Here is a 144,179-nt window from a genome sequence, read left to right as displayed (position 1 = left end):
GGGAGAAGTTGATCTTGGAGGACATTCTGGTACCATTCTTTATTCATGGCTGTGTTTTTAGGCAAGACTGTGAGAGAGCCGATTCCCTTGGCTGAGAAGCAACCCCAAACATGAATGGTTTCAGGATGCTTTACAGTTGGCATAAGACAAGACTGGTGGTAGCGCTCACCTCGTGTTCTCCAAATAAGCTGTTTTCCAGATGTCCCAAACAATCGAAAAGGGGATTCATCAGAGAAAATGACTTTACCCCAGTCCTCAGCAGTCCACTCCCTGTACCTTTTGCAGAATATCAGTCTGTCCCTGATGTTTTTTCTGGAGAGAAGTGGCTTCTTCGCTGCCCTCCTTGAGACCAGGCCTTGCTCCAAGAGTCTCCGCCTCACAGTGCGTGCAGATGCACTCACACCTGCCTGCTGCCATTCCTGAGCAAGCTCTGCACTGCTGGTAGCCCGATCCCGCAGCTGAAACACTTTTAAGAGATGGTCCTGGCGCTGGCTGGTCTTTCTTGTGCGCCCTAGAGCCTTTTTGCCAACAATGGAACCTCTCTGCTTGAAGTTCTAGATGATGCAATAGATTGTTGACTGAGGTGCAATCTTTCTAGCTGCGATACTCTTCCCTGTTAGGCCATTTTTGCGCAGTGCAATGATGACTGCACGTGTTTCTTTAGAGATAACCATGGTTAACAGAAGAGAAACAATGATGCCAAGCACCAGCCTCCTTTTAAAGTGTCCAGTGGTGTCATTCTTACTTAATCATGACAGATTGATCTCCAGCCCTGTCCTCATCAACACCCACACCTGTGTTAATGGAGCAATCACTGAAACGATGTTAGCTGGTCCTTTTAAGGCAGGGCTGCAATGATGTTGAAATGTGTTTTGGGGGATAAAGTTCATTTTCTAGGCAAATATTGACTTTGCAATTAATTGCTGTTAAGCTGATCACTCTTTATAACATTCTGGAGTATATGCAAATTGCCATTAGAACAACTGAAGCAGTAGACTTTGTAAAAATTTATATTTGTATCATTCTCAAAACTTTTGGCCATGACTGTACATAGTAATGGTTTCCCTGTTTATAGTGATCTCTTAGTATTACTTATGTATAAATATCATTTCTTTTCATTATTTCAAACTTCGTACTCCTTCGTGGCTACAAATACTCCTCAAAAATTATAAGAGGAGTATTTTTACTCCTCCATAGAAATTCTAGACCACCGTCTGCTTGTGACCGTTCTAGTTCTTTTGTGACATAGTGCTGTTAAACTTCACAGCATAGCAAAATCTGTAGCAGTCTAATGTCCAATGATGATGCAATGTCTAAATGGCCAGGATTTTAGGCTTGTGACACTTCTGAAGTGGCCTCACCTTCTCTGGGTGGATTGTTTTTCGCTGGATGAACACTTCACATTCAAGTACCAGACTTACACTGTCCATCTGCTGTGACTTTCTCTCATATTGTTGTTCTGGTCTCTATTTGCCATAAGTGGTTGCTGCTGTTCTCATCTCCTACTTCAAGCTAGCTAATGGAGCAAGAACCTCCCGGGGTTCACAGTATTGGAGAGATCCTTGGTAGCAGTGATGAAAAGAAGGAGGAACGTTTTTCTCTCCTCTTGTAATGTGGCTGCCACCCCCTAATGATGAACGGCTGGTGCTGGGCAGAAGCAAACAGTTCAATACTATTGAAATAGTGAGATGTACTTAGCAGCAGCAAGCCCCATTGTCCTTAGTGAACAGGACAGTGGAATTCGCTGGTATGAGCAGATTAGTACTGAAGTATTGAAATTACAAGTATTTAATTGTTTCCAAAGTATTAAAATAATATTGTAAATTTGATGTGTTGTCAAACCCAGTCTGCACTATTTGTATGTTCAGGTGAGAACAGCTGTCTTTTATGCTTTCTCTTAGATCAACAGGGGCGTGAGGGCACATACCTTGGATAACCTCTTGGTGTCCCTTAACCTGCTATATCAACTGAAACTATAGTCCACTTTTGGGACACTTATGCCACTAGCTGGTGGAACATCAGTTTCAGTGGCATACTATGGCTACTATCACATGAGCAATGGAGTCTCCTTTGGCGGAGACTCCAATGCAGAGTCCACCAAAAATCAAAGGATTTTAAAGGGCCTCTATCATTGGGAAAAGTCATTTTTAACTAAGCACATCCCTGCATAGGCTTTAGAAAGGCTATTCCACACCTACCTTTAGTATGTAGATTGCCTCAGTGGTTTCTGAATAAGTCAGTTTTTATTCATATGCTAATTAGACTGGTGCACAACGCATTGTGCACCCTCTTTGCTATTGTTTCATATGGGTGTATACTGCACAGGCTGCTGCTGCTGACTCCCTGTTTGTGCACACACATAGGAGATAATAGCAGAGACAAGTGCTCCTGGGAACTTCCTGTGCTGTCTGGAAACTAATTAGCATATGAATAAAAATGGACTTAAGGTATTGTGTGGAATAGCATTTCTAAAGCCAATGCAAGGATGTGATTAGTTAAAAATAACTTTTCCCAGTGATAGAGCCCCTTTAATGTCCTCCAGCTGCCTCCAGTTTAAAGTCCCCCTCCAGCTAACCCAATGGTTTAATGTCGTCTTCCAGTTGCTCCCAGTTTAATGTCCACTTCCAGTTGCCCCCAGATCAATGTCACCCTTCAGGTGCCCCTGGTTTAATGTTCACCTCCAGCCTCCCCAGTTTAATATCTCTTTAAATTTTTCCACTCCCCTCATTTAATATCCCACCATCATATGCCCCCTGTTTAATATCCCTCTTCATCTGCCCCCTCAGTTTAATGCCCCTATTCATCGTCCCACAACATCCAGTTTAATGTCCCCACTCTATCTTCGCCCAGCTTAATGCTTCCCTCCATCTGCTCCCAGTGTAATGTCCCCCTTCCATTAGCCTCAAAAGCTTAACATTACAAAATCCTGATACTTACCTCTCCACGCTTCACTACTGCTTTGTAGAAGTCTCTGCTCCTGGAGGCTCCAGGGATATGCAGACATGATTTGAGTGACGTCATCATATCATGCCTACAGCACCTGAGGCCGCAGAGGCACAGCAGCAGAGTGGTGGTACAGGGAGCAGACGGCTCCTTCTACTCCATTGTATTCAACTCATCTGTGTCTTCTAGATGCAGATGAGTTGAAGCCGGGACATACCTCACACTGACTGGGACAGTGGGACAGGACTGGGAATCTGAGATGGTTGGGGGTATGCTACAGTCCAAAAGGCCCATCTGCACATTGAAAATATAGATAAATTTGAGGACACTTATTTTTTCAGCATTCTGCCTTCAGTTTAGTTACTAGCACACTGACAAAGCTCATGGTCATATGCATAGAACCCTAGACTCCAAAAAACTGTCGCAAAAGATTGACATTTATCACAAGCTGATCACTGTTTACCAAGTGTCCCTGTTAAGTTGCAACCATATACAAGCCTGTGAGTAACAGTTCCTTAAATTATTTCACTGTCTCTATCTATCTGTCATCCATGAGTGGGGAATCTCTGAGGCTGCTTGAGTCACAGAGCTGGTATTTCTCTTAAAGGGGCACACAAAACGCCATTCTCTGGTGACAAATTAAGTAGCAAAGAAATTTTGTACAGTGGCAAAGTGTAAGGCTCCGTTCCCACGGAGTAACGCGGCGCTCATTTAGACAAGTAAACACTTGTCAGAGTGAGGCGCTTCAAAACAGATCCCATTGACTTCAATTGGTGCCGGTCTTACGCGTGCTACACATTGAAATGAATGGGTTATAAAGCCTCCCATTGAGTTCAATGGGTAGCGCGTGTAAGCCGGCACCCATTGAAGTTAATGGGATCTGTTTTGAAGCGCCTCACTCTGACAAGTGTTTACGTGTCTAAATGAGCAGCGCGTTACTCCGTGGTGTGGGGGGGGGCAAGTATAGTCATGCATCTCTACATACGCCATTTTGTTCTATAAACTCCATTTTTCTTTACTTTGTTATCAATTTTGTATCCTAACACATATATATTATGAGGTGAGGTTATTCAGAGTGTGAAACATAGACTTTCTGTAGGCCATTGTTCAGTTATCTGTAAGGCCGAGTAGTCTGGCACCAAGCATGTCATCTTATCTCTTTTGCCATGATATATACATCTAAGATGTCAGTTCATATATGTGTTTTATATCTTTCTATGTTTCGTGAGAAAGTCCATTCCAGTTGGGAAAAGTTATAATGAGATGCAGATTACATAGGCTTCAGCCAATAGTCAAGTGCCAGCCTTATCTTATTTTTTTTTTGTAACTCAAATTTTTATTGAAAATTTTTTACAATAAGAAAAGAAAAAACAAGTACAAGGTACAGGGCGAACACCCGCCCTGCGAACAGGAAAAGCACACAGTGCAACACAAAATACAATCGAAAAAAATAAAAAATAAAATTAAAGACAAAGAAAACAACATAGAAGAAAGAAAAAGGGAAAAAAAAAAAAAAAAAAAAAGAAGGGAAGGGGGAGGGGGTTAGTGGGACAGATGGATGGGGGAGAGGACTAAATGTGGGGGGAGAAAGGGTAGGTAGGGGTGAGTGTGAGCAGTCAGGAAACCAGTGAGAGCACTCGCCAGGTCATCCATACCACAGCCAGTTGGGAAGGGCTCGGGAGCAACCACTGGTCAAATACATGAGACGAACAACAAGAGTATCAATCAGAGGAGGGGTCAGAGCCCAGAAGCGTCCGGTACTCTGCAGACTGTTGAAACCTGAACCAGTAGAACCAGGTTTTGATGTACGCCTCAGTCGTGCCATGCAGGAAAGACGTGAGATTTTCCATGCGCATTATCTCGTTGACCTTCGAAATCCAGAGGGAGAGAGGAGGAGGATCCACTCGTTTCCAAAAAAGGGGGATACAAGCCCGGGCAGCGAGGATCAGGAATCTAAGTAGGGAACGCTTAAAGACCTTTACAGAAGACTCACAGTGATTAAGAAGGAACAGGGCAGGGCCCAAATGGTGAGAAGTTTCAGTAAGCTGGAGGGTTATCCGTTTGACCCCCTCCCAGAAGGACGAAAGGGCAGGACAGGACCAAAAGATGTGTAGCAGCGTGCCTTCCTCGTCGCCACAGCGCCAACATAATGGGGAGACCTGAGGAAACATAGCATGGAGTCTCGTAGGAACCCTATACCATCGGGACAAGATTTTGTAACTGGCCTCCTGGTGGCGAGAGCTGATGGAAGCAGCATGAGAAAGGCGAAAAATGCGCTTACGCTGCTCCTGAGAGAGGGAAAGGGACAAATCAGATTCCCATTTCAGCAAGAACGGCGGAACAAAATCCTCCGGAGGTTCAACCAGGATCCGGTAAGCAAGCGAGAGGGAGTGGCGGAGGGGGCCAGCACCAACACAAATCCTCTCCAAGGGGGTAGGTTCGACGCGGAACTCTGCAGGAGCAGGGAGAGAATGTAAAAAGTGACGAAGTTGCATCCCCCGCCAAGCATCCAAAGGGGGCAGCTCAGGAGGGGCCTGGGAGTTCAGGAGTGTAGTCCATCCCCCTGCGTCCTGGAAGTGACAGGCACGGAAAATCCCATGACGGCGCCAATTACGAAAAACTCGGTCAAACATTCCAGGTGGAAAGGCAGGATTGCCCAGCACTGGAAAAAGAGCGGAATCCTTAGGGAGGAGAGTGGAGCGAACAAGGCCCCTGGAGCAAATCCGAAGCGTGGGACCAAGGGTAGGGTGAGAAAAGAGAGACGACAATGAGGAGGAGTCCAACCAAGGGGCAACCTGCAAAGGGATCGGAGAGAATGCCTGTTCGATGTAGACCCAAGGTTTAGAAACAGCATGCCTACACCAGTCCACGACACGAGTCAGGTGGGTAGCCAAGTAATAGGACTTCAGGTCCGGAAGCGATAAACCACCGCAACTCTTGGGACGAAAGAGAAAAGCCTTGCTCACTCGGGCGGGTCTGCCCGACCAGATGAACTTCAGTTGAACGGAAGTGAGGGATCTAAGAAAAGACAGAGGGATGTGAATGGGAAGCGCCTGCATCAAGTAGAGAAGACGAGGGAGAATGTTCATTTTAAAAATCGCGCATCTCCCGAACCAAGTAAAGGCTCCAGTGGACCATCGAGTACAATCAGCCCTGATAGACGCCAGAAGTGGGGGGAAGTTGCAACGAAAGAGATCTTTTGGGTTCGGAGTAAGATAAACCCCTAAATATTTGAGAGAAGTGGGGGCCCAATGAAAAGGGAAAGATTGACTCAAGGAGGAGGCCGCCGAGGAGGAAAGGGTCACATTAAGGGCTTCCGACTTCGAAAAGTTGATTTTAAAATTCGAAAGGGTCGAGTAAACTTGAAAGGCGAGCATCAGAGCCGGAAGAGAGACATGCGGGGAGGAGAGAAAAAACAGCAAGTCGTCTGCATAAGCCGCCACTTTGTACAAACGGGAAGAATGAGCAGCGCCTGAGATGTTCGGGTCGGCTCGAACTTGGCGGAGGAAGGGTTCAAGAGTCAGGACGAAAATGAGAGGCGAGAGGGGGCATCCTTGCCTAGTGCCATTTCGGATAGGGAAGGACTGGGACAATAAACCGTTCACCCTGACCATCGCTGTAGGGAGAGAGTATAGAGCCATGATCCAACTCATCATGCGATGTCCAAGACCAATATGTAACAGGGTCTCTTCCATGAACCGCCAGTTGACCCTGTCGAAGGCTTTCTCAGCGTCAGTTGAAAGAAGCATGAGAGGAGAGCCCGACTGTTTAGCCCCATACAGGAGGTTGATAGCTTTGGTAGTATTATCTCGAGCCTCACGGCCGGGTAAAAATCCAGCTTGATCCGGGTGAACAATATCTCCTAACAAGGGCGATAAACGGGTCGCAAGGATCTTGGCTAAAATTTTTAGGTCAACATTGATTAGCGAAATGGGGCGGTAGTTAGAGCACAGAAGAGGGTCTTTTCCGGGTTTGGGGATAACCGCTATGTGAGCACGCAGGGAGTCACGACAAAGGGCCGAGCCATCAGTGAGAGAATTGAAAACTTTTAACAGTCTGGGGCGGAGTTCAGGGCCAAGTTTCTTATAGTATACCAAGGTAAGGCCGTCTGGACCTGGGGCCTTACCCGTTGCCATACTGGAGACAGCTAAAGAAATTTCCTCTTCAACAATAGGAGATTCCAAGGCCGTCAAGTCTTCTAGGGACAGCGACGGGAGACCAGAGGAGGAGAGATAAGAACGAATGCGATCTCGGAACTCCGTTTCAGGGAGAGGAGAAGGGCCAGAGTCTACAGAATACAGAGAGGCATAGTAGTCCCGAAAGGCAGCCGCAATATCGAGGGGCATGTGTAATCGAGTACCCTGGGCGGAACCGATGCATGAAACATAGGTGGAGGACTGCTGAACCCGAAGGGCCCTAGCTAGGGAACGCCCGCTCTTATTTCCGAACTCGTAAAAATGACGTCTACATTTAGCTAGAGTACCCTTCACCCTATCAGTGACGAGCGTACGCAATTCCTCTCGGGCGCTGGCAAGCTGAGAATAAACATCAGGAGTGATTTGGCGTTTATGAAGAAGTTCCAATGAGCGGATCCGCTGCAGCAGAGATTCAATGCAAGCCCGGCGTTCCTTGTTCAAGCGGGAACCATGTTGCAACAGGATACCCCGGATAAAACATTTGTGAGCCTCCCACACCATTGGAGGAGCAATCCCCGACAGTTCCTCCCTCTCAAAATATTCCCCCAAACGGGTCTTAATGTCATCCAAGATGGTTGCGTCATCAAGAAGTGACGCGTTAAGTTTCCACTGACGCTGGAAGGGAATAGGGGAGGACAAGGAAACAGACAAAGTAACCAAAGCATGGTCGGAGAAAGTAATGTTGTCGACTTCTGCAGCCAATAAAGAATGAAGATGTTGGTGACGGATAAAGAGGTAGTCGATACGAGAATATCGGTGATGGACCGGAGAATAATAGGAGTAATCCCTATCTAATGGATGGAGTAACCTCCAGGAGTCCATAAGTTGGTGGGAATGAAGATCCCTCTTAACCCTCCTGATGAGTGAGTAAGGGTGAGAAGAGACGCCAGTAGAAGAGTCCAATGAAGGGTCTAGGACCAGATTGAGGTCACCTCCCGCCACCAGGAAGCCCTCCACAAAGCCGTCCAACAGCCCCAAGTAAGAACTAAGAGCACGACCCTGTCCCGAGTTAGGTAAATACAAAGAAACAAAAGTAAAAAGCTGAGAGGAGATACGACCCTTGACCATAACAAGTCTCCCCTCAGAATCAGTGCGAGTCTCCAAATGTTCCCAAGGCAGGGAGCGAGAAATCAAGATACTAGTCCCTCTGGATTTCGGGTCGGGAGAAGAGCTATGATATGCATGAGGAAACCAAGCATTAGTCAACTTGTATGGCTTGGTAGAGCAATGGTGAGTTTCCTGCAAAAACACAACATGAAGGCGCTTACCTTTGAGCAGATTGAAGAGTACGGAGCGCTTCTCTGGACTATGAAGGCCTCTCACATTGAGGGAACCCACGGTGATGGAGGAAAGGTGGTCAAGCGGAGGCATGAAGGGAGACGGGCTTTCCCAGCTCACACCCTAGGAGAGAAGAGGAAGAAAAAAAAAAAAAAAAAAAAAAAAAAAAAGGGGGGAGGGAGGAAGGAAGGGGAGAGGACGGAGAATTGAGGAGGGTAAAGGGGAGAGAAAAATAAGAAGGTAGAAAAAGGAGAGCAGTAAAGGTATGGGGGGGAAAAAGGAAAGGGAAAAAGAACCAAGAGTAGAACAAATCTAACTACCCCTAGACAAATGAGCCAGGGGCACAACAACAAACAGGAAGGAGTGAGGGAGTAAGAAAAGATGGGGGGAGAAGTGGGCCCGCAAGCACCACGAGTGTACCTGGTAAGGAAGACCCCATGCCTCTATCCCCAACAAAGTGTAACGGGATAGGAAGCACGGGGCTACAAAGTGACTCTAAGGTCCAACATTGTATATAAAATAAAAAAAAAACAGCAATATCAACAACAAGGGCCATCTATAAAGCCCATCAGGAACAGGATCAAGAGGAACAGAGTAGCCACAGGACCGAATAAACACAGTGAAAATGTCCACAAACCACAAAACAAGTCCGAGACCACTCAGCATAAAAGGATATTAGCACCATCCTGTGAACAGATCAAAAACCCGGCGGCATGAGGAATCATGCTTCAATGGGAAGCTGAGCTGAGAGATCTGGTTGGCGGAGCGGAGACCCAGGCGGACCCGGTATTGGAAGACGTCGTGGAGATGAGTTTCGCCGAGGTCTCTCTCTAGAGGCAGCCGAAGAAGAATGCCTGGAACCGCGGCCGCGCCTGGATACAGCAGGGCGGGAGGAATCCAGAGCAAGCCAGTTCAGGACTGAGACAGGGCGCACATCCAGGGAGGCAAACAAATCGGGCAAGTCCGCCGGGGAACGGACAACAATCGAGGACGAGCCAGCACGAACAATCAGATGGAAGGGATGACCCCACCTATAGGAACCTCCACAGTCCTTAATCAGAGTTAACACCGGCTGAAGGGCACGGCGCATAGCCAAAGTGCGGGATGAGACGTCAGGATAGAGCTTGACAGAGGCATTCTCAAAAGGCACCGATCCCATATCCCAGGCACACCTCAGGATGTGTTCCTTGTCTGTGAAGTAATGTAGTCTACACAGAACATCTCTAGGATTAGCAGGGTCAAGCGGGCCAGATCGTTGGACTCTATGCACACGGTCCATCATGAAGGTAGCATCCAGCGGGCGTTGAGTCGCCATATTGAAAATGGTATTAACACGGCTGATCAGATCATCCTGAGGGCCTTTTTCTGGCACTCCTCGTAATCGAATATTATTTCTGCGACCCCGGTTCTCCTGGTCATCCAGGAGCAAAGCAATATGCTGGAGACGGGCCTCAGAGTGGGTTTGATTGCTCTCCACTGCGGACAGGCGTTGTTCCAGAGAGGACAGTGTTTGATCAGTAGCATCAGCCCTAGTAGTAAGTTGAGACACATCAGACTGGATCGCACCGAGGGCCTGTGCCTGGGATTGTTCCATTCGGGAAACTACAGCATCCAGGTCTTGTTTAGTGGGCAGAGCTTGAATAAGGTCCCGAAGTAGCTGAAAGTCCGCAGAGGCAATATGGGCTGCCGAGCAGGGCAAGGAGGTTGAGTCCAAGGATTGCATGTCATGTCCAGGGAGGGTGGCAGACAGTGAAGGAGGTGGCTGCGATTGGCGTAGCGGAGGAGATGGAGGAGCCATGTCATCAGTGCCAGACCCTGTAGCCGAGGTTCCAGATCGGGACAGGAAGGTAGAAATTGATGGTGAGTGAGTAAGAGAGCGGCCCGGGGTGCGGGAAGAAGCAGTAGAGGTGTTAGGACGTCTTCTGGACATATCACAATGAGAAGCGACCATAGAGGGTAATGAAGGTACACTCGCAGTATCACCAGGCCTTACATGAGGCGGTCACACAGTTCCATAATCAAACCCGGTACCCATGAGGTGCCAAAAGAGCAGTGGGAGAAGTGCTAGGTCCGTGGGGATATATTGCAGAGCATATAACACATAGCAAGTGGAGGAAGGTGAGGAGCCCCCCCTGATGGTGGAGTAGGGGCTCAGCACTCCCTTCACACCACTGCAGCTCACAATAACAAAAATTCCCTGCTAAGAATGTCTCTGAAGAGGATAAGAAAGTCCAAAAAAAAAACAGCAGGGAGTACTCACAGAGGTAGCAGAATGTCCCAGCAGAAAATGTCAGGATAGGAGCCAGACAGCAGGGAGGGGGGTGAGGTGTCTCCACTTCAGGCAATGCAGGGATGCCAGGCAGCAGGTAGATCAAGGGCCCAATACAGTGAAGCCTTCCAGAAGGAGCAGGCTGTACGTCTCCACAGATGTTGCAGGAGGATCAGGAAGACCAGAGGAGGGACACCAGAGGACCTCGCCGAGCCAGGTCACTGAAGAGCAGCAGGCAGGGTCCACAGGAGGCAACCACCTACAGAGAAGCCAGCCGGGAGGTGGGCCGCAAATCCAAGATGGCGGCCTCAGCGTTATGAAGAGGAGGCAGCGCTGCAGACGGGGAGACCGGCAGACGGAGAACACCAGGAGGCACCAGAGGATCTCCACCGGGATGAAGAGGGACCGAACAGACAGACAGGTAAGCCGCTGCAGTCAGGCCACCGCGCAGATTTGGAGGAGCCGGGTAGGCCGCGAGGCCAAGATGGCGGCCGGACGCAAGCAGTGTAGTAGGCCGCAGGATCCAAAATCGCCCGGGACCACGCAGGAGCTGGCAGAAGGCGCCCAAATTTAGCAGACGGAGGCTCGGGGGAAAGCCTCAGGGCAGCCCAGAAGTTTGTGCAGCAGGATGGCGCCGGTAGATGTAAGATGTAGAGCGAGGACACGGAGAGCTCCAGGAGATGCGTCCGCTCCCATACACGGCTAGCCACGCCCCCCCCCAGCCTTATCTTATAACTCTATAACCAATCATGTTATATTAATTAGAATAGCCAAGCCAGCTCTTTGTCTGTATTGTACTTAAACTATGTTTTTCTTGCTATTAAATGAGATCACCTGAATACAGCATCTGAGTGTATGTCTGTGTCTGTGATTTCCCGAGCTCGTGATATAACCCATCTTTCCCGGATTCAGATACCGACAACATCTATTCCTTGGGGTGTTCCCCCAACAGTGGGAATGGGGCCTTACGATTCAATGGTACTTTGCTAGAAACAAATGGTACAAATGTAAGAAATTCAGATGTAAGAAGTTCAGATTTAGCATACAGTAATATTCTGGAATCTAGCATGCTGGACCTACTCTACCATAGCAGTTCATTGTGGACTCAGGATGTGCCAAGAAAACATTCCACTAAACACCATTACTCCACTTGCCTGAACTGTCCAACACCCGATGGGAAGGGTTTGTCAATTAATGCTGCTCGTGCCAAATTCTGACCATCCCAGCAGCATGGTGCAACAGAAATCTGAACCTATGCAACGTATGTCCATTATTCTGTGATACGATTTTTGCCCACTGGATTATTTGTTTTCCTTAGGCAACCAATAAGGACATCTGAAGTTATAGCTAATTTGTGTTAAGGAATAACTAATTGTACATTTAGACAAGTTAGTTGGGGCACCAATGTTGTTTTTGGCTGTAAATGACTTGACTATACACCGCCTGTTTGTCAAAACGATTCTTGAAATTCTTTTGTGACCTCTTTCACTGATGAGTTAATGTCCATAGGATTCCATCACAGCTGAATGTTTGTTCTCGATCACACCATTCTCCACATACTCTGGACACAGACTGCTTGCACATGAAAACCACACAAGGCTGGCATTTTACAAATGTTAGTCCCAAACTGTCTAGCACTGATGACCTTGCCTGATTCGAAGCTGCTCAGATTGCATAATTTTCCCTCCCTTATGTGGATTCACATTAAAAGTGATCCACAAAAAACTTGTCACTTTAGATTATGCCGCACTCTTGGGTCATGTACCTAATTTCCATGCAAGGAAGCTCCACTCTGTGAAAGGCAGGTGTCTGTAAGAAAGTGGCCATTTAGTGGAGGTCAATTTTAGGAAGCGCATTTCCTTAAAGGTATAAAACCTTCAATGGTGGAAGGGGGAGGGGCATTCCTCACGTGCTGAATTCTAGAGACCCTAGACATCCTCTAATTAATTAACCACTTCCTCTAATTAATTAACCACTTCAGGAGTGGGCTATATTCCTTCTTGAGAGCACAAAGTGCTACTACAAAAAGATTGTAATTAGTTTGTAATTAGGTGTGCTGCCTGGGGGAGAGGCTAGAGCTTGTGAAGTGTGAGTGGTGATAATATTTTTTAATATTTTTTTTGTCTTGTTTTACACAAAATTGTATCCATTGTGTCGTAAAAAAAAATTTTGGGGCATTTTAACCTTTTTTTCTGCTGCTTTCTCCTGTATCTGGGGCGGATACATTAGTTACAGGAGGAATGCAGCCTCCTGAATTACATTAGAGAGCTGATCTTTTGTACCTTTAGGATCCTTTAGGACCCAGCAGCTCATACAGTTCTCAGGGCACGGTAGTCACATGACTTTTGAGGCAGAAGAGGAGCGGCATTATGTCTGATCCCATAGCTGTGTACATAGGGTTCATTAAGCGCTGTGTACACAACCATCAGTAAGGTATGGCAGTAATATACCATCCCTGCTTTCTCTATTGGAGGTCCATCTGCAGAACTAACGGCTTCCCGGCTCTACAGCTACACTATTTTGTGCAGCTGATTAACACTGCAAGGACATACAGGGTGCTCAGTTGAAGAGGACCTTTCATCATCACTGCCAAGTCCAGTTCTTCGCATTATCTAATAGTCTTTGATCCGTGGATTTTGGCACAATTGGAATTTATTTCGGTACTATTCCGTTATCGGGCAAGCAGCAGCGCATTTCAGCACCAGCTTTCGGGACAGCAGTTCAGTTCAGCAGCGGGAATTACAATGACATCCGAGGACTGCTGGCCCGATGCTTGTGCCCAGTAGCCAGTACATCAATGACCCCCCCTCCATCTCCTCCTCCTTCCAGTGCTGCCCCCCAGCTCTCCTTACATCTACCCCGTACCCTCTCCCCGCCACATGACTAAGCCGATGCTGGCCCGATGATAGAGGCCGTGCTTGTGTGTAGTAGGCAGTACATCGATCGATGCCCTCATCCTCCTCTTCCTTCCAGTGCTGCCCCCCAGCTCTTCTTACATCTGCCCCGTACCCTCTCCCTGTAATAGGCCTCACCGTAAATCTTGAGCAATGAATGCTACTAGATAGCCGCCGGACGCTGCAGAAAGTTTGTCCCTCCGGCTCGCTGTAGCTCACCGTTCCTATAGTCGGCGTGTTTCTTGTCAGGGCCTGGATTGAGCCCCGGTGTCTTTCCTTTCGGTCTCGGTACTAGCGCTGAGGTGAGGCCTAGTCGTGTGGCGGGGAGAGGGTACGGGGAAGATGTAAGGAGAGCTGGGGGGCAGCACTGGCAGGAGGAGAAGGATGGGGGAGGGGGGTCATCGATGTACTGGTTACTGGGCACAAGCATCGGGCCAGCAGTCCTCGGATGTCATTGTAATTCCCGCTGCTGAACTGCTGTCCCGAAAGCTGCTGCTGAACTGCGCTGCTGCTGGCCCGATAACGGAATAGTACCTTTATTTCTCTAGCCTTTACCTTTCCCATGCAATAAGTGCAGTTAGTTTTGGTGCCTGATATTCCATTTAGACTCTGTATTATCAGGTGGGCAGTGTCAGGCAGAAGCAGGTAAGGAGGTGTGATTCTGAGCCTTGACAGTGCCACATCTCCTTTCCTGTTCCTGCCTGAAAGCACGGAGCCTAAACAGCATATAGCTACCAAAACTATCAGCACTTATTTCTTAGGAGCTAGAGAAAACATTCCAACTGTGCTGGAATCAGTGGAGTGGCGCCTATTAACAGATACTAAGAACTTTACATCTAATTAATTACACAGTATCAATAATTGTATCATATAATTAAAAACAATTAAAGAGGTTGTCCAACCACAGCAAGTTACCCCCTGTGGATAACAGGTAACTTGCTGATCAGTGGATGTTCCATTGCTGGGAACCCCACATATCTCTAGAACTAACAGTGTGTATCAATCCATTCACTTGAATACTTGCACGGCTATCTCCATTCAAATTAATAGAGTAGCTTACACTGCCTGACCAGCTGATTCATTCAAAACTGGGTTGCACAACACCCCAGTTCTTGATATCTGTGGGGGTTCTCAGCAGTGGGACACCAACCTATCAGCAAGTTACCCCCATTTCTGTGGATAGGCATCACCAATGTTTCAAACAGCTAAAAATCTTTCACCCCCATGTGAAATTAAAAGAATAAATCATTGAATAAAATCTTCCCCTGTGGTTTAACCACTGTGTTATGCAGGGGTGTCCATGATGGCTGTAATACAAAATCCTAAAATTACTTAAACCATTATGAGTTTGATTTGTGATTATGCATTGCAATGTCATGTATGATAAACTTCTGTACAACTTGCTATTTATGTACATGCCTTCTGATGTCTTATATTTCTAGCATTGACAGTAGAATTAACATCACCAAGTAATACATGTGCTCGTGGTGAGTTGGTGATACAGCAATATCAATAGTCCAACCTACCATTGCAATGTTAGGCAAAGACCTTTCTTTTTTGCCCATCAACTTATATTAGTTTTTGTATATTTAAAAGGATAATCCCATTTCAATGATCCTATCTATAATGCTACCTTATCTAAATTCAAGAGTTTTCTTAAATACAATGCTGCTTTGTTTGCCTGCTATGTAAAATGATTCCTTCCATTGTTTACACATCGTTTAAATGAAGCAAGTCTTATATGATAAGACAGGATGGATGACTTGAGTCACTGCTCTCTGGGAAGCAGAGTGTTCTCACTGTTATCTACAGCTCTGCATGCAGGACAATCAGTTCAGAAAATTGCAGTTTGATGATAAGGGGAGAAGTGTTTGTTATCTCTAGATGGAAAAAAACAGATAACAGAGTCCTTTCTCTGTAGAAGCATGGTAAGTTTTCTATGCAAACCTGTGTAATGTAATGTACATTTACTGTGCACATTATTTGATCTGCATTAATATTAGATTTCTAGTAATCATAATAAATAATCTCTTATGGTAAAGGCTAAGTCTATATTGTGATACTCCATAATGTCCTATTCATCAAACAGTCAAAGCTGCCCCACACAGCTTGTTGAAGAATACAGGAAGTGAGAAGAAGACACAGCAGGCCAAGCTTCTGAAATAGGAAGATGGGGGAAAACCCCTTTAATGGGTGGCCCTAAACAACTGTTCTTCTTCCATTGTGGCCCTGACACACGAAAAGGTTGGACACCCCTTTTGTGATGGAAACTTCTGTGACTATTTAATTAGTTTTTGTGTTTCTCATTAATCATTTTTCAAATTCCAACTTGAGGTCAGCGAATTAGATCATTAATTATTTACCTCAAGTGGATGAAAACCCATAATGAGGGTTTGTTTACAATCTTTACCCTGCACGTTATGTACAGAACATAAGACGCCTTTACTAACTATACACTGCTACATTTCAGACACCCATGAGAATGACCCAGTTATTGTCCATGTAAAAGGCAAATGCAGCTTTAGAGTGATTGGTATCTACTGCACAATGATTTAGTAGTGCTCAGAGACAACCTTCTGTAGGAGGAACATGGAGGGCAGAGTTATAATAATAATAAACATGAAATCTCTGCTGCCACCAAGTGGTGCTCATGAGCATTGTCAATGACCACTGGGTAAATTGCACCGTTCTGCCTGAACTTCAGCTGAAATTTGGCACAGATATAATGCTGAAGTCATGCATTTACCATGTGAGACTCTGCTGTAAAAGGGTACTGAGAAGATCAGGAACTTTTTCTTCAAATTCTAAATTTTTACAACTAAAAGATTACAAGTGACAGAAATTGCCTGATGCCTTTAGAGAGAATTCACAGTACAATGGATTTCCCCCCATATATGTCTCTGTTTTACCTAACACGACTCCCTGTCTGCAGCCAAGACAACTCAGGAAATACAGCATCACTTCCTCTGCCATTGTTTTCTTCATCCCATCCCATATTAAGAGCATTGCTGCTGACCAGGCACAATAGCACTGAGGGCCATGTTGCCGTATGAGCAGGATGCAGCCTGTTCTGTTTGGCAGTCGTCCACTATGGGCCATTACCAGCCACATTAACCCTCTCAGTGCTGGGACTCTTTCCTTCTGAACGCCATTGAAATTGTGCCCAGTGTTTTAATATATTATAGTCTGGCTAATATTCAGGGTTTTACAGACACAGCAAGGGTAGAAGGACCCAACACAAATGAAAAGGAAGTATTATTTAACCCATCACGGACACAGCCTTAAAGTGCCTTAAGGACACGGACTCATTTTTGATGTGTCACTCTATTTGGCAATAACTTTGAAATGCTTTAACTTACCCAAGTGATTCTGAGAGTGGTAAACATTGATCAATGTTTTTGTATTTATTTATTTAAAAAAAAAAGAAGGAAATTTGATGGAAATTTAGAAAAAAAAGTCGCAATTTTCAAAATGTAAAATGCTCTGCTTTTCAGAAACTCATATTACCCCAATACATTAATAAATATTACCGTATTTTTCGGACTATGAGACGCACTTTTTTTCCCCAAAAAAGAAGGGTGCGTCTTATAGTCTGAAGGTGGCGCCTGGCATCCGCTGTAATAGAGAGGCGGAAGCCGGCAAGTGATAGACGCCATTACAGGTGCCGGGGCCTGCGACATCGCTGCGCTCCTGTGCCCTGCATGAAGCCAGCAGCGGCAGGGGCTCCTCCGTCCCTCCACTGCTGGCTTCATGAAGGGCAGAGGATCGTAGCGATGTCTCAGGCCCCGGCGTCTATCCCTCCCCGGCATCCGCCTCTCTAGTACAGCGGATGCCGGGTCAGTATCAGCGGCCCCTTCTCCCCCGGGGCCGGTCCCCACCGGCCCCGTACCTGTAAAGTTGCAGGCCGGCTCCTGCGCGGCGATATCGCAGGAGCCGACCTGTCCGGGTGACAGCGGGGAGCCTAATGAGGCTCCCGGGTCTGTCACTGCTATATATTAGTATTGCGGCTGGTCTCTATGACCAGCCGCCGTAATACTAATAGACAGAATGTCCCATAGACGGCAATACAGTTGTATTGCCGTCTATGGGACTTGCGATCAAGTGACCGCAGGTTCAAGCTTTAAAAATATGAAATAAATAAAAGTTCTAAATCACCTCCTGTTTTTTTTTTTCAATACAAGGTGATCTAAGCAATAGATATCCCCCAAAATGGTATAACTAAAAAGTACAGCTGGCCCCGCAAAAAAAAAACGCTCTATGCATCCCGTACAGCTGCAGGGTCACCTGTCAATGTGGCCTTGCAGCTGTTGCAAAACTACAACTCCCATATATTAAATATTTTACCAGTTTTTGCGTCAAAATTTTTTTTTCCCTATTTTCCTCCTCTAAAACCTAGGTGCGTCTTATAGTCCGAAAAATACGGTATATATCTTGTTTCTGCTTTATATTGCTATCATCTTCTAATTGTCCAGATTTACAAGAAAACTTCCCAAACCCAGGAATCACTTGTTAGGCATCACTTCAGTTCTGAACGAGATTATAAAGGCCTATATACACAGTCCAGTCACATTAATAAGATAAGATAGTGGGGAAATTTCAGTATGTTTCAGCTGCATAGTAATACAGATACATGATAATACACAGTAATATATTACAGACGTAGACACACATATGCTGAGAAAGATATACTAGGAGTCCATAGCAGCTAAGGAACAGAAGAAGAAAGAAGGAGGACATTCATAATCATTAGTTCTCTGTGCGGAGTGATCTTCGCTTGGTCTGATGTAGATTATACAGCCTGGTCGCGGTTGGAAGGAAGGACTTGCGATAGCGCTCCTTCTCACACTTGGGGTGAAGCAGACGGTCACTTACAGTGCTGCCAAGTCCCATCAGGGTCCCATACATGGGGTGGGATTTGTTCTCCCGCATGGAGATCACCACGGACAGTATCCTTCTGTCACCCACCACCTGTACTGGGTCCAAGGGGCTCCCCAGGACAGAGCTGGCCCTCCTGATCAGCCTGTCAAGTCTATTTCTGTCCCTGGTTGACATACTGCTCCCTCAGCAGGCTACACCGAAAAAGATGGCTGAGGCAACCACAGAGTTGAAGAAGTGTGACCTCCGCCTACTTTTGACGTCAACGTTAAATAACCAATCGGAGAAGGCACGTGTCATTGTGGAAGGCACGATGGATCAAAACAAGTATGCATCTATCCTTACGGATCATGTTCACCCCTACATGTGAATTGTTTTCCCTCAGGATGATGGCATCTACCAGCAGGACAATGCGACGTGTCATAAAGCTCGCAGTGTACTTGCGTGGTTCGAGGAGCACCAGGATGTGTTTATCGTACTCCCTTGGCCAGCAAATTCCCCGGACTTGAATCCAATTGAAAATCTGTGGGACCACCTCGATTGGGTTGTTCGCGCCATGGATGCATAACCTAGCACAGCTGGACATGGCACTGGAGTTGGCATGGCTCAACATCCCAGTGAACATCATCACAACATCCCCTCTCTTCCTGCACGTCTCACAGTGGTCCGCTCTGCAAAAGGTGGTTATTCTGGATTTTGACAAATGGTCACATTAGTGTGACTGGACTGTGTATTAGAAACTCCCCATAAATCGTCCCATTTTCAATACTGCACCCCTCAAATAATTCAAAACAGTATTTGGGAAATTTGTTAACCCTTTAAAGAGGACCTTTCATCAGATCGGGCACATGCAGTTTTGTATACTGCTGGAAAGCTGACAGTGCGCTGAATTCAGCGCACTATTGGCTTTCCCGATCTGTGCCCGTTGTAAATCGCTATCGGTCTCGGTACCGTAGGGCTTTACAGTCAGACGGGCATTTCTGACATTTAGCCAGGGATGCCCTTCTGCCCAGCAGCGCCTATCGCGCTGTACTGTGGAGCGGGGAGGAACTCCTCCTCTCCTCCTGATAATGCTCGTCTATGGACGAGCTGTGTGAGCAGAGGGAGGGGGCGTTCCTCCCCGCTCCACAGTACGGCGCGATAGGCGCCGCGGGACAGAAGGACGTTCCTGGCTAAGTGTCAGAAACCCCCTTCTGACACTAAAGCGCTACGGTACCGGGACCGATAGCGCTTTACACCGGGCACAGATCGGGAAATCCGATAGTGTGCTGAATTCAGCGCACTGTCAGCTTTCCAGCAGTATATAAAACTGCATGTGCCCGATCTGATGAAAGGTCCTCTTTAAACATTTCTCGGAAATTAAAACAATATGGAGATGAAATTAAATTTTTTCTTTTCCATAATATTCTCATTTAGTCCTAAAATGAACACATTCACAAGGGGTTAAATAATAAAATGCTTTTACCAGTTTGCTATGGAATTTCTCCCGAGTACAGAAATAATCCACATGTGGATGTAAACTTATGTTTGGGCACAGGGCGGTGGGCAGAAGGGAAGAAACAACAACAGGTGTTTGGAAAGCAGATTTTGCTGGATTAGTTTTCAGATTCCATGTCTCATTTATAGAGCCCCTAGAGTACCAATACATTGGAAACCCTCCAGAAGTGACCCCATTTTGGAATCTACACCCCTCACAGAATTCATCAAGGGGTATAGTGAGAATTTTGATCTCACAGCCGTTTCACACATTTTATTATCATTGGGATGTGTAAATGAATAGTTACTAAAATGTCACTTTATCCACAAAGTTTTCATTTTCACAAAGCGTTAAAGGACAAAAAGCCCCCCACAGTGTGTTAAATATGACAATACCCCACATGTGGTCTTAAACTGCTGAATGGAAACACGGCAGAGCTCTGAATGGAAAGAGCACTATTTGGTTTTTGGAGGGCAGATTTTGCTACAATAGTTTTCAGTTGCTATGTCATATGTCTAGAGCTCCTAACATACCAGTATAATGTAAACTCCCAAAAAGTTACCCAATTTTAGAAGCTGCACAAGCAGAAGAAATACAACAGCAGAAAATAAAGAAGAATTTCTCTTCATTTTTGGCCGTGTGAATCTAGCCTTATAAATTTAGGGGGACTTTCTGGATGCCATGTTGTTTTTGCAGAGCCCTGGAGGGGCCAGTAAATTGGGATTATCTACGCAATTGAAACACAATAGCAAAGCAGAGACACACACTTCAAAAACTGATAATTGGGTATCCAGGGTATAATAGCTTTTGGAGTGTTCATCTTTGATAAAAGCTGGGCTCAAGATATTGTGCACTGAAACTATATATTCCTGGAAAAATTGCCTTTTTCTCCTTTCACCATCACCTGCACATTCCTGTCTGGAAAATAAATTTATGCAACACTTGTGTGTTAAAAATGTTCACATAATACTTTAAGAACGTTATCCTGGGAATTACATTGTCCTATACGTTTGCAATAACTGCAGTTTCGGCACACAGCAGGCTCAGATGTGCACTATGTGACTTTTTCATTGTAGATTTAGATGTATCTGGACACCATGTCATGTTTGTAGAGCCTAAGGTACCAGAAAAGTGGATTCCCCTAAGGAGTGACCTCATTTTCAAAACTGCACCCATCAAAGAATTTATCAAGGTATGTAGTGAGCGTTAGTTTCCCATACGTGAAACGCACAGCGGATGGTGAAAAGTGAATATATAAGTCGTATGGACTACATTGGGAACACCAAATTCCCTACCATTTTCCCAGGAGTTCCTATGATGGGGGGGGTGTTTCAATCTGGGGGTCACTTCTGGTGTCTTTTCCCTTGTAACCTCTAAATCTGGGATGTACACTGATACACACTTGCACAGTGTATACATTCCCTTCCTGCCACAGCCCGTTTTGTTTGAATGGTTTGCCAATTTTTGGGGCTTTTGTCTTCACATTGTACAAGCTATAAAAAAGAAAAATCATCCTGCCCTATCTTTAGACCGAATGAACAGTGAAACTCCAATTAAAATAAATGGGAAACTGAATTGTGTATATACATATCATCAGTATACATATTATGTATGTATATATGAATTGTCTTGGAATGGTCAGCAGTGGGGAATTATCTTCCTTCCAGGGGGCTCGCCTTTACAAAAACTGAATTCTGTGAGAACTTTATCACACTTTGGAAGCCAGAAACATGCTGAGTGTGCCCAGTCCATCTGAAAACCTCCAAGCTCCATGGAAGTAAAAGGACTCTAAATCACAAGGTTTTTCTTTCTTTTCTCCCTTTTATTTTACAAACTGTTTTGCTTGTGTTACCTTTATTTGTTTTACTTTTTTTATATATCGCACTGAACCCTTGCATGTAAAATCATTCAACTTAATAGTGATTCATGTATGCTCTATGAACCCATTACCTTTTTAAAGTGTGCTTACGTCTAACTGTTAGAGATGTGTGCATATGTGAGTGGGGATTCAACTGAGCCTATTAAAAGTTAGTAGTGGTGGCAGCATGTATCAGGGGTGCATGGACTGTGTTGAGGTGCAATTTAAAGCCTGAGTGAAGGGTGAGTGCAAGACTGAATTAACCCGACAGCCGCACCAACATCACGTGCAAGGACAGTCTGTATTTGACAATTCCATGCTCTGCTTTCCTGTAAATTTGGCAAATGTGACTGAAGCCATTTGCATGTGATAATCTCTACTTCATTTCCACTGATGATGGTATGGATTTTTCCCCTTGACCTCAGTGCATAAGCACCCACTGGTTTCTCCCTCATTCTCCTCTCTTGTACAATTATCAGTATTTCACAAGTGGCTGATTGCAGATAATTTTAACTGTGCATATACACAAGGTGACAAATCTGCTGTTCAGCAATCAGGAGTACATTGTCCTCTGCAGATTGTTTACACAAATCAACACTGACTTATTTGCAATGAAAATCACCAAGGGCTCCCACAGAATGGGAGTACAAAGAATGTTGCAAAGATACAAACACAGAAAGATTAGCATGGCCTTGTCATGATTGACATGCAATACATCAGACAATGGAGAAAGTAACATGGAGAGGGAACACTCAATCAATGTGCGGTATTATATACTGCTACAAAATTGACAGTGGGCTGAATTTAGCAAACTGTACATTTTCCCTGGTGCTAGATATATTGGTGCCATTAATTTTGGTACTGATATATCCCCACTGTCAGAAGGGCGGACCTTACAGCCTAGCGTCATCGCTGGGAAGTAAGGAACGCCCCTGACTGTACTGACCCTTCGTTCACATCTGTGTTCAGAATTCCATTTGGGGAGTCCGCATGGGGAACCCTCGAACAGAATACCGAATGCAACTGCAAGCGCTGTGCAGTAAAAGCACATGGACCCCATAGACTATAATACTTGCCACACGCTGCCCACACGAATCATGCAGACAGGAAAGTAGATTGCGAACTACTTTCCAGGCCGCATGATCCCTGTGGATATCTGGCGGACAGCACACAGACCACATTATAGTCTATGGGGTCTGTGTGCTTTCACTGGCACACCGCGTTGGTATTCCGTCGAGAGAGTCCGCATGAGGATCCCTCGAACGGAATAGTGAACGCAACAACTGCCGAAACGCCGGCAGATCATCAACGCCAACAACCCGCAGACGAAGTCGAGGGCAGAAGCTAGTACTGGCTATAAATGAGGGGTGGAACTACAGGGGTGCAGAGATGGCAGTCGCAACAATAGGACCCTCTGCCACAAAAGAAGGTGGGGGATGTTACACAGTTTGCATTGAGACCTAACTGCTTGAGATTGCCCCTGTGGGGTCACTCATCATCTGCGCCCTTGATCCTCATTATTTTAGCACATCCTGCAGTTCTCCTGATGTCTTCTAGGGGCGCACTGCCCGTCAGTTTAGTATACGTGCGCAAGTGTCGCCTGCTCTGATTGGCCACGATCCATCCCTATACTCGCAATGGCCGACATGAAATCTATAGGCATAATAATCGTAAAACCCTCGGTTAATATGAATACCGTCAGGGCTCAGGAACATTCTCACGTTATATTCACGGTCTTTATAAACCTACGTATTACACAAAGTCTTGTTACTTCCTACGAAGGAAGGGGGGCCAATCAGTGTTCGCTATCCAGTGGTTGCTAGGCAGATTATGCTAATGCAGGGAAAGCCACCATCTCTGCAGCTACCATTCTGAGGTAAGAACGGGTTGAGAATTTTCATTTAAATTAAGAAATGTGAAAGCTGGAGCAGGGCGGCTCGGGCGCCCGGGGCTCTTAGATACCCCGAGGTAGGTCATGGAGGGGACAAAATTGGCGGGCACTATGTTGGATACGTTTCAGGTGATATTGGTTTCCTCCTCGTCCCGCTCTGTGCTGTGGGTTGGAGCCGGGGTTGTTGTCGTTTTAGTCCCACCCAAAATGGCGACACAGCTTCCTTCCCCTGTACCTCAAGGCTATTTGCGCCTCGGTCACGGCTTGAGAATAGCTTGTAGCCGTGACGGGTGTCGCCGGTTTGGAAAGAACACCCGTGCGAGCGGTGTGGTGTAGGCCGCTAGCCTGGGGTCGCCCCGCCGAACAGTGCGTTGTGGTATAGTCCATCCCCCGCCCCCTTAGAGCTGATGGGACGCCGCATTTTACCCGCACCGGCCGGGGGGAGCTGCGGGGAATCCGGGGATTTAGCGGTTATGGCGAAAGGGATGAGATGGAGGAGTTCGGGGGCTCTCTTGCATGTTAAGGGCGGGAGAGATACACGGCGGGCATACTGCTGATGGATCTGCAATTGGGGCGGTGGGCGCCCCTAACCCTCCGGGTCCCCCCCACCCACTAAAGGATGGGGCTGACCGCTGCCTCTCCGCTCTCAGTGCCTTCCCGCCGTTTTCATCCTGTCAGTGACTACTTAGCTGCCCTAGAAATCCTAACAATGTGTATTTGGGAAGCTACGTGTTCTCTTGGCACGAGTACGAGGTGACATTAGGGCCCTTATGTATCAGCACAAGGCCCACAACGCCAGGTCCCATCTCATAATTGGTAATGTGTGCCATTATGTCCCCTGAACGATGTGTTGTAATCATTGGCCTCAGAGCCTCCTGTCCCACTCTTTGAGGGACCCTATATGTCATGTCCTGTAATCTGTATAATAAATAATGCGTCCTTGTCACCTTCTATGTGTATACTGTATATGGGGTGCCATGTGTCACTGTATAAGGGGGTGCTCACACTACCATTGGCGACCATCGGCAGTGTCCGTAGCTATTGTCTGGTATAAGGTTTTAGCAACATACACTAGCTAAGTTGTTAGAAATCAGTTAAAATTTTTATTCATTTCAATGGGATTTTATCTTAAATCCTAAATGCAGGACTTTAGTGTCCGTTTAAAAAAACTGATGGAAAGTGTCCGTTATTTTGTTTTTACATTGAAGTCTGAGTGTGGAACGGACAGTAACTGATAGGGAGGGTTCACACTATCATCGGTGCCTGACAGATAGTGTCCGCTGCTAATATCCGTTCAAAATCTTGTGCGGACATTAGCATGGACACTAGCTGTGTCTGTGACATTTTGCATTTATTTAAATGGACATCGGGTTCGTTCTTTTACTGTCCATGGGTGTCCTTAAAGGGGCTCTATCACTAGGAAAAGTCATTTTTAGCTAATCACACCTTTGCATAGCCCTTAGAAAGTCTATTTCACACCTACCTTTTGTATGTAAATTGCCTCAGTGGTTTCTGAATAAGTCCGTTTATATTCATATGCTAATTAGACTAGTGCACGATAGAAGGTGCACACCTCTCCTATTGTCTTCTATGGGAGACGGCTGCTGCTGATGACTCGCTTCCTGTTTGCTTCACACACATAGAAGATAATAGGAGAGAGGAGGCTGCTGGGAACTTCCTGTACTGGCTGGAGGCTCATTAGCATATGAATAAAAACGGACTTATTCAGAGACCACTGAAGCAATCTACATACTATAGGTAAGTGTGGAATAGCCTTTCTAAAGCCTATGCAAGCATGTGTTTAGCTAAAAATGACTTTTCCCAGTGATAGAGCCCCTTTAACTGTCCATTCCCAAAGATGTCCGACTTTTGAAGCGGACCGCAAAACACGACATGTAGGTTTTGCTGTCCGCGTGAAAAGTCGGGCATCTTTAGGAATGGACACTTAAGGACACACAGGGACAGTAAAAGAATGCACCCGATGTCCATTTAATTGAATGCAAAATGTCACGGACACAGCTAGTGTTCGCTGCTAATGTCCGCACAAGATTTTGAACGCACATTAGCAGTGGACACTAGCTGTCGGACACCGACGGTAGTGTGAATGCCCCCATAGCCATCAGTTACTGTCCGTTATTTTGTGACTGTTTTTTTCTGCGCATGCTCAGAAAGCAGAAACAAACAAAAAAAAAACAGTATAAAAAAACCCCCAGACACTAACTGATGCTAACTAACCCTAACTGATGCCAGTGTGTCCGTTTTTTTAAATTGATCTATTAAATGGATCAGTTTAAAAAAAAAAAAAAAAATGGACACATTAACATCAGTTAGTGTCCGTTAATGTCTGTTATGATAGGTGTCCGTTTTTTTTTTTTTTTTAGCGGACACCTTTATAACGGAATTCAACGGTAGTGTGAACCCTGCCTAATAACAACAGGGTCCAATGTGGCTTGTTCTGCATAATGTGCATAATATACAGCACTGTGCAAAGGTTGTAGGCAGGTGTGGAAAAATGTCAAGGAAGAATGTTTTTTCTAAACAGAAGTGTTAGTGGGTTTTTTTGTCCATGAATAAACTGAATGAACAACAGAGAAATATAAATGAGTATTTGGCTTCAAAAGAGCATCAATTCTTTTAGGTAGACTTCTACACAATTTTTGAAGGGACTCTGCATGAAGGTTGTCACTAACATCCCGGAGAACTAACAGGTCTTCTGTGGATCTAGGATTGCTCAAACCTTTCTGTCTGTTCATGTAGACAGGCACATGTGGTTTTATATACCACTAGAAAGTTAGAAGGGTGTTCCTGACAGTCTAGCAGGCCTGTGAGGAACATGCACGCCCCTCCCTGACTGTACGTAGTCTTAAGTGGATGATGTTTAGATCAGGGCTCTGTAGAGGCCATATCATGAGATCCAGGACTCCTTGTTCTTCTTTATATTGAAGCTAACCATTTTAGGTGTATGGCTGGGATCATTGTTATGCTGCAGAATAAATTTTGAGCCATTCGAGACACCTCCCAGATAGTACAAAATTCTTCAGCCAAGTTTTAAGAAACATCAAAAAGGGGCCATAGATGCAGTGATCAGCCAAGGGAACTTAGTGCAGCAGATGAAAGGCTCATCAGGGCAGAATTATGAAAACTGTCATACTAATGTTATGTTCACATCTGGGCCTGGAATCTGCCCATAGAGAATACATAAAAAAAAAAAATTGCAAATTATTTAGGTGTCAAGCTCAGGCCATGGGCTAAATCTAGCCAGCAGTGTACTCATGTTTGGCGCATGACAACATACCAAATGCCTAGTAGAGTACATCAGAGTGTAGCAAACTGTATTAAAGGGATAGCACAGGCAAAAATGGACAACCCTTCTAAAGCTCATATCTGCCGGAGGCAGAGAAAAAAAATGCCTACTCACCTGTCCCTGTTGCTCCAGTGTCTTCTTGGTTCTTCTGCTCTTCCGGCATTGTGCTGAAGTCGCTGATTGGCCTCAGTGGTCTCGTGACCACTGAGGCCAATAGACGGCCCCAGCAGGCTTCAGGAAGAGGACCTGTGATGTCACAGGTAGTGACATTCAGGCCCTTCTCTAATTGGCCTCAGCAGTCATGTGACAGCTGAGGTCAATCAGCAGCTTCAGCACAACACCAGAAGATGCGGGAGGACACCGAAGCAATGGGGACAGGTGAGATGTATTTTTTATTTTTTTACACCGCCCCCAGCTTATTTAAACTTTAAAAGGGTTGTCCATTTTTTTCTGAACCACCCCTTTAAGTTTGTTTCCATATGAAAAGGTTCTTCGTTATATCTGATCTAGAAGGAAAAACGTAGTCAATTATAGGCACTTTCTCAATAAATATCAGGGTTGTCCTGTGACTTTGTCCAAGATTTTCATTTTGGCCTAGTGTGCATTTGAGTTTGACACCCCTGAAGGTGAACTTCTAGTGGCAGCAACTTTAGAGAGGTTTTCAGGAAATAAAACAGCAATATTTTTAAATAAAGTGCATAAAGGTGTAAAGGTCTAGAATCCTTGCTCTATTGAATAATTAAGGCCCAGTTCACATCTTCATTCAGTATTCCGTTCGGGGAGTCCACTTGCAATGAAAGCACACAGACTCCATAGACTATAATGGGGTCCATGTGTTTTTCGCACGAGTCATTCGGTGAGGAAAGTAGTTCATGATGTACTTTTCTCTCCGCATGACTCGGGTGGACAGCGTGCGGAAAACACACAATCCCATTATAGTCTATGGGGCCTGTGTGCTTTCATTGCTCACCGCTTGTCAATCTGTTTGGATTCCGTTCGGGGGGTCCCCAAGTGAACTGCCCGAACAGAATACCGAACGCAGATGTGAACCAGGCCTAAGACTTAAGTTGTTGGAAGAGTTAGTGACTAGAGATGAGCGAGTACTATTTGAAACGGCAGTTTGGAATAGCACACACCCATAGCAATGAATGGAGCCGGCCGACACGCAGATGGGGCTGGCGTCCTGCCGCTTAACACCCTGCGTAACCGGCTGCGTCCATTCATTCCTATGGGTGCGTGCTATTCGAAAGCCATTTCGAATAGTACTCGTTCATCTCTATTAGTGTCCATTTAAGTATCAAACAAGGTCACATCCTTAACAGGTTAACCTAGATCTAGCTGCATCTAGGAGCAAGCCCTTGTATGCCAGTTCTTAGGAGGACCATCAATGTTACTGACTGAATATAAACAAAAAAACAAGATTTTCAGAAAAACTGAGCCCAAGTGTTCTTGCATATGGACATGAAAAACAGTTTAGACAATTTAATAAATCTGCCCCCACATGCTTGCTTCACTTTGAAATCTGAAAATATCCAACAGTGCCATCAGCTTAAAACTGCCAGATCCAGTGAGACACGGGTACACCCATCCACTGTTTGGAGAAGTCTGTCGAGAAAAAGTCATACATTTGACATGGAAACAAAGCTAAGTGACTCAACTATGCGCGAAAACATAGGAACTAAGATGCAGAAAAATAGCAGCAGGTGCTCTGGACTGATACTGGAGAGGGGAGTAATACTGAGTGTTTGCAGGAATCGTGATGGAGGGTCCTTGCAAATTTGGGATTGCATTTCAGAAAATTGAGTTGGTGATTTGATCAAGATGAATGATGTCCCCATTGCTGAGAAATACAGGCTGATGCTTATCTATCATGCAGTACCATCAAGTGTCTCTCTCCAAATTTACTCTGCAACACTCCAAATATTCAACCGTTGTCATAAACATCTCTACAGCATAAAGAAGAACGGAGACTTCAGAAAATGAAGTTATGAGCCCCACAGAGCCCTTATATTAACATCATTTAGTCTGAGATTACATGAGGAGACAGGGTTTGAGAGATCTACATCCAAGATCTGTGGGTATTTTGCCTAGGTTTTTGGAACAATCTGAGTTCCTTTAACACCTTCAATACTATTATGGCAGATGCTGGGTCTTTAAAGATGGCATGTAATGTAATGTACAGTGGAGACCTTGAGCAAATGCCTGCAATTGGAGGCATTGTACTGTGTAGTGTCCCCCCAAATTAAAAAAAAAGATCCCTGGTACTGTACCTTTTCCATTGCAGGCTGGCTCCTGCTTGGCAAGATCACAGAAGCCGACCTGTTCCAATGACAGCCAGGAGCATGGAGGCTGTTCTAGGCAGCCAATCTCCTATTCACTTCAGTACAGTTGTATTGCAGTCTATGGGATTTGCACTTGAACAGTTGCAGGTTCAAGCCCCCTAGAGGGGGCTAATAAAATAGTAAGAACAAAACAAAACTAAAAGTTCAAATCACTCCTGTTTCTCTAAAATACATCTAAATAAAATCAAGGTTTTGTATTTTTTAAGGGGTTAAAATGTAAATAAAACTATATCAATTTGGTATCCCTGGAATTGTACTGAAACACAGAATACAGGTCACATGTCATTTTGGCTGCACAGTGATCGCTGTAAAAATGAAGCCTTTAAGAAAGTTGCACTTTTTCTCCAATTTCACCCAATTCAGATTTTTTTTTTCCAGCTTCCCAGTACATTTTAAAGAATAATAAATGATATCCTCATGAAGAAAACATTGTCCTGCACACATTAAGATCTCATAAGGTTCTGTGAACAGAAAAATAAAAAAGTTACGGGGTTTGGTAGGCAAGGAATCAAAAACAAGAATCTAAAAATGCTACCGGTGTGAAGGGGTTAAACTGCTTACGGTTGTACCTAAAAGAATTGATGCTGTGTGGAAGGTAAAAGGCATTCACCTCAATTATGGCTGTGAATTAGATTTTTGTTTTGTTTATTCACTTAGCATTTTTTCAATTGATTTACATTTTTTTTAAGTCCTATTTTTGAAAGCATTCTTACTTTGCAGTATTTTGTTCTACGCCAGTAATTTATAATGGGCCCTTTGGGTCATCCTGCAGATATCAGATTTAGCCAGTAGCATTTTTAAGTTTTGTGGGCGATCCACCAAAATAAGCCACAGCAAAAGTTAGTTAAAAAAGTTGTCCAGGATATAAATATTATTAAAACTACCTTGGGAAAGTGGGGAAAACCCCCTCTTCAAAAAAACTTACTTGCCTGTCCACGGATTCTTCCGTGTCTCACAGTGTGGTACAGTCTTGCTGCTCGGCTTTCTTCTTTTGCTGGAAAGTGTTAGGGTATGTTCACATGGAGTTTTTTGCAGGTGGATTTTGACGCGGAATCAATTTTTTTTCCCCACTAGTGTTTTTTTTTCTGCTAGCGGGAAAAAAAAAGCAAGATGCTTCTTCCCGCGGATTACGTGGCTGAAACAGTCGTGGCGCAAGATTCCCTCCTGATTAGGCCCATTCATTCGGGCCTAATCAGGAGCAGAATGCTGCGACTGAATGCCAATGCACTGCATCGGCAACCTGTCACATCTAGCCAAGTGGCGTTTACCCGGCGGAGTTTGGTTTCTGCCGTGTGAACATACCCTTACCCCTGGTTCACATTAGCGTATGTATTCCGTCTGGAGGAGTCTGCATGAGGACCCCTCCCCTCTTCCCAAACGGAATACCAACACATCTGCAAGCGCTGTGCAATTAAAGCACACAGACCCCATAGACTATAATGGGGTCCGTGTGCTTGCTGTGCACTGCCCGCGCGAATCATTCGTGCGCAGCAAGCATTATAGTATAGTATATAATATTATACCATTATTGTCTATGAGGTCCGTGTGCTGTAACTACACAGCGTTTGCAATTGCAATTGTATTCCGTCTGGGGGATCTCCATGCGGTTTCTAACCGGACGGAATACATAGGCTAATGTGAACCAACCCTTAGCCAGATTTGATGTCCCATGTAGTGTGTCCTTTGCACACCGAGAAACAGTGGAGAAATAGGACTGGACTGTGCTGGGAGGCACTTTAGACAGGTGAGTATTGTTTTTTGTTGTTTTTTTTCACCTTCCCCGTCAAGCATTGAATTAGAGAATTCACATTTTCAGACCTCAAAGTGGGTTCATGTATGATTTTGTGTATTATTCTGAGTGTCCTCTCAGTATATACTGAGTCTTAACTGAGTATTTTAATATGTGTAACATTTCAGTTGTATTAAGTAATGAAATATTCTGCGATCATGTTCCTGTTCACAAGTCGGCAGAGTTTATATTCCAGGATGTTATTGGGCTATTTGCCCCTTGAAGAGTGATGACCATTTTGAAAGTGGCGTCCTAGTCATTAGCAGTCAAGGTCCTTGGGTGGGCTCTCAGGATACTACTCAGTTGTATATGGGGGAAATGTCTTCGGCAAGATTTTCTCTAATAAGGTTGTGAGAGGGTGTGGTGCCTTATTAGTTGAGTTCACCATATAGGTCATTAGTTTACAGTCCCAGCCTGTACCACTCTAGGTTTTCCCCAAAGTTTTTTTTTTTTTTTTTTAAGAAGGTATTACTACATGACACACTATATGAATTTGGTATCATAATATGCAATTTGTGCCACAGACTGAATGTGTCAAATGTTTTTGTTTTTTTTTCAATTTCTCCACACTTTTAATTTATTTCCAGATTCCTAGTAAATTGCCATCTTGCAACTCCATGGACAAAATAAAATTAAGGCGCTTTGAATATGGGAATAAAAACAGAAACACAAAAATGGAAATTCGCACTGAATTCTTTAAGGGATTACATTTCATTTGCTGTAAATTTCCCAATTGTATCTGCTGAAAGTTTGTTTCAAGCCTCAACTACTTCCAGTGTTGTAATAATTCATACCATTGTTTCTGATCGTTCCCCTGACTAATTTTAGATTCTGACCCCATGTTCTTGTATTTGATTTCTACTAAAAAGCCTTCACTTCTGAAGCTTATTTCTACGTAAACTACAATTAATACTACAAGTCCCATGGCTGCTGGAGAAGATGGTCAGATTTATTTGTATTTTAGATATTGTGTGTTTTTATATTCCGTCTGAGGAGAGTCCGCATGGAGACCCTCCCCCCAAATGGAATACAAATGCGATTGCAAGCGCTGTGCTGTAAAAGCACACAGACCCCGTAGACTGCCCGCACAAATCATTTGTGCGGGCAGTACGCGGCAAGCACATGGACCCCATTATAGTCTGTGGGGTCCGTGTGCTTTTACAGCACAGCACTTGCAATTGCATTTGGATTCCGTTTGGGGGTGGTCTCCATGCGGATTCTCCCCGGACGGAATACAAAAACAGATGTGAACCAACCCTTACTGTAGCCTGAAGTGAAGAGGAATACATGTGTGCTATTCACTGTAGTACTATGCAGGACCCAATAGCTCCATGACTGCTTCATGCACAATATTGTATGGGGAATGACACTGCCACAGAGCACTACCTGCGATCAGTGCGGGCACTGATACTGGGCATTAGCGCAGGGTCTCTGATGTGATGGACACACAGGTGCACAGCTCGTTATAGTCACAGCACAGTAATCCGACAGCTGCTTGGTAATCAGCTGTGCACCTGTGTACTCATCACATGACCATGGACCGTAAATCACATGACCATGGTCAGAATTTTATCCACTTGAAGTAACAGAATAAATGACAGCAAGCAGAGATCTAGAAAACCGTGAGGAATTGATACAGAAAGTATACTGGAAAATTTTACAACTTTTTATTATACAATAACATTGGTCTCTCAATATTGGCCTAAGTAGACAACCCCTTTAAATATATTTAATTAGAGTATTGCTGAGTGTGCAGTGGTGTTCAGCTGGCAGGTGATCCCTACAGCCCCCCCCCCCAACTCCCCAGATTCAGCTCCCCTTGTATTCATCTCAGGTATATTTTTAGCTGCTTATGTTTGTGCAGTGCTTATTCTAAATTATACTGACTTTGCACTTTTCTTCAGCTTTTTGAGACAGTTTAATACATCAGCCAGGTCATTACCGTGTAGGGTTAAGTTCGTGGGTTTCAGCTTAATGTGCTGCAGGAGGATGAAAGGAATCTGTGCAGTGATAAAGGCAAATGCTCAAAACCACAGGAGCCTTTTCTAATAGAGTAGAGTTGTGCGCAATACTGTTGTCTTGCTGTCCAGTCCTTCATGTCGTCATTGTGTTTAGAAACAATGGTGCCTGTAATGATGTATGTCATGTGCATTGTAGATCCCAGCTCATGATGCACGGTTGCAGCAAGAGCTTATTCTATATGGATAATCACATACCTGCAGCAGTCCTAATTAGAAGATATTACATCTATTATAGTGTACTTGGTACCAGCCAAACCAGGAGTAGACTTGGAAAGTAGACTTAGAAAAACTGGCACTCATAGTCAAATAATATATTTATAGGTAGGGAACTTGTGATGTTTTCTATGGCTTGGACTATGAGTTGGATCCTACCTGGAAATGCCATATTCTTTCTATGTGCTCACTCCAGAATCCAGTTTGACTGGAACGGCTGCCACAGTCTGTAGTATGGTACTTGACCCTTCACTCTGAAGCATGCTATCCCTATCTAAAGCTTGCATTCCTTATCTACATTATAGTGTGACATGACCTGTGGTATAGATTCTGCACTCTATTCTGCACCAGGTAGCTAGTACATAATGTGAAACGTGTCTAGTTCTTTTGCTGTCAAGTAATCAGAACTGTGGAGTCAATAGGCCAAACTTGACTCCATCATAAATGGCTATGTTCAAAAAGAAGCTGTTAAAGGCGAAGGCCCCATGGGATGTCCCGCAGCACTATATTGCTATATTGGCAACGCATCACGGTTCTTCCCGCAGCGCTTTAGATAGTAGGTTCGCAGAGTTTTCCTCTGCGGACTTTCTGTTACAATAATAGCTATGGGGAAAACGCCGGCGTTTCCGTAGGTATAATTGACATAGTTCCATTTCCAAAACCACGCTGGGTTTGGAAATCGTGGCGTGTCCACACTGTGGTTGTTACCCAAACTGGGTATGGGATTTGCTAGAATCCCATCCACTTTGCCCTTACTGTGAAATGCAGTGATTTTTCCTGCAGCGTTTCCACCATGGGCAAATCGCAGTATTTACATCCCATGGGGCCCTGGCCTAAAAAGGACTTTTTATGTCCTCATGAAAGTGCGGTTTTATATATTGCTAGAAAGCTGACAGTGCGCTGAGTTCAGTGCCTGTCAGCTTTTCCAGTATGTGCCATGGTGGTAGAGATATCAGTGCCTTTAGTTTCAGCACTGATATCTCCCCACTGTCAGAAGGGTGTTCCTCATAGCTCAATGTCATCACTGGGCTGTGAGGAACCCCCTCTGACAGTACTTCAGCATAACCTTGTACTATCAGAGGGGGTATTCCTTACTGCCAAGCAATGAAGCTGTGAGGAACGCCTCCCCCTGTGCAATGGCATCCTAGCAGTGTATAAAAACGCACTTTCATGATGACATGACAAGGTCCTCTAAGTGTAACGGTAGGTTCATACTAGTGCTCGGTCTCCTTTGTGGGTGTTTCCATCCCCCATTCCGCTTGAACAATGTGGAGAGAAAAGTCCTGCAAGCAGCAAAATTTTTGTATTATATCTTTTTCATATTCATTTTTTTCCCTAGAAAATGAGCTGTAAAGTTGCTACTACCATGTTTCTCCAAAAATAAGATATAACACAAAAATAAGCCCTAGCTAGCTATCGCAGGTTTTTTTTTGAGTAGGCTTGAAATACTGTATAAGCTCCAAAAATAAGGCCTAGCTACAGTGTTGGCCAAAAGTATTGGCACCCCTGCAATTCTGTCAGATAATATTAATTTTCTTCCAATAAATAATTGCAATCACAAATTATTTGGTATTATCTTCATTTAATATGTCTTCAATGGAAAACCACAAAAAGAATTGCCAAAACGCCAAATTGGATATAATTCAACACCAAATATAAAAAGGGGGCAGACAAAAGTATTGGCACTGTTTGAAAAATCATGTGATGCTTCTCTAATTTGTGTAATTAACAGCACCTGTTACTTACCTGAGGCACCTAACAGGTGGTGGCAATAACTAAATCACACTTGCAGGCAGTTGAAATGGATTAAAGTTGACTCAACCTCTGTCCTGTGTCCTTGTGTGTACCACATTGAGAATGGAGAAAAGAAAGAAGACCAAAGAACTGTCTGAGGACTTGAGAAGCAAAATTGTGAGGAAGCATGAGCAATCTCAAGGCTACAAGATCATCTCCAAAGACCTGAATGTTCCTGTGTCTACCGTGCGCAGTGTCATCAAGAAGTTTAAAGCCCATGGCACTGTGGCTAACCTCCCTAGATGTGGACGCAAAAGAAAAATTGACGAGAGATTTCAACGCAAGATTGTGCGGATGGTGGATAAAGAACCTCGACTAACATCCAAACAAGTTCAAGCTGCCCTGCAGTCCGAGGGTACAACAGTGTCAACCTGTACTATCCATCAGTGTCTGAATGAAAAGAAACTGTATGATAGGATACCCAGGAAAACCCCACTTCTTACCCAGAGACATAAAAAAGCCAGGCTGGAGTTTGCCAAAACTTACCTGAGAAAGCCGAAAACGTTTTGGAAGAATGTTCTCTGGTCCGATGAGACAAAAGTAGAGCTTTATGGGAAAAGGCATCAACATAGAGTTTACAGGAAAAAAAAAAGAGGCCTTCAAAGAAAAGAACACGGTCCCTACAGTCAAACATGGCGGAGGTTCCCTGATGTTTTGGGGTTGCTTTGCTGCCTCTGGCACTGGACTGCTTGACCGTGTGCATGACATTATGAAGTCTGAAGACTACCAACACATTGTGCAGCATAATGTAGGGCCCAGTGTGAGAAAGCTGGGTCTCCCTCAGAGGTCATGGGTCTTCCAGCAGGACAATGACCCAAAACACACTTCCAAAAGCACTAGAAAATGGTTTGAGAGAAAGCACTGGAGACTTCTAAAGTGGCCAGCAATGAGTCCAGACCTGAATCCCATAGAACACCTGTGGAGAGATCTCTTGATGGCAGTTTGGAGAAGGCCCCCTTCACATCTCGGGACCTGGAGCAGTTTGCCAAAGAAGAATAGTCTAAAATTCCAGCAGAGCATTGTAAGAAACTCATTGATGGTTACCGGAAGCGGTTGTTCGCAGTTATTTTGTCTAAAGGTTGTGCTACCAAGTATTAGGTTGAGGGTGCCAATACTTTTGTCCGGCCCATTTTTTTGAGTTTTGTGTAAAATGATCACTACACTACACTACAGCTTTACCTACCAGTAATACAAATGTGAATGGATTATCTCTGCTAGCACAACAGTTAGTCCAGCTATGGAGAATTTTAGAGCCTGTTATCTATTAAAAGAAAATTAGATAGATGAAGTGTCATCCTATGGTCATCCCACATCCTCTTCAGGCCTCTTATGATGTCATGTGCCCCTGGGGGCCGGTAATTGGGCCTCAGTAGTCACGTAGGCACGTTCACGACATGGCGCATTGACCCAGCATTATGACATTGACCCGTGTGCATGACATCCCAAGAGGCCTGAAGAAGGTGCCGGAACATTGTCCAGGATAGTTGAGTGTATTATTTTTACTCAACACCCTCGGGCCCACCACTGAAGTCTGTGCAATGATCTACTACAGATATGGCGCTTCTTCTCAGCTGTTACAGCTGCCACATCGGGATTTCAGCGCAGTTCTGCACCACCTTATTACATAAACACCCCCCTCGTTCTTGGTAGTTTTCGCTCAAGCCTCCAAGGGGTCACAACCTGCAGCTTGGAAAGCACTGATGTAAGACAATGGCCAGAACCTTTTTAATTCATGATCGGTTCAGTAAATTTCCCTCTTCATAATAGAGAAACTTCACTCTCTTTCTTCAAGAACATTTAAATAGAAAATATCCACACGTCCTTCAGTCTGTTGTTAAAAGAAAGTCTCCTCTCACAACCTCTTTTTGGTCACAAGACAAGTTAAAAGATGGAGGGCTGTGTCCTGTGACCAGAACTATTTAGGCCGTCTCCTGGCTGCCATGCACATACACCAGCACTTTGCTATAACACTGGCACACAGGTTTTATTGGTTTTGTTGGTAGATGGGGCATATTCTAGAAGACAAAACATTGATACAATTTTTCCTATACTTTTCCTTCTGGGGAGTCCTGGGTCATGGTGGAATATGTGAGAAAGCCCTACAGTTATCCTTGTTCTTGTCTATGTGCTGTTTAGATCTGCTGGGCTGATATCTCTGCCCAGCCAGCTCATTTCTTCCCCTCATCCACTTTCCTCCCATGTAGAATGTAAGCTGGCGAGGAAATGAATGGTAGTCCTTCCTGGCAGGATTTATGGGAAGGCATGTAAGTGTGGCGGATGGAGAAAAATGAGCGAGTCAGGCAGGTGAAGATAAACTGAGGACAATAATACATCGGCCAGGCCTGGCAATGAATCAGGCCAGGAGCTGCCAGGGATTCTATATAGAGTTAGGTGCAAGGCTTCATGGTTCATGAGGCTGCTCTGAGGCAGCTGCCCCTTTTTCAATTCATATGTTTTATGAACAAAGACCATAGTACATCGATTGGATTAAAGGAATTTCACTATGTTTGTACATGTTAGTGTAATTTAATCCATTCTTCTTCTTTATTAGTAATGTTTCCTAACAGGGTTATATGTTTAGTACCTGCTACATATAAGGCCTAAGATGTGTGGTTCACACAGAGGAATTTGTTGTGGATTTCGCCTCCGAATCCAGAGCAGATTCCTTCCGGAATCCACCTCCTATTGTTTTCAATGGGAGGCAGAGATCGTAGCAGGACGCGGAAAAAAGATGCGCCCTGCTCAATCTTGCCGCAGATTCCACGGCTGATTCAGCCACAGGGGCCGTGACTCAAGACTCCCTCCTGATTAGGCCCATCCATCCGGACCTAATCAGGAGCGGGATGCCGCGACGGAATGCTGATGCTCTGCATTGGCATCCCGTCACAGCAAAAATGCTGGCGGCGCAAAATAAAGAGGAATTCCTCTTCATTTTCCGCCATGTGAACATACCCCAAGGGAGATTGAAAGCAGGAGAATTGCTATCAAACTCCCTTGTAGGACGGCTTCTGACCTTACCAAGATGACTTTCATATTCTGCATTGCAGCTCCATTTTCACTAAAAAAATCTGTATTTTAATCTTATGCAAATTAGCTGAAAAGGGCTTTAGGGAAATTTCTTCTCCTGCTGGGTCATCACTCTCCTCTCAGCTCGATTGCTGTTGCCACATCTACCATCTTTTCATACTTTGTCTGCAATTGAGGATTTTTTTTCACGGACATGCAGGACTTGGTCTGTGCAAAAAAAAACAAAAAAAAAACGCGGTGGACAGTGGCGCTAGTGTGTTCACCCCCTTAGTATGAAATGATTTGCTTCTCTGACCTGTCTATTTTTCTCTGTCATGATATTTTATTAACATATCCTCTGTCTATAAATCCTAAATACTTGGCTTCATCTCAATGCCAGAGAATTCTTATAAAAGGACACCAGACGCTGCAGGATCATAGTTTGTGGCCTTTTTCTTCTTGCAGGGATGGCTGTGTAGTTTAAAGGGGCTCTATCAGCAAAATGATGCTGATAGAGCCCCACATATGCGTGAATAGCCTTTAAAAAGGCTATTCACGCATATGTGGGGCTCTATCATCATAAAAAGGCTATCTTTAAAAAGGCTATTCAGGCACCGTAAATGTTATATTAAACTACCCCCCAGTTTTAAAATAAAACCCTAAAAAAGAATATTATCTACTTACGGATCGTGCACGCTGGGCGGGCATTCAGGGTGTGTCTTCATCTTCATCCACGCCTCTTCTTCCTGCGATGTCCTCCGGTCCCGTCCTCCGGCGCTCGCGAGCGGACACTGATATAAAAAAAGGCCATTTTTTTTATATCAGTGTCCGCTCGCGAGCGTCGGAGGAGGACAGGACCCGAGGACCTCGGAGGAAGAAGAGGCGTGGATGAAGATGAAGACACACCCTGAATGCCCGCCCACAGTGCACGATGCGTAAGTAGAGCACATTCTTTTTTTAGGGTTTTATTTTAAAACGGGGGGTAGTTTAATATAACTTTTACGGTGCCTGAATAGCCTTTTTAAAGGCTATTCACGCATATATGGGGCTCTATCAGCATGATTTTGCTGATAGAGCCCCTTTAACTCCCTTCTCCTCACATAATGAACCAGTCAGGCAGGTACAGCAGGAGCGGAGGCTCCTGAGGATTTTACTTTTCTACACTTGACTTATTGCCTCTTCCTGTCTGCTCCACTTGTAATGTCCATCACCCTGGGAGCTGCATAGCAAGTTGCAGCAGATCTCCAGCAATGCCCTCTTACCTCTACCCATCTGAAACCACCTGCAGAAAAATTCAGTACTGCATTCAGCCACTAATAACAGGTTCCCTGAGCTGAACTGATGTTAATTCTCATTTACTTTTGTATTTGGCAATTGCATGAATAATCAACATTGAGTGATTAGAATTACAGCTTTGTTACAATGTGTCAATGTAGTCTGTTATCTGCAGTAGAATAAATCTCCTTCCCCTCATCGGTATTCAGATGGATTTGTAGCGTTATTTCCTATGTCTTGGAGACCTCTTTTTATATTGGGCATCTATTGCACCCATAGAACACCCATATGGGGGCTTTTGGCTTATAGGCAAGTGAGAGAAAGCCTGCTGCAAGATCACACTTTACCAGTGAGGCGTACTGATTAACATACACAAAATAGGATCTTGGTGGGCCCATTCAGCAGCTATAAAAGCCCCCACTACCTTTTCTTATTCGGAGGTCCTTATGTTATATTCCTAGGTCCTGCCGTCAGTCCAAGTTTTGTGTGAAATGGTGCCGCATGACCATTTCTGTCCTGAACCAATCAACATCAAACGGGTGATTAAATGTAGCAGATGGAGCAGTTCTGCTCTGTACAGAAGTCTCGCTTGTGAAATGAGATTGCAAAAATTTCATCAAATATCAGGCTTTTCATCCTGAACCGTGTTATAGGAGGAGGGCTAAAAATAACAAGTCTTCACTCAATATAATCAAAAGCCCTTGTCAGATTGAAGCTCCCTGGCTGCTCATTAAAATGGGGAACGGTCGGAAAGTTGTAGTTGTTTTGTGAGATTAGGGAAATGAAGTTTCGGGATTCTGTTGGGTTGGTGTGCTGCAGTGATTAGATCTAGCACATAGGTAGGGGCGGCAGGAAAGCTTATATTAAATGTATCTCTAAGGAGCAATGTCTCACAATGGCCTTCAGCCTGCTCATCTTATGCTGAATACATTCTGCACACCGCCTCAAAAACAGTAACAGGTGGTACCTCACTCTTGTAGGATATAGGTTAGAGGGTCTTCTTAAGGCATGTAATACATTACAGGAAATCTACAGTACACAAATAATGTTATGAAACAAGAATTGAACAATTCACATGCAGTACTTGTATGCACTGTTACTCCATTTATCTTCTAAAGACAAATGCTCACACATGCAAAGGTTTCCCAGGGATGTCTCCCTAAGATTACAACACTTCCTTGGCCTGCTCAGTCACCAGATTTATCACCAATTAAGCATTTATAGGACCAGCCACAATGCCAGCTTGGCAGCCTATGAGTGTACAGGCCCAGCTGTAATATCTGATATCATACAGAACCTGCATATCTCAATGCCCAACCGTATTCCCATCTTGTATCCAGGCTAGAGGCGGCCCATCAGGATAAAAGATTCAGTAAACCCAATACACTTATGTTTTCACTCTAATATTATAATTGCTTACATATATCAACATTACACATATAAAGTTTCATTCAATTCCAAAAACTCCTTTTTGATGCTTTTATTTTTTTTGTCAATTAATTGGTTTATATTACTTTATTCATCATTATGTTCTCAACAAATTACACAATTCATATCTGCAAAGTTTTTCGTCTTAAATCTTTCATTCATTAAGATCTGACTTGTGTTTTAAGTGTTTGCTTACATTTTTTATTTTTTTTGCACAGGGTGTTTTTTTTTTTTTTTTTTTTGTTTAGCTTCCACAGGAGTAAACTTTTTCAGCTTTGGAAAGCTGGGTGGAACAACCCTGAAAGAGCTGTGACTGTATTCAGTTATCCCTATGGAGCAGCCTCTTAGCTTTTCCAATCTCTTTAATGGCAAGTTTGCTTCTAGGACCACAATAATGAATACTAGTATCATTTGACTAGTAAAGCCATCTGTGAGATGATATAAACGAAGTCCTATCAAAAAACTCCCAGTGAAATCTTCATCATGAGTGGTCCTGATAATGGCAAGTGCTTCGGGTCTTGTTTCATATACCTAACATCGCTCCTTTTCCTTATCAAGGGTTAGTTCACACGTAGTTTTTTGGTCCGGATTTTGACGCGGAAAGCCGCATCAGAATCCGGGCCAAAATGTGCCCGCCATGACTGTTGCGGCTTCTGACAGTCACGGCTTTCTTTTCCGGATTAGGCCCAAATGAATGGGCCTAGTCTGGAGGAATTGTCTTGACGCAGATGCTGCAGCGGTTTCCGCCATGGAATCTGCGTCAAGATAGGGCATGATAAGGAAATGACCGACTCCCATTGAATTCAATGGGAGGCGGTTTTTTAACTCAGATTTTGATTTTGATGGATTCCGCGTCAAAATCCGGACCAAAAAACTGTGTGTGAACTAGCTCTAATAAAGCCAGGATTTCTGACTTTATGCCATCAATTCTGTAGTCCACAGAAGGGAGTGTATTTACTGCAATGAAAATGGAGCTCCATAAAGTGCAGAGTGCTGTGTTGGAAAGGTTGGTGCTGTCTGTTAGTACTGGGGGAGGTGTTGACAAACCACAACTTAGTGTAAGGTCCCACGGGCTGTAATCGCAGCGCTAAAGCGCTGCGGAAAGAACCGCTGCGTGATCGCATTGCGGTTCTTTCCGCAGCGCTTTGAAGAGAAAGTTCACAGAGTTTTCCTCTGCAGACTTTCTCTTAACATTATATCTACGAGAAAGCTGCCGGCGTTTCTGTAGATATAATTTCCATGCTGCGATTTGCAAAGCCGCAACAGCATGAATCCCATCCCCTTTGCCTGCACTGTAAAACGCCACGATTTTTCCTGGAGCATCTCTGCTGCGGGCAAATCACGGCGTTTACGTCCCATGGGGCCCCGGCCTTAAATTGACTAAAAATATAGGTTCTGACAGTGTTATACATTATCTAAGATCTCTTAGACAAACACAGCCAAAGTTATGTGAAAGTGACATGTATATCGTAACGCTTCAAAAATTACCCTTTTTTAGGTAAAGAGGCTTGTCTGTGTTTTTTTTGTTTTTTTTAGACACACATGGTGGCTATATTGCAAAAAGCTATGAATTTTTGGGAAAAGATGAGCCCCTTTTTAATGACTTGTTAGAGATAAAAGGCTTGTTATTTGGGACACAAAGTGGCTGTGTGTGCCTAGTGGCAAAGTGAGGAATTAAAAAAAAAAAGCCACCAAAAATTATCTCTTTATGGGAGCAGTTTCTATTTATTTAATTTAAAAAATGCTACTTCTTTCCCAAATAAAGCTTTAACAAAATATTATTCTTAAGTACCGTATTTTCCGGACTATAAGGCGCACATAAAAACCTACGATTTCCTCAGAAATCGTAAGTGCGGCTTATAGTCCGGTGCGGCTTATATATGGATGGAAGCGGCGGCAAAGACTGCGTGCCGCTTCCATACATACATAAAAGGCACCGTAAGGGTGCATTCACACTACCGAACGCCGGCGTGTATCACAGCCGTACACGCCGGCGTTATAGCAGGGCTGCCGGACACTTCCTATTCATTTCTATGGGAGCAGGCATGCGAGCGCTCCCCATAGAAATGAATGGACAGACACTTCCCATTCATTTCTATGGGAGCCGGCATGCGAGCGCTCCCTATAGAAATGAATGGAAAAAAGCAGTCCATTCATTTCTATGGGGAGCGCTCGCATGCCTGCTCCCATAGAAATGAATAGGAAGTGTCCGGCAGCCCTGCTGTCACGCCGGCCTGAAACAGAACGTGAAACTTACCCAGCGGTGCAGGGCGGGCGGGCGGGCATTCAGGCCTCCTCTGCCTCCGATGTTCCGTCCTTCTCCTCCGGCGCTCGCTGATAATGGCCGGGGCGCATGCGCAATATCATAATGCTTCTACTGCGCATGTGCCCAGGCCATTATCAGCTTGCGAGCGCCGGAGGAGGACGGAACATCGGAGGAAGAGGAGGCCTGAATGCCCGCCCACCCTGCACCGCTCGGTAAGTTTCACATTCTGTTTCAGGCTTTTATTTTAAAACGGGGGGGGGGGGGGGTAGTTTAATCTATCGGTTACGGTTGGGCTCTATCAGCATGATTTTGCTGATAGAGCCCCTCCTCGCCTGCCGAGCGCTTCCAATAGAAGCGGCTGGCACGCGGGGGGTTAAGCGGCCGCTGGCAAAGTCTGCCTGCCGCCGCTTTCAATAAGATATAATGCGCACCGGACTGCGGCTTATAGTCCGGTGCGCCTTATATATGAACCGAGACGGACTATAAGGCGCTCATGGGCAATGCGGCTTATAGTCCAGTGCGCCTTATAGTCCGTAAAATACGGTAAGACTGTCAGTAAAACTTAGGGAGCGTTCACACTACCGTCGGTGTCCGACATGTAGTGTCCGCTCAAGTGTCCACTCAAAATCTGTCACGGACACTAGGAGCGGACACTAGATGTGTCCGTGACACCTGTCATTCACTTGAATGAGCATCGGGTGCGTTCTTTTGCACTCCGTGCCCGTCCTTCCCTGTCCGCAAGAGAAGATGTCCGACTTCTCAAGCGGACAGAAAAACCCTGCATGCATATAACCTTAATTCTATCACCACCTGTCTTTAAATGCTTAAATCAGACTACATTTACTATTCCTAACTTGATTCACTAGCTCTCTTGCTTGCAAATTTGTAAGCTTTTTAGAACTGTGCTTTGTATTATGCAGTGAGATAAATCACAGATACTTCCCTATCTGTATCATCACTGCAAATGCCTTTTGATCATGCCTAGAGCACCTTTATATAGTGTATATGACATCAGCACTGTCCGGTGTCCACGTACCACTGTCTATTGGCTGAGAGGTTGTCAGGAGGTGTTAGAATGTCACACTGACTCTCAAAACGTGTCTGTTTTGTACTTTTTCCTTTACAATACACGTGGTGACAACCCATTTTAGTTTGAGATGAATAGCTATGTGTTCAGTTTTGTTAAAAATGAAACAATTTGAAATATTCGGGTAAAAATCAGTTTGTAACAAATCAGTTCACTGATCTCTAGTGTTACGCATGGCTATACCCTGGAGCATTTGATCAGAATGGGACTGGTCTTTTTTTTTTTTTTTTTTTTTTTAATGTAGATTGTGAGCCCCACATAGAGCTCACAATGTACATTTTTTCCCTATCAGTATGTCTTTGGAATATGGGATGGAAATCCATGCAAACACGAGGAGAACATACAAACTCCTTGCAGATGGTTTGTTGCCCTTGGCGGGATTTGAACACCAGGACTCCAGCGCTGCAAGGCTGCAGTGCTAACCACTGAGCCACCGTGTGGCCCCCTTAGAATGGGACTGGTCTTATGGCACTTGCCTTCTTATTTGTATAATGGGTTAAAGTTGATTTTCACTCAGCAGTGAAAATGAATGGGAACAGGCGCTCATGTTGTGAAGTACCCCGAGCCCTGGGATAAGGTAAAAGCATTTGTCAGACTCCCTTTTAAAGTGCATGTTAATAATATATTCTGTTGCTATAGGGGTTTATTGTAGGGTGATTTCACTGAATTGTACTGTATTGTCTTGCAGCCATGTTGCCCAGACTGACTATACTGTGTATGAGTGGAGGCACTGTGGACAGATGAGATCTTTATATTCAGATCTTGTGGTGGAGAGTAGTCGTTGAGAGCTTTTCATTCATAATGGATTCCAAGCAAGAGAGTCCTCACGTGTGGCCTCCCGCAGAAGATCAGACGTCCAATACTGCCCAGGTAACTCCTTAATGACTAACATGGCCTTATTTATTCTTATGGATATTTCCGATACCAATATGGAAATAAATGGATGGCCCAGCTCAGGATAATATCTACTACCTCCAATAGAACCACTAGCGGTGTCTAATAATAAATGCCAAACTGTACTTAGGGCGGGTTCACACCTGCGCCCCTGTCCGCTTATGGAAATCCTGCTGGGTTTCCGTCTTTTACCCCGAGAAATTGGACAGGGGATGTAAATATGCAGTTGATTTTCAAATCCTTTCACTTGATTGGGTTTGCAAAGTGACCGCCCGTGAGCGTTTTGTGCCTGTCAGCGGTGAAATGTTTTTTGGTTTTTTTTAAACTGGACACAAAGTCCTGCATGTCCGACTTAAAAAACTGGTTTTGCCACAGAGAGGCACAAAACGCTCACATTCAAGTGAATGGCTTTGAAAACTGACTGCCGGGTTTCCATCCCCTGTCCAGTTTCTCGGGGCAGAAGACGGAAACCAGCAGGACACGGGCACAGGTGTGAACTCGCACATAACTGTAAAGTGGTGTAATGAATACAATAAGGAAACACAAGAATAGTAAAAATAATTTACCCATTTTTTAATTTTTTTTAACCTTGAAGGGAATTTGTCACCAGGGTGAAGCATATTAAATCATTAACACCGTTAGATCGATCATGGTCACCTGAGTGTAACACCTTTTTTCTCTATGAAAATTCATGCCTCCACAGCCAAGATATAAATTTATTTCACAATATGCAAATAAGCAGTCTGGAGCACCAAGGGTGACTTCATTGCTCCAAACTTTGTACAGGACCAGGTGAGATTTCAGCATGATTCTCTTCCTCAGTCACTTCAGAAAGGAGGGGGGAAGCACTGCTTATTTGGGCAGTTTAGAGCACAACACTTCGGAGCAACAGAGCTGCCCTCAAGTGCTCCAGTTTGTTCATTTGCATATTGTGAAATAAACAAACATTTCTGCAATGGAGGATAATATACTCCACCCTGGTGACAGACTCTCTTTAAGCATTATGGCCAAGATTTATTATGCCTTGTACTTGTGCGCCAGCTTTCTGGCATATGAGACAAAAAGTCAAGATTTGATATGCAAAGCATTATTTCGCTCGAAAAAAATTGCATAATTTAAAATCTTCACTGCCTTCATCATATTCTCAAAAATTGTTCATGTATGCCAGAAATCTGGTGAAAATTATGGGGGAAATGTATGCCAGCTATGTGCGCTGTATATATGAGGAAGTGTGCACATTGTCATATATGACGGAAACCCTTAACCGGCGCCAGGGAAATGAAGGCTGGTTATTGTTGCAAAGCTGCAGCTGGTTTGCTTGCTCTCCATATTTGCATATCATAATGTCATGAAATGCTTTTAATATTTAGAAACCCATACCTAGATTACTCTATGGATTTGGTCTGTAACTTTTGCTTTTCTCATTTCTTTTTTGTCTACAGGTGCATTTTGTTCCTGATGGAGGAGCTGTGGCACAGATTGTCTATAGTGATGACCAGGACCGTCCACCTCAGCAAGTGGTTTACACTGCAGATGGCTCTTCATTCACTTCAGTGGATGCCTCAGAACATACCCTGGTGTATATTCACCCTGTGGATGGGTCACAGGTATGGAAAGTTAATGTAAAACGCTAAAGAAGCGCTCCCACAAGTGTTCTTCTTTGGTCTGTTAGAAAGGAACATGGTGTAAGTTGTAGTGAAGGTAATCTTGCTACTGATGGCTATTTGTGAGATAACAATTCTGTTCTGGTCCTCAGCTTAGTCTTGTGACAGCTACTCTCCAACTCTTACAGCATCTTAGGTGTAGACAGTAAAGGTACAAACACAAAACTGGAACAGGCCAGATGGTTTATCGACACTCAACATATCCAACTACAGGTTCAAGTATAAAAAATATATACCTTTATTAACACAATGTTAAAAATTATATACATCAATATAGAAAAATACACATATACTGGACAGATGCAAAACACCGTATAAAACAGTACACATAGATGAATCTTAGTGAAATAGTATTGCACATATATATATATATATAGTAAGATGAACTACACCTGATGCAACCTCCACAAACAATTTATTAAATAATCACACTACCCGAATGCAGCTAAACTACTCTCCTAGTATTGACTAAGCATGGATATAGTCATAATATCCTGATTGCAGAAAGAACACTCTCCTTAATTCCACATAAAGTCAGAAAATGACCAATAATATGTATTTCTGAAGCAGGAACAGGGATAAACCCATGTTTACAACATATTGTCATCAGGGAGGCAGAGCCGCAGGTATAATGCACACATAATGTAAAATACAATAAGGATACCGTATTTTTCGGACTATAAGTCGCACCTAGGTTTTAGAGGAGGAAAATAGGGAAAAAAAATTTTGAAGCAAAAACTGGTAAAATATTTAATATATGGGAGTTGTAGTTTTGCAACAGCTGCAAGGCCACATTGACAGGTGACCCTGCAGCTGTACGGGGATGCATAGAGTGTTTTTTTTTTTTGCGGGGCCAGCTGTACTTTTTAGTTATACCATTTTGGGGGATATCTATTGCTTAGATCACCTTGTATTGAAAAAAAAACAGGAGGTGATTTAGAACTTTTATTTCATATTTTTAAAGCTTCTTTTTTTTTTTTTTTTTACTATTTTATTCCCCCCCGGGGGCTTGAACCTGCGGTCACTTGATCGCAAGTCCCATAGACGGCAACACAACTGTATTGCCATCTATGGGACAGTCTGTCTATTAGTATTACGGCTGGTCATAGAGACCAGCCGCAATACTAATACAGCAGTGACAGGCCTGGGAGCCTCATTAGGCTCCCGGCTGTCACCCGGACAGGTCGGCTCCTGCGATATCGCTGCGCAGGAGCCGGCCTGCAACTCTACAGGTACGGGGCCGGTGGGGACCGGCCCCGGGGGAGAAGAGGCCACGGATACTGACCCGGCATCCGCTGTACTAGAGAGGCGGATGCCGGGGAGGGATAGACGCCGGGGCCTGAGACATCGCTACGATCCTCTGCCCTTCATGAAGCCAGCGGCGGGGGGACGGAGGAGCCCCTGCCGCTGCTGGCTTCATGCAAAGCAGAGGAGCGCAGCGATGTCTCAGGCCCCGGCACCTGTAATGGCGTCTATCACTTGCCGGCTTCCGCCTCTCTATTACAGCGGATGCCAGGCGCCACCTTCAGACTATAAGACGCACCCTTCTTTTCCCCAAAAATTTTGGGGAAAAAAAGTGCGTCTTATAGTCCGAAAAATACGGTAGGTCTACATCAAGAAGAAATATGCCATCTTACCCATATAGAATCACTGTGATGTAAGGCAAGAACACCTAGTGTCTGTTTGTCAGCCCGACGCATGTTTCGGCACGCTAAGCCTTCTTCCGGGGGACCCCTGGGGGACCCCTGGAAGAAGGCTTAGCGTGCCGAAACGTGCGTCGGGCTGACAAACAGACACTAGGTGTTCTTGCCTTACATCACAGTGATTCTATATGGGTAAGATGGCATATTTCTTCTTGATGTAGACCTATCCTTATTGTATTTTACATTATGTGTGCATTATACCTGCGGCTCTGCCTCCCTGATGACAATATGTTGTAAACATGGGTTTATCCCTGTTCCTGCTTCAGAAATACATATTATTGGTCATTTTCTGACTTTATGTGGAATTAAGGAGAGTGTTCTTTCTGCAATCAGGATATTATGACTATATCCATGCTTAGTCAATACTAGGAGAGTAGTTTAGCTGCATTCGGGTAGTGTGATTATTTAATAAATTGTTTGTGGAGGTTGCATCAGGTGTAGTTCATCTTACTATATATATATATATATGTGCAATACTATTTCACTAAGATTCATCTATGTGTACTGTTTTATACGGTGTTTTGCATCTGTCCAGTATATGTGTATTTTTCTATATTGATGTATATAATTTTTAACATTGTGTTAATAAAGGTATATATTTTTTATACTTGAACCTGTAGTTGGATATGTTGAGTGTCGATAAACCATCTGGCCTGTTCCAGTTTTGTGTTTGTATATCTATGTTTGTGGTTTAAGACATGCTAGGTTTGAAGGGCTTAATGAGGGAGGGAGGGAGGTAGGACTGAATTATGATGGGTTATACCTATTCCTCCAATAGACGTGCTATACTTTTGGTATATTTACTCGTAGACAGTAAAGGCCCTACTATATGGGACCATATTCAGGGTAATTATCAACAATTGATAATTGCTGTGTCTAGTAATGCTGCCAATTAGATGATCAACAAGTGAATGCTCCTTGGTCAGTTTATAGCATCTTTTAAGCACATCTCACCATGTAATCGCAACAGGACAGCTGATAATCCATGCAGCCGAATGGAGAAGGTAAAAAGGCCAATGCAAATGAGTGCTGATCAATGCGCTTCTTATTGATCAGCACCTGGCCGCAGGAGATTGTGCTGTCTAATACAGCCTTTAGTTAGTTTCTCTGTCCATCCCTGTGAGAATCTCCTTGTAAGTCTCATAGGGATGAGTAGAGAAACTCACTTGCTGTCGACACATTAGTTGCTGTGTCATCTGGAGAGCCAGAGCGATAGTCACATGACACAGCTCAAAATTACCTTCAGTGCAATTTACATAATGCGCCTTTCTAATGGGCTACAGAAAAAATGTTTGCTGAAGTTTTACTTTAACAAAAAACAAGATTAACTGTCATGTACTCTTCTATATTGGTCATTGTTCTTGAAGGAATTGGTTTTGTCTCTTTGTCCAAGTGGTAAAGCTTCTGTAGCGGGAATTATCTTGTATTATCTTTGGATTGGTACGTCTAAGGGCTAGTTCAACCGGCGGAAAAGTTTTCTGCCATGTGTTTTTTTTGGCGCGGCTAGCCGCGACTGGATGCCAATGCAGTGCACTGGCATTCCATCGCGGCATCCCGCTCCTAATTAGGTCCGAATGAATGGGCCTAAACAGGAACGTGTCTTGAGCCGCGTCGGCTGACTCAGCCGCGGAATCTGTGGCAAGATAGGGCATGTCGCTTCTTTTTCCACTACTAGCGAGCGGGAAAAAAAAAGTGAGTGGCTCCCATTGAAGTGCATGGGAACCTTTTTTGCAGACGGATTTTAAGGCCTGCAAAAAACTCCATGTGAACATACCCTGAGGCCACGTGCACATGACTGAATTTTTTTACAAATTTTTTTTTATTTTTTTTATAAACTGGGCACTGGGATCACACTCAAGGTCATCTGAGGACCGTTTTTTCTACTTTCATTTCTATGGGTGGGTGGATGGGGGGGGGGTTTCTGTCCCATTTTGATCCAGTTTCGCTGAGCAGAACAGGACCTGATCTATAATTATCAGATGAGACTGGAGTATTGGAGCCTCCCATGGACAGCACACATTGTTAAGTGCATGAGCCAAAGTTCTGCCTTTCAGTTTTGCACCAGCCAGAATATAAATGTGGTAGATGTAGTGTGTATTTTTTTATTATTTTTTTTTCAAGTAATTCACTTACAGTTTAGTTTTATTTCTCATTAATTCATTGATTAAGTTTGATTTTGGTTCCCAATTTAGAAAAGCTACTTTTTTTTTTTTTTTTTTTTTGGGGGGGGGGGCTACTTTCTTCTCTGTATATTGATTGGACTACACTTTCTGTATTATTTTCAGTGCATGTGAGGGGAAACTGTTTTTTTCTTGGAAGCAGCTCTAGTAACTTAGACCACAACTGCATATATTAATGTAATAGAAATCTGTATGCCCTTCTAGGCACTTTTTACAGACCAGCCCCAGGTTGCATATGTCCAGCAAGATGCCACCACTCAACAGGTAAAAAACCTTTATTACTACTTTTGCAAACCATATTTGTTTCTCTGCTGGTTTACACTAGGTGCACACTAGTATTCAGGGACTCCGTGCCCCATTCCAATTAAGATTGCAGGACTTTTCTCTTCGTCATGGACTCCATTATGGTCTATGAGGTCCATGGATAACCGATTTTCAAGCGGATAAAGTTTCCTTTTTTTTGGGTCCCCAATCGGAACTGAAGAAGGGAAACCCAAGTACTAGTGTGAACTGAACATTAGTGTTCAGTGCTATAGCTCTGTGTTAACTTTGGTTTTATATTTTAGGTTACGGTGTTGCTGCCTGCATCACAGAGCATGAATGCTGCCAACCTAGCTGTTCTCAGTAGTGTCCCTGAATCTGCTCAAGGCATGACATTAGAACCAGTGCCACCGGTAAGGAGTCACACTGCAAAATAATATGTATGAAGATAATCATACAAGATGATATCAGGGAGGGTCCATGGCTAATGGCCTAATAGAACCCCCATTTCAATGAATTGATGTGATTTTGCATTCAATATGTAAGCCATATTAGCAATGTGGATAAGGCTGCATTCACACTAATATTCAATTCTGTATGTTTTTATGTTTTCCCAGTACACGGCAATGGGAAATAATTCCAAATAGTTCTTAAAATCTTTAAAAAAAAAAAATAAAAAAATTGTGTTGTTTTTTTTTTTAACAGTGTTATTGCAGCTTCAAGCAGTATAGAAACAGCATGCTTAATGTGGTAAATATTCATAAATCTCATGTCGCTTGTTCAGCCTTCTATGTCAGTACATGAGACCAGCTTACCTCCTGTGGATGGTGTGGAACGTACAGCAGACATGGCAACTTTGCAAAGCTCAAGTACTGATTCTCAAGCAAAGGATGATGATGAGGAGGAAGATGATGATGATGAAGATGATGATGAGGATGAGGAAGATGAAGATGAAGGAGAGGAGTCGGATGTGGATGAGTGGGAACCAGATCCACCCAGACCCTTTGATCCCAATGATTTGTGTGAGTTACTAGAGTTACTATTTATTTTAGGTTTTCTTATATCTGTTTTGTATTTTTATTTTAGTTACTCTATGTTCATATCTGCGCTGCTGACACACGGACTGCTAAAACAGTGGACACCAACATTGCTCAGGGGACCACACTGACTTAAAGGGGTATTCCCATGTATATAATCGTATCTATATTTGTAGATAATTAAAAGTTAAAGATTTTTGCAATTATAAGTAGTTAAAAATTCTGCAGAGTTCTAAACATTTTCTCTACTATCTTAGTGGTGACAGTCTGTTGTTTTGATCAGTTGCCAATGGATACAACCACAAACGCAGAAACTTTCTGGGACTTGTCAGGAACCCAGCTATGACTTCCTTATTGTAGCTGTGTTATCAGGCAGGGACACTACATGTATGAGAAGATATCCCGGCCACAATAAAAACATCATGGCTGATTTTCTGACCTTAGAAAGTTCCTTCATTCATGGTTGTATCCACTGGCAACCGATCAAGACAACAAGACTGTGCCCACGAGATATTTAGAGAAAATCTTTAAAACTCTGCAATATGTTTAATTACTTATATTTGCAAAAATGTTTAACTTTTAATTATCTACAAATTTTTAAATTATTATTGTTTATTTATATAGCAACATTAATTCCATGGTGCTTTACATTTCATAAGTCAAATGGTTATGTACATGGGAATACCCCTTTAATGTTGCCTCCTTGTTTGAATGGAACATTGATTCTACATGTGAGGTTCTGCTCCACTCCTATGGGAATCCTGAAGAAAAGTGGAGTACAACACTTAGCTATTTCCAGCAGTTAGCAGACATAGAGATGAATGGAGCAGCAATATCCATGCCGCACTGGGGTAGGGAGGTTGAGGGGTAGAGAGGAAATCGCGTAATGAACACATTGATGCATAAGAACTGTGTGCTGATACATGTGATTGTGTGACTGTGACAGTTTTGCTGTATAGGACTTGTAAAATTTCTTGTCTTTCTGTATTTGTGACTTATCTAGGACTAGTCATTTTATAACGGTTTTCTTGTGTTCTGCAGGGTGCGAGGAATGCAATAATGCTCACCCCTCTGTGTGCCCTAAACATGGAGCACTTCATCCAATTCCTAACCGCCCTGTTTTAACCCGAGCCCGAGCTAGTTTACCTCTAGTCCTATACATTGATCGATTCCTTGGAGGGGTTTACTCAAAACGCCGTATTCCAAAGCGCACACAGTTTGGGCCTTTGGAAGGACCTCTAGTTAAAAAGTCAGAGTTGAAGGACACCTACATCCATCTGAAGGTTAGTGATTATTTACAATGATGTTATGGGACAAGATACTAAAGGGGCGAAAAAGTTTTAATTCATTTGCCTTGCTGTAAATTTCGATTGGATTGCTCACGTTTTTACTAGTTTAACCGGACTAAATATCAGGATTTGTGGCCTCCATTAATGCTGATTACTAATTAAAGTCCTATGATGAGTTCATTCCTATTCTTCTTTTTATGGGAAATGTGTAGTAAAAAAAAAATGGCATTATGAAGAGTCAGTCTCTGGTAACTGAACAGTTTAATTTGGATAGAGGCACAGGTAACGGAGAGGTATTGTTTTATTTATTAGGTTTTATTAAATAACCCCCTGGAGACTCAGGAGACGTATCAGGAAGATCTTTGGTTTGATTTATCTGAGGAGAGTCTCTGTAACTGGATGATGTTCGTACGTCCCGCGCAAAATCACTTGGAACAAAACCTGGTGGCATATCAGTATGGACAGCACATCTATTATACCACCATTAAGAATATTGAACCCAAACAGGAGCTGAGGGTAGGACACCTTCCTGTGATTTTATGTGAGGGGGTTGGGCTAGTACTGAACATTCTCTATATGGACAAATATATTGGGATACCGCTTAATCGTTGAATTCATGTGTTTCATATAGTTTCATTGCTACCCATGTATAAAATTGAGCACCTACCTAAGTCAATAAGACAGTTTGTGAAATTTCTTCTTTCCTAGATATTCCACCATCAACTGTGAGTGTAATAGTAAGTTCACACGGGGTCAGTATCTGCCTCAAAATCCTGACCAAAAAGACGGCTCCCGTTGAAATCAGTGGGAGCCGGTCAGTTCTTTTTTTCCGGGAGCCGTTTGTTGCGGCTCCTGGAAAAAAGAAGTGACATGCTCATTCTTTCAGGCGAATTCGTCTCATGACATCCGCCTGAAGACACTCCCTCCTCCCAACTAGGCCCATTCATTTGGGCCTAATCCAGAGCACAGTGCACGACTGGATGCCGCTGCACTGCACCGGCATCCAGTCGCATCTACCCGTATTTTGGTCTGGAACCTGAAGCGGCCTCCGCCTCAGGTTCCAGACCAAATAACCCCGTGTGAACTTACCCTTATTGTTGAAAAGTTGAAGAGATTAAGAACCACTGCATGATATGGCCGACCACAAAAAGTTACAAAGTGAGGCCATTGAGTGCTGAAGCACATGGTGCTTAAAAGTTGGCAAAACACTTCTGCCACAGAGTTCCAAAACTTCTCTGGCATTAAAAAATAACAGAGTATCTGCTTATAAGATTAACATAACCAAGCACAATGCCAAGCGTTAGATGGAGTGGTGTAAAGCATGCACCCACTGGATTTTGGAACCTGAAATCATGTTCTGTGCAGTGTAAAATGACTCTTCTCCAACTGGCAATCTGATAATTCATTCTGGGTTTGGTGAATGCCAGGAGAACATTACCTGCCTGACACCATTGTGCCAACTAAATCGTTCTATGGGCTTTTATCAGGAGTTGGCCTAGACCTCTTAGTTCTAGTGAAGCGAAATCTTTATGCCTCAGCATATCAAGACATTTTAGCAAATACACAAGCATGAGGAAAGGGTATAAAAGATCAATAATTGACACATCTAGTGAGAATACCCAGTATGAGGTTGTAGTATGCATGCATTTTCAAGCACAAGGGGTAAACAAAAGAAACGGAAAGAAAATGCTACCAATAATCATAAAATTTATTATTTATTAATTACAAAAGACAAGGGACAACATATTAAAAAGTGACAGGACATATTCTACCAACAGGTAGGTATGAGGGCAGGTTCAGTAAGTAAAGGGTGTGTATACATCAAGCAATGGTTTAAATGCTCCAATGCATCTGAAAAAGTTAGGCAAAGTAAAAAATAAAAAATAATTAGATAATCCCTAACATATGTCATAAAGTGACAAATTCATGGCTAGTGCAAAAAGGGACAATCCAATTTGTATAGAATATGTCAGATATCAGATGTATCCACAGTCATATCTATATACTCATAGCTGGCTAGTCCAGCCAGCAAGGGTGGAATAGTCACAAAGCAAATGCATATGGTCAATCAAAACACCAGTAAGGGATAGACTGCATGGAGCAGGAAACATAATAGCTGAAAAGTTTTTCTACATACCCATAGATACAGCATGCATGTATGCTGACCAGCCCACACACCAGGCCCCTACGCACGTTTCGGCTACAAAGCCTTCTTCCTTCTTCTTTTGTTTATCAAGACATTTTGTACAATTGTAGGCTTCCAACTTTGTGGGAACAGAATGACTGTGCCCCAGTGCACAAAATTAGGTCCATAAAGGCATGGCTGGGTGAGTTTGGTGTGGGAGAACTTGGCTGGACTGCACAAGGCCGTGGACCTCAACCCCATCGAACATATTTGGGATCAACTAGAAAGGAGAGTCCATTCTCTTGTCCAACATCAGTGTCTAACCTCACATGCTGTTCTGCATAACTATGCAAAAAATTTCACAGGTTCACTCCAAAATCTTATAAAAAGCCTTCTCTATAGAGTGGAAACTGTTTTAGCTGCAAATGGGGGGGGCAAATTCATATTAGTGCCTATGAATTTTACAATTGGATATCATAAAATCTCCTGCAGTCATAATGTGTAGGTGTTCAATACATTTGTCCATATGGTATTCATGTATATTCTGCTTAGACCACATGCAGCACAAGCCAAAAATGAATATTGCAGGTTTGTCAACAAGGTGTTTTTTATTTTTTATTTTTATGAAACTACATCATGAATTAATTTACTTTCCTTGACAGGTTTGGTATGCTGCATCATATGCAGAGTTTGTAAATCAAAAGATTCATGACATTTCACAGGAGGAAAGGAAGGGTAAGTCCACCTGTGAAGTAAGTCAAATGTAAAGTTCCGACTATAAGTGCTCATCACATACCACACCAATAACCGTGTGGAAGAGTATCTAACACATGGATTCTATCCTACCAAGTCCTTATTCTGCTGTATAGATAAGAAACATCTGAACTCCACGACATCCTCTTATTAATAGAGATTCATCTGAACTGTAATGTCTTTAGCCAACTTATTTTGCTCTAGAAAAGTGAATAATAATTTGTGCAGGGGCCTCATGATATGTTATGTTCACATGCTTTAGTTCTGAGAGAGCAAGAGAAGAATTGGCCATGTTATGAGTGTAATCGACGCTTTATGAGCTCCGAGCAACTACAGCAGCACTTAAATTCCCACGATGAGAAACTAGAATTCTTTAGCAGGTAATATTATTATAATTTTTTTTGTTTGTATATTCTATAGATTTGAAGACACTTAGGCTAGCTGACTACATTTATACTATATATTTTTTTTGGTGCAGACATGTTATTGAAGATATGACTCCTTACTACGTGGTTTAGCTTTTTATGCCTCCTTATATTGTGCACGGACCTGTTCCTTTTGAAAAAATTTTTTTTGTTTGTGCTTATTCTGTAATACCTACCCCTTTATCTTGCTGCTTGTATATGTATTTTACAGTCGTGCCATATTTACACTAAAAGCTTAAGTAACATTCTTGTATATGTTTCTCTGAAATACCAGGGCAAAAGGACGTGGCCGAGGTAGGACAAAAAGGAAATTTGGACCTGGTAGGAGACCAGGGAGACCACCAAAATTTATACGTTTGGATATTACTGATGGAAATAGAGAAAAATGCAGTCTTGGAAGTCAGGTACTTGTTTTATAAAGCTCTTAATGCAGACACCTTTCATATATGGCGGAATGAGATCTACCTGATAGCGACACTAGGTTTAGAAAGCTTTTTCTGGGTGTACAAGTAAGTAATGTGATCAAACAATATACCGTATATACTCGAGTATAAGCCGAATTTTTCAGCCCAGTTTTTGTGCTGAAAAAGCCCCCCTCGGCTTATACTCGAGTCAGCAAAAAAAAAAAAAAATTTTTTTTTTTTTTTTTTTTTTTTAGAGGGAGGGTCTATGACCAGCCACAATATTAATGTATAGAATCTCCCATAAAATAGTGAAAAAGAAAAAAAAAAAAGATTTTAAAAACATAAAAGTTCTAAAACACTCCTTTTCCTAGAATACATACAAAAGTAGAAAATGACTGTGAAACACATACACATTAGGTATCCCTGTGTCTGAAAGTGCCCGGTCTACTGAATATAGGGGATCTGCAGTGCTCCTGTTCCGTTGGGAAGGGGTTAATAGAAGCACTGCAGATCCCCTATATTCATCCAGACTGAATTCCAAGTGGGGGGAAGAAAAAACCCAGTCCTCAAGCTCAGGGAAGGGGCAGACAGACAACCAAAACACCCCCTCCCCTTTCCCAGCAACTACTGCACCCAAAAACTCTGACCATTTTAATTTTTGAAATTTTCCAGTATTTCCCCCCCTAGGCTTATACTCGAATCAATAGGTTTTCCCATTTTTTTGTGGTAAAATTAGGGGGGTCGGCTTATATTCGGGTCGGCTTATACTCGAGTATATACGGTAGTTACTTTCAAGTAAAAAGAGATGAAAAAAAGCAATCTTAAAAGGCAGTCAGTTATGTTGGAATAAAAGCTTGCCTTTTCAGAAATTCCGGTGAGCGCCCCCTGCTTTTTTGATCTCTTTTTACTTAAAAGTCCATTATGCTATATATTGGGATATGAGCACCACCTGACTGAGAGTTTTCGCTATTCCTGTCCTCCTAGTGTCGGCCTTCATTGACAAGTACACGGCTAATAGGTTGGGTGTAAAAGCAGTGCCTCCCATTTTTTACTTCTTTTTCAAGTATTTCTATTATTAGACAATCTAGTTACTGTTTTGCAAAGAAAACAATGCAGGTTGTTTTGAATCCAAAATTATATTGGTTACCAATTGTATTTTATCAACAGCAGATTCTGCTTTGTGAACAGGTCCTTAGGGTAAGGACAAATGTGTTATCCTGAATACCGTGGCAGCAAAAACCAACTGAAAATAGGTGTTTTGCTGCAGCCACAGCTTAAAGGAACTGCAAAGGGTCTCAACTTTCTTTGCACCATCCTCTAACAAAAAGACACACCAGGTTCACCAAACAGCGTATTTATATACAGAGTAACATTTATTTCCTCACCAGCAAGATTGCACTTTGACACAAAAAAAGGCTTATTCACTATGTTAATAACAGCACTATTACTATATATAAGTGATTTAGAAGTGGTAGATCTGGAAAAAAATAATACTACACCCCTTGATAAATTCTTTGAGGGGTGTTGTTTTCAAAATGGGGTCATTCCCTAGGGAAATTGCACTTTACTGGTAGAGGCTCTGCAAATATGACATGGCATCCAGATACCAGACCTCTAAATCTGCACTCCAAAATCCACATAGCACTCCTTCCTTTGTGTGCCGAATAGGCCCATAGTTATGACACTGTTGTGCTGAGGATAACATACTAAATGCGATATGTAGGTATAAACTGCTGTTTGGGCACAGCCAAACACAGAAGGGAAGGAGCACCATGTGGTTTTTGATTCTTGGAATGATCATTGGCCCCAGTGGCTCATTCATTAGCCATGGCTCTCAACGCTTCTTAGAGCTATTTCAGACCTAAAGGTTCATCCAGGAAAATATGGTTGTCCTCATCACAACACTGCATATTAACAGTAGCTAAATATTCCTGTTTCAGAGTAGGCCACCCTTGAGGTATAAAAAAGGTGATATCTCAGCTGTCTCACAGACCGTCTGTCCCGACCAATCAACCAACTTTGTGTCTGCGGCGTATGAGCCAGCAACCAACCAGTCTTTTCCCCTTGATAATAGAAGTGTTGTTTCAGATACATATACTTGTTATCCTCCTGATTGAAAAGATGTTTACTTGGCATCTTTTGTGCTTCCACCCAGTCTGTCATGGACTTTGGTATATCAGTCATCAGATATGTCTCCTCTGTCACATTAAGATGGTCCCCTATGGCCCTTGGACAAAGAATACTTTAATTTAGTTGTATTATTCTCATAGAAACTTGTTGTTTTCCTGTCTTTCAGGACCTTCTACACTTCCAGAATAAACGGACGCAGTTTGAAGACAGTAGTCCCTCTATAATCAATGGTCTTGACCAGTCTGGATTGTCTTTGGGCCCAACAACACAAAGTACTGTGGATCCTCAGGCAGACAATCAACTTTTACAGCCTGATCCAACTGTGCAGCCCATAGAAGCCGCATCCCCAAGTACCTTGACAGCAGAAGACATGCGAAGAGCCAAACGTATCCGGGTAAGAAATATTCTTTGATGGATTTTGTTTTTTGAAGTCTAAATTGATCCCAAATTGTAATATATTTTTAGGGTTTGGCCCTCTGTTGTCCTGGTATAGACTTTCAAATCCAAGCCATAGAGTTACATGATAAAATTCTAAATGCCAGCAGCCAGCATTCGGCAGACCTTACTATACAGTTGTAACCTGTCTTTCTCTCTCCACATGCTGACCTGTCAGCTGGAGCTGCAGGTAGGTTGGAACTTGCTCACCTGCTGTGTGGAGTGGTGGAAATGGGCAAAATCATGAACACATTTCTTCATTTTATTTTGCCATAGAAGGTTTCCATGCTGCTTATGTGTCCGACTGTTCACTCTTCCCTTGACCAATGATCCTTCTTATTTTTCAGAAATGGATTATTTTTTTTGTTTTTTTTTCAGAATGCCGCCCTCCAGCATCTTTTCATTCGAAAGACATACAGGCCTTTTAAATGCCTGCAATGTGGAAAGGCCTTCAGGGAAAAGGAGAAACTTGACCAGCACTTGCGCTTCCATGGCCGGGATGGCAATTGTCCACTTACATGTGACATCTGCAACAAGGGCTTCATCAGCTCCAGTTCCCTGGAAAACCACATGAAGTTCCATCTGGACCAGAAGACTTACTCCTGTATCTTCTGCACAGACTCTTTCGACCGCTTGGATCTATTGAAAGATCATGTTGCTGTGCACATAGTGGATGGCTGTTTCAGTTGCCCAACCTGCAAAAAACGCTTCTCTGATTTCATTCAGGTCAGAGATGTGATTTGCTTTCATTTCCAGTTTTCTTTTCATTTGTTAACTATTTTGCACTAATAAAATATATTATCGTAGAAGATTCGGAACATAACAAAAATGCTAATCCAGAAGGTGTTTTACATCAGACACTAATGATTACCCCTTTATGCATTACCAGGTGAAGAAACATGTGCGAAGCTTCCACTCTGAAAAAATTTACCAGTGTACAGAATGTGATAAGGCCTTCTGCAGGCCAGACAAGCTGCGTCTACACATGCTCAGACACTCCGATCGCAAAGACTTTCTCTGTTCTACATGTGGCAAACAGTTTAAGGTAAGTGTTAGTATATCATCTACCCATGTCAAGGATATGATTTCCGTCAATGTACTTTATTCTCTTTGAACATACTCTTTAAAATATTATATTAGCAAATTACTAAAGTAGCAACTGTTATGTTTAAAGTCTGTCACCAGAAACCAGCATATCAACTCAGCCCTGCATATACATAAGTTAGGGTCACCTGAATCAAACAGTGTTTTGCCTTTTGATGATCTCCATTTATGAAATATCACAATTTTTTGTCAGTATGCAAATTAGATTTTTAGAGCAACCAGACTAATGTTGTTGCTTTAAAGAGGTAAGTGGCAAAACCCTACTTACTCCAAAGAGTTTATTTGCATATTGACAAAATTGGCGATATCTTGACAACGGAAGCACCAATTCACAAGGTGAAAACTTTTTGATTCTGGTGACCCTAACTTATCTATATGCAGGGCTAGGTTGATATCCTGGGTTTTTATGACAGACTCCCTTTAATGTTAGAAAACCTCCACTGGAAACACAACTTTACATAACAAAACCTTGGGTGGTCCCACACACATCCAGCGCACCACTGGCAGTAACTGGCTTGATCTACCTGGTGAACGTAGATGCTGGAAACACTGCAGACATGTAAATGAAGAGCAAATCCAGCGTTTCTGGGATTCTCATAAAACAGATTTTTTATTACATTCTTTAAAACTGCATGTGCATTCCCATTCTTCTCTTATGTATATTTACTAATTCCAGCAGATTGCGGGCTCTTTTTCAAGGGACCAAAGGTAATTGGGAAGTTATCCCAATAGCTATTTAATGGGCTCCATGGGCTATTCCCTCATTACTCTATCATTAAATAAGCAGGTAAAAGACCTGGAGTTGATTCCAGGTGTGGCATTTGCATTTGGAAGTTGTGAACCCACAACATGTGGTCAAAGGAATGCTCAATACAAGCGAAACAGGCCATCATTAGACTAAAAAAAAAAAGAAAAAAAAGAAGAAATCCATCAGAGAGATAGCGGAAATGTTAGGAGAGGCCAAATCAACAGTTTATGGTAGGTTCCTAGGCTGTAAAAGAGTCCCACGTGTCCACAGTAAAAGAAAGAAATTCCCGTCAGCCTACCATAGAAGTCAGCAATTTCATTCAGGTTTCTCCTCCATGCTTTGTCTGCCTCATGTTGTCCATGCTTTCCTTAGCTCGTGGGGGGATGTAACAAGGCACATGTACACAGGAAATTCCAGCCGAGTAGGTATATTCCGAGCTTAAATAATAGACACAAAGAAAATAGTTTGCAGGTTCTTCCATTCGATATAGTTACCAATTCATAGGGCTAGGTTGCTTGAGTAGAGGATTCATGAAGATACAGACAAAAAGAGTGAAAAAGGAAAGATAAAGGTCACTCTCAGCATGGAACTCTGCATCGAGGCTGCCATTCATGCGGCGCCATCTTGGATAAAAAGAAAGGGGGCAATGGTGAGCTTGGGAACTTTAAAAGGCCTGAACATCCATGGAAGACAACAGCGGTGGAACATCACAGAACCCTTTCCAAGATGAAGAAAAAAAACCTTCACATCCACCCAGGTAAAGGACACTCTTCAGAAAGTAAGTTGCAGTATCCATCTGATTGGAAGAAGAAAGTATAGAGAAGTCTTGGATCGACTCATGATCTAAAGTAAACCACATCCTCTATAAAACATGGTGGAGGCAGTGTGATGGCATGGGCATGGCACTGGATCACTAGTGTTTATTGATTGTGTGACAGAAGCAGCCAGATAGCTGAAGTGTACACAGATGTACAGGGATAGACTTTCTACTCAAATTCAGCCAAATGCAGCAAGGGCGATTGGACAGCGCTTCACAGTACAGATGGACAATGAGCCAAACTGTGAAAACAACCCAGGAGGCAAAGAAAGTGGAATATACTACGATAGCCGAGTCAACCACCAGATCACAATGTATCACTTGTTTATGATAAAACTTTTTCCAGGCAAAATTTTTTTAAAAAAAGGTATTTTAGTGCTGTTAATGGGTTAATAAGTGTACCAAAATACCATTAGTAGTATTGTTTTGAGTGATTTGGGGGTTTCTCTGGAAGCTCCTTGCACACAGCCATATTAGAGTGCTATATATATATATATATACTAGAGGGAGGACCCGGCTTCGCACGGGTATATTACATTTTATGTTTGTGTAGTGGCCCCATAAGAAATGTCCAATTTTGCACTGGTGTATTTTATATGTGGTTTGTGTGTATGTCCATAAGCGTCATGTGATTGTGTGTATCTCATTTTGGATATCAGTGAAAAACCTATGATCAGTTGTTATGGATACCTGGAGTAAAGCTGTATCTAATCCTTCCCCGTGTAGTACTGTGTTTAGACTCAAGTGTCTAATCCTTGTTGGTGTGGTACTGTTTGCAGATGCACATATCTAATCCTCCGGCGTGTGGTACTGTGTGCAGATGTGTGTATCTAATCCTCCCCTGTGTGGCATTGTGTGAAGAGGCACGTATCTAATCCTCCGGTAAGTGAAACTGTGTGCAGACGTGCATATCTAATCTTACGGCATGTGGTACTATGTGCTGATGCGCGTATCTAATCTTCTGGCGTTGTGGTACCGTGTGCAGACAGGTGTATCTAATCCTCTGGCGTGAGGTACTTTGTGCAGATGCGCGTATCTAATCCTCCCCAGTGTGGTACTGTGTGCTGAGACGCGTATCTAATTATCTGGCATGTGGTACTGTGTGCAGAGGCATGTATCTAATCCTCCAAAGTGTGGTACTGTGTGAAGAGGCGCGTATCTAATCCTACGGCGTGTGGAACTGTGTGTAGACACGCGTATCTAATCCTACAGCATGTGGTACTGTATGCAGACACATGTATCTAATCCTATAGTGTGTACAACTGTGTGCAGACGTGCTTATCTAATCCTCTGGTGTGTTGAACTGTGTGCAGATGTGCGTATCTAATCCTCCCTTGTGTGGTATTGTGTGAAAAGGCGCGTATCTAACCCTACGGCGTGTGTAACTGTGTGTAGACGCGTGTATCTAATCCTACGGCATGTAGTACTGTGTGCAGATGCGCGTATCTAATCCTCTGGCGTGTGGTACTGAGTGCTGAGACGCGTATCTAATTCTCTGGCTTGTGGTACTGTGTGCAGAGGCATATATCTAATCCTCCAAAGTGTGGTACTGTGTGCAGACACACGTATCTAATCCTCCCCTGTGTGGTATTGTGTGAAGAGGCACATATCTAATCCTGAGGCATGTGGTACTTTGTGCAGACGCGCGTATCTAATCCTCCCCGTGTTGTACTGTGTGCTTAGACACGTATCTAATTCTCTGGCTTGTGGTACTGTGTGCAGACACACGTATCTAATCCTCACCTGTGTGGTATTGTGTTAAGAGGCACGTATCTAATCCTGCGGCATGTGGAACTGTGTGTAGACGCACGTATCTAATCCTACGGCATGTGTTACTGTGTGCAGACGCGTATATCTAATCCTCTGGCGTGGGGTACTGTGTGCAGATGCACGTATCTAATCCTCCCTGTGTGGTACTGTGTGCTGAGACGCGTATCTAATTCTCTGGCTTGTGGTACTGTGTGCAGAGGCATGTATCTAATCCTCCAAAGTGTGGTACTGTATTCAGGCACACGTATCTAATCCTCCCCTGTGTGGTATTGTGTGAAGAGGCGTGTATCTAATCCTATTGCATGTGGAACTGTGTGTAGATGCGCGTATCTAATCCTACGGCATGTGGTACTGTGTGCAGACGCGCATATCTAATCCTATGGCGTGTGGTACTGTGTGCAGATGTGTGTATCTAATCCTCTGGCATGTGGTACTGTGTGCAGATGTGCGTATCTAATCCTCTCCTGTGTGGTACTGTGTGCAGATGCGCGTATCTAATCCTCTGGCATGTGGTACTATGTGCAGATGAGCGTATCTAATCCTCCCCCGTGTGGTACTGTGTGCTGAGACGCACATCTAATTCTCTGACTTGTGGTACTGTGTACAGAGGCATGTATCTAATCCTCCAAAGTGTGGTACTGTGTGCAGACACACGTATCTAATCCTCCCCTGTGTGGTATTGTGTGAAGAGGCGCGTATCTAATCCTACGGCGTGGGGAACTGTGTGTAGACACACATATCTAATCCTGCGGCATGTGGTACTGTGTGCAGATGTGCATATCTTATGCTCTGGTGTGTGGAACTGTGTGTAGACACGTGTATCTAATCCTATGGCGTGTACAACTGTCTGCAGACGCGCGTATCTAATCCTCTGGAGTGTGAAACTGTGTGTAGACGCGCGTATCTAATCCGACGACATGTGGTATTGTGTGCAGACGTGCAAATCTTATGCTCTGGTGCGTGGAACTGTGTGCAGATGCGTGTATCCAATCCTTTGGCATATGGTACTGTGTGCAGACGCATGTATCCAATCCCCCGGGGTGTGGTACTTTGTGCAGACGCGTGTATCTAATCCTTCGGCATGTGGAACTGTGTGCAGACGCACGTATCAAATCCTTCAGTGTGTGGAACTGTGTGCAGAAGTGCGTATTTAATCCTCTGGTTTGTGGGACTGTGTGCAGACGCGTGTATCTAATCTTCTGGAGTGTGATACTGTTTGCTGATCTGTGTATCTAATCCTCTGATGCGTGTATCTCAGCTTGGATATCAGTGTTGTATTGTGCATGTGGAGTGACCATGTGTATTGCAGTTGGAATATGAGTGAAAGTCTTGCAGGTTTGTATTGGCTAAGGGGGGGGGGCACTGTGTTTGAAATGCTGTATCTCAGCAACGGTACGTCCGAGTGAGTTGGAGTCTCGTCTTAAACCTTCCCGGATACCTGAAGTATCTCTGTACCAAATTTGGTGAAGATCGGTCCAGTCGTTTGGTTCGCATTAGAGCGCAGACAGACAGACAGACAGAAATTCATTTTTATAATATAGGGAGATATATATATATATATATATATATATATATATATATATATATATATATATATATATATATATATATATATATATATAAGCTGCTACCCGCGACTTCGTCTGCGGTGATTGTAGAAGTGTGTAAATCGAGTCGCGGGTGAAATTTTACAATTGGGTTTACGCGGCATTAACGCCGCGTACACGCGACCGTAAATGTGCACCGTAAATAGCGCAGCGCAAACGCTCCCGTAACGTGGCGCTCGGCATAAAAATAAGCACCAAATGAGCGCTGCGTTACGCCGTGTGAATGGACTCTTACACGTGTATTTGTAGACGTGTATTTTCAGCAAATACATGGGCGTTTAGTGGGTGTGAAGGAGAGCATGGGGTGCGCTGAATAATGCAATGCATTGCAATAGTAATGTATTGTAATGCATTGCCTAATAGTGTGAGTGTATGCAGGTGTAATGTTTAGTTCAGTTAGTAGAGTGGGGGATTTCGGCGGCGGGGATAGGTAATGTGTGTGTTTCACAGTATTGTTTTTATTTTTTTTAATTATTTTTATTTTAATGCTAATGAGGTTTGCAGGCTGCATCCAGCAGCTTGCAAAACAATACCGTTGTACACCAGGAGGGGGTGTCCTGAACAATGCAATGCATTGCAATCGTAATGTATTGCATAATTGTGCCAGTGCTATTGCAGGCTACGTAGCATAGCCTGCAGCAACATGGACACACTGAGCTGTGTGGGAGGCGTGGGAGAGCTAGTGGCTGCTATAGGAACCTTCGCGGCGGCAGCCTAGGCCAGTGTAGGCAGCGGAGATGAGCAGGAGGTGCCTCCGCGCAGCGAGGGACAGACGGGAGCCGCAGGACAGGTAAGAGAAGGCGGCGGAGGACGCAAAGTTGGCAGGAACTGGAGACATGACGGGGTAGCGCAGTATATGCGCGATTGTGTAAGGGAAGGGCTATGGCAGGCATACGGCTACTGGCCACCTGGCAGACGGAAAGTGCCGGCATGCGCCGTAGTACAAGGGGGTATGGCGGCCGAGAGCAGAGGCAGTTTGAGCGGTGGTGTGAAAGGAAGTGTTGGCTATGGCGGCCGGTTGCCATAGGAACATCAGTGGCATGGGCCGTAGCAAGGGGGGTGAAGTGAGGTGCAAGTGACTGTGAGGTGTGTTTGCGGAGGAGAAGTGGAAGGATAGGGCACTGAGGGAGAGGGGTAAGGTTATCATGGAGCGTAAGGTGTTGGCACAGCGGAGTAGAGAGGGCAGAGGTCCTGGCAGTGTTAGAGTGGTATGTGAACTTACCAGTGTCGGGCTGGTGGATGGATCGTGCAGAGGAAACAGCAGGGAGGTGATAGCGACGTCGGGTACTGTTGCGGGCTGGAGGCAGGATTTCGTGTGCTGCGGCCTAAGGTGGAGGCGCAAAATGGTGGCGTGCTAGTAACACGTTGTTTATGTGTGCAAACTGCGCATGCTCCTGTGAAGCTAGTGGAATAGTGTGGTGGGCAGTGCCGCGGATCCTCCCAGTGGTGGGGGTCGGCAAAGATGGCTTGTCGGGAGAGTGAAAGAGGTAGGCTCCTGCAGGATGGTGAAGGTGAGGGTGAAAGTGGTAAAGTATATGTGAATGTGAGTGTGTGGGGTTAGGGGCTAGGCTGTAGGGGGTAATGTGAAGTTTAGGGGCTTGCTATGGTCCAAAGTGTGTGAGATTGCAGAGATGGTGATGTGAGTTTGTTTTTTGTGGGGTTCGTGTGGAAAATGTGTGTGGGTTATTGTGTTGAAAAATAGCCTATTGCGCAATCAGGTGTATTAACTATGTTTGTGGAAAATTTCAGCCAAATCGGTGGAGCGGGTTTTGCGTGATTGACCGCCAAACGTCCGAACATCCAAAGTCACAAACCCACAAACTCACAAACATTTCACATTTATAATATTAATAGGATATACATATAGTTACATAGTAGATGAGGTTGGATAAAGACATTAGTCCATCGAGTCCAACCTATAACCCTATAACCCCTACAGTGTTGATCCAGGGGAAAGCAAAAAACCCCATGAGGCTCATGCCAATTGCCCCATTTCAGGGGAAAAAATTCCTTCCCAACTCCAAATCTGGCAGTCAGTATGGAAACCCTGGATCAACGTGTCCTTAAAATCTAGAGACCATAACCTGTTATATTTTTCTCTTCAAGAAAGGCATCCAGACCCTCTTTGAACTTGTTTAATGAATCCGCCATCACCACTTCCTGGGGCAGAGAGCTCCATAGCCTCGCTGTTCTAATTGTGAAGAATCCCCTTCTATCTTTCTGGTGAAACCTTCTCTCCTCCAGACGTAGAGGATGGATGTCTCCTTGTCACTGTCACTGGCCTAGGAGTAAAAATATCCTTAGAAAGTTCTTTGTATTGTCCCTTCATGTATTTGTACATTGTTATTAGATCTCCCCGTAGACGTCTTTTCTCTAAGCTGAATAACCCCAAGTTTGTTAATCCATCGTACTCCAGTCCACCCATTCCCCTAATCATTTTGGTTGCCCGTCTTTGCACTTTTTCAAGTTCACTTGTCTTTCTTGTATATCGGGACCCAAAATTGCGCACAATATTCTAAGTGTAGCCGTACCAGTGATTTGTATAGAGGCATAACTATACTATACAAATCACTGTAAAGAAAGGCCAAATAAAGAACAAACTAAAATAAAGAGAATACACAGACCAAGTGGCCAATATACCACAGTATGTTTTTGCCCAACTTCTTCTATGGTTCTCATTCTACACAACCATTGCTCAGTGTAAATAGAAAACACAACAAATCTCAACAGACAGAACAGAAAAATGCATAAATAAAAAAATTACTTAATTGGAAAGAGTCCACTCTGGCCTCCACTGAAGTGAAGAGATTAGAAACTTTTATCTGTCCTTCCAGCTAGGCATGCAATATTCCTCCGAGTGTTGGTGCCTGAGGGTTGAATGTTATACCCCATCTCTTTTGAATAAACGTTTGCTTTCCATCTAGCCATTGCCTGCCTCTCCTACTTGAGTAGACCCCAACTGGACCCAATATCAGTCTTGTGACATCTCTATTATATTAGAGGGCTCCCTCCCCCTTGGACATCCATAGGTGGGGGAAGTGGTCCTGAAGATTTCGGATCTGCGGTACTGATTGCGTATTTACTTGTCTATTACCAGTTGGAATAGCAAACATTTGTTACTAGCTGTTGTTCTGTAAATTGAGTCTCTTTGGGATTACATGAAGAGACAGAAGGATTTGATCAAGCCTTCATCCACAGAAGATCTGCCTATTGCCTTCCAAAATGTTTAGAACAGCCTGCCTTCAGAGTTCCTTCAAATACGGATTTAATTTAGATTTTTCTTTTGTTCTATCACTTTGCATTTTGATACTCGACAAAGATTAGCTATTAACCCTTCTATTTCTTACTTTGCAGCGTAACTGTTTATTTTTGTGTTGGTTCCATTGTATAGGTGTGTTTTCCCAGTTTTCATTTTACCTTTGCTGTTTTATTTTGTAAAGCAAATGGCCTCTGGTCCCGATGCCCCCATTGGGATGTTAACTAATTATGTCCTGAAGTGCACAACCAGACCAAAGGCTGTTAGCTACAGGGAGAGACAGAAATCTACCCATAAAAAGGAATAACTGGAGAAAGCAGGCCCATGAATATACAGCAAATTGGCACACTGCCGTATATACATGTGGACTGGTTGGGAAGGGGTTAAAAAAAATTGATTGCAGTCTGGCCTATACATGTAACCGACTGCCATTCAACTAAGTAATATTACTAGCATATAGGCTGCTGCAGTGGCTTTGTTCTATCATGGACACTTAACTAATCTTATGAAAAAAGCTACCATCTTTACTTAGTCTATCACTCCTACCTGCACACTGGATATGGTCATGTATTTAGAGCTAATATAAGATTTCTGGCTATTTCAGAGAAAGGACAAGCTGAGAGAACACATGCAACGCATGCACAATCCCGAGAGAGAAGCCAAGAAGGCAGATCGTACAGGTCGCACCAAGGCATTCAAGCCACGTATCGCTTCCACAGACTACGAAAGCTTCATGTTCAAGTGTCGCGTGTGTATGATGGGCTTCCGGAGAAGGGGCATGCTGGTAGGAAAGATGTGTTGTAATACACTACTGGTCACTATGTATTCTGTATTACTATTTCACTACTTAATACATATCCTGTGTTGTGTGTTTGTTTTTATTCTCTTAATATTAGGTCAATCATTTGTCAAAGAGGCATCCAGAAATGAAGATTGAAGAAGTTCCTGAGCTCACATTGCCTATCATCAAACCCAACCGTGACTATTATTGTCAGTACTGTGAAAAGGTGAGTCTGTGTCTGCTTGCCTCCCAAGAAATTAAATTGTATAGCACCCATGTGACAGTAGAATTTTCTGACTGGGCTATTTTATTATTGGAAGGTTTACAAAAGTGCCAGCAAGAGAAAAGCACATATTCTGAAGAACCACCCAGGGGCAGAACTGCCTCCTAGTATCAGAAAGCTCCGTCCTGCGGGGCCTGGAGAGCCTGATCCCATGTTAAGTACTCATACCCAACTTACTGGGACAATAGCAACACCTCCGGTTTGCTGTCCACATTGTGCCAAGCAATACAGCAGTAAGGTGAGTGAGAGATGGTTTCTTAAATGATCATGTTAATCTATTAAAACGAGGCTACACAGCAACATATATTATTAAAAAGGGGTGTAAAAAAAGTTGCAGATGATCTTTAAACCACTATGTTATGTGGCCATAAGCGTATACATCTATTCGGTGCATATTACTCGATGAACTAGATGCACTCATTTCATGTTCCATAATCTTTGCACAAATATGTTACCATTTGTTTATTTTAGACCAAGATGGTTCAACATATACGTAAGAAACATCCAGAGTTTGCACTGTTGCCTATTAGCACACAGACCACCATGATCAGTGCAGCACCTACAGTGCTGACAGCAGATGGTACAAGTGGAGAGACTGTGGTGGTAAGTAGATGCCAATACACAGTACATTTTGAGGCGGCAGTGATAGAGTCATATGACTGTCAGGAACGTCCTTCTGACGGTGAAGAGCTACGGTACTGGCACCGCTCTTCACCTGGGGCACAGATCGTGAATTCAGCGCACTGTCGGCTTTCTAGCAGTGTATAAAACCACATGTGCCCCAAGTGATGAAAGGTCCTCTTTAACTAACTAAGCTTCTCAATCAGAGGGGCGGTATAATCACTTCTATACCAGGCCAGTTTTGGTTCAGGGCCAGACATATTTTCAGGATTGTTTGTATGTTTTTTATGTCTTTTTTTTTTTTTTGCATGTGTTTATATTTTTCTGGATACAAAAAAAATTAATAAAACAAATGAACATGTTTTTTACAATGTGTCCCTATAAGGTCACAATAGACCTTCGGGGACATCTGATCACTTTTTTTTTCTTTTCCCTGCAACTGCGGCTAGTACAATTAGCCCAGTTGCAGGAGGAATACAGCCTCCTGCCCATTACTATAGAGCTGATCTGGGTCAGCAGCTCTAACAGATTATGATCTCAGCAGATCACGTGACTGCCAGGGTCAGATGGGAGCTGTATCATGGTGGCGCCCATAGATGTGTATACAGCACTCTTTGAGTCTGTAGTCACAGTTGACTCCATGTTTCAGCAGATGCACGATTTTGTGCAGCTGCTGAAAACTGCAAGGACATACTGGTATGTCCTTGCAGAACAAGAGAGGGACCGCCCTGACGTAAATAGTCTATGGTCAGTTCGGAAGAGGTTAAGGATCGGGCAAAAGTGGATGACGATGATGACACTGATATTTTCTGTCAACAACTTTATGTTCATGGTGTTTTCATGACTGATTTTGGGCAAGAAATATCGGATGTGTAGGACCGTTATAGGTGAAGTTTACACTGGTGCTGCTCTTTTAGTTGTTAAAGGAACAGTGTCACAGGAAATGACCTATTGTTTAAATTACATTTGTAAACTAAACATATTTTTTAACTTTTGATGGTGATATTTTTTATGCTATTATCCATATAAAAAAAAAACAAAACAAAAACAAATATAACAACAATCTTAAAGATCTTGCAATTCCAATTCTTGCCACTACACCTAAAGTAGTTTGTGATGTCTCCTGGAGATGGACCATGGGCCAAAGACTCAATGGTCTGGAGCAGACACTATTGATGAATTTTCCAGGTATGCTATATGACCTTTGCAGAGAGTAGATAAGCTGTGAAATCATTGATTGTGACTTGATTGATTTTGTGTCTTTCCTACATATACAATGTATGCACACTGATGATCACAGCTATCATGTATATTATATTATCATAAGTCAGGTGGCCACTACACAAAACAGGAAGCATAATATTTGACTTATTGACCGGGTCAGAATTGCAGGAGTTTTAGGAAGTTTTTAAAATATAGAAACATGGAAAATTTTTAAAAGACCTCCCCAAAATGTCTTTAAAAATATATTTTACATAAAGCTTGATTAAAAAAAATAGATCACTTACTGGTAACATTTTCTTTAAAATAAAAACAGATGGGTCCCTTTTTTTTGGAATGGAATATATTTTTGTATAAACATTGAAATCAAATATGACGAGTACAAATGGATTCTTCTGAATTTTATATTAAAAGTTAAACCTTTTTTTTAAACATTGTTCTAATCTTCCAATGGATCAGAAGAATTGAAAGGTCAATGGCAGTTTGAATGTAGCCTTAAGCATATAATACAGTGACAAATGCTGAATTCTCTTCCTTACAATGGTGTGGTGCCTTTTAACATAAACCTGCACTCTAACACCTGAAATGCTTATCTTTCTCTTCAGACAACTGATCTTCTGACGCAAGCGATGACTGAGCTATCTCAGACTCTGACTACAGAATATCGCACAGCCCAGGGGGACTATCAGCGCATACAGTATATCCCAGTGTCACAAGCAACAGCTGGCATGCAGCAACCGCAACACATACAGCTACAAGTGGTCCAAGTTTCCCAGGTAAAGTCAGTGTACCAGTCACCTACCCCATACCTAGCATTATAAAATATGAGGCATGTTTACAATGCAAATCTGTTCTAATTCTAGTGCTCATTATACCAAAAACCTGACTGGTGGACATGTTATGCAACAGATTTGTTATGTGTTTTACATCCTTTTTGTATATGTTTCAAAAGGGGTTATGGCTAAGTGGAGCTCGAAAATGTTTCAAGTGACGAGCACAATAATAAAGGGGCTCTATCATTGGGAAAAGTCATTTTTAACTAAACATATACGGTACTTGCATAGCTTTTAGAAAGGCTATTCCACACGTACCTTTTGTAGGTTAATCCCCACAGTAGTTTTTGAATGAGCCGGTTTTTATTCATATGCCAATTAGCCTCCAGTGAGCACAGGAAGTCTCAGTGAGCACTCTCTCTCCTGTGTGTACAGCACAGGTTGCTGCTGCTGATGATGACTCATCTCTCTGCTCTCACACACAGACTTCCTGTGCTCGATGGAGGCTAATTAGCATATGCATAAAAACGGGCTCATTCAAAAGCTACTGAGGCAATTTACATACAAAAGGTATGTGTGGAATAGCCTTTCCAAAGGCTCTGCAAGTATGTACTTAGTTAAAAATGACCTTTCCCATTGATAGAGCCTCTTTAAGTAAATCAAGAGGTTGCTTAAATTAAAGCGAAATTGCAAACATGTCTATCAAGATGCACCAAATCTATCACACAGCATGCACCACGATAGTTTTGGAAAAAATAATTTCTCTTCCGTTTTTAGGTGTATGCTATCTTTAATTACGACAGTACCAATAAATCTACCCAATTTAATTTTCTTTTTCCCTTGCTAAGGCTCCATCACCCCACCAGACCCAGCATTCCACTGTAGACATGGGGCAGCTGCATGAATCCCAAGGATACAGTCAGCATGCCATCCAGGTCCAACACATCCAGGTGGCTGAGCCTCCCCCAGGCGCTCAGGCCCCTTCTCAGGTGACTTTTCAATTACTCTTCATATTTCTAGAACTTTTAGGGTGCATGCACACTGAGTAACGCCGGGCGTGTATGAGAGCCGTACACGCCGGCATTACAGCAGACTGCCGAACACTTCCCATTCACTTCAATGGGAGCGCTCGTAACAGCGGTGTTTACGAGCGCTCCCATTGAAGTGAATGGGAAGTGTTCGGCAGCCCTGCTGTAACGCCGGCGTGTACGGCTCTCATACACGCCCGGCGTTACGTAGTGTGCATGCACCCTTAGAGTTGTGATCCTTTCCTGCTTTTCTGGGTGATGCATTATTTAGGGAAGTGATGGAAGTTTCATTTTCTGTATGTCCTATGTTCCTGGTTTTGTATTCTCAGGTAGGGGCACAGACTCTCAGTCCATCATCGCAAGAAACAGAGCAAGATGTGAGCCCTTCACAAATGCAGACCCCGACCTCCCAGGCTCAGACCAACTCCACAGTGCAACATGCATACCTGCCAAGTGGATGGAACTCTTTTCGTGGCTACCGTAAGTTTTTGAGAGATGGATATTCTTAATGGGGTTATGTTGGGATAGACAATGTTTTTTTTTTCTTGGTGTATTCACTGCACTGTATTAACTTGCTTATTGAATAAAAGATGGTTCCCCGAGCTTCTGATTAGCTTTGCAGGCTTCTGCAGGGGAATTAGAAGTTCCACTCCTCAGCCTACCCCACTGATGCTCTGACTCTTTGTAATATGACTGAAACTCTGCTTTACGGACCTGCAGGTGCAGTGGAGTTTGACCTGGTTCCCTGAGCGGAATACCGAACGCATTGACAAGCGGTGAGCACTGAAAGCACACAGATCCCATAGACTATAATGGGGTCTTTGTGTTTTCCGTGTGGTGTCCGCACGAATCATGCTGAGAGGAAAGTAGTTCATTAAGTACTTTTCTGTCCGCATGTTCCATGTGGACGTTGCGCAGAAAACACACAGAACCTATTATAGTCTATGGGGTCTGTGTGCTTTCAGTGCTCACCACTTGTTAATGCGTTCGGTATTCCGTTCGAGGGTCCCCATGTGGACTTCCTGAACGGAATAGCGATCGCTGATGTGAACCGGGCCTTAGTGACGTCACTAAATGCTGGATTGGCATCAGGAGGGGCTGAAGAATGAGACTCTCCTCCCCGCTGCGGTCTGTAAAGCTAATCATCATACAATAAGAAAGTTTAGGCAGTGCAGTGAACATCTTGTCAAAAAAAATTCTATTCCAACTTAAACCCCTTCAAGAAGCATCAATCTTTTAGGTTACTGATAGTGGCCAGATGGAAAATGTATAACTAACACTCTGTAGGTGAACGTATTTCAGGGTCTGTAGCAGCTGGTTCATTTGGGAGATCTTTGGATTGGAGATGACAATTATTGTGTTTTAACTATAATGTAGCCCACATGCCAATTGATACCATAAGTGCTTGTTTCTTTCTACTGGTACAGGAGAAAAATGTAATATTTCAGCGAAAACCAGTTGTTACCATTATGCAAAGAATATAAAATGTGGCCAGTTATAGGTTCTATTTAGATAACATGAGTGTCCTGCTAACAGTGGATTTATTAGATGGAGGTTCTGGTGAGTGGGGCTTCACTAGTTTGCTATTTTTTCTTATATATTAGCTTCTGAGATCCAGATGATGACGTTACCTCAGGGTCAGTATGTCATTACGGAAGCGGCTGTGGGAACCCCTGTAACACCAGTGAACAGTGGCCAAGTTAAGGTATGTTTAAGCTGAATGTTCCCCCTATTACCCCTGGTAGATACCATCCCTTTTATGATACACTGCCTCTTCCTCTTCTAGACACATTATGTCATCTCTGATGGGCAGACTGATCTGGAGATGAAGAAGGCTACTCTGACAGAGGAGGTGACCACCAACCAAGACCACATGGAACAAACGTCTGCCAACCCTTCTCAAACGACACAATACATAATCACCACCACCAACATGAATGGAAGTAGTGAAATGCATATTGGCAAGCCCTGACTTAAAGACGTTCATGGACCACTATAGCGTTGTCTATACTACATTTATTTAGATGGCTCCGAGAGTATGCTAGGACACAAAATTTCAGTCATATGACCTATGGCAATATATTGTGTTATCTCTTGCTGCTTTGAAGAAGTCTTAGCTATGACATTTTGCAGCACTGAGTGGCACGCTGAAGGTTGTCACTTAAAACTCATCGTAAACTTCAGGGGTTTCCAGACAATGACCCGCTTGTTGTCTGGTTGTCCAGCATAGCATCACTTTGCCTCTTTTCATTCCATGTAATCCAGTCATAGCTGTATAAAAGAAAAAACTGAATTTTCAACAGTAATGAAACATAAGAGAGTCCATATGGTTGTGCAGACGTCTGTGTCAGGTACAGGCATGAACTGAATGAAAACTGTTTTTTAAAGATGTTTCAGCCATATTGTTTCCAACCGTCGTTCTATGGCTGTTCCTTGGGATAAACTGGAATCGGTTGTATAGTGTTTGAAGAATGTTTTTTTTTTTTTCTTCTGCGCCTTTTATTTTTTCACTTAGAAAACTGCAGGACGCTGAGAGCTCTGTTTTACTGACTCGTATTAGGTTCATTTTGAGACATATGTGTCTCAGGCTTCATTTATATAAGGTATTTCTGAAATGCCACGTTTCCTCCTGTGTGTATTGTACAATAGTAGTGACCAAGTCTTTACAGGGAAGCAGCAGTCACTGTGCACACGTTATTGAGAACACGCAGCACTTCTTATGTGGTGCTTTCTTAAAATCTCTGTACGTTGACTGGCATGCCTAAATACTACTTATGTAATAGAAGCCTCCAGCCCCGTTTATGCGTGCTCAACTGAGCTACACTGTGGTTATTTAGCCTTCTTCCTGACAACGTCCGAACATAATGTAACTTCTGTAAAATAATTTTATAGTCCCAGAATGGCTGTGACCTCTATCCCCAAAGTGCAAGATACTGTGAAGATTCTGACCTCACTGCAGGTCTATCCACAATTAAAGGGACACGAGAGAGGAGGGGCGATATAGGAAAATGTCTGCCTGCTCGGAGCGTGTTACTGTTCTCCGTTTCTAAAACAGGAATGTATTTTAACAGTTGTAACTTGAAATGTTTGAAAACATATTCCTCTATTCCACGTGTTTTCAAGTATATTTATAAGTATTTATTTTTACCTGGGCCCCATCCTGCTGCATTAAACAAGTTCTTTTCCATCATGGATTAGTTCACTTTAGTCATTGTATTGCAGTTTGCTGTCTCTTTACGGGGGAAGAACACAGTGAGTATATGTTAATGCAGTGTTCCAATGATTCTTAAGGGCACCAGTATGTATGAACGGTGAGTGATCTGCACTGTTGTTTGGAAACTGAGGCCTGAACTCCCCTTACAGTTTACTGTTTCCACCCTGCTTTACACTGTCGCTCTTCTTGTTCATATTGCCATAATGATTCTTAGAGCTTATAGAGAGGTTTGTTTTTCAGGGACATGTTCTTCATGGACCAAATGTTCATATTGAATTTCAATGGGCATTTGCAGACATATACTTTTTTTTTTCAAACACTGTTGGTCTGTGAAAAAACACACAGATATGCTCTATTTCGGTTTGTTATGGGAACCAGACATCCCTGTTAAAAGTCTAGGGGTCCTTTGAAAATCACAGAGCGTGCACTGTGTATTTTTCATGAATCCTAGAAATTGTAAAGTATGGCAATATTGTTTAAAAATGGCTACAAAACTGATAAACCAAGGTGTCCAAATAAACCAGGACTGTGTGCCGCCTTGTGGAGAACATGTACAGCATACGTCCATGATGTTTCAATGAGTCCTTAGGGTCCATTCACATGAAAGAAAATGGTGAGGAATTTGGTGTGGAATTTCAGCGCTAAAAAAAAGCCTCCCATTGATTTCAATGGATTCCTCTTCTGCTAGCCTCGCGAATCCGCCTGAAGACACTCCTGACTAGGCCCTTTTTTCTAGCAGAAAAAGGAACACATTGAAGTCAATGGGAGGCTTTTTTTTAAGCTCTGAAATTCCACAACAAATTCCTCCATGCGAATGGACCCTTAGGCTGAGTTCACACAGAGTATTTTGGACCGGAATTTGACGCGGAGGCCGCCTCAGGTTCCGGTCTAAAATACGGGGTGACACTGCGATCCGGATTAGGTCCAAATGAAAGGGCCCAGTCAGGAGTGTCTTCAGGTGGATTCGCGAGGCGCAATCTGCCTGAAGAATGAGCATGTCCGTTCTTTTTTTCCAGGAGCCGGAACAAATGGCTCCCAGAAAAAAGAAATGAGATCAATGGGAGCCATCTTTTTGGTCAGGATTTTGAGTCGAATTCGGCCTCAAAATCCTGGCCAAAAGACTCAGTGTGAACTCAGCCTTCTGCGTTCACACGGAGTTATTTGGTCAGGAAACTGACTCAAATTCCTCCTCCTAAAAACGCCTCGCCTCACCACACAGTCCTATGGTGAGATGTTTTTAGGAGGAGGAATTTGAGTCAGTTTCCTGATCAAAAAACTCAGTGTGAACGCAGACTACAATTATCTCAAACAATGAGGAAACGTCTGCACATAGGGGCATGGAAACTAGTGAAGCAGCCTTCAAACTTCATACAGGAGATTCGCTTTTCTGCACAGAAGGGAAACATTAACATTTTTTCAGGTGTTTCTTTATTTGCTCTCGGATCCACTTTTATTTGACTGTGTGACTCTGTATAGAGACAAATATCCAAAGGTCTAAGCATTATGTCCTGAAGTGCAGCAGAGCTACGAACACTGTACTGGACATACAGATGAGTTGGAATATACCATTGCTCCAGCAACTAAATAAGCAGTGTTTGTATAGGTGTTTTATTTTGGAGATCATCAACAAGCAGGCTGGCGAAAGCCAGATCTCACTATGGGAGTCTGTCATTGAGATTTTTCTATTTTAACTAAGCCTATGCTCAAGTAGCTTTAGAAAGGCTATTGTAGGCATACCTTTTATTTTCAGATTGTTGCAGCCGTTTCCTCCAAAAATCTGGATTATTGTTATGCAAATTAGTATTCTCAGAGCAAAGGGGGCGTTCCCTCTGAAGTTTGAGTGCACATACATCATCAGCCAACACCTGCATCCCCTTCTTAAAGAGGACCTTTCACCGATTGGGGCACAGGCAGTTCCATATACTGCTGGATAGCTGACAGTTAGCCAGGGATGCCCTTCTGCCCAGCAGCGCCTATCGCGCTGAACTGTGTGAGCGGGGAGGAACTCCCCCCTCCCTCTGCGCACAGTGCTCGTCCATAGACGAGTATTATCAGGAGGGGAGGGGGCGTTCCTCCCCGCTCCACAGTACAGCGCGATAGGCGCTGCTGCGCAGAAGGGCGTCCCTGGCTAAGTGTCAGAAACGCCCTTCTGACTGTAAAGCGCTACGGTACTGGGACCGATAGCGCTTTACCCGGGGCACAGATCGGGAAAGCAAAGCACATGGAAAGTGCTTTGGACAAAGGACAATTGAGTGCAAAGGACAATTGAGCATACACGCAATGATAACTTCCGATTGGTTAGAGAGTCTGTCACCTCCCACAAGTCTATATAATTGCCTCTACTGTGTTACATAGCTCATTACAGTGATAAACAACTTGCCTTTTGTGGAGTGGAGAAAAACAACTGTTATATGCAAATGAAGCAGTTGGTGCATTGGAGTTGGCTCTTCAGCTTCATGGAGCTTTGCTTTTGCCACACAGACCCCTACCATTTGCTTTCCGTGCAAAAATCTCAAAGGTGTTTTTCTACAGATCTATAAGGGAGCGTTCACACTACTGTCAGTGTCCGACAGCTAGTGTCTGATGCTAATGTCCGCACGGAAATTAGCATCGGACACTAGCTGTGTTCGTTACATTTTGCGTTGATTTCAATGGACATTGGGTGCGTTCTTTTACTGTCCGTGGGTGTCCTTTACAGTCCCTCCTAAGCGGGCTTCAACCTGACTTCATTTGACTACATGTCCCATAGACTGCAATGCAACTTTATTGCAGTTTATGAGACTTTGCTACATAGCTATTGAGGCTGGTCCAGGGGAAACAGGGGGGGGGGGGGGGGATTCAAAGCATCAATCAGATACAACAAGTGATGTCAGAGCTCAGAATCACCCCTTGTCTTTTCCTGCCTAAGACTATAATGGGGTCCGTGTGCTCGCCGCGTGGTGCCTGCACGGACCTTGCGGACAGAAAAGTACTTTGTGATCTACTTTCATGTCTACATGATTCATGCGGGCAGCATACAGACCCCATCATAGTCTAGAAATAGGGATGTGTGTGCTTTCACTTTGCACCGCTTGCCAGTGTGATGGGTAGTCCGTTCAGAGTATTAAGGCTATTGCGACGTGTTAGGGAGAAAAAAAAAAGTTTTTAATGGTAGAATCCATTTAATGATGTAAAGAGCTGGACCTGTTGGGAGATGGTGTAGCAGGACTGGTCCATACACTCTGAATGTTAACAAGAATGGTGTTATTGACTGACAGTAAGATGAGACTTGTGGAGACATACAAGTATGAAGCTATTTGCTAAGCCACTATATGTAATTCTATAGTGTGATACTGTGTGCTACATTGTAGTATAGAATACTTCGTGTGATATTAAGTGTGTGTGTGTGTGGGGGGGGGGGGGGGGTGTTGGGGGGCAGCAGATTTTGTCCCTCTTTCAGTCGTTTCCAATAAGGTATGCAGGTATGAATTAGGTTCTGAGTGGCTGTATCTAAACCTAGACTGTCTGCTTAGCTTGTGTATCCAAACCATTCATGTGTGATACTGTGTATCTAATCCATGTGTGATCCTGCTGCGTTGTGTAACGTACCCTATCCTGTGCCATTACGTCTGCTGAGTTACGTAGCTAAGCCTAAAGTATGGTATTACCTGCTGTATCTAAGCATATATCTTGTTATACAGTCCCGCCTATTGTGTACCACCCCCAGCGGCTGACAGGTACGGCTCTACAAATCGCGCGTTATCTAGTCATCCCGTACTGCATGCTGGATAGCGGAAGTATTTCTCACGTGTGGCTGTTTGCTTCCGGTGGGTCACTTCCGGCAGGGAAAGCGGAAACCGGTACCGGGCAGGATGTTCCGAAGATGGAGGAGCCGTGCTGTCCGGTGCAGTGTTATTAATGTCACTCCGGAGAGATGGTGAAGATACCCCGGAAGGTGGGACTGCGGATGGAAGCTCAGGGGCAGATACAGAGGGGGTAGCTTGTGTCATGTATTCATTATGCAGGAACACCTTGTCTGTCATGTAGTTATGGAACTTAGAGAGGTCGGCAGATCTGACACGTAGTTATAGGGCTTAGAAAGGGCAAGTTGTGTGCTATATGGGGATATGATATAGCTAGGTTTGTGTATACTGTGGTAGTGGGGATGGTTGACAGGCAGGTTGTGGTGGGGGGTGATGGTGTGGCTGACAGGCAGGTTGTGGTGGGGGGTGATGGTGTGGCTGACAGGCAGGTTGTGGTAGTGGGGGTGGTTGACAGGCAGGTTGTGGTAGTGGGGGGTGATGGTGTGGTTGACAGGCAGGTTGTGGTGGTGGGGGGTGATGGTGTGGTTGACAGGCAGGTTGTGGTGGTGGGGGGTGATGGTGTGGTTGACAGGCAGGTTGTGGTGGTGGGGGGTGATGGTGTGGTTGACAGGCAGGTTGTGGTGGGGGGTGATGGTGTGGCTGACAGGCAGGTGGTGGGGGTGGTTGACGGGCAGGTTGTGTATCATTTAGTTATGGGAAGTAGATGGGCAGGGTCTTGTCAAGTGAGTAGAAATTAAATAATCCAAAAATAATTTTCCACCAGGATCCCCCCTGAAGGACCATATTAATTCCACAAAACAAATATCAATACAGCACTAAGATTAAGTAGATTAAGATTCCAATTGAATCTATTTTTTAAGAGTTTATGTGAGTACCATTTTATAGATTGTTATAGTAAAGGGTAAGTTTTATTCCATGGGGCATGTTGTGGGTCACATTAATATAGAGGACTTTGCAGGTAGCTATTGTGTCAAATGTATAAGGGGATTAGGGAGAGCTAAATTTATGTGTCATGAAGATGAAGGTAGGGTGACAGATTCATGCATAATGTAGATATGTGGACGTCAGTGGGGGAGGTTATATGTCATGTTGATATGGGAGTGGGTTAATCTGTCAACAGGGGCTGAATTGTAAGTTTGTCTACATTTACCTTCCATTTCATTTTCCCTGTAGCTAAGAAGACATGGACTCCCTTGACAATATGTTGACCGATCCCCTTGACCTGGGGCCGTGCTTGGACAGCAATGGAACGGGGATCATGGAACCATGTTTACTGGGAGGAACAAGAGTCAGTCTTCCTGAAGATTTGCTGGAAGATGTAAGAACATCTAACACCCTAACCCTATTCTGTATACAATAGTGATCTGCATCCCACAGCTGCTGTGAAACTACGACCCTCAGCATGCCATTAAAGGGTGTAATGTTATACCACAGCATAGAACAATTTGTAGCATGGCATAGTATCTGCAGATCTCTGGTTATTACTAGGCCATAGTATCATTGTGCTTGTTGTCAGTCAATGGAAACGTGTAGACACAGAGAGACTGTACAGATCTAATATTCCTTATAGCTGAGTGTTTGTTACATTTTACCTGCTCTTATACACTGTTTCAGTCTGGAGCCTGTGTGCTTCACAGAGAATCAGCAGGGTTTCTGTGGAGAATATTAAAGTCTCACAGTTACTAGATAAGACAATTGCTGCTGCACATGTATTAAAAAAAAATATCACCACAAAATTCTGTTTAAGTTTTACTTACGGTATATGACCAGGAAAGCTGGCTGGACATCAGTATGATCACTGGACCTTTGTTGTCCTCATGAATGTGCAGTTTTATATACCGACAGAGAGCTGACAGTGCACTGAATTCAGCACACTGTCAGCTTTCCCGGTATATGTCCTGGCGGTGGAGAAACCCCCCTAACTGTAACATCGCCTTGTACTAACAGAGGGACCATTCCTTACAGCCCAGCGATGATGCAGGGCTGTGAGGAACGCCCTTCTGACAGTGGGGAGTTATCGGTGCCGAAATTAACGGAACCGATATCTCCACCCTCGGGAAAGCTGACAGTGCACTGAATTCAGCGCACTCTCGGCTTTATAGTAGGATGTAAAACCACATATTCATGAGTGATTGCTTCCTCCTTTGGTTCTGGGAATTCAGTGTTTCTCCTTCTTTGTTGACAGCCTGAGCTCTTCTTTGATGTTGTCAGCATGGACACCTGGCAGAATGTCTTATCAGACTTGCAGCGGGAGCACTTGCGCCAATTTCTTCCATCTTTCCCAGAGAACAACACAGAGCAACAGGAGCAGATTGTCCATTCCCTTTTTAGAGGGGAGAACTTTCGCTTTGGGAATCCCTTGCAAATTGCTCAGAAGCTCTTCAGGGGTGAGTTCGGCTTTGCACCTAACACATAAAGTGTTCCACGCTGATTTTGAAGATGTCTGCTTCTTGTCGGTGGTTAACACTGTTGCCTGCAATTTTGTGTTTTGTTTTTTTTTGATTCCCATATTTGTGTGGGTTTCCTCCCACACTCTAAAGACATACTGAAACAGAATTTAGATTGTGAGATAGTGAGCGATGAAACTTTGTAAATTTCTGTAAAATATGTTGGTGCTATTCGAGCAAACAAAAGAAAAAAAAACACAGCACAGGTTTTTCTATAATATTATCAAATGTAAGCAGGACTAGGTTGGAACAGGTTTCTGACTTTAGGATAATACCTATTTAATGACTGCAAGCAGAAATCTTGACAATGTTTAAAATGATATATACAACAAATCAGGAATCAGTCCTTTATCTGGATTTGTGCAAAACTGTTACAGCCACTGTTGGTTGACGACCCAATTGGCCTAAAAATAAATATTCCAATAAAAAACTAACCCTGGATTAACGAGGTTGCTGATAATCAGAATATTTTATTGGACAAACTATGCTTGTGCCATAAACTAACAAAGATAAATTGAATCAGTATACAAAGCTGGCAAATAAACCTCCTACTTGTTATTGTTGTTGTGTTTTGTTTTGTTTTTTTAATACATGTATTAACGTTAGTTGCATGCTGGATATAATTTGACGGCTTAGTAACCAAAATTTACTTTGATATGGTTGGAATGAATCAGGGTTGTCAGTGTATTAAAAACTGTTATATAAACATTCTCGTCCTTATTGCTGCGTTACAGACGGTCATCTGAACCCAGAGGTGGTGAAGTATAGGCAGCTTTGCCTGAAATCCCAATATAAGAGATACCTAACGTCTCAGCAGCAGTATTTTCACAACCTACTGAAACAAATTCTAGCATCTAGGAAGGTAAACTTGCTTCCCCATCTGCTGTAATGGCTGGTGCCACCTCTTTGCCCCAATGTCAACGGTTTGGCAGAATTAACTCCTGTCTCTGTGCTGTTGATAGGAACTTCTAGATGTTGCAAGAAAGAAGGGTCCAGACGTAGTGATGAAGCGGAAGCCAGCCTCAATGAAAAACTCTCCTGAGGAAAGAGAGAGGCGGGCGCAGCGGCGTTACCTGAAGATTCTGCGAGAGGTGAAGGAGGAATGTGGAGATGCCACCCTATCATCTGAGGAGGAAGGTGAGGTTCTATGGCCTCAGGGCCTTATGTATCCTTCACTCAGTGATACCTCAAAGCAGTAGATTTTATAAAGCCATTTTCTTTCTATGTTTAGATTTGAGCTCTTGGTTACCAGGGTCGCCCACGCAGTCCCCCGGAGCTGCTGTTGCTCTCCGCTCAGTTCCCACGCTTTCCACTCAGGACATGAAGACTGCAGGTAGGTTGTGCACATCCTAAAAATAGTGGAATTGTGGTCATATAGCTAACATACTGTGGGTAGGAGTTTCTAACTCTTTTGTCTTAATGTTATTAAAGGGGTTGTCCAGCTTTTAAAAACTGAAGGCCTTCCCTTAAGATATACCATTGATTTTAGGTTGGTGGGGGGGTCTGTTGGGATCACTGTCAACTAGCTGTTTCTCAGTGTGCAGCTCTTGGCTTTTTACATGCCAGGTGTTGTGCTTCTCATGTAACATACTTTTTAATAGTTGCTGTTGTGGGTTCTGCTGCAGTGTCTCATGCAGGTCCTATGCTACTACAAAGTATGGTGTGTGAACAGCATAGCCTTGGCATGTAAATGATGGTGAGAGATGCATGTTCCATACAGCAGCTGATTAGCAGTTGTCCCAACAGTTGCACACCCATCTGTTTAGTGGGAAAATCATTTTGGTACCTTTCATTTTGGCAAACTTATGATCTGTACTAGTGATATGTCAGAAATTATGCTAAGATCCCACTACTTGTTAAAACAATGGCCAAAGGCGCTCATTGAGTCTTGTGTCTTTTTGTTTGTACGTGCTTAGTTCTCAGTGAGCCTAGTGTGTGTTGCCCAGATTCATTCTATAGACTTTCTAGGAATCTTATACATTACATGCACCGCACAAAGCTCAGCTGTTCGCTCTTGTTGATTCATTTTGGTTACTAAGAATCCACACCAGTCAAAACAATAATTTTTTTTATATAAAATTACCTTTACCCAAGATCTGCACTTGTTCTGGGGCTTGTATCTCTAGACTTCATCTCGCCTTTTATTTTCCATTGTAGACAAAGTAGAGCTGACAGAGCGTGACTTGAAACTGTTGCTGAGAAAACATCGTGAGAAGAGGAAACATCAACCGGTAAGTGACAATAATGTAATGTCTAAAAGCCCAAGTGAAGGTTCTACATGAGTATAAACTTATTTTCCTTCTGATATATACAGTAATAGGAGTGTAAATTGAAGTGGTACTATCTGTCTCCATTTCTTAATTATATGTGCCTCACAGACATCCAGAATTCTGGCTTTATGTAAATTAAAGGGAGTCTATCATTGAGCATTTCGTTTTTTAAGTAAACACATGTTGGAATAGCCTTTAGAAAGGCTATTCTAGTCATACTTCTTTCTCTCCTTTTCATAGCTGTTTTTGACAAATAGGTACTTGATGCTCAGGAGCATTTTTCATGTGCTCTGAGCACCCCCGTTGTATCGTAGATGCCGCCTTCTTGGCTATTCCTTCATGCAGATTAGGTAATTCTCTTCAATGCCTAGAAGGCTCCTCTGTCTTCAGTGGATCCAAATCCCGCACATGTGCTGTTCAGTCCTGTAGGAATATAAAAAAGATGGCCAGCGGATCATGCACTGTACGCTCAGCCCAAATCCGAAGTGGCAGTGTATACAACGACCTAATTTTCTTATTAATGTGTGAAAAATTTAAATATTTGTGTTTTCTGACAATGAATCGAAATCTTCATATATGCTCAGGGCTTAAAAACTTTGTTCTGTAACTTTGTTCTGTAACTTTTTTCCCTGGGTGGATGGCAGGAAAGGTGCTTAATCTTCATTCACATGGTAGTATTCTTCTGAGCATTTTGCTTAAGTATTTGTTTGCCAAACCCAGGTTTGATTCAAGAAAGAGAACTTGTCTGACTTGTTTAGGACTCCCTTTTGAATTTTGCTGACTAACACTGAAATAAAATATTGCCTAAACCTGCATGGTGAAGAATGAAGCCTTTGGGGTCCCAGTGCTGCCTAACAATAAGATTTCCTCCTTATACCACCAATAGTATACAGAGGCCATACATGCCGATGAGAGTTGATCCTATATCTTATAGCGTTTTGTCTCTTTCTTTCTCTCTCTGTTTTCTCTGCTAAAGGATCATCCGGATCTCATGACAGATGATGTGACCATGAATGACATCATGACACGGGTTAATGCTGGCAGAAAGAATTCTCTAGCAGGTAAGGGATGGCTTGATGAATCCGGATAAAGTTTAGGGCAGTTGCAGCAGAAAATTGTCCCGTTACATTAGCACTTTTTGATTTTGCTAAGGGTTTTTCTTAAATTACACCTTTCTACCAAACTACATCATTGGAGACAGTTTCACCACACTGTATGCAAATGCATAACAGAATAACATATAAAGGAGGTGTACCTGAAATTTACATCAAAGCTAAAGTTTTTTGTGTTCCCCAGTGTCTGTGTCCACTTGTGATGTCATCTTTACACTAGACTCAGTACAGTTATCTCGTGCAGAAGAAACAACTGTCCTGTATTATAAGAGCTCAGCTAATACGTTAGGAGTATCTGTCCACTAGCTTGCTTGCAGTTTCCAGTAACATCCAGCAGAATAGGAAGGGAAGTTCCGGAGCGCAATATAGGCAGTAATTCAGGATCACAGGATCTATAATACTAATGCTGATAATACTTCATTGTGATGCTCTCATGTGGCTGTAGATGTACTTTTTTTTTAATTTTTTCCCCCCAGCACTTTTTGATCTGGCTACTATGAAGAGAAGAGTGAAAGAGCGAGATGAGAGGAAAAAAAAGAAGCTGAAACCTATTAAGACAGAACCAGATGACTTCCCAGAAGTCTCTGAAGAAGTGGACATGATGCCTGCGTTGCTGCCCAGTGACCCAGCTGTACCCGTTCCCTTGACTGCAGTGAAAGAAGAGTGAGTCCTGTCCTTATGTAGAGCTGCATACTTCTATGAGTAGCTCAAAAGGCAGTGATTTTCATGTTACCCATATGTATGTTGTCTGTATGAAATAAGAGCAGCCCCGTCTCATTTTCTTATTATTGGTTATGAACTACTTGTCTTATTCCGCAGACCCATGGAGGATGTGAAGCCACCATTGACTTTCAATGAGATTTCAGCCTGTTTCTTTACCCTTTTACTGGATATTCTGATGATGGAAGGCCCCTCCAGTCTCATGCTGGTAAGTGGCGAATAACTGACCTCTTTCATATTTATTACGTGTTCCATCTTTTCCTCAGTCAATCAGTACACAACTAGTGTGGTGTAGATATTTAGTTTTTTTAATATAGAAAATACTATTATTTTTTATTTTCATTGATGACAAGCAGATATGAGAAGTTTGTGCAAATGAGAAAGCAGCAATCCTATTACATAGGACTGGTCTTGCTGTGTGATCTCTACTTGCATTTCCCTCCTAGCCTGCTAGATCAGATGCAAACTATTGTCGGATGTTATGATGATGATTTTTGTTACAGTTGGAGGATAAAGTGTCCCACTGGCAGTCATCGCCTGCTAGCACCCTGAATAGCTGGTTCTCTGCATCTCCTAACTGGTGTGAATTGGTCCATTCAGCTCTCATGTATCTTGGTGGGGACAGCAAAGGTATGAGACCTAATCTATAGGATTCAATATAGATTTGGATGATGTGAAAATGATTCACTGTAGTTTTCTCTTCTCAGGGGCCTTATCTGGCTTTACTCAATATGTTGAGTTTAAGGAGAAAACCCAGCAGTGGAGATGTCTCGGTGAGTCACTGATGCCTCATGGATTCTCTGCTTCCTTCTCCTGGAGTGAATGAAGCTCTGATTTTCTTTATGGTTTTCAGGTCCTTCCAGCGACTCAGAGAAGGAGCTGGTGGCTCTATTTCACCTTTGGTTGGAGACAAAGGATCACATATTATCAAAAGTAAGATGATGAGATGTTTATTATATTGTTATAATTGCAGTTCGTTGGTGATTATTTTGGTATTTGCCCCTTGGAAGTTTAATGTTTCGCTTGATGCTGTTAGTTTTTTTATTGTATTTAATTTCTTCTCCAGGAGCCTGAAGAAAGTACAGACACCGGAACTCCAGTCCCCAGAGTGTAAGTAATGTATGGCTATATCCTGGATCAGGGTCCATGTACACAACTCCAACTTTAGTTAATTGTTTAGTAATTATTCTGTACACTCATACAGGAGTTTTGTCTTGTTTTAGGAGGACAGATTACATTGTGCGACCAAGTTCTGGGGATGAGAAACGGATCTTTCAGGAGCAGGTAAGACTTCAGAAGAGGGTAGTAACTGGCTGAGGTGACAATGACCCGTCCAACTCTCTGTGAGGGACTGCTGCTTTCTTCTCCATTTTGTTGAGTAGTTTTCTGAGGGCTGTGTTTGTAGGCTCCACTATCAGCCTTGGCCCTATGTTGGCTGTCTAAATCGTCACTCTCTGTTCTCAACTGTGTTGCTTATTTTATCACTCCCTCAGGAGCGCCACCGTTATCTCCAACCTCACAAAGCCTTCACATTCCGTATGCACGGCTTTGAGTCGGTTGTGGGTCCTGTTAAGGGGGTGTTTGACAAGGAGACGTCACTGAACAAAGCACGAGAACACTCCCTGCTGCGTTCTGACCGACCTGCTTATGTCACCATCCTCTCTCTAGGTGAGCGCACCTGATGATTGGGGCAATTGAGTAAAACCGTAAGTAACAACTGTTTGGTGTAACGGCTTCTTTTATCCACTAGTGCGAGATGCTGCTGCCCGACTTCCAAATGGAGAAGGGACACGTGCTGAAATCTGTGAGCTGCTCAAAGACTCCCAGTTCCTTGCCCCGGATGTTACTAGCGCTCAGGTAAATTGCAACATGTGAACAGCCAGGACCGTAGAGCACTTGAACACCTAATAGAAGATTGCAGTGCTTGCTCATATTAGTTAGATTCAAATTTGCAAAGGATTTCTACTTATGACATAGATAGGACTGCAGTTTAAGAGTCCAGGTGTCATCAGGCCCTTTATAATCACTATGTTTATCACTATCTGAACATTTATTACATGACTTCAAAGACCTAACTGATAAATTTGAGGACCTAATGTTTAGTGCCCAATCTTCTGGGTTAAGCTTGTTATCGCTATGCTATACCTTGCTACGTGTCATGCAGTAGTCTCTTGTGATCATTAGGTTAACACTGTGGTGAGTGGAGCTCTGGACCGGCTGCACTATGAGAAGGATCCTTGTGTGAAATATGACATTGGCCGCAAGCTGTGGATCTACCTCCACCGAGACCGCAGTGAGGAAGAGTTTGGTAAGACCTTTACTGACAAACTTGGTGGAGAAATCGCCGGCATCTGTCTGATCATACTTAGTCTGTTTTGATTTATTTTGCAGAAAGAATCCATCAGGCTCAAGCAGCAGCAGCCAAAGCTAAGAAAGCATTGCAGCAGAAGCCAAAGACTCCATCAAAGATCGTACGTTACATCTTAGAACATTATAACTTTTTTCTCCAGTTCCTCACCATTTGTAATGTCTGCTGGCTGCCAGTAAATAGGAATAATTTTGTTTCTACAAGCCTGGACTCCAGTTACCTGCACTGACGCAAACTCAAAATTGGGACAGATGGGGTCTGTGCAGCTGACCTGTTGACCTCATAGATTGTCTACAGCAGTCTGTAGCAAACCCTCAGTGGTGAGAAGTATTGAATTAGGGTGTGTTTTCAAGAGTTAAAATGATCATGTCTGGTCTCTTAATCTACATTTGAGTCTTGGCCTTGAATACTCTGATGAAAGGATCAATGCCACCTAGTTCATAATTTGAAAATTTCTGGAGCAGATCCATTTTGTCGTGAATATTTATATTTGAGTATATATGAGTCCATGTGATTTTATATTTCCTTTGCTTTATCAGAAGTCAAGCAACAAGGAGTTTTCAGTGAAGAGTGGTGGTACTCCAGAACCAGGGCCATTGACCCTAAATGATTGTAGCTTGCCCCCGACTCCTGGAACTCCCAGTACACCAACTACCCCAGCACTTCCAGCAACACCTTTGTCTCCCTCCACACCTGCAACCGTCAGCAAAATTATTGCCAGCAGTGTCCCAGAGCCTCCAAAATCCAGTCAGAGGTATGACCTCAACAACAAACTTCCAGATAATTGTTGCCTTTCTTTGTGGTTGTAGCTAACTGTATTTTTGCTTCCTGTACAGTGTTCTCCTGGTGTCTTCTCCAACCATACCTCAGCTGAGTACATTATTGAGTCCTCCGGTGACCAGCCAGGTGACCACCGTGACTCCAGGACCAGTGAGAACCACACTTTCCACCCCCACAGCTATCCCCCAAGTGCGAATTGTGACCGCTCCTACTACAGTCACCCCCACTCCCCCACCAACCATTATGTCACAGCCACTCTCCCCAGCAGTGTCTCACATCAGATTGCCAGTCACATCTTCTGCCACCAAGGGGATTACACAGGTTAGTAAGTTAATGCAGGATGGAGCAGTTAGAACTACAGAGTTATTGTCCATTTGCTTTATATTGTCTGTTTAAACTTAGGTTGTGACAATGCCTGTGAAGACACAGTCTACTGCCGCTGTCCCTCGTCCTGGGACGTCATTGACAACTCATGCTGGTATTACTGTGACAACTTTGGCTCCATCTACTGCAGTTGCTTCCAAACCGGTAGTCAGTTCTCCCGCTGGGTCTGCTCCAACTATCTTGCAGAGTATTACTGGCCAAAGCATTCTCAAACAGGTAATGGATTCTGCTCCAATGGTTAAACTTTCAGCTAGTGCTGTAAACCACGTTCAAGCATTTGTCTATATTTTTAAAAATTTCTACTACTGAGCTTCAAGCAATTAAAACAGCTTTGCAAATAGTGTTAACTAAAAATCTCTAATCATTTTGTGTGTACAGCATCTATGCAAATGTGTCTCCATTGCTTACAGGCTTCAAACAAGCCTGTGTAGTATGTAGTTTAAAGTATATTTTGGGTTTTTGTTTTTTTTTAAATACTGATCTGTCCTCAGGATAGGTCAGCAATAGGAGTAATGGGGGTCTGACACTAGTGACCATCTGTTTGAAGTGGCAACAGTGGTCTGCTAAGAATCAGGCAAGGTATGTTGCAATGAGGTCACCATTCTTGCACGATCTCCATCACCTTGTCAAAAAGCTAGAGGATAGGTCATGTGAAAAGGAATGGACAACTCCATTGAACTTGCAGTAATGTGATACCCATTTCAGTCTATCCACTATTTTCTTTTTATTCTGATATATTTGATAGCATATTGTCATTACTATTTGTCAAGTTACAAAATTAATTTTCATTGTCATTTTCCCATTGTAGGAAATAGGGATAAAAATATACCATAAATAGTATCTGCTACAGTATGCCGCTGTGATAGTTGTAAACTACACTGTGTAGATTTTAATGTTCACTTGGATATAACATCTGGTCACTGCAATGATATTACTGGGTATAAACATGGTCTTGATGCATGATAATCTGTGGCATTCTGGTAACCATGTTTACGGTTCTTTAATTTATGCATATTATTACTTAACATTACATGGTGACCTGTAGTGGAATCTATTGAATATTCTCTCCTTCTCTTAACCACCAGGTGGCATTGTCGGGACAACTTGGCATGAAATCTCAGTCGTCTTCAAATCTTCCTCTGTCAACCACCAATCTCCGAATACAGGGCAAGGATGTGCTGCGTCTTCCTCCATCTTCCATCACTACTGATGCCAAGGGTCAAACTATTTTACGCATCACTCCTGACATGATGGCCACATTAGCCAAGTCCCAGGTTACAGCTGTGAAGTTGTCACAAGAACTTTTTTCTGCCTCTCCGGCGACCAGCTCCAACAAAGGACTCCTACAGATGACCCCAAACCCCTCTTCCCCTTCCCCTCCAGCTCCTGCTACCATTAAAGTCACCCCAGAGGTTAAACCAGTGGAGGCAAGTAGCTCTGGATTTAGACTGATGCCAGCACTGGGGGTCTCTGTAGCTGATCAGAAAAGCAAAGGCACAACCAGTGGTGACACTAAAGCTGCCACCACTATACGGATTGTACAAGGACTTGGTGTTGTCCCTCCAAAAGCCTCACCCTCACAGAGTATTACTGTAACCGCCAAACCAGTACCTGTGGCGTCGTCCTCTGTGATCAGCCCTGTTCACACTGCTGCAACAGTAAGCCTTACACCTGTGACCAGCACTGGAACAAAACCTCCGACTGGAGTCACTGTGGGAGCCACGGCAACTGCTGTACGGCAGATTCCAGTCACCACACCTCAGCAGGTAAGATCTTTAATCCATTGGTAATCCGTTGTCCTGGGTATGTAATAAGACCTAGTTGTGAAGGTTATGGTACAAAGCGGAATCTGTAACTGAAACTGTATGTGTGGTGGTTATCACCTTGACAGGAAGTTGAGCACGCAATGTTGTAATTGAGGCATCATTAAGGGCATACCTGAACCTTCAACTTATTTTCATAAATTGCTGCTACTTGTTGACAAAAGAAACTTTGTGATATATTTTATGAAAGATAAATACCCCCTTCCCAACTTATTTTGACCCATTTGCACCTTCACTGGTCTTGGCTGTCCCTGCACTGCTCTAATCTGTACACACTGCAGAAGAGCTGTACACCATTCAAGTCTGTGGAGAGGGGAGGAGGTTGCTGCTGGAGGGAGGTGAGGGCTAGAGGATCTTTCCCCACCTCCACCAAGTCCAGCTCATTACATCATTTAGTAGGTGTTTTTCCACTAATTCCAAAACGGCAGAATTTTTCTCTAGTCCCCATAGTTCTGGAGCAATAAATGCAGTTTGTTTAGGTGCCTCATACGATTTAGTCTCATTACTGTCAAGTGGGTGGTGTCGGGGAGGAGCAGGCAAGGGCTGTGATTCTGAGCTATGGCACTACCCACCTCTGATTGGAGCTCTGCATCACGACGCCTTTCCGGCTTCTGTCTGACACTCTCCACCTGATAATTGCGCCAAAGTAGCATATTAGGCATCAATATTAACTGCACTGATTGCTTGGAAATGCCGGAGGCTACAGAAAAAATCTCTAACTGTTCTGGCATCAATGCAGTTGCTAAAAACAAGAGTTGGAGGTGGTAAAAAGTTGTCTTTAAGGAGCCTGGGCTGTTTAGAGAGTTTCCACACAGACTTGGAATATCAGTTGAATTTATTGTCACCTATGTGGGGACAAAACTCTCTAGATGCTACTGTCTGGACTTATGTCTTCATCTTCCCCCACCTTCTTTGTAGACATGAATAGTGCACAGATCTTCTGTGGTTGAATTAATAAAATTAGGGGTCAGAGGGAGTCAAATAAGTGAGGAACGCAAAACGAATGTTTAAATGCTGCGGCCTCTTTGCTACATTCAAAGCACAACTTATAGGGGCTGAGCTTGGTATTGCTGCTCAGTCCCATTCATTTGAATAGGACTGAGCTGCAGCATGGTTATGTGAACAATGGACATGTTGTCACTGGTCTGAGAACAGTAAGTGGAGCTTGCTTTAGTGCTGCAAGCTCTTGAAACCGCTAATGGGCTGGGGTCCCAGGCTTCAGGATTTACTGATGGTCTATCCTCAGGTTAGGTTACCTTTCTTAGATGTGTTTTGGTTTCTTTTTAGGGAAAACTTCCGGCGAGGATCACTGTGCCACTATCTGTGCTTAGTCAGCCTATGAAAGGGAAGAGTGTTGTGGCTGCGCCAATTATCAAAGGCAACTTAGGAGCAAAGTAAGTAATGTCTGGATTATCATCACCATGGTAAAGCTGGAAAATCAGCGCCAATAATATGATATGTGGTAGTGAGGGTGATCATGATCTTAGATATCAGTATTTTTGTAGAATGTTCTTATTAAGAAAATCAGAAAACCCTGAAGATATTACCACTTACACTTCTATAATGTGCAGGACATTAACCTCTCGAAACCTCTCGTGTCTTTTCTTTCTCTCTAGTATAAGTGGATTGGGGCGAAACATAATACTGACGACTGTGCCAGCGGGGACCAAACTCATAGCTGGTAACAAACCAGTCAGTTTCCTGACCACTCAGCAACTGCAGCAGCTCCAGCAGCAGGGACAGGCCACTCAGGTAAGAAAACCACTAGACACTGGATATTTTACATACTTCTCTAGCTTATATCAGTAACAATTAAATAATACAAAAAACAAAGTGGTGAAGTTTTTGATCAGGAAATATATGTCCCTTATTCTGAAAGAATTGGTGTTCAGCTAGTACAACGATTGGTTACCTCTGGTTCTGTCATTGAAATAAAAGGAATAGTGTGCACAATGGCCAATCATCACTCCACTCAGAATGGGAGGGGGGGGGGAATAAAAATATTCTCTTCTCCTGATCGTTGGGGGCCAGAGCATTGGAATTTCCACCAATCTGCAAGTTATCCCTTAGCTAATGGATGGGGGATGACTTGCCCAGATGGGAAACCCCTTTAGGCTACTGTTCAAACCCTGAGAACGGTAAATTGTGTGTATTTGGAGGAGGCATTATTAGTCGTAAACAAGTAAGAAAAGTGGACATAACCCATTCAGAATAGCATTTAACCCCTTCCCGACCCATGTGGTACTATTACCACATGGATGTCTAGTGCTTCACGACCGATGTGGTAATGGTACCACATGGATGTAAACAATCCCCGCAGCGCAGTGCGGGCGTTCTAGGAGCGGGTGTTAGTTGTATCTGACACCTAACACCCTGCTCCATCACCCTCCATCGGACATGAGTGCCGATTTTGGGTTTTAACCCGTTGATTGCCGTGATCAAACATGATCACGGCAAACAACGGGTTGCCCGATCGTGTAGGGGTCCCCAGCACCCCCCGCTGCGAGATCGGGGGGTGCTGGTATCCCTACTAAGTGGCCAGGGGTCTGTTTAGTGACCCCAGCCAGCCCTGAGTCCCACTCACCTTTGTATCCTGGCCGGCGTCTTCTGGAAGTGAGTCTGTGCCGTCCGTACGACTCACTTCCTGTTTCTAGAGTGATAACACGCAGGCTGTCACTGCAGCCTGTGTCTCACTCTAAACTAGAGAATCAGTGATGCAATCATCACTGCTCTAAGTGTCCCATAGGGACACATGAAAAAGTTAAAAAAAAAAAAAAAGTGGAAAAAAAAATAAAAGTGTTTTGAAACAATTAATAAAGTTATAAAGCCCAAAAACCCTTTTTCTCTATAGAAAATGAATTATATAGAAAAAAACCCTAAAAATTAATAAAAACAATACATATTTGGTATCACCGCGTCCGTAACAATCAGTACAATAAAACTGAAACGATATTTAATGTACACGGTGAACCACAGAAAAAAAAAACGGAAAAAACCCGCCGGAAGTAGTGATTTTTCGCCATCTCACCTTACAGAATGTGCTATAAAAAGTGATCAAAAAGTCAAATGCACCTCACAACAGTGCCAATAAAAAGCACACATTGTCCCGCAAAAAATAAGCCCTCAACCAACACTGTCAAAGAAAAAATAAAAATGTTACGCCTCTCAAAATATGGCGATGCAAAAAACATTGATTTATGTCTCCAAATGTGTTTTTATTCTGCAGAATTAGTATTGCATAAAAAAATAATATAAATGAGGTATCGCCGTAACCGTACCGAACCGCAGAATAAAGATAATATGTTAGTTATACTGTACGCTGCATGGCGAAAAATTTAAAAGGTAAAACGCAATACCGGAATTGATTTTTTTTTTTTTTTTTTAATCCAGCAAAAAAAGAGTTAATAAATTGTATTCGGTAAGTTGTAGGCACTCAAAAATGGTGTCATTACAAAATGCATCGCATCCCGCAAACAACAAGCCCTTATATGGCCACGTCACCAGAAAAATAAAGAAAATACAGCATCTAGTAATGCAAGAACAAAAGCCCGCAAAAACCGCCAAATTATTAGAACACGACTGGCTGCATCAGGTAGAGAATGTATAAGCTGTGCGAGCGAATATCAGGGGACACCCCAGATTTACAGCTTATGAACGAAAAGACACCAGAAGTGACCCCAAAGTGACCCCCCAGAGTGACTCCCCCAATCATAGGAGCCTACTGGGACATAGTAGGCAATTTGGTGTTTGCAATGTTCTCCGCACTGCTTATATATTCCCTCTTCGCCATCCGCTGTGCAGTCACGTCTGGGATACTAATACTCACTACACCCCCTGATAAATTCTTTGAGGGGTGCAGTTTTCAAACTGGGGTCACTCCTTTGTGGAATCCACTTTTCCGGTACCTTACAGACTCTACAAACATGACATTGCGTTCAGATACCAAACATCTGAATCTGTACTCCAAAAGCCTCATCGCGCTCCTTCCCTTCTGCGCCCTGCTGTGTGCCCAAACTGCAGTTTATGCCACATATATGACACATGTATGACACTGGTGTACCCAGGATAATGCACGTAATGTCATATGTGGGAATAAACTGATATTAGGGCACAGCCAGACACAGAAGGGAAGAAGGGTTATTTGGTTTTTGTAGCACAGACTTAGACGGTTTGGGGTTTTTTTTTTGGATGCCATGACACTTTTGCAGAGACCCTAAAATTGCCCTTACAAAATGGGGTCACTTCTTGGGGAATTCCAGTTCACTGGCACCTCCAGGGCTCTGCAAAAACAACATGGCACCCAGAAAGTCCCTCTAAATCTGTACCCCAAAAGCTAAAAAGCGCAGTGCTCCTTCCCTTCTGAGCCCTGCTGTATGCCCAAGCAGCAGTTTACACCCACATATATAATTTTTTGCCCCTCGGGATCGCCCACTTAATAGTTTTAGGAGTGCAGGTCTCTGACAATACAAAGTGGGTGCAACGTATTGGGCACCGAAATGACATATTTCTTTAAAAATTAAAATTTTCATTTTGTACATTAATTTTTGGGAAGCATTTTTTAGGCTCAAAATGATAATACCCCTTGATTCATTCCTTGACGGGTGTAGTTTCTAAAATGGGGTAACTTTTGAGGGGTTTCCATTGTATTGGTACTTTAGGGGCTCAGCAAATGCGACATGGCACCTGAAAACTGCCCTCAAAAGCCAAATAGCCATCTTTCCATTCTGAGCCCCACCATGTACCCATACAGCAGATTATGGCCACATATGGGGTATTGCCATGTTCAGGAGAAATTGTGTAACAAACTGGGGGGGCTTTTAATTCTCTAACTACTTGCAAAAATTAAAAATATGGCGCTAAATGGACGATTTATTGGAAAAAAAAGTAATTTTTCATTTTCACATCTCAATGGTAAAAAAAATCTGTGAAACACCTGTAGGGTCCAAGTGCTCACTAAACCCCTTTATAAATTCCTTGAGGGGTCTAGTTTTCAAAATGGGGTCATTTTGGGGGGGGGGGGGGGTTCCACTGTTCTAGCACTTCAGGGGCTCTCCAAATGCAACATGGTGCCTGAAACAGATTTCAGCTAAATTTGCCCTCCAAAATCCCAATAGCGATCCTTCACCTCTGGACCTTACAGTGTGCCCATACATCCCTTTACATCCACATATGAGGCATTTCTGTAGTTGGGAGAAAATGCTTGACAATTTTTGGGGTGCATTTTCTCTTTTAACCCCTTGTGGAAATGCAAAATTTGAGGTTAAAGCAACATTTTATAGCAAAAAATGTCACTTTTCCTTTTGTTGGGCCAATTCTGTTACACTCCTGTAGGGTCCAAGTGCTCACTATACCCCTTGGTAAATTCCTTGAGGGGTCTAGTTTCCAAAATGGGGTGACATTTTGGGGGTTTCCACTGTTTTGGCACCTTGGGGGCTCTGCAAACAGGACATGGTGCCTGAAAAGTATTGTAGCAACATCTGGCCTACAAAATCCAATTAGCGCTCCATCCGCTCTGAGAGCGACCGTGTGCCCGTACATTAGGGTAACAGAACATATGTGGTATTGTCGTGTTCGGGAGAAACTGTGTAACAAAATTTGGGGAGCAATTTTTCCTTTAACCCCTTGTGAAGATGAAAAATTTGGGGCTACAGTGACATTTTATTATAAAAAGAGTAATTTTTCATTTTCACATCTCAACGGTAAAAAAATCTGTGAAACACCTGTAGGGTCAAAGGGCTCACTATACCCCTTGATAAATTCCTTAAGGGGTCTAGTTTCCAAAATGGGGTGACATTTTGGGGGTTTCCACTGTTTTGGCACCTTGGGGGCTCTGCAAACGGGACATGGCGCCTGAAAAGTATTCTAGCAAAATCTGGCCTACAAAATCCAATTAGCGCTCCATCCGTTCTGAGAGCGATTGTGTGCCCGTACATTAGGGTACCAGCACATATGGGGTATTGTCGTGTTCGGGAGAAATTGTGTAACAAAATGTGGGGTGCAGTTTCTCCTTTAACCCTTAGTAAATGTGTAAATTCTAGGGCTAAATGAATATATTAGTGACAGAAATTGAAAAATGTAAATTTGACCTCCATTTTGTTGTAATTGCTGTGAAATGCTGAAAGGGTTAAGAAACTTTCTAACTGCTGTTTTGGATTCTTTCAGGAGTGCAGTTTTTAGAATGGGGTGACTTTTGGGGGGGTTTATTAGAGAGGCCTTTCAATTTCCCTTCAGAACTGAACTAGTCCCTTGAAAAATGTGTTTTGGAAATTTTCTTGAAAATTTGGAAAATTACTGTTTGACTTGTAAGCCTTATAATTTCTGAAAAAAATGAAAGGGTGCTTAAAATTTGATTGCCACATAAATATGAGACATGGTTAATTATATTTATGAAAAAATTTGGGTAGTATGACTTTCTATTTGAAAGGCTTGCAATTTCAAAGTTTGAAAACTGCATTTTTTTTCAAAATTTTCACCAAATTTCCTATTTTTTCATAATTAAAGACAAAACATATTGTCGAAAATTTACTACTGACATGAAGTACAATGTGTTACGAAAAAACAATCTCAGAATCACTTGTATAAGTTAAAGCGTCTCAAAGTTATTGACATTTAAAGTGACACATGTCAGTTTTGAAAAAAGAGGCCTGGTCCTTAAGTCACTTTTGGGCTGTGTCTCTATGGGGTTAAAATTACCTCCTGCAATAGCTTGCCTGCTAAAGGGACAGTTTTTGGAAACCTAAAGGGAGCCTTCACACGGAGTGAACGCACGTGTATTTTTGCAAAATACACGTGTAAAAATAAGACTACCATTGACTTCAATGACATTTTACAGGCGTATTTTTACACGTGTAAAAAATATTATTGAAGTGTGTCTTATTTTTGCAAAAGTACACACGCGTTTACTCCGTGTGAAGGCTCCCAAAGATGCCCAGGGCACCTTGTAGTTAAGTGTAGCAGCGGCTCTTGTCTGCATCAGATGTTTCTTAGAATCTGTCAGTAAAAGTTTTAATTATTGCAGATATATATTTCCTCTTTCCTCTCTCCTTCAGGTGCGTATACAGACTGTCCCAGCCTCACATCTACAACCAGCTTCCTCTCCTGCAACTTCCAAAGCAGTGTCTACTGTTGTAGTAACTACGACCCCTCCCCCCAAGCCAGCAACAGAGCCTCAATGATTAGGAGACACTGGGATAATAGCGACTGGATCCAGCCATGATCTGTTCTCCAACAGATCTCACAGCACAGCCTTACAGAAGAGTAATAGCAGCTGTAATGCCTTGTAAGAAGGCATAGTTCTGAAAAACTGTTCAGTTCCTGGTGAACGCTGTGGACTCTTTGAAGTGTCAGAAGTAATTTGCGTTTGGACTTATGTTTTTATGCTGCAGAAGCAAATGGTGAAAAAAAGTAATATATATATATATTTGCCTTTTGCTTGTAAATGTAAAATATATTTAAGAATTGAAGAAAATATTGTATGGTATTTATAATGTGAAAGGAGTGATCTGTGTTGTAATGCCATAGTGACCTGTACAGCCCCTGTCCTCACTGGCATCATTACATGGAGACAAGTCACTCTTCTCCTGAGATACTCTGTACTGCCATGGGCTATGAGTAACACTCAGCCTCTGATATTGGTTTGCTAGTCTCGCATTGACCCATTTACTTAGTCTTGCTAGTAGAGAGATCACTGCTCTTCATCATTTATCACAATGGCATACTCCTAGAATTTTTTTTTTATTGATGTTATATATCGTATGAAGATCACTATTTGAATGTTGTAACATAACTTTAGGCCGAATATTTCACATACTACAGTCTAGACCAGTGATAGCTAACCTTATGAACTTGGTGTGTCAAAATTTGTAAAAAAAAAAAAAAAATTGGTGTCACAACTAGAAATATCCATGATTTTTTGATATTTATAGCTATAGTAAAGTTATATTTTTGATATATGCATTTGTCTTATGTATTTTTGGCTAATCACACAGTAGATCTCCTCCCTTTTTCTCTTTTATGCCATCATCCCGCACAGTATATACTATTTTTTTTTTTTTTTTTTCCTTCTTCCTCCTCCTGTCATTGACATCACTTGCAGCTCCCTGAATGAAGTAATAGGAAGCTAATGGCTTCCTGTTTCACCATATTATTAATGGTAGCTCAGTGGTTAGTATTGTTGCCTTGCAGCACTGGAGTCCTGGGTTCAAATCTGTCCAAAGGCAACATCTGCAAGGAGACATACTCCAAAGACATACTGGTAGGAAATCTAGATTGTGAGCCCTGTATGGGACAGTGCTAACAATAGCTGTAAGGCGCTGCAGAATATGATGGTGCTATATAAGTAAGCTAAATAATCATTTGCGTCCTATTGATGCAGATAGAGTTGCGTGCAGTTTCCCATGTTCAGGGCACCCCAGTTGCGAATCACTGGTCTAAACTGTAAAGCACATAGGAGCTGAGAATGAAAACTCTTTAAGAGGCTTTTAACTTTTTTTTTTTTTTTTTTTTTTTAAATGGCTGCAATAAGGAAAGGGATACAAAATTGTGCATGGCTTAAAGACAGAAAGATCAGCTCCCCCCTCCCCCTCCATGGAAAAATGACACTTTCTATGGTGTTGTATGGATTCGGGGGATTCACTTAAAGTATACCTGCAATTATAAAACAACTTTTCATAATTGAGATTTATAGGTGATTATAACAAACTTTGTAATATTTTATTCAAGAAAATGATTAATTAGGCTGTTTTTCACCATTTCCCCTTCATTCAGATTCTTATCTCTAATAGCACACACTGTATTATATAGAGAGTAGGCTGCTGCTGCCAGCTAGTAGTTTAGGACAGTGGTAGAGCGTTTTCTCACTGGATATAATAGAGCCATCTTTACACTTACAGTATGAACCTTAAGTGAAGAAGGAAAGCGATTTCTTTAGTAAGCTATCATCTATAAAAAGTTGTTTTATTATTGAATTGAAAGGAAGCTTTAGAACTGGCTGAGCTGCAACACCAGATCCTAGGCAGTAGTAAAGGTGTTGATTCATGGAGAAAAAAACCAAACCTAATTGCAAGACAATTTAATGAGTAATATAGCTGAAATTTACATTATGAAATTTGCATTTCCTCGAGTCTGGAGGCAGTACACAAATGGGATATTTTCCCCTAAATACAATTAGGAGAGACAGGTTAACAACCAGTTAAATCATCAATTAGACAATCAGGACCCGGCCCACTGAGTCCTTATATCGTATAAAAGCAATATAAAATGGGGGAGTGGGGGTAAGCTGCACTGCCTTGGCACTTCACAAAGGAGACACTGTATAGCCCATACAAGCAATCTTCCTGGGAAAGCTTATGCAACCGGCTCTTGGATACACAGGGATAAGCATTGTTTTAGCTGGACTTTTTATTTATTTACTAGCAGTACCCGCAAGTTCGTCCGCGGAACCCTGACTCCCCGCGCGACCCTCCTGTAGCGCTGCGCAGGCTTCTTCCTTTGCCTTGCGTCCACAGCGGCTCCCTTTTCCACATCTCCCCCCTGGCGCCCGCCATCGCCCTTTTTTCCTACCCACTCCCTCCTGTGCTCACTTCTTTTTCCTACCCCTTGTCCCTTTCTCCCCCTAGCCCCGTGTCCCCCCCCCCCAACCCCATGCCCCCTTCCCCCGTGTTACCTACCCAGTCTCCCCCCCCCCCCCCCCCCAGACCCTGTGTCACCTTTCCCCCACCAACCTGTGCCCATGGCCTCACCAAACCCCGGGCTCCCCGTGCACCGATGTGACAGGGGTGCCTATGAGGGCCCCCCTCCCGCAGCAAGCCATGTGCCCCCATTCCATCTGTGGGCGCTTTGGCGGCCCTGTCCCCATCCCCCTTCCAGGGGCCGCCGGGTTTACCTGCCCAGGCCCCCCCATTCCCACGTCCCCCACTGGACCGGCAACCTCCTAACTCCCAACACCCCACCCCTCTCCCTTCTCAAAGTCCCCTAACTCGCCTGTCGTCACAACCCTTCTCCTGCGGCTGAATGACACTGTAGATAGCCCTGAGCAGACATCGGCGACATTCCCGACGGACATGCAGAGTCCAGAGGCCACAGCCGCCACGGGACAGCAGGCCGAACCGGCGTTCCAGACCGCGGCACAGGCGAGCCCCTGTCCGGCTGCGGTCCTGTGGTAAGCCCACACAGGCGGGGCAGCGTACGCACTTCTCGCTGCCCCAGAGTACAGGCACTGGTTCAGGACGCTCTGGACCTCTGAGAGCCGCCATGTTCTTGTGGATGCCGGCTGATAGCTCCGCCCACATAGAGAAGCTGCACCCATCCAGGTGAGCTGCTGATGACGTCATCCCAGGTCCTACAGTGTCCCAGGTCCTGCAGCGAATTCAAAAGTGAAAAGCAGCGGTCACGGGAGTGAATTGCAGCCTATTGTTCAATCCGGGACCCAAGGTATGTATGTGCGCAATTTCAGCCAAATCCGTTTGCCCGTCTAGGTGTCATTGCGTCCCTTATCCAAACCCCCTTCCCCCCGACCCCTTTGTATCCACCCCCGCAACCCTGGCCTCCTCCCCTGCCTGGTGTTAGGAGCTAGGCCTGAGAGGGCAATAGGGAGTTTGTGGCTTGCTATGCTAAAAAGGGAGTGGGATTGCAGAGCTGGTGGTATGAGTTGTGGTTTTGTGGGGGTCCTGGCAAAAACGTATGTCTGCGATTGTGACGAAAAGTAGCCTATCGTTCAATCCTGCCTAGGAACTATGTTTGTTGAAAATTTGAGCCAAATCGGTTGAGCGGTTTTTGTGTGATTGAGGAACAAACATACAAACACACAAACATCCAAACTCACATACTTTCACATTTAAAATAATAGTAGGATTTATTTTTTTAATGTACCTTTAATGGGTATAAGAATCTTCAGCTTCTTGAGAGAAATGGAAACTAAAAAGGACTCAGAACAGTCAAACCTGTACACTGTATGAAAACACAGTGACTCAGTGGGCCTTTTATAAGTGGTCTTGATTGTCTAATTGTTAAAGCGAGTCTATCATTCGAAAAAAAACACTTAACTACTGGCACATTGGAATAGCGTTTAGAAAGTCTGTTCTACTCTTACCTTTCATTCTTTGCTTCTCCCCACTGTTTCTTCTCTTATGCAAATTAGGATCATGGAGCATCGGTACCCAATACTCTTGTATAGCGAAGCACTGGGATCCAATACACTCGTGTAGCAGACCACCAGAAAATGGCTGACCGGACATGCACAGTCGGCTCTGCCCGAACCCAAAGTGGCAGATCCTATTGCGCATGCACAAGGTTTGAAATACACACAGCATTGCGTCCGATGCCTGTGAAAGGCAAAAGATCCAGAGGAGGGGAGTGATCAGAAACCTAAAAGGAGTGGTGGAAAGTTATGATGTGAGGGGTGCTTGGAGCACAGGGTGGAAAAAACACCCCTGATTCTCCATGATCCTAATTTGTAAAAGAGAAGAAACAGAATTTTGCAGAAACAGTGGGGAGAAGCAAAGAATGAAAGGTAAGAGTAGAATGGAAGATTATGAATGATAATCTGTTTTCCCTTAGCCCAAACAGCAGCACAACTGGGGTATTTCTGCCCCTGTGAGCTGTTAGTTAATTAAAAGTTCCACCTGTCCTAACAGCTTTAACCCCCTATAAGAGGCCGCAAGACCTCCTCCCCCCTGTGTTAGTACCAAAGTATACAAATACAATATATACAATGACAAGGATCTGGGAGGGAGCCTTGTGCTGCTGTTTGGGCTAAGGGAAAACAGATTATCATTCATAATCTTCCATTCCCCCTACGCCCAACCAGCAGCACAACTGGGGATTTAGCAAGTATCGCTATTACCCTAGGGTGGGTGATCCTGGCAGGCTGATGCCAAGACAGACTGTCCAAACGCTGTGGAATCCGCCGCACGTCAATCCAGCCTGTAGTGCCTGGCGAAGGTCAGCTGTAAACTCCAGGAAGCAGCGGCACGTATCTGTTCCAAGGAAAGGGAACGTCTTTCTGCCCAGGACGTTGCCACCACTCTGGTGGCGTGGGCACGGACAAACTCAGGTACCGGAAGGTCTTGAGCACGCAGGGAGCAGGTGATGGCCTCCTTGATCCATTTGACAGAGTCACCTTCGATGCTTTGACACCTCTATTGTGGCCAAACACATTGATCAGCAGATTTTCTGATCTCCGGAAGGAGGCTGTGCGGTCCAGGTAGATCCGCAGTGCTCTGACCAAGTCCAGCTTGTGCATCTTCTCTTCCCACTCGGAAGTGGGGGAGGGAAAGAAGGCCGGTAAAGAAATTACCTGGTTGATATTCTGAAGTGAAGGTACTTTTTGCAAGAATCCTGGGACAAACCTCAGCTGTACCCTGTCTGAGAAAAAGGTTATAAAGGGTTCTGAGGCCGCTAAGGCCTGTAGTTCTCCAACCCTTTTGGCGGAGGTTATTGCCAACAGAAAGGTAACCTTGTATGATAGGTACTTCCAATTCACCTCAGATAAAGGTTCAAAGGGGGGAGCACAGAGCCCCTGTAGAACCGCAGCCAGATCCCACCGGGGGACTGGAGGTTGTACCTGGGGGCGGAGCCTGGTGGCCCCTCTTAGGAACTGCTTGATTAGAGGATCTTGTGATAGCCGAGTCTCCAGGAGAGCGGACAGAGCTGAAACTTGAACCTTCAGGGTGGCTGGTGATAGCCCCCTCTCTAGGCCGTCCTGTAGGAATTCCACAATTGAATTTCTGTCAGAGTTGCGCTGGTTCTCTTCACACCAGCCTCGGAATATTCGGGCGATCCTCTGATAGCTCCGGTTAGTAGATTCCGCTCTTGAATGGGCTAGTGTCCTTAGCACTCCCTGGGACAATCCTCTATCTCCACATACGGCGCGGTTAACCTCCAGGCAGTGAGGTTGAACCTGTCCAGGTCCTGGCAGAGCTGTCTGTTTAGAGTTACCAGGTTGTGGACTGATGGAAGCCTCCAGTAGTTCCCTCGACTCATCAGAATGAGGTGAGTAAACCATGCCCTCTTTGGCCAGAACGGCATGATCACTATTGCCGAGGTCTGGTCCTGCCTGAGTTTCGCCAATACCTTCGGAATCATCGGAATGGGAGGAAAAACGTATGCCAGTTTGAACCTCCAAGGTATTGACAGGGCATCCACCGCCAAAGGGTTGTCTTCCCGGTACAGGGAGCAAAACCTTTCTACTTTGGCGTTGTATTGGGTGGCCATCAGATCCACCTCGGGGAGACCCCACATCTCGATAAGATGGTGAAAGATTTCCGGATCCAGGGACCATTTGCCTGACGTCACCAGGCCTCTGCTGAGCTGATCCGCAAGGATGTTCAAGCGACCTCAGATGTGAACTGCCGACAACTGGGACAGATTCTTCTCTGCCCAGGCAAATATTAGGTTGGTCACCTGCAGGAGAGAGGGGGATCTGGTTCCCCCTTGTTTGTTGATGTAGTGAACTGCTGTTAAGCTGTCCGTCCTTCTCTTCACAGCTTGTCCCTGCAGGTGAGGTGCAAACGCCAGAAGTGCGCGGTTAACTGCCGTAAGCTCACGCCAATTGGACGAGCGCGTTTTCTCCAGACGATTCCATGTCCCTTGTACTGGGGTCTCCCCTAGATGCGCTCCCCATCCTGTGAGGGAGGCATCTGTAGTCAACAGGATCCAGGAGGTCTGGACCGTGAACTTCCCGTCTTGGAGATGAGACCACCAAGCCAGTGATCGACGGGTACTGATGGATAACTGGATAGGCTTCTGAAGTCCTGAAGGACTGTGGTTCCAGACTCTCAAGATCTCGCTTTGTAACGGGCGCATGTGCCACAGGGCCCAGGGGACTGCCTCGATGGTGGCGGACATGAGACCTAGGACTTTCATGGCCGTCCTGATAGTAACCTTCCGGGTAATGGATAGGTGATGAGCCGCTCGACCAATCTTCTCCTTGCGAGGAGAGGGCAGGGAGATCGTCATACTGAGAGAGTCCAAGATGAATCCCAGGAACTGGATCCGGGTTGATGGAACCACTACTGACTTCTGCCAGTTTACTAGCCAGCCCAGCTCGTTTAGTAAAGCCACTGTGGTCTCTAGTTGTGTGGCGAGAACCTCCTTTGACCGGGCTTTTAGGAGCCAGTCGTCTAGATACGGAACTATAAAGATCCCTTGGAGGCGCAGGGCGGCTGCGACCGGAGCCACTACCTTTGTGAAGGTGTGGGGGGCCGAGGATATGCCGAATGGGAGAGCCGTAAACTGGAAATGAGACAACTTTCCGTTTAGGTACACAGCAATCCTTAGGAATCTCCTGTGGGCTGGAAAAATAGGTACGTGGAGGTATGCGTCCCTTAGGTCCAAGGTGACGAAGTGATCTCCGGGCTGCAAGAAGGGGAGCACCGATCCGATGGTTTCCATCCGGAACCGTACCTTGTGGATGAATCGATTCAGGTATTTGAGATCGATGATCATCCGCCATCCGCCTGACGATTTGGGAACTAAGAAGACCGGAGAGTAGACGCCTTGGCCGCGTTCTGTAAGAGGAACCGGTTCCAGCGCGGCTTTGTCCACGTACTCCTGAACGGACTTCTCTAGATGAAGTTGTTTGGTGCCCTGAAAAGGGCGAGTTGTTATAAATTTCTCTGCAGGATGAGAGATGAAGTTTATTTTGTATCCTTCCTGGATCAGTTGTAAGACCCAGGGGTCCTGAATATGAAGAATCCAGGCAGCCAAATGATGGGAAAGCTGGCCGCCTACAGCTGCGGGGGCGCGAGGAAGAGAGGTCAGATAGTCAGAAGGATGAGCGCTTCTGCTGGTCATGGGAGGCACCACGACCTCTCCCTCTGGCCTGGGGGCCAGAGCGTCTCTGGCCTCGAGAACCTCTTCTGGAAAATCCGCGGCCCCGAAAGGAAGGTCTTCCGCTGCTGGAGGATTGAGGAAGGTTCTTCCCCTTGGAATCCGCGAGGCCTTCCATAATTCGGTCTAATTCCTTACCGAATAGCCTTCCAGGCTCGAAGGGGAGGGCACACAGATTAAACTTGGAGGCATTATCGGCTCTCCATGGCTTCAGCCATAATGGGCGTCTGGCCGCGGTGGAAAGCGCCATTGCCCTAGAAGCCAGCTTCGTTTGGTAAAAGGTAGCCTCTGATAGGTGGTCTACCATCAGATTAATATCTCACATGGCCGATAGCAGGTCATCTCGATGTACTCCGGTGTCAATGTCCCTAGCCAGGGAAGACAACTCAGCCCGAAGGCCTGACACCACCTCGCTGGCGGAGATGCCCACTGAAGCCTGGGCGGAGGAGGCTGCATATATCCGCCTCAGGGAGCCCTCGACGCGGTGGTCCATAGGATCCTGCAGATTTGATCCGTCTTCCGACGGCACCACCGTGCACTTGGATAGCTTAGCCACGGCCATATCTACTTTGGGGGGGAACCCCCAGGTTCCCTGCTGGGATTCGGCAATGGGGAACAAGGATCTAAAGCGTTTAGTGGAGTTAAACGCTTTTTCCGGCCGTCTCCATTCAGCCTCCATCTTTCGGACTAAATCCGAATTTGCCCTGAAGGACCTGGATCTTCTGCTGGATCCTTCCCCGCTCTCACGGTCCCTTGACCGGATGGTCTTGAGCAGCCTTGGCATCTTTTCTAATGGAAATATGGATTTCTCCGCTTCCTCGGATTCCTCCTCTGAATCCACCTCCCCAATATGGAGATCCTCCAAAGGGGGAAGAGAGAGCTCACTGGGCTCCACGCAGGGTCTTTTTGCCATGTGGGAAATAGTATCTAACTTCTCTCATAGACTGATGAACGAAGTCTTTTACCCAGCCGACCACATCACGCAAGGGGGTATCCTCTGATGGGGGGGCCTCTGCATCCATGGCAATATCTATATTCATATCTGTTGGGTAAGGGAATCCTGCATTTACCGCAGGATAAATGCTTCCTCTTGGAAGTTGTCTTACCCCGGGAAGGGAGCACGGAGGATGAAGAGGAAGACATGCTAAGGAGAAAGCGAATACAAAGTTATTCAGGCTCCATATAAGTAACCAGGTTTGCCCGCCCCTCCCCCCCCTGCTAAACCTGAAACAATACGGTTAACCACCACAATGTGCTTGAGGGACAAACCGACAGCTTGAGCACCCAGAGAGTGAGCAAGCAAAGCAATGATGACAGGGGGGAGTTTAAATAAGCCGGGCAAACCCGGAGGGGCGGGGTTTACGATGAGGCCCCACCCCCTCACTAAAAAGACCCGAATCCTGCTGAACAGGACCCCTAGAAACTGGAACAAGACCAGGAGGAGCCCTGAATACTCCCCCCCCCCCTCACTACCAGCAAGGGAGGGGGGAGAAAAACGCACAAAAAACCGCAGTTAGCGGTGACCGACGGCCGGAGAACTGCGCATGCGCGGCAAACCCGGAAGCAGAAGTCCACCGCCCGGGAACACGGCCGCGCACTACAGTTCCCCTTCGCCGCCGGAGAAGAGAAGTTCCTCCCCGCCTCCTGACCCGCCGAAGTGCCGGCAGACGCGCGCCGGCACAGGGGGAGGATGAGAACACCCCGGACAGGAGGAGACAAGGAGAGGAGGTAAGAAAGCTGAAAATCGGAGGGAGAGGTGCCCCCTGTAAGAGGTTGCAACACCTCTCCCCCACCGCCACCTGTCCTGTCTGCACAGGACAGAAAAAAACACAGGGGGGAGGAGGTCTTGCGGCCTCTTATAGGGGGTTAAAGCTGTTAGTTAATTAAAAGTTCCACCTCTCCTAACAGCTCACAGGGGCAGAAATACCCCAGTTGTGCTGCTGGTTGGGCGTAGGGGGAATAGTTTTTTTAAAGGCTATTCCAATGTGCCATTAGTTAAAAATGTGTTTTTCGAATGATAGACTTCCTTTAGCCTGTCTCTCCTAATTGTATCTAGGGGAAAACATCCCATTTGTGTACTGCTGATGGACAAACAGGAAAGAGTTATTCAAAAACTGTATATAACTGTCAGGGTTATTCCAAGTTTTTGGTATAGAATTCAGAAAGATGTAGAACTTCAAAACAGCTCAGGATTGTTAGAATTTTTATTTTTTTCTTCCAAAAGTTATAAATGGCTACAGAAAATATCACATTTACTGTTCCTGAGTGCAGGAGCAACACTGAAGTTAAGTTCATTTTAGGCTTCATCGCCATCTGGGGAAAAAAATAAAAACCCCCCACTGGAATCTGTTCAATAAATTACAGCTAAAAACTGATCTTTACACTGGGTGTAATGTGGTCATGATGATACATCAGGACAGATACTGTTCAGTGCATTGTTCATACTAAAAGTATCCACATTCAGAACTTGTGTAGAAAGATTTCCTTCATTCCATAGCAGATGGCACCTTGAGGTCAGGAAGAGGTTGCCTTCTAGGCTTCACAAAGTATCTCAGAGAAGCAAGTGCTCAAGTAGGTATCAGTATTCTTGGTCCTTGGTACTTCCTCTTCTGTAATACTTATTATTCCTCGTCGGAGGCGGCGAGCAGAGCGGCCTGCACCTCCGCCTGTTTATTGGGATTTAGCTTCCTGATCCCAATGGTAACTTCTCCAGCCAGACCATTGTTTCTTTTCACACACCTAATGCACAACAAGATGAGTTTCTATTAGCGCATAGTAATGAATAACACAACTTAATATCTATTTTCACTCTTCACCTTCAGAGTGTTCTCCCACTACACAAACATTGCACAGCAAAAAAAAAAAAAATGCATTACATTGTTTAAAATTGTTGCAGATTTCACAAGAGATTATGGAAATGATGTTGTATGCGAGTCAGGTCTTTCACAATCCAGTATTAGTAACACTAGATTCAGTGACCGAGTTTTACCCATGAAACTGTCTTAGTGTTAGCCAAATTTATTGGCCTGAACCGTATGCTGGGAGTGGAAATCCTAGCATCATAGTTATCTGTGAGGCTAGGAATCTCTGTGACCTACTGTAATTGGTACGGGACAGTATTTCGGTGGGATACAAGGACTAGCATCACAGCTACACATGCTAAGAGAGGGACTCCTAGCAGTATAAGGTTCAGGTCGGTAAATCTGGCAAATACATGGACTAAATGTCATAGATGAAACTCCGTCATGTGATTGTAGGGTAAGCAAAAAGACAACTACAGTTAGTCGAAAGTACAGAAGTACCAATCTTTCTTCAAATCCCTCTCTGTATGTTGCAGGCCTGGTTTGGTCTTCTAAACAATAATGACGGAAAATACTAAGTATGGCCATAGAGCCCAGTCAGACAGATTGTAAATAGAAAATAATTCTCTCTTGACACTTACCAATAAATCAATGTATAATTAATGGATATAATAATCAAGGCCACGGCATAGTGCCAGCAGAAGCACATGGTTATGAACATGATATTCTCATGGTCCTTCTGATCCCACTCAGGGGCTCCTCCAAGTGGGTACAGCACAAATCCAATCTATAAGGCAAAGAAAATACATGACGCATCGGAGGACCTCACAGTAGAATTTTCTGCAGCCAGGCAAAAAAAAAAAAAAAAAAATTCCACTGAATTACATGCCAGTCACGTGGCAAGGACTGTGCAAACATTGGTATATAGTGATACTGACCTGCCAGAACCAGGACCCCTGGAGTATTGTCAGACTAGAGCGGAATATTTCTAGGACAATGTTGTCTCGCAGAAACACTTCAATCATAATGCCGATCGAGCCTCCGAACACGGCAATGAGAAGAAGTGAATGAATGTGCTGGTCAAGAGGTGGACGGTTGTGCACATGATAATAGAAGAGGAGGCCTGCAAAAAAAAAAAAAAGTGTCCCATAAAAACAATGACCCACATTTACTAGTAATCCTGTTGCGTCTAGACAGTGGCCAAAAATTCATCTTAACTTTGTACATTTTTTTTGTTGCAAAATAGCGGATCTTATCTCCAATGCCCAGCTCGCCACTTTTTCAGAGTGGTATAGGAAACTAGGCAAGCCAGGGCAAGGATGCCCTGGTCATTCATGTGTACTAAACTCACTTGCATTGACTTACTTTCAAGGGAATCAAGAGTGGCATAAGAATCCGCCTCAAAATGCACTGTCAAAAAGGGCTCCCATTGACTTCAGTGGGAGCTGCTCGCTTCTTTTTTCTGCTAGTAGCGGGAAAAAAGAAGTGTCATGACTCAGCCACGGCGTCCGCCGCGTGAGACTCCCTCCCAATTAGGCCTATTCATTCGGGCCTAAACCGGAGCGGATGCCGCGTGGAATGTTCACATGTGGAATGCAAATTCCGCCATGTGAACATACCCTTAAAGGTATCATTGAGAAAAGTCATTTTTAACTAATCACATGCTTGCATAGGCTTTAGAAAGTCTATTCCACACCTACCTTTAGTATGTAGATTTCCTCAGTGGTCTCTGAATAAGTTTTTATTCATATGCTAATGAGCCTCCAGCCAGCTCAGGAAGTTCCCAGCAGCCTCCTCTCTCCTATTATCTCCTATGTGTGTGAGGCAAACAGGAAGCTGAGTCATCGTCATCATCATCATCATCAGCAGTCTCCCATAGGAAACAACAGGAGAGGTGTGCACAATGCATCGTGCCACAGTCTAATTAGCATATGAATAAAAACAGACTTATTCAGAAAACACTGAGGCAATCTACAGTATATACTAAAGGTAGGTGTGGAATAGACTTTCTAAAGGCTATGCAAAGATGTGATTAGTTAAAAATGACTTTTCCCAGTGATAGAGCCCCTTTAAGGTTCGTCCATCTAAGGCCCCATATTTGCTGTGTCAGAGTGGTGGGTGTGAACTGGGCGCTGCGAATCACCATCACAGCACTCAATATCTAAGGCTGAGTGTCTCAATATTACCATACTCCAGACCACACCTCAAACCACTCCTTCTACCGCCAGTAAGAGCTCATGATAGGTGGCAGCACAGGGCATTGGCCAATGATACTTCTTGTGCCTGTCCATAGCAACTCTAGGCATCAGAGTTTCACTTTATACAGCCGATCTGCCTCACAGAAAACCACAGTAACTAAGCAGCCGAAGTCCACTGAACCCCAAAAGTCATTGTAGTTGATGCAGGTCATCTCATTCATGGACCTCGGTCACTGAAAGAACCCAGTATAAAATCAGCAGCCAAGATTCAATGCCCCATATACAAACATGCAGTAGACTAAGAGGTAAATTACTTATAATAGCTATAAATATTGCATACACGCAGCGCCGCATCTCCCATGAGGCGACCGCTTCAGGCGGCGCTATGCCAGGGCCCCAGGGAGGGCGGCATTTTTGCTTACCTAAGCCAGTCCAGGACAAGCTGTCCTGGACTGGCTTAGCACCGAGTGGTGGATTGGGGAGGCCACTGGAGCAGCGCTGCTCCAGCAGCCTCCCCTCACGCTCAGGCAAAGAGCAGGTCCTCTCCGTGCCTGCTCTCAGCCTGCGAACACCGCTAAGCCCGCCCCTTCGCTTAGCCACGCCCCTCCACGCTTTCTGTCGTTCGCCTCGGGCGGCGAAAGGGGCAGGTTCACCCCTGCGTACACGCCTGTGTCTATATTCAAGCAGGTGTCGAATTCTACAGGTATATCCTATCTTGATAAGGTGCTGTGTCACTTTTTGGTACCTGTACTGACTTATTAAAACACTTTGAGAATATTGTGATAGAAGACTGCAGTTTGGGTAGCATAGATGTTGAAGCCCTGTATTCTTCCTTTTCCCAAGATTTTGGTATTAGAGAAATGGAATTTTTATCTGAGATCAAGAGAATTTCGTGCCCATATTGATTTTCTATTGAAGTTCCTCCATTATGTGCTTACAAGAAACTACATATTGTTTAATAGCAAATATCAGCTCAGAGGCATCACAATGGGTCGTGCCTGTGTGAGAAGCCACTATAGTTTTTGGGGAGGAGAGGATGGACACACAGCTGAAGATATTGAGCCCATGCCCATCACTCTGACACAGCTGGATGTATCTAATAGGGTAACTTGGATGTAACACTTGTGGGACGCAGCGTATGCATCCATGCCGAATTTTTTGTGCGTTTACTGCGTGGTATTCGATTGGAATCGCTCATCTCTACTCTCTACATATACACGTTACCACCGTAAGTTGACACTTCTTTGTGCTTCAAAGTGGCAAATAGAAGGGAATGGTGCCGTAGAATTTTGCTCTTTGGACTCTCAAAGTATTTTTTAGTGGTTCGTTATGTACAGTTTAAACAGATTTGTATAATTTGTTAATACATACACCTCGGGGTTAAATGTGTCTCTTTAATCCCATCTTCCCCGATGAGGTCTTGTGACCCAGATAACACATGTTGGGACAGATAGGAAGATGTAAGATGTATTTTAGGATTCAGTTGTGGTACTGCCCTTGTAAGGGAGGAAACCACTTTCAGTGGAATGTTAAGGGTACAGACCAAGGCATTGTTCCTGGCACCATCTTGCTCTGGACTGCGACTTTCCTGTACCTACTCACCCACATGGTTGTTGACTTGATAAGCACTGGTAAGATTGTTCCCTCATTATGTATGTTGACCTGTCAAAGGACTTCTGTTGCTACAAGATAGATGTGAGTTTTATATTCAAGGTACAAGTATTGTAGCAGATCTCTGAGATATTGTCAGATATTAGGCTGCAATAAGAGATTATTTGATCATTGCAGGCTCTCTATAGCGTTTTTTTCAATACGAGTACCCTATGGTTTTCTTTTTGAGCATTGTACATATCCTCATGTATTTTTGGTAGATGACCTGGTGGTCATTTTTTGCTGGGTTTATATTGGATATTTGATCTTACAGCGCATGGTTCTTATATACTTTGTGGTTGGTCACACCTTTTTTTTTTTTAATATTTGCGGTAGTCTTTGCTTTACATCTTCCACAAACACTAAAGCTCTCCATATACGTTAGATATTGAATGGCCATGATGTCACCCAACTAATCCCACTGTCAACATTAACAGTGCGAGTTTTCTAATAACAAAAGCAGCACAGAATGCAAAGCGCTCATATTTTCTGCCAACCACTGCCCAAAAATATCCATCAGGGCTGAACTATTTTTTGGCAGATGAAAGTTGGTCATTGTTTGTAGTGAACAAATTTTTTTAAAATATTTTCATGGCTAATTGTTGGACAAAATTACCAAAATCAGCCATTTCGACCAACACAATTCTATTGTATATGGCCAGTTTAAGGTTCTTACACAAGCCTCCATTCACCAGACCATGACTAAAAGAATCTTTGACTACTAGTATATATATGAGTGAAGTATATGCTCCTAATGGCAAGTTGCAGTCACAGCCAAAGCTGTGGTCACAGGTTTTCTTCCTCCTATGTAGAAATAGACAGCAATTTGTATCTGCACTCTTAAATCTGCTATGTGAACTAATAGTGTATATCTAACAACAGACTTAATATACTGTTGTCTGATAACAACAAAATTAGGGACTCTGGTCTGAAGGCACAATACAGACATATCCTTAGGATATATACAGTGTCTATTCTAAAAAGAGAACCATGGTAATATCTCATAAAGAACTGTCAGATGGACTATTCATTTTTCCATTTGTGTCCATGCTCTCCCCCCACCACCCCGGAAGACGCTGACCGACCAACGATCGACATAATTTATGCCCCATAGTGGCCCCTGCACATAGTATTATACCCTATTGTGGACACCCATGAACAATTATTATACTCTAGGGTCCCCAGAGTATAATAACCAGAGACCCAGGGTTGGATACAAATATAAAAAACACAGTTAATAACCTCTCCCTGGCTCCAGCACACTCCACGCATATGTCGGCTATCTTCAATGATGTATGGGATGTCATGTGAGCAGGGGCTTGCGTCGCGACGCATAAGGATGCAAGCCCTGGTCCATGTGACGTCCCAGACGTCACCAAGTAGTCCTGAATTCTTCCGGAGCCAGGAGAGGTAAGTAACATTGTTTTTTATGTATCACATTCTGGGTCAGACAATTTCTTAGCTTATATAGGAACGCTGACATACATTTTTTAATTATGCTGGAACTGAGTTCCGGCACTTTCTGGTCCAATTTAACTACTGAGTATGATTTTAAGGATTTCACAAGTTTTTAACTGTTTATTAACAAGTTCATGTTCATTAACATGTTACAAAATATGTTGGCGCTAAATAAATTAAGATATCATCATTATTAGTTATGCAAATATTCAATATTTTCAGATTTGACACTTATCTTTCAGACTTCTCTAATCTGCCCTGGCATACTAGATATTGGCTTCTGGGCCAAATCTTGACTGATAACAACTAGTGCTGAGTGAGTAGTATTCGATCGAATACCTCGCCGGCATAGGAATGTGTGTAATCGGCCGAACACCAAGGGGTTAAATGCTTCGAATATTCGATGCATTTAACCCCTTGGTGTTCGGCCGATTACACGCATTTCTATGCCAGTGAGGTATTCGATCGAATACTACTCGCTCAACACTAATAACAACCCATTCTTCATTAGTTAGCGCTTGGAGTTTATCGTAATTTCTGTGACCCACTTTTTGAGGACTGACCACAGATTCTTAATGAAATTAAGATCTCGGGAGTTCCTAGCCATGGACCCAAAATTTCAATGTTTTGCTCACCGAGCCTCTTTGTTCTCATTTTTGATTTAATGACACGGTGCTTCATCATACCAGAAAAGTACACCAAATTGCTCCTGAATTGTTGGGAGAAATTGTTTCTGTATTTCCTATAGAATATTAGTTTGTTATTGTTGTTTTTCTAGGAGAGAAGAAGCTTCTGGATAAATGATTGTCTGGAGGTGAAAAGATGAGTGTTACCAAAGGTCCTATCTCATGCCAACAGTAAAGCATCTGGAGACCATTCATGGTTCTGGTTTCTTTCCCTCCAAGGGAGCGATCTCAATTACAATTTTGCCTGAGAACACTGCCTTGAATACAGAACGGTATCAAACATCCCCCAACGGCAACTTCTCCCAACCATCTAGGAGCAATTTGGTGATGAACAATGCTTTCTCAGCATGATGGAGCACCATGTCGCAAGGCAAAAGTGATAACTAAGTGGCTTGGTGAACAAAACATTGAAATTTTGGATCCATGGATAGGAACTCCTCAGAGCTCAATCTTATCAAAAAGTGGGTGGACAAACAAAAACACAGAAATTGTGACAAACTTCAATAATCGATTACGTAAGAATGGTTCGCATCAGTCAGAATTTGGCCACAAACTGTTATCCAGCTTGCCAGGGCACATTGCAGAAGTCAATATTTATAGTGTTTACTCTAATTTTTAAAATAAGGGTAAACACTATATATTTTGAGTCTTTGCATAAACTTAATGTATTTCTTAATAAAAGTTAAAAACTTATGAAATTCTTCTAATTATACATCAGTGACCATAGAAACATCTAAAAGGTCCAAAAGCACTGAAGCAGTAAATCGTCTAAAAAAAACAAATTTGTGTCAAGTCTTAGAACTTTTGGCCACAACTGTACAAGTTTGATAGGTCAGGGCTCACTTTGCACCAATGCTTGGTTTGCTTGTTTGCTTACTGAGCCTTACATTTCCAATTATTTCAATGGTAAAAGTGGCTGTTTTAAGTCAGTGAATAGATGTCAGGGAAACCCAATTCTTCTGAAAAGCCTGACTTATTAAATGGTCACTAACTCTTCAGACAACCTAGTTTCATTTCATACAACATATGATTCTGGACCAAAAGGTAACACACTTTAATTAGAAATAAGTCTGCTCCCATAATGTTCCCAGGGTTCCTTCACAGGTCTGCAAAATCTGCAAATCTCACAGCTTACAATGTAAGAAAAAAAGTATTCTATCTAGTTCTATGCTTGTGTAATTACAGACATTATTCACACACAGCAAGCAACATTCCTGACTGTACTAATGGATTGTTTTTTGTTCCTCTGTTACCTGCATTCCTCCATGTATTTGCAATCCTCCTATATTATGGTCATTTGGACTTTTCTCAGCTATTTGTTATTGGACAGTTTCTGCTGGCAGTATGGCAGAACAGTAATGGATATGGGAGGGGGGGGGGGGGGAGACTGCTCCTTATTGTACATAGCCACTTCTTGAGAGAGTAATGTAAACCCTGCTGCAGCCATTATGTGATTATTAGCAGCTTAAAAACCGAAAGGACATAATGGATGAAGGCTTGTACAGCCACAGAACAGACTGCCCACAAGACCCTGTCACATACTGTTAAATAATGTTTTTACCTTCAATGAATACAGCCAAAGCTAAGGACAAACGATCCAGCCCTTGAGGAACGTTTAGGGGGAAGTATGTCAAAATATCCACCACTCCGGAAAGTCCATAGAAGAAATACATTGTAGTGTGCTGCCAGTTCATTAGCTTTACCCAACTATGGTCCTCTCCATTGACAAGGTGCATATGTGGACCATCTGGGACGAACTGCTCAGCCAGAATCCCTACATGAAGAGAGTTAGAAATCAGTAATACTATTATTAATTATAATATGCTAAGAATTAATATATCTTATAGAATGTTCCCAGTCCAAGGGTTAATTTGGCTTCCCTCTTACAGAACTAACTAACTTAATAATGATGACAGATTACAAGCTTTCGGGATAACTCTCATCCCTTCCTCAGGTACTACACCTGAAGAAGGGATCATAGTTATCTCGAAAGCTTGTAATCTGTCATCATTATTAAGTTAGCCATTAAAAAAGGTATCAACTACTAAAGACTCAAGTTTTTTGTTTTTTACATGTATAAAGAAGTCAGTGTCGGAGTCAGCGGTTTGCCCTGCTTACAATACAGTTCTGTAATATTCAAAGACCCATTCACATCGTAACTTCTAACACCAAAGGAATTTTTATTCCAGGAGTGCCCCGAGTCTGAAAATATACAGTCATATGTGACAACTGTCAAGATTGTTGTGGAAAATTCACGACAATCCCAGAAAATTCCTGGACTGAGAATGATTGTGGTGTGTATAAAAGTGAGCATACACTAAAGAATTGGGGACAGTCCCCAGCCCTGATTTCACAAACTAAAATTTTAGTAATGGATACGGTCCTTACCTATGAGAGCAAACACAGCCTTCACGATGCCCTCTATGATCTCCAGGCGCTTGTAACATTTGTTGTTGCGGCATTTTCCCTTGAATCTGCCGTTGAAGTATTTGAGAGGATACTTTACCGACCACCACAGGCCAAATACCAGGAAGAAGCTGCCAGGTAGTGCGTGGCCTTTGAAATTCGCCATTTGTTTTCCTGAAACAAACATAAACTTTATCAGTTAATAAGTGATAAGAGTAGTCGATGTCATCCGCCCTTTCCCAGGTACAGGAGTGACTCTGTGACACCAGGAACATCACACTATGTCTGTGCGGAACAATTAACCAGAGATGGAAATCCATGAACAAAAGCCTCATTATTCAGGTGCGACGTGAGCAGATCTTAGTGATAGATTCTAGATGTATGTCTTATACTGAAGTTGGAAATTACAAATTCATTATAGGAAGGAATAAGAGGCAGCGGTGATAGGAGAACCCAGCAGAAAGCTGCTTTGCTTGTACTGACGCTGAATGGCATCATGTTTTATACTCAAGTTATCAGAGAGTATTGGATTGTGGGAACAATATTTATTCACATGTGATTCGTTTACATACAGTACACATTTGTGTAGCTATTCCATTCATATGGGGTTTACACAGATTATTGCAACTGTTTTTATGAGAACGGACCAGAGCGACAGATGCAAGTGTGAACCTAGCCTGATTGCTGTTGTGTGAATAATCTTTAAATGATTGTCCATGTTCTTTTATTTATGGCGTATCATTAGGATATCCGATACTATATGTACTCTATACAGTGTTCTGTACCAGAGAATCAGTGGGATCAGTGGCAGCTTTCTGGCCTACTTGGAGCAGCTATAAAAAAGCTAAGTATTAAGCGAGTGTGGGAGCTTGCGAGTGTGGTTTGGTCTAAGTGTGACTTAATATTAAGTGACTTTAGATTCAGGGACTTTACAGGGAAAACCCTTTTATTTTGTATTTGAATTTGTGTGTTTTGCTGTAATATTCCCCATCAGGTAAGATGAGCTCCATACTTACCAATGCTGTCCAGTGTGCATCTTGCAACATGTATGCTCTGCTTGAGCAGCCGCTTGAGGGGACATACTGTTGTGAAAGATGCAATCACATTGCACATTTGGAAGCCCAGATCATGGATCTAAATGGGCGAATTGAAACACTGCGATCCATTGGTAATTTGGAAAGGAGTTTGATGCTCACAGAGCAACATCTCATTGAGGCAAGTGCAGAGGGGGATGGTAGCATGGAGGTGCAGGAACTTGAGGCAGCTAGCTGGGTGACAGTTAGAAACCAGCGGGGTAGAGGGAAGAGTGCCAGGGAGGTTATTCCTGAACTGGCACACCCCAACAAGTTTGCTAAATTGGCAGATGAGGGGGATGTTAGTACAGGGGTAACATTGCTGCAGCACGATACTTCCTCTGAAAGCCAGGGGAATGTCTTCTCCAGTAAGAAGGGGGATAGGAGCGCAGAGAAGACTAGACAGGTGCTGGTAGTGGGAGATTCAATTATTAGGGTAACAGATAGGGCAATCTGTCACAAAGACCGGGATTGTCGCACGGTGTGTTGCCTTCCTGGCGCTCGAGTTCGACATATCGCGGATCGGGTTGACAGATTACTGGGTGGGGCTGGTGTGGATCCAGCGGTCATGGTGCACGTTGGCACAAATGACAAAGTTAGCGGTAGGTGGAAGGTCCTTAAAAATGATTTCAGGGATTTAGGGAGCAAGTTGAAGGCAAGGACCTCCAGGGTAGTATTCTCTGGAATACTGCCTGTTCCACGAGCCACACAGGAAAGGCAGCGGGAGATTAGGGAGGTGAACAAGTGGCTCAAGAGTTGGTGTAGGAAGGAGGGGTTTGGGTACCTGGAGAACTGGGCCGACTTTGCTGTGGGCTACAGGTTCTATGCTAGGGATGGGCTGCATCTCAATGGGGAGGGTGCAGCTGTGCTGGGGGAGAAGATGGCTAGACGGTTGGAGGAGTGTTTAAACTAGGTACTGGGGGAGAGGGTAACAGATGTAGAGGGCAAGATAGTGTAGAAATGGAAAGAGGGCTAGATACTGTAACTGGGGGTGGAGCGGGGGGTGGGGTTAGAGCAGTCAGTAGGCAGTGGAAGAGTAGGGAAGATAAATCTATGAAATGTATGTATACGAATGCCCGAAGTCTTACTAACAAGATGGAGGAACTAGAAGTGATGATGTTGGAAGACAATTATGATATGGTGGGGGTAAGTGAGACATGGCTGGACTCTAGCTATGACTGGGCTATAAATATACAAGGGTACAGTATGTTTAGAAAGGAGCGTACAAATAAGAAAGGGGGAGGGGTTTGCTTATACGTAAAAACCGGCCTTAAGTCAGTCCTGCGTGAGGGCATCTGGGAGGAAAATGATTATGTGGAGTCCTTATGGGTGGAGATTACGGGAGGAACAAATAATAAAATACTGATAGGGGTTTGTTATAAATCTCCAAATATAACGGAAGAAGCTGAAAATATACTAGTAAAACAAATAGATGAGGCCGCAAAGCAGAATAAAGTCATTATTATGGGGGATTTCAACTACCCTGATATCAACTGGGAGGCAGAAACCTGCAGATCCAACAAAGGGAACAGGTTCTTGTCAGTAATAAAATACAATTACCTATCGCAACTAGTGCAGGACCAAACAAGAGGCGAGGCACTTTTAGACCTAATTTTAACAAATGAACCTGACACATTATCAAAAGTGGAGGTTGGGGGACATCTGGGTAATAGTGACCATAACATAATAAGTTTTCTTGTACACATTAAGAAGACGTTCATTAGAGGGGGTACAAAAACACTAAACTTCAGGAAGGCAAATTTTAACCAGCTGAGAGAGGAGCTTAGCAGCATAAACTGGGACAATGTCCTCAACGTGACGGGAACACAAACTAAATGGGACATCTTCAAAAATATACTAAATAAGAGCACTAGAAAACACATACCCTATGGGAATAAGCGGGCCAGAAATCATAGAAAACCAATATGGCTAACTAAAACAGTACAGAATGCAATGAGGGGTAAAAAGGAAGCATTTAAAGTACTAAAACAAGAAAGTAGCGACACAGCATTAAAAAACTATAAGGAGAAAAATAAATTGTGCAAAAAACAAATAAAGGAGGCGAAGATTGAGGCTGAGAGAAAAATTGTCAAGGAAAGTAAAAGTAATCCAAAATTATTCTTCAATTACATAAATAATAAGAGAATAAAAACTGACAATGTGGGCACTCTCAAAAATAATCTGGGTGTAATGGTGGAGGAGGATGAGGAAAAAGCACAAGTATTAAATGCCTTCTTCTCTACAGTGTTTACACAAGAAAATCCATTGGTCAACAACATGATTAGGGGTAATGTAAACTCTCAATTAAATGTCACCTGCTTAACCCAGGAAGAAGTGCAGCGCCGCCTGCAAAACACTAAAATAGAGAAATCGCCCGGTCCAGATGGTATACACCCCCGAGTTCTGAGGGAATTAAGCATGGTCATAGATAGACCCTTGTATCTAATATTTAAGGATTCAGTAATGACTGGGTCTGTTCCACAGGATTGGCGAATAGCAAATGTGGTGCCAATTTTCAAAAAGGGGTGTAAAAGGGAACCTGGAAACTATAGGCCAGTAAGTTTAACTTCTGTGGTGGGAAAGATATTTGAGGGCTTTCTAAGAGATGCTATCCTGGAGTATCTCAATGTAAATAATCTTATAACACCAAATCAGCATGGGTTTATGAGGAATCGGTCCTGTCAGACTAATCTGATCAGCTTCTATGAGGAGGTAAGTTCAAGACTGGACATGGGTAATGCAGTAGACGTGGTGTACCTGGACTTTTCAAAGGCTTTTGATACTGTTCCACATAAACGGTTGGTATGCAAAATGAGAATGTTGGGACTGGGGGAAAACATATGCATTTGGGTTAGCAACTGGCTCACTGATAGGAAACAGAGGGTACTTGTTAATGGTAAATATTCAGACTGGGCCACAGTCACCAGTGGGGTGCCACAAGGGTCAGTATTAGGTCCTCTCTTGTTTAATATCTTTATTAATGACCTGGTAGAGGGTTTACAAAGCAGGGTGTCTATATTTGCAGATGATACAAAACTTTGTAGGGAAATCAATAATGAGGAGGATAGTAGAATATTACAAGGGGATCTAAGGAAACTGGAAGCATGGGCGGAGACTTGGCAAATGAAGTTTAATGTTGACAAATGTAAAGTAATGCACTTTGGGCGACGTAATAAAATGTATGACTATGTACTAAATAGTAAATTACTGGGTAAGACTGTCAATGAAAAAGACTTAGGGATTTTGGTGGACAGCAAGCTTACCTTTAATGACCAGTGCCAGGCAGCTGCTGCCAAGGCAAATAAAGTTATGGGATGCATCAAAAGAGGTCTAGATTCTCATGACAAGGACATAGCTATGCCTCTATACAAATCACTGGTACGGCCACACTTAGAATATTGTGCGCAATTTTGGGCCCCGATATACAAGAAAGACATAAGTGAACTTGAAAGAGTGCAAAGATGGGCAACCAAAATGATTAGGGGAATGGGTGGACTGGAGTACAACAATAGATTAACAAACTTGGGGTTATTCAGTTTAGAGAAAAGACGTCTACGGGGAGATCTAATAACAATGTACAAATACATGAAGGGACAATACAAAGAACTTTCTAAGGATATTTTTACTCCTAGGCCAGTGACAGTGACAAGAGGACATCCTCTACGTCTGGAGGAGAGAAGGTTTCACCAGAAACATAGAAGGGGATTCTTCACAGTAAGAACAACGAGGCTCTGGAACTCTCTGCCCCAGGAAGTGGTGATGGCGGATTCACTGAACAAGTTCAAAGTGGGCCTGGATGCCTTTCTTGAAGAGAAAAATATAATGGGTTATGGTCTCTAGATTTTAAGGACACGTTGATCCAGGGTTTTATACTGACTGCCAGATTTGGAGTCGGGAAGGAATTTTTTCCCCTGAAATAGGGCAATTGGCATAAGCCTCATGGGGTTTTTTTCCTTCCCCTGGATCAACACTGTAGGGGATTGTAGGGTTATAGGTTGGACTTGATGGACTCATGTCTTTATCCAACCTCATCTACTATGTAACTATGTAACCAGAGAAGGAAATCCATGAACAAAAGCCTCATTATTCAGGTGCGACGTGAGCAGATCTTAGTGATAGATTCTAGATGTACGTTTTATACTGAAGTTGGAAATTACAAATTCATTATAGGAAGGAATAAGAGGCAGCGGTGATAGGAGAACCCAGCAGAAAGCTGCTTTGCTTGTACTGACGCTGAATGGCATCATGTTTTATACTCAAGTTATCAGAGAGTATTGGATTGTGGGAACAATATTTATTCACATGTGATTCGTTTACATACAGTACACATTTGTGTAGCTATTCCATTCATATGGGGTTTACACAGATTATTGCAACTGTTTTTAGGAGAACGGACCAGAGCGACAGATGCAAGTGTGAACCTAGCCTGATTGCTGTTGTGTGAATAATCTTTAAATGATTGTCCATGTTCTTTTATTTATGGCGTATCATTAGGATATCCGATACTATATGTACTCTATACAGTGTTCTGCTGGAAACACAAAGTGGCTGGGTGCCAATACTTCACCTCTGTCTCCAATTACATCAATTCAATGTATAGTACACAGAATGGACACACCGAACAGCTGATCCATGGGGGTCAGATATTTATGGCCTATTCTAAGAGTTAGTCATAAATAAACACTATTTTTAAAGAGTATGTGTCACCAAGTACAAAATGTGAAATGCAGACATTTGATGGTCACTGCACCCTTGATCAATTTGGCCTTGTTAATTGATCAGGGGCACAGATGATGTAGGCATTTAGTCTTTTGTACTTGATGACAGATCTTCTTTAAGTATGTGCAGCATCCCAGAGCAATGCTGCTATATGTTTTGTGTCTGTTACATGTACCCCAGGGTTGTCTTGTCTGTATAGGTGTCTATATTGAAGCACATTATGTCTGCCATTTTACTGTACATACGCACTTTCATTTAATGCTGTACTCCTCTTGACCAATCACAGGCCAAAGTGCGGGGTTCTAGGACAGGGAATATATTCTCTAGCAGCTGTAGTAGAGATTAGTCTAGTGGTTAGTAGTCCAGTGGCTAGTAGTCCAGTGGTTAGTAGTCCAGTGGTTGAGAAGTTCAGTGATCCAGAGGACTAGGAGATCAGGCCTTATTTCAGAGAGCAGCATTCTAGCATCAACCATCTAATTGCAAGGTACGTCCGGAGGCTGCCCTGGAGTTAATGAGAGAACTTTGTGGGTTCCCGAGAGACATTGGTGCCATTAGGAGCTACAGAGGTACTGTACAGGAGTGTTCCCTATAAGGACTCATAGCCCCGTTGCAGTTCTCTATCTGATGAGTTAGGTACGAGAGGAGGAGAAGAGAACAGTACGTCAAGTACTGCGGTGTCTATATTGCCGTGGCAAAACTCTTAAGCCTTGGAAATTCTGTATGAAACTGTATGCTGAGCGTCTTCCTTCAAAGCTGCTGGAGCATCTGTTGGGGTTGTTTAAAAAAAGGTATTTGGTTTACCCTTCAACTGCTGGATGTTGCCTGCATCATCATCAGGGCCTCCTGTACAACATCCACACTGACTCGAGAAGTCCCCTCTCCAACAAGGAGTGCCCCGGGGAAAGACAAGAGCTGCAGGAATCCCCTTTTTTTTTTTTTTTTTTGTAGATTGTAAGTCCACAATGTACATTTTTCCCTAACAGTATTTCTTTGGAATATGGGATGGAAATCCATGCAAACATGGGGAGAACATACAAACTCCTTGTAGATGGTTTTTTGCCCTTGGCGGGATTTTAACACCAGTACTCCAGTGCTGCAAGGCTGCAGTGTTAACCACTAAGCCACCGTGTGGCCCCAGGAATCCCCTTTTTCTGTACAGCCTAGTGGAGGATTCGGAGTGTGTGAGTACAATTGTAGGCTCAGTAAGTGACACAGCCCGTGTTCCACACTCTCCGTTCTCCTCCGCTGGGTTGCTGCATATGAATAGGAACAGTAAATCTACCCCAGTGTGTCAGTAGCTTCCACTAGAGATAGCTTACTGCCTACTCTATATACAGGGAACCCAAAAATAGCTTGTAATGCAATGAGCTACAAAATGAGCTGGGGCTCATTCAGCAAAATTATGCCGTATGAGCCCCACATATTCAGGCACCGCTAATGTTATCTTAACCCCCCCCCCACCGTTTTAAAATAAAACTATAAAAACATAGCTGTAAATCATACCTTAGCGCGCACGCTGGGCAGTGATTCATGATTCGATGTCATGAACCACCGGAAGAAGATGACGATGAAGCCGGGAACGGAAGGAGTCACCGAAAGAAGAAAGAGGAAGGCGTGCCAGAAGATGACGTCAGATCGTGCATCACCGCCCAGGGTGCTTGATAAGTAAGATTTACATATATGTTTTTATAGTTTTATTCTAGAACGGTGGGAGGGTTTATAATAAGATTAGCGGTGCCTGAATAGCCTTTTTAAATTCTATTCACGCATATGTGGGGCTCATACAGCATAATTTTGCTGATAGAGCCCCTTTAAATCCCCCTAAGTAAAATGTGGCAGAATTACAAACTAATATGCAAACTGGACAATTTCCTAAAGTACAAATTAAGTATTCACACATTCAGAGGTGTAGCCAGAAGCTTTGGGTTCTGATGCACCTGCACCATGTATAATATTGGAGTCATATTATGCTGTAATGAGGTCTTTGGGCTCCTTCAGCCTTCAGGTCCGGACTAGAGACTGAGGAGGGGGAGAAGGTTTCATGACTTACTCATGTATTATATCTGAAAATAAATGACAGATCTGATGTAGCAGCCACCAGTGGTCTCATATAGAAGTTATGCAATTCAGCTCTCAAGTTACTTAAAAAGTCTTACTATAAAACTGTGTACACATCTTAAAGTGTGCATAAACTTTAGGATCACTTTTCAGGCTAACCTGCCAAGTGCATTTTTTGGACATGAGGAGTTATATTATTTTTGGCAAATATATTTCTTGGAATCCACAGTTTTCCTTCTATAGGCTTTAATTCTCAGTTGTCTCTGAGATAGTGAGACAAACTGTTATGATGTCCCTATTCCCAGTACATGGTGAAAACTAGGAGATCGTGCTATCTAACTCTCTCACAAGCAGCATGGAGGACATTATAGAGCAGTTTTCACCAGATAGTTTTATAATCTAGGTCTCATTAATGACACCCTATATACCTGGCTGAAGTCATTACTGCACTCAGTTCTGTGGTCACAGGTACAGTCACTAATAAGTAAGTGACACACAGACTAATTCCAGGTTATTTCTCATTACTGACGCTAGGTTCACACCTGCATTCGGGTCTCCGTTCTGTGCTTTCCGTCTTCTGCATGCAAGAAGACGGAAACCACAGACTGGGTCCGGCCGTGAGCGACGAAGAGCGTTTTATGCTCTCCGCCGTGAAACCGGTTTATTAAATCCAGACACAGAGTACTGCATGTCTGACTCTGTGTCCGGATTAAAAAAACGATTTCGCGATGGAGAGCATAAACCGCTCACCGCTGCTCACGGCCAGACAGCTTTCTCACCCATTCAAATGAATGGGTGAGAAAGAGTCCTGCAGGTTTCCGTATCCTGCCCCTGTTTTGTGCAGGAAACGGAAACCTGCAGAACGGACACCGGGCACAGATGTGAACGAGCCTTGAGAGGAGGGTGACACACTATGTACCTTGATGTAGTTATAACTGCACTCAGTTCTGGGGTCACAGGGCCATCACTAATAACTAAGTAACACACAGATTAATTCCAAGCTATTTCTCATTACTTAGGGGGTGACACACTATGTACCTGGATGTGGTTATACCTGCACTCAGTTCTGGGGTTACAGGTACAGTCACTAATAAGTAAGTGACACACAGATTAATTCCATGCTATTTTTTTTTATTACTGAGGGGAATGTCACACTATGTAGATAGAGTCAGACCTAAGAACCATCTGCAGTTATAACTACATCCAGGTACATAGTGAGTCCCTCCTTCAGTATTGAGAAATAGGCTAAAATTAATCAGTGTGTCACTGTGTTTGGTACATAGTTTGTCCTCACCCTACCCTTTTCTCAGGGTAATAATAATTATAGTTATTAGTTTAGGCTGTACCTGGTTACATTACTATTATAAGGGATATAATTTAACATTGTAATAAAAAATTGTAATAAGTCATCAAAGCATCAGACATTTCCCAAAATAGCATCAATAAAAACTATTACCTGCTCAACATAAAAAGACATGAAAATCTGCTGATAAGTCAAATGTACTGCAATACATTGTATTGTAGTACATCACACAGACTCCCTATGTGCAATAGGAATAAGCAGACCCTTGGCTGCTCATCATGCAATCTCTTTGTGCGGGATTCAAGAGGTGGTGGGGAAAGAGTTGAGCAATCTTGCCCTCAAACCACCCACTCAGCGCAATGTAAAAGTGCAGAGAAAAACAAGAAGGGGTTAAACAATGCAAGTGTTATTTGCCTGGTTAAGATCCATATAAAGTAGTCATAGAAGACAACTACGACAATTTAGCATTCAATAATACCTTTAAAAAACACACACACACAAAAATACAGTGGCAGTGGAGAAAACTAGTCCTAGGAAATCTCTAAACTCCTACTTACACTGGTATACTCATTCCAAGGGTGTTAGTATTCTGCAATCTTACCGAATACACCCCAGGTAACCCTGTACAATAAGAAACCAAGGGGCAGTATATTGCACTACATTGCACTTGGGATCTGCAGATTCAGGTTCCCTTGCAGGACAGGAAAAAAAAAAGTTGCCTTTTAATTCAGGTAGATCAGGTCATATCAGGTAAAGCCTGCTGTGACCCTTTCTGTGCAGCGCCTCCAGGTGATCACTCCAGTCCAGCATACTATTGAAGAGTACACCCAGGTACTCATAGGACTTGACTATCTCAATGCCTGTCCCCTGGATGTCCACCGGATTCAGAGCACTTCTCTGTTTACTAAAGTGCACCTCCATCTCCTCAGCATTAATCCTCAGGTGGTTCCACTGACACCATTCCACATAGTCCAAGTTTAAGTCTCTGTATTCCCTGTCATCTCTGTCTGTAATGAGGCCTACTATTGCAGAGTCGTCGTACTTCTGTAAGTAACAGCTAGATGAGTTGTACCTAAATTCTGCAGTGAACAGTCTGAAGGGAAAAGGGGGCAAGAACTGTACCTTGTGGTGCCCCCCGTACTACAGATCACAGTGTTAGACACACAGTCCTGGGCTCTCACATAATGAGGTGATGGTCCACTCCAACTAAGTCCAGCTTGTGCCTTAGTAGCCCTGGTTGAATGATGTTGAACGCACTGGAGAAATCAAAGAACATTATTCTCACAATGTTCCCTGGTTTCTTCAGGTAAGAAAAGGCTCTGTGAAGAAGGTGGATGATGGTATCATCCACCCAGTGGCGTAACTACCGCCGTAGCAGCAGAGGCAGCTGCCACAGGGCCCGGGACATTAGGGGCCTGGTGACAGCCGCTACCGCTGCTATCATTATACTTGGGGGTCTTTTTGGACCCCCGAGTATAATGATCGGTGGCCCGGGAGAGGCAAGAAACATAAAAAACACTGTTACTTACCTCTCCACGATCCGGGCAGGCTTTGACCTAGTCGTCTGACGTCTCATGACCCCGGCCTGCGTCCCGAGTCATGTGACGTCTGACGTCATTGAAGATGGACTACTTTGGAGGCCGATAGCGTAGGAGCCGGGAGATAGGTGAGTAACAGAGGTTTTTTTTATGTTTTTTCTCCCCCTGGGTCTCCGAATATTATACTCTGGGGTCTGATAATTGTTTATGGGTGTCCACAGTGGGACATAATACTGTGTGCTGGGGCCACTATGGGGTACAATACTGTGTGCAGGGGCCACTATGGGGATAATAGTGTGTGCAGGGGCCACTATGGGGGATAATACTGTGTGCAGGGGCCACTATGGGGTACAATACTGTGTGCAGGGGCCACTATGGGGATAATAGTGTGTGCAGGGGCCACTATGGGGGATAATACTGTGTGCAGGGGCCACTATGGGGTACAATACTGTGTGGAGGGGCCACTATGGGGGATAATACTGTGTGTAGGGGTCACTATGGGATATAATACTGTGTGGAGGGGCCACTATGGGGGATAACACTGTGTGGAGGGGCCATTATGGGGGATAATACTGTGTGCAAGGGCCAATATGGGGTACAATACTGTGTGCAGGGGCCACTATGGGGATAATAGTGTGTGCAGGGGCCACTATGGGGGATAATACTGTGTGCAGGGGCCACTATGGGGTACAATACTGTGTGGAGGGGCCACTATGGGGGATAATACTGTGTGTAGGGGTCACTATGGGATATAATACTGTGTGGAGGGGCCACTATGGGGGATAACACTGTGTGGAGGGGCCATTATGGGGGATAATACTGTGTGCAAGGGCCAATATGGGGCATAATAGAGCACACGCAGGAATGCGTAGGAGGAGGTCGGTCGAGGTTGTCAGTGTCAGTCGGGGGGCCCATGTCAAAAGTTCGCCACAGGGCCCCGCCATTCCTAGTTATGCCACTACGTCCACCCCAATGCCTGGGTGATAGGCAAACTGGAGAGGTCCATAGCAGAGATCACTAGAAGTCAGAGATGTATCAGGAGTCAGGACCAGTCTCTCTAGAACCTTCATCAAGTGGGATGTCAGGGCTACAGGTCTGTAACCATTGAGGTCCTTTGGATGAGGTGTCTTTGGAACCGGTACCACATAAGATGTTTTTCACAGTTGTGGTACCACTCCCAGCTTCAGGCTCATATTGTACATGTGTGTAATAATACCACAAAGCTGGTCTCAGCACATTTTAAGAACCCTCACACTTATTCAATCTGGTCCTCCAGCCTTATCCGCTTTTATCTACCTGATTTCCCTGCACACTTCAAACTCTGTGAAGATTAGATTATAAATAGATGGCAACTGAGTGCAAGCAGGTGAGGATGGGGCCCTGGTGTGGGCTGGGTTGGGAGGAGCTGGTATGTGATCAAATCTGTTGAAAAATAGATTTAGTTCATTAATGCAGAGGGAACGCCGTAGGAACAAAATGCAGAAAATTATGACGCAGTTGTGTGTCATTTCACATGGTCCCCCCAAAAAAATTAAATAAAAGCTAATCAAAACATTAAATGTACCCCAAAATGGTGGAGAAGAATATGCCCTCACATAGCTATGTAGGCACAAAAGTTATGACTTTGGGAAGACAGGCACGGAACATATGAAAAAAATCACCGAGCATTAACATACAAGCTATCCTGCATTCTTAAAGGGTTAAGGTGGATGTGCCAGACGGCTTTAGATAAATATCTTATGGCTGTGGCCAGCGTTAATGTTTCTTTTGGAACCTGTGTTCTGTGGCTGCTGGAAGTCGCAGGAGATAAAAGCAGACTTTCAGGTTTTAGATCAGTTTGGGACACTTTTCTTTCTGTCCTGCTTCATTGACAGAAGATTGTAGATGTAGGGAATGTCCTGCTTGTGGTTTTTGTCATCAGAGCCACACACAGCTTTGTGTTTCTGTATTATTGAGGGTTCGACTGACTGATGGATCCGCTGTGGTCTGTAGTGTGGATCTTACAAAGACTTGGGACAAACCAGAGTTGCAATAAAACCAAGAAACCGTTTAACTGGAACCATCTGGTACAACCAGCAACTTTGCAGATGAAGGTATTGCAGTTCAGTCCCACTGCCTTGTTCAATGGACACTGCCCAGGAATGTTGCAGGCTCCAACATGAAAGTCCTCCATTACTCCTCTTCTCCTGCCACTCCCAATTTAGCAAGATGGGGAATCTAGTAGGGCAAGTAGTCGCTGACAGGGATCTGGTTACCTGGAAGTTAGGCCCAAATGCGTACCTCCTGTCAGTTCCTCCGTTGCTCCTCCTGGCACGGCTGGCAAACGTCTCTCAGAGATGCTTAAGGATATTCCCTGTCTCAGGGCTGTCTCTGGGTGAGCCTGGGGCAATGAATATTCCTCCTAGAGGCTGTGCTGGTGAGAGTTGGAACCCAGTCCTTTTTCTACCACCACACAGCTTAGTGTGCCATTACCTGAGCTGTGTAGGATGGCTGCTAACACTAGACTGAGAATCCCAACTGCCACCAGGAGACTACAGTCTCCTCTCAACCCCGCCCAATGGCTTGTGATTGGCCAAACTGCAAAGGGGGAAAAAATAACAGGGAAACAATATTCAAATTACATATAACTTAAAACACATAGGATGGGACATACCAAAATAACCTGGAGGCACAATAGACAAACACAGAAATAGCATATCCTTCTGGGATTCTGCACAAGTGGCTTGTAACCCGGCCGCAGGTACACCAGGTTGTGATCTGATCTACCTAGGGGCGGTAGGACTGATGAATTATATGCCTCCCTTACATTGGCAAAGAGAAAATCCAATGTTTTGTTGTCTCTTGTATGGCAGGTTACATACTGTGTGAAGCTGGGTAGAATGGATGATGATAGAGAGACATGGTTGAAATCTCCAGGAGGAGGGCATGGGGATGTAATGATTGCAGCTCACCACAGCATGTGGCAGAATCAGACTTTGCAGAGGGGGGGAGGACATAAGCAGCTAGCACGATAACATGTGATAATTCCCTTGGTTGGTAATAAAGTCTCATGCTCACAGCTAATAGTTCAATATCCTTGCAGCGCAATTGTTCCTTAACCACCATATGCCCCGAGTTACACCATCTTTCATTTACAAATATTGCAAGTCCTCCTCCTTTCTTCTTACCGCTGTCACGCGTTCTATCTGCACAAAGAACTTTGAAGCCATCCAGAGAAACAAGAGTGTCTGGGGTGACTACAGTAAACCAAGTCTCTGTAAACAGTATCATGTTGCACTCATGAAACTCCTTATGATTCCAGATCAGCAACACCAGTTCATCCATCTTATTCGCAATTGATCTCACATTAGCCATAATGCTGACGGGTATCACAGGCCTGTGTCCATTTTCATTTCCATTTCCCTTACTATTTATCCATAATTTACCAGATCTGTACCCTCTCCTATGTTTTCTCCTTAACCCGTGGGGGATGGTAAGCTTCAGGGCGTGCAATCCAGCTAGGTTCCTGAGTGTAACAAAGCTTCCCGTGTATACATCATAATTCCCTGGCTGCCGGCTGCAAGCATCTTCCAGCATAAACAATAGACGCAAAGGATTCCTTGGAAAGAGTCCAGCAAGTTTTCAAGTCCGTAATAAGTTATTCATGGTGCAGTAATCCTTGTAGTGGAGTATTAGAGTGATAGACAAAGAGTGAAAAAGGAACAATAAAGATTATTCTTAGCTTGGAGCTGCAGTAACAGGCTACCACTGTTACTGCAATGTGCAAATTAGAGTATTTTGGTTACCTCAATTACCCCTCAAAATAGCAATCAAAAGGTTATTCATACCAAAAACTGGTACCAATAAAAACTATAACCTGCTCCACAAATAAAGAGTTCTTATATATCTGTCAACTAAACAATGAAAAAAAGTTATAGGCACGAGAATACGGTGACCTCAGGAAAATTGTTCTTTTTTAAAAATGACATTTTATTAGTAAACATGGTAACACCAATATATTAGACCTGAGACAGGTTCCCTCGAATATGGAAGTAGGCATCCCTAAGATCCAGGGTCACCATGAATGCTTCCTTCTGAATAAGAGGAATTGTGGATTCTATCCTTTCCATCTTGAAACATTTATAGATTACACATTTATTCAGGAATTTGACATTTATAATTGTTCTTAAAGAGTCTTTTGTTTTCTGTATTAGAAAAACATGAGAATAGTGTCCTGTTCCCGGTTCTGATAGAGGAACAAGGAACATGGCACCTAACGAAAGCAAATTTTCTACTTCCTCCTCCATCCTCTCCTGAAAAAGAGGGGAGTGGGGAAATGCCTCAATCTATCTTGGGAGAAGCAAATTCTAATTTGTAACCTTCATCAACCTGCATATTTGCACAAAAAAGGAAAGTCTCCCCCCACCTTAAGGATATCATTGCTGCTTAAGTTATTGGTTGGGGTTAAGAAGGAACTATCTTCCTCTAACCCCATTGGAATAACTTCAGCTCCCCATCCTACCCTTGCCTCTGTAATTCCTATTTCCAGACCTAAGAGGATAAAAATTCTTCCTAGGTTTAGAAGGTTTATCCTCTAGGAAGCCATTTTTCTTATCTGTAGCTCAATCTAAGATTTTCTTCAGATTACCCTTAAAAGGAAGTTCACAGAGTACATATTTAGATTGTGTGTCTCCTTTAGACCAATATTCGTCCAGCCTTACAACAGGAAGTGAGGACCCATTGGTGACTTGGGATGTCCATCATAGAGGAGACACATAATCCCTTCAGACACTGGCACCCAAAGCATGGTGGCAGAGAATTAATGGGATGCTGTCATTAACGTGATCAAGCATCTGATGTCACAGACGCTCACGGCAGCCAAATTCATACAAAGAGAACTCAATAGCCATCTTTTAGTATGATACCATAAGGAAGAGAACAGGGGAACCAGGAGGGACCTTCCTGAGGCTCCCTGTTCCCGGCAGCCTCCAGTCCATGGTCCAGGATCTGCCCCTAATTGGAAAAATACTGGGAGAAGTGTGTGTGTTCCTGTTCCTATTAAGGTCAAGGGTCAATGTCTCCAGTGTTTGGTGCTGTCATAGTGGTGTAGTGTAAATAAAAGTTATACATTTTTTAAGGTGGGGAAGGAAAATATGAAAAAAGTTGAGCATTAACTTACAAACCCTTAAAGGGTTAATCTGCTTTGCAGCGATGGCATGTAGCTCATTTTGCCTTCAGCAGTTTTTTTATGCACCCGGTTCAGTACTTCTCAGAATGAAAGAAGATGAAAAAAACGTAAACGACTGGTATGAAGAGAAGATGCAAAGAACATATCAGATTTGTGTAGAGTTTGTAGCTTTGGTCTGTTTTTGCCACCATCATCATACAATTGCAGCAAATTTTTACAGTTTTTTGCTAAATCATGGTAAAACCACAATATTTCGGTGATGTGGCGAGACAGTATTTCAGTTATTATAAACACAGGTATCAGAAGCTTCCTGGTAGTGAAGAGAGGAATAACAAGTCTTACACATAATGGGACAGATTTGTTAATCCTGTTTAGCAATTAGACAGTACCAACCAGTCGGTCTTAAAATGTGAAACATATTTATCTCAGAGGCTGATGCTGGATGATAAATTTGGTACATTTTTACACTGAAAAGATTTTTTTTTACCACCTAGTTGGCTTTACCAAACGTTTGACACAATTCTGGTGCATATTGACACATTATACAGGGGTCTTCCCATCTGCCTCTCTCAGCAGTTTGCCTGTTGTCTCTTCTTCTCATTTCCTGTATTCCTTAACAAGCTGGTGGAAGGACTTTGACTATTTGATGGACAGGAAACTATGAAGTACCTCAGTAGATATAGACATTGCCTTTACCATGAGAAATTATTATCAATAATAGAAATTTCATACAATGCAGAAAAAGATATGCACAGTAAATGTGTATTACATTACACAGGTTTGTATAGTTCATGCAGCAAACTCAGTGTTATCTTTGTGTTTGCATAGAGAAATAACAGACACTATTTGAGCCTTTATCAGCAAACTGCAACTAGATGAACTGAATGTCAACAAGTCATATCATCTGACCTGGTATCAGATACAGATCGGTTACTTTGATAATGATGTCTAAATACTGGGAGGAATAATTTTATGTAGCAGGTAAACGAAACAGCATTGCTAAAACAATATATATAGTAAAAAATATAAAAGAGCTGCTCTATGCTGAGATACAGGAAAATAAGGTGCTCACTTGCATATGGACCCTCAAATGTCTTTATCTGCCCCTGGTTAATCTAACAGTGGCAACCATATTAATAATCATACTTGTCCTGTACTAGTTCCCTTCCCTACCCAATGGAAGGTTGAGTACTCAATTTATACACTTGGGACGAGAGATCCACAAATGTTCATCTGTTATTCTTCAGTGTTTTGGGGTAATTGTACATTTGTCAGAACATTCACTATTTCTGTGTTTGACACAGTTGTACGAACCATCCACTAATGTTTGTTCCAGGCAAACAATGGTGTTCTAAAATGTGATGTTTATGCCCAGCTGTAGACAATGCAGCAAGCTATCATGATAGGAAAATCTGATCTCTTCTAACAGACCACAATCCTGTTTTTCAAGCCTGTTGATCAAACACAAACAAAGCAATATGTACCATGACTACGTACTGACAACAGGGAGGATGGCATCCACTTCTCCCAGGTCTGACATTAGGACCAGCTTCCATAAAATCCATGTTTCTAAAATTCTATTTATAAAAATTTCACAGCTACTGGGATAGAGACCATGTACCGTTTTCCAATGAACATGAGCGTAATATCTAGTAAGGGCTCGTTCACATCTGCGCCCGGGTCTCCGTTATGCAGGTTTCCGTTTCCTGCACAAAACAGAGGCAGGAGACTGAAATCTGCCGGCATGTTTCAAGCCCATTCATTTGAATGGGATTGAAAGATGTCCGGCCGTGAGCACCGGTGAGCGTTTTATGCTCTCTGCCGCGAAACCGTTTTTTTTTTAATCGTCGGACATGCAGTACTCTGTGTCCGGTTTTATAAAACAGTTTTCCTGGCGGAGAGCATAAAACGCTCACCACCGCTCACGGCCGGACCCGCTCTGACAGGTTTCCGTCTTCTGCATGCAGAAGACGGAAAGCTCATAACAGAGACCCGAACGCTAGTGTGAACCTAGCGTAACTTAAAACAGCATTGAGGAATGCCTCCGTGATAGACGAGTACTGGGGGACGTTCCTCACCACTCTCACAGTACAGCGCTATAGGCGCTACTGTGAGAAAGGGCATTCCTGACTGACTGTCAGAAACACTCTTCTGACGGTGAAGAGCCACAGTAGCGGCATCGATAGCTGTTCACCCGGGGCACAGAACATGAAAGCCGACAGTGCGCTGAATTCACCGCACTGTCGGCTTTCTAGCGGTATATAAAACCGCATGTGCCCCAAGTGGTGAAAGGTCCTCTTTAAGGGTTAAGGCTATTCCGATGTGGGCTTAGTTAAAAATAGGATTCTATTGATAGGATCCCTTTAATACACTGGATCTCTATGGCAGCTGTTTAGCTATTATGGCGGATGTTGGGTTGTCCAGTTTCAGATAATATATGGTATTGTTTGTGTAATGAAAAGTTGTACAATTTTCCCATATACTTTCTGGGTCAATTCCTTGCGGTTTTCTAGATCTCTGCTTGATGTCGAAGTCATTGATTCTGATTACTCTAATGGATCGAAAATCAGTCCATAGTCATGTGATGTACACAGGTGCACAACTCGTGACTGTTACAGCACATTAATCAGATATCTGCATGGTAACGAGCTGTGCACCTGTGTGTACATCACATGACCATGGACTGATTTCTATCCATTGGAAATTAGCACAATTTTTTGCCCTTTTGTCAGGTGCGCCTTTTTTATACTAGTTTTCCTTATTTATGATGTAGGCGCAAAAAAATTTCTGCAATTGCCCCTTTTTAATGCTTTCTAACCTGACTGGCTCCTTTGCACTGCCCATGGAGGGCATTTGCGCCTATTTTGTGCCTCTTAAAAAAAAAAAAGCACGAGTCATAAACATAGTGTGAAAAGGATCTCGATTTAGGCCATGTCCCCTTTACTTGCTAAAAAGTGTAAAACAGTGTAAAAAAAAATGCACAAATGCTTCATAAATAAAGTGTAGGGCAGAAAAAGACCTGAAAGAGGCGCCATATACACCAAAATAGGCACAAGTAGCTTAATAATTGTGCCCCAATAAGTAGAATGGAAAATTGTATAACTTTTATAGTGCTGTGAAATATGGAAGCACTATACAAATACAAGAAATAAATTGTAGCCAGGTGGGGGAGATAGTGTGGCACATATTTGGCGCAAGACTCTTTCTAGTACTAAATGTGTGCGACATTACATGAGTGTGGGCAGAGCCACCTCTGTCTGACATATCTACTATAACATCTGTTTTCTTGTGTCAATTATACAGGAACTCTACACCAGTATCTAACTGGATTTCCCCACGATGGGACTATTAAAGGATTATATTATCTTCACTGGTATAAATTTCTATCCTGACACACAACCTTAAAACGTAGGAAATCCCAATCTTAATAAATCTGCCCCCATGCATCAAACACTGTATCTAATGCATTCGGTGGCCAACGAATGATTCATACACTTCTTTTCATCATGTGATCATACATGGAGTTCTGGTGCAATTACTTAATTTTACAGATGAAACATCTATTTAACACCCTTGTGCATTACATACTTCAGTTCCTCAGGACTTCTGTTTCATGTAATATTTATCTCCCACGCTACGAACCTTCTCTTATATTGAGCAGTTTTGTCACCTACCAAAGGAGTCATGTAGCCCAGGAACAATTATAGTACATATACTGACTTGACACTACAGTTAACTTACATAGAAAAAGTTTAAAAAAAAAAAAAGTAACACAAGAAGTTTTACATGAAAGTAACACAAATATGCAATGAATATTCATCCAAGTCATTGAAACGTTTGTAATTCCCATGCACAGGAATATATGAGGCATTGAGAAGAATAGTATGGATGTGTGAGCTCTCACCTGTGTCTGTGCGCTCCTCAGGTCTCAGCAGGAAGATGTGGAACAGGTGTACACTCCCCACACCTCATGTCAGGGACGGCTGGGGGAGGTGTATGCGTCTGCTGTGACCTTTGCTCAAAATGACATAGGTACAATAAAACCAGTTCTACTTGTGTTAGACATGGTGACAATTTTAGAGATTTCTTCCTTCTATCAAAGCTCCAGGGCAACTCCCAATTCCTCGCAGACAGGGATAATTCCTGACAACCTCAGACACCTGCACACATGGAAGAGGAAAATGATGCACAATGGGGGGAATTTATCAACCGCCTGTGCCAGTTTTCAGGAATAGATGGGTGATAGTGTGGCAAGTCTCTTTCTTGCGCCCTGTTCTGTGCTCGCAACTTTTGTAGAATGTGGGCAGAGGGATCAGCGGAGCAGGAACACCTTGGGCCAACATATTTATGATAATTCATGTCAGTCTATTGGCAATAGATATGCAGGAAATCTACACCAGTTCCTGTCTGGCAGAAAAGCCATTACTAGTGCATAGATGTGCATCTTATTTATCAAGACGCTGGAGCCTTATGATAAATCAGGAGCAATTTGTGCCCGCCTGGCTCTTTATTAAGGCCAGGGCCCCACGGGTTGAAAACCCCATAGGAAAAATTGCGTCATTTTACAGTTACTGCAAAGTGAATGGGATTCTTTCGGCACGGTTTTGGAAATCGCAGCATGTCAATTATATCTATGGAAACGCTGGCGGTTTCCCCATAGATATAATTGAAACAGAAAATCCGCAGAGGAAAACTCCGCAAACTTTCTGTTTAAAGTGCCGTGGAAGAAACGTGATTCATTGCCGCCATGGTTTTTCCCGAGCATATAATATGTACACCTGACAGCAGCATATATGTAAAATATACAGATATTTAGTATACAGTATCCACAGATTATGGAGCAGAAGACTTTTGTATACCTCTGGCAGGTTTACATCTGGAGTCATATATTAACAAATGTTGGATCTATACTTTAGGCTATGTTCAGACCTGTGTAGGAGACTACTGTAGCTGGAACACGCATATTCTGTACTGTGGTACCGCTATATTTGTTGCACAACTGATGACCTTGTGGCAAATTACATGTGTTGCTTTACCACAAGAAAACACACTAAGGCTAAGGCCTCGTTCACATCTGTGTCGGTAATCCATTCAGGGAGTCCGCATGGGGACCCCCTGAACGGACTACCGAACGCATTAGCAAGCGGTGTGCAGTGAAAGCACACGGACCCCATAGACTATAATGGGGTCTGTGTGCTTTCTGTATGGTCTCCACACAAGTCATGCGTACAGGAAAGTAGATTTTGAAGTACTTTTCTGTCCGCATGTTCCGTGTGGAGACCGTGCAGACTGCACACGGACCCCAATAGAGTCTATAGGGTCCATGTGCTTTCATCGCTTGCCAATGTGTTCGGTAGTCCATTCAGGGAGGTCCCCATGTGGACTCCCCGTACGGATTACCGACGCAGATGTGAACGAGGCCTATGGCCTTATGTAGTGAGCCACAGCCAAAAATTGCTGCATTTTTTTTCTGCAGTGCTTTTCACAGTGCTTCAATTATATCTATAAGGAATACGTCAGCATTTCCGCAGGTATAATTGATCTACTGCGATTATTGCAACAGTTTTTGAAATTGCAGTATTTCCGATACGGATATTTTTCTGCAATGTGTGGATGGGATTAGTGAGAAACCCATCTTCTATGCAAGTACTGTAAAACACTGCTTTTTTACCACGGCATTTTTGCTACTGCAAAATTACGGCATTTACGCTACATGGGGCTCTGACCTAAGGCCACAGTCCCAAGATGCAGAAATGCATAATTTTTTATGAACCAAAGTCAAGAGTGGATTTACCAGAAGGGAAATGTCTAAGGCTGTGTTCACATCTGTGAGCGAAATGAATTTTTGAAACGTATCAAAATTCCAAAAACTGATTTTCACCAGTTCGGTCTAAAGACGATTGATTTCAATAGGTTGTGAAAACCATCCGCGGGTGTGCGTTTGGGGCATTTCTGTTCAGAATCTGCTCTTTTGGGTGGAGAAAAAAGTCGGACTTGCTGGATTTTCTCTACATCCCAAAAATAAGGATACTAGATGGACAGCAACAAATTTTTGTTACTACAGAAGGTAAAGACAAACATATTACCAACGGATATTAATCTGTTGGTGTTTGTTTTTCAATCTGTTTTTGCCTCTGCGCATAGTAAGAGTGAAAAAAGGGGGAGGGAAAATGGATTTGTCAAAAACGGACATAAATGGACGGATTTTTTGATGGACACCCATTGTCTATCCATGTTAAAAGAGAGATTCAGGTATCTGCTGTTTAACTGTTTGGAATTCTTTTTGGATCAATACCTTTTTTATTTTATTTTAAACGGTTTGCCAGCAGACATATACCAGACGCAAGTGTGAACCTACTGTAGAAATACTTCCTATATATTTTGTATTCCTTTTCAAGCCCCTCCTCACGGTGGCTAAAAAGACGACATCAAAATCTGCAACAAAAAAATGTTGCATTTCTGCAAGGCCCCACGTAATATCCCGCAACAAGAAAGTGCTTCAGTAAAAACCGCAGCGCATCGCATAGTTTTCCACCTCGGACTTTCTGTTACAATTACAACCTATGGGAAAACCGCCAGCGTTTCCATAGGTATAATTGACATGCTACGATTTCCAAAAATGCGTCAGCTTTGAAAAACACTGTGTGATTGCGGTTTTTATTGCAAAGTGGGCATGGGATTGCTAGAATCCCATCCACTTTGCCCTTATTGTAAAACACCACGATTTTTCTTGTGGCATTTCCGCTGCGGGTAAATTTTTGTCCCGTGGAGCCCCGGCCTTAAAGTGAAACTGCTGCAACTGTGTGCTTTTTTTTACTGTGTGTCTATCAACAGTATGGCAACTGTTGGCCAACCACAAGGTCTAATTATTCCATAAATCCATGTTTTGACAGTTTCATGTTAATATCCCCTAACAAGATATATTGACACCCAGCATTTATATTGTAAGAATTTCTGTGACTGTCTCATTCCACAAAGTGGGTCTATGGACATTAACATATACTGCATAAACTACCCTATTTACATGGAAGAGACTGTGAGCTGCAGCAATGTCTTCAACAATTGTGCTGTGTGTGAATATACGCCTATAATGAATGTACCTTAAATAAATCCACGTCCTGTCATTAAAGTCTTAATGATAATTGTAGCCATCTATTTCATTAGCAGGCAGTATTTGTGACTTTTCCCTTGCAAACATGAATTGTATCAGACACTCCCCGGATTCTATGTAACTCTTTAGTGACACGTACGGACACATGCTACAGTGCGGATAAATACATTATGCCATATACTGGATATAAATAACAACCAATAGGTTGATGTCACCTGTATTATTATTATTTTTTTTTTCCAAGATGATGCCGTATGAGTGGCAGCCTCGATACAGAGCTCCAAGCTGAGAGCAATCTTTATCTTTCCTTTTCACTCTTTTTGTCTGTATCTTCAAGAATCCTCTACTCAAGCAACCTAGCACTATGAATTAGCAACTATATCGAATGGAAGACCCAGTGGAGTATTTTTTTCCCTTTTGTTTCTATTGTTAAAGCATGGACAAGACTCAAGACCTGTTCAGTTGGAATTTCCTGTGTGGACATGTGTCTGTTACCATCCCTTTCACGAGCTAAGAACAGCATGGTCACCACGAGGCAGACAAAGCTGGAGGAGAAACCTGCATGGAAGTGTGGACTGTCATGACCTGGTTGTTTTTGTATTTTGTTTCGGTTGGGGATCTGATCCGGGCTCCTATTTTCTGCTGGTGGTTGCTTTGCCACTGGACCATCTGGTTTGGTATTGGGGTCAGTCCTCTTAGCATTCTTGAGGTTCCAGGAATCGAACCTCAGGTGTTTAATATTGCCATCATCCTATGGGAGGATTCTGGGGCCTTTTTAAGGAAGAGGGCTGGCCCTACATGTTGCCGGTTTTCGTGGTTTACACCTTAGGATTCTTGACTCTAGGAGGAGGATTGTTTTTGGTGAAAGTTCCAACTGATTAGGAAGTGGTGTGAGAGTTGCCTGTTGTATGTATCTGATTTGTTCCCTCACACTTCATCTCCACCCTATCCTTCTGCTCTGTTTGCCTGTCACTTTCTTGTGGTTTGAGAGGTTTTGGGTTCCAGTGTTTTCCCCCAGTCCTGTGTTTACCCTTTCCTCACCTCTCCACTGTCCCTCTCCTCATTTTCTTGTTTTGTTTTGTGTTGTGCTGCGTGTCCGTTGTCCAGCACCTCCCAGCCCGTTTGTCTATCTGCAGCTGCACCTGGATTTCTGTAGGGGTCACCACTTTAGAAACCCCAGTCCCTAGCTCTCCTATAGCTCTTGCCCTATCTGTCTGCTAGGTCTTCGTGCTAGAGAGCCAGGAGTTGTCGGGGCCAAGACTAGCTTGGGGACAGCTGACCACCACCCGTAGGCAGGGCCTAGCTAGCCACCGTAGTGCCAGGGATAGTCTCCCTCCCCTGTTTCCTTAGCGGTGCAACCTGCAATCCGGAATCTGGGTCTGGACTCAGACACGAACGTAACATGGACTTCTTCTTTCAAGGAGATGATTTTTGGCGTCTATTGCTGATGTGTGAAGATGCTACAGCTGACTGGTATTTCTTTCTATTACTGTGGACACGTGGGTCTCTGTTACAACCTGGGAACCTACCACCACCCATCTACCCCATGAGTTTATGGAAGCTTGGCAAGAGAGCAGCACCATGTATACCTGGATGGCTTCAGACTTCTTTGGGCAGTAGAACACAGTGGTAAGAAGAAAGGAGGAGGGCTTGTGATGAAAGACATTTTGGGCATCTTTTGTGGTTAAGGAACAATAGTGCTGATGCAAGATACCAAATTATCAGCTGTGAGCAGGAGATCCCACTACCTACCAAAGGAACTGCCACATGTTATCATGATAGCTGCATATGTTCCCCACCTCTGCAAAAAAAAAAAACATTTCTGCCTGTTATATCTATATGCTGTGACCCCCCCTCCTCGTGTCCTCCAACCACGGTCGGGATGTATTATTAACATCACTTCACACAGAGAACTAAATGATCCTGCAGTGTGTCTGTGTTTCTTTCTTTTTAGTTGCTATGATTTCTAGTATTTCTCTATCTGCCATGAGCTTGTATGTGTTTTTTCTCTTGTTATATACTACTGTACCATCTATGATACTGTATCACTGAAATTTCCCCATTGTGTGACTATTAAAGGATTATCTTATCTTATTAGGCTAAGGATAAACAATTGAAAATATAATCTCCAAACAAATTGGGAAAAATCATCACTATGGACTTTAGAAAATCTTCCTGATTCTTTCACGGGCCAGAAATGCCGTGCAAAATCACTACAAGAACAACCGCGGTGTGAACGCATTGCGGTTCTTCCCGTAGTGCTTGAACAGAAAGTTCACAGAGTTTTCCTCCGCAGACTTTCTGTTACAATTATATCTACGGGAAAGTCACTGGCGTTTCCGTAGATATAATTGACATGCTGCGATTTTCAAAACTGTGACGGCTTTGGAAATTCCAGTGTATCCACACTGCGATTTTTTTTTTTTTTTTTCCGCAAAGTGGGCATGGGATTCGCATGAATCCCATCCACTTTGCAAGTACTGTAAAATGCTGCGTTTTTTCCCGAGGCATTTCCATGGGGCCCCGGTCAAAGGGTCCCTTCACGCGGAGGAAAATGATGAGGAATTTGGTGTGGAATTTTAGCACTGCAAAAAAAAGCCTCCCATTGACTTCAATGGGTTCCTTTTTCTGCTAGCAGTCCTAGCTAGCAGAAAAAGGAACCCATTGAAGTCAATGGGAGGCTTTTTTTTTTCAGCACTGAAATTCCAAACCAAATTCCTCATCATTTTCTTCCATGTGAATGGAT

The 144,179-nt window shown here is 43.4% G+C and overlaps 3 protein-coding genes across 4 annotated transcripts; 2 read left to right on the top strand and 1 right to left on the bottom strand.

Annotated features, from left to right (window-relative positions):
• Positions 1 to 23,634: 23,634 nt before the first annotated feature.
• On the top strand, positions 23,635 to 76,673 carry PRDM10 (PR/SET domain 10). The gene is made up of 23 exons (XM_075280114.1): positions 23,635 to 23,666; positions 44,895 to 45,076; positions 46,543 to 46,707; positions 50,852 to 50,911; positions 51,214 to 51,321; positions 51,693 to 51,930; positions 52,987 to 53,228; positions 53,547 to 53,750; positions 56,022 to 56,094; positions 56,375 to 56,492; positions 56,812 to 56,941; positions 59,238 to 59,465; positions 59,885 to 60,232; positions 60,396 to 60,551; positions 69,413 to 69,592; positions 69,705 to 69,815; positions 69,910 to 70,110; positions 70,344 to 70,475; positions 72,320 to 72,490; positions 73,336 to 73,476; positions 73,845 to 73,995; positions 75,120 to 75,220; positions 75,302 to 76,673. Exons 2-23 carry the CDS (start codon positions 45,008 to 45,010, stop codon positions 75,485 to 75,487), a joined length of 3,513 nt encoding a protein of 1,170 aa, XP_075136215.1. The 5' UTR covers positions 23,635 to 23,666; positions 44,895 to 45,007; the 3' UTR covers positions 75,488 to 76,673.
• Positions 76,674 to 80,553: 3,880 nt separating this feature from the next.
• NFRKB (nuclear factor related to kappaB binding protein) lies at positions 80,554 to 100,247 on the top strand. Its single transcript, XM_075280102.1, has 26 exons — positions 80,554 to 80,663; positions 81,706 to 81,850; positions 82,718 to 82,919; positions 83,714 to 83,841; positions 83,942 to 84,116; positions 84,211 to 84,312; positions 85,137 to 85,210; positions 86,226 to 86,310; positions 86,838 to 87,024; positions 87,181 to 87,289; positions 87,585 to 87,711; positions 87,789 to 87,854; positions 87,935 to 88,014; positions 88,148 to 88,191; positions 88,305 to 88,365; positions 88,575 to 88,749; positions 88,832 to 88,938; positions 89,266 to 89,389; positions 89,473 to 89,552; positions 89,989 to 90,203; positions 90,286 to 90,550; positions 90,632 to 90,829; positions 91,699 to 92,379; positions 93,724 to 93,830; positions 94,053 to 94,188; positions 99,486 to 100,247. Exons 2-26 carry the CDS (start codon positions 81,716 to 81,718, stop codon positions 99,609 to 99,611), a joined length of 3,789 nt encoding a protein of 1,262 aa, XP_075136203.1. The 5' UTR covers positions 80,554 to 80,663; positions 81,706 to 81,715; the 3' UTR covers positions 99,612 to 100,247.
• Positions 100,248 to 109,521: 9,274 nt separating this feature from the next.
• Positions 109,522 to 138,275, bottom strand: TMEM45B (transmembrane protein 45B). 2 transcript variants are annotated; one of them, XM_075278564.1, is made up of 6 exons: positions 138,227 to 138,275; positions 118,447 to 118,638; positions 117,620 to 117,832; positions 111,005 to 111,189; positions 110,708 to 110,853; positions 109,522 to 110,004 (listed from the first exon to the last, which is right to left on the bottom strand). In XM_075278564.1, exons 2-6 carry the CDS (start codon positions 118,628 to 118,630, stop codon positions 109,887 to 109,889), a joined length of 846 nt encoding a protein of 281 aa, XP_075134665.1. In that variant the 5' UTR covers positions 118,631 to 118,638; positions 138,227 to 138,275; the 3' UTR covers positions 109,522 to 109,886. The 2 variants fall into 2 exon arrangements, with proteins under 2 accessions (XP_075134665.1, XP_075134664.1); XM_075278563.1 differs by lacking the exon at positions 138,227 to 138,275 and having other exon boundaries at positions 118,447 to 118,651.
• Positions 138,276 to 144,179: the final 5,904 nt, after the last annotated feature.

Source organism: Leptodactylus fuscus, chromosome 6 (assembly GCF_031893055.1).
Source record: "Leptodactylus fuscus isolate aLepFus1 chromosome 6, aLepFus1.hap2, whole genome shotgun sequence".
Classification (NCBI taxonomy): Eukaryota; Metazoa; Chordata; class Amphibia; order Anura; family Leptodactylidae; genus Leptodactylus; species Leptodactylus fuscus.
Note: the sequence above shows the minus strand (reverse complement) of the source record. Positions and strands in the feature narration are given on the sequence as shown.

What these genes read in the sequence shown, in the direction of transcription:
- PRDM10 (XM_075280114.1), top strand. Translation starts at nt 45,008, where the DNA reads ATGGATTCCAAGCAAGAGAGTCCTCACGTGTGGCCTCCCGCAGAAGAT. An exon ending in GCTTCTCTGATTTCATTCAG is followed by an intron (nt 60,233 to 60,395) that starts GTCAGAGATGTG and finishes ATGCATTACCAG; the next exon opens with GTGAAGAAACATGTGCGAAG. An exon ending in ATTGTCAGTACTGTGAAAAG is followed by an intron (nt 69,816 to 69,909) that starts GTGAGTCTGTGT and finishes TATTATTGGAAG; the next exon opens with GTTTACAAAAGTGCCAGCAA.
- TMEM45B (XM_075278563.1), bottom strand. Translation starts at nt 118,651, where the DNA reads ATGTTTGTTTCAGGAAAACAAATGGCGAATTTCAAAGGCCACGCACTA. An exon ending in GGCTGTGTTTGCTCTCATAG is followed by an intron (nt 117,833 to 118,446) that starts GTAAGGACCGTA and finishes CTCTTCATGTAG; the next exon opens with GGATTCTGGCTGAGCAGTTC. An exon ending in TTTGGCTGTATTCATTGAAG is followed by an intron (nt 111,190 to 117,619) that starts GTAAAAACATTA and finishes TTTTTTTTGCAG; the next exon opens with GCCTCCTCTTCTATTATCAT.
- NFRKB (XM_075280102.1), top strand. Translation starts at nt 81,716, where the DNA reads ATGGACTCCCTTGACAATATGTTGACCGATCCCCTTGACCTGGGGCCG. An exon ending in AAATTCTAGCATCTAGGAAG is followed by an intron (nt 83,842 to 83,941) that starts GTAAACTTGCTT and finishes TGCTGTTGATAG; the next exon opens with GAACTTCTAGATGTTGCAAG. An exon ending in AAAGGCAACTTAGGAGCAAA is followed by an intron (nt 93,831 to 94,052) that starts GTAAGTAATGTC and finishes CTTTCTCTCTAG; the next exon opens with TATAAGTGGATTGGGGCGAA.